Raw genomic sequence first — 144179 nt, forward strand, 5'->3', positions numbered from 1 at the left:
AACCTTCGTTCAACTGTCAAACTTGTGAATTTCTGATGAATGAATGCAAAGTTTACAAAGCCATTCATATCTTAAAACATTCATTCTTTTATAATAAGATGGAATTTTGCGTCGGGGTGATGTAAATCAAATTGGGTTTTGCCCTTCATCGACTATCCATCTTATGAATAGTTAATGCAGTACCCGCTGCTATGTACATCAGATTTGAACCAACCAGCTCGGTGGTCGAGTGGTAAGATGTCTGCACTAGAAAGCAGGAGGTTGTGGGTTTGAGTCCCACCCGAGTGATTTTTTTCCAACTTTCACTCGGGAGGTACCACACTGAGTATACAGTGTTTATACATCGGTGAAGGGCAAAACCTAATTTGATTCATTCTTTTGTTGATTAATACAAAGCCCATTAAAAAAGGCAAATAAAAATATCAAAATATTATGAGGCATCAATAAAGTATCAAGTATCAGAAAAGCAAACTAGTTCAAATACCAGAATGGTGATAGTACATACATGTAGCATTATTTGTGCTTGGCAGTTTTGAATTACGCACACAAAAACAGCAGCTTGTAGAAATTGGTCATTTTTGGGAACCGTCCAAATTAAGATATTTATATATAGGTTTATCTCTAACTTTACAAAGAGGTTCATATTTTAAAGCACTGATTTTTTTCAGTTACAGTATACATTTGTTGTACATCTATATTAAGACTGTTCGACTTTGGAATGCTTCTTATTCAAAATTTGAAATTAATTGATCTGTTTGTTATTGTGAACTGATTTTGTTGTGCAGTGTCTCACTTGAAAACTCATAATTAAACTTACAAATATCTCATGCTTAAAAAAATCAAAGTAAATTTATTTTCTCTGATTGGAGTTGGTTTTTTAATTTGTTTGTTTTTGTCCATCAGGTCTTGACCCACAAGATAACCATTGCCCCAGCACCTCTGACGTACCAGTGACTGGTGCTGCCATAACGGATCCTTATCACTATCTGACACAACAGCACTTCACCTCAGAGATCTTCAAGATTGAGATCCAAAACCTCCCAAGATATTTTGGATTTGCGGTGAGTTTGCTCTCTATGCTTTCAACTCTCGATAATGATAATGCAGTTTGTGCTCTATTAAGAGTTCACTATGTTTTCCATGGTGAAGATTTCTCAGGGTCTTTTTGTAATTTTGTCTAACAGAATTTAAAGGCAATTGGATGAATTTCACTGAAACCTGGAAATATCCTAGCCTCATGTCCATATGAAAGTAATGGTAAACTGCATGTAGAAAGTTGTCATCTTTTTTCCAGTGCACTTTTTACAATGCCTGTACACTTTAGGGGCCATTCAGAATTTTCAATGTTTTAAAATTTCGACTTTTTATCCAAATTATTTTGACCCACCCACCCACCCCTAATTTCGATTAATAAAAAACTGATCATGTACATATACTTGAACATGTAGATGTACATGTATACCCATGTACATGTACATGTGTACCCATGTACATGTACATGTGTACCCATGTACATGTGTGTCTAGTTCAGTGACGGCGTGAAGTTGTCGGTCTTCCTCTTTTGCAGTGGTGGCCTTCAGTTTTCTTGTGTTTTACCAGCTGATATGCTGTTTGGAAAGGCAGGTTGCAGTCTTGGAAGCCACAAAGATGACCGTAGTTTTGTCATTTTCTGGATTAGCCACAGACTGGACTGCCTCCGTAAACAAAGGTTACACTGCCACCATGTAAAAAAACATGTCGAACTCTGTCAAATTTTGATTTTCACATTTAGGCTTAGTTCGTAGTTTATTTTTGCTTTAGAAGCATACTACCCTCTTTAAAGGCTTATCAGAAAGTGCTGCCTTTTTCAGGTGTCTGTTTTTCGTAAAATTTCCAGATTCGTTTGCACACGTTTGCGTATCAAAATTTCAACATGAAATTTTACGAAAAATAGACATCTGAAAAAGGCAGCACCTTCTAATTAGCCTATAAAGGGGGTGAGTATGCTTCTACAGCAAAAATAAACTACAAACTAAGCCTAAATGTGAAAATCAAAATTTGACAGAGTTTGACATGTTTTTGTATATGGTGGCAGTGTGGCCTTTATTTACAGAGGCAGTCCAGTAAATTGGCCACATTTATGGGGCTATTTTCTGGATGAGGTGGATGACATGTGACATATGAGGTTGTGCCTGTCACGTGAGGTAGCTGAGAAAAACATTCCCTCGAACCCCCTTCCCCTATTTGCAGGGCGGGGGTACGAGCGAAAGAAAACATCAAGTTTGGGCAGTCATCACATGACAGGCTGCGGTCCTCGTATTCTTGGAGTCCAGTGGTTGAATAGTCCAGTTTTTATAGCGATTGGTAATCGACGCCCGCGGCGTGTTATAGAGCCGATCTAGTACACCTGGTACCCTGCTGCCTCTGCACGGCCTAACCGCTACAAACGCCCGGCATCCAAGTCTACTGAAAAACTACCTCCCTCTCATGCCACAGTGGGTCTATATTCACGTACATGTACATGACGCACATGTACAGTACATACACGGGACCAAGTTGGAAAAGAAACACGCATCGCAATATCGGAACGCTTGTGCGTTGTTCAGGCAAGTCCAAAGATCTATCTTTCTTTGTTTTTTTTTTATCTTTTTTCCATGGAAAGTGAATTTCGATTTTCAATTATTTAGCTTGACCCACCCACCCACAATTTGGAAAAAGATCGAAATTTTAAAACATTGAAAATTCTGAATGGCCTTTTAATAGTTGTTTCTACTGTTGCTGCGATATCGCTTTAGGTATTTTCTGTGTAAATTGTGAAACTAAAATTCATTGCATTGAAATGTACATGTACACGTAGCAGTTTGTTAAAGTATCTGACTGACTGCCTGTGCCTCGTGCACAATGAACAAACAGTCACATCAACCTCAACCAAAACACTTTGTAACTTTCCGTCCTTAAACAGCAGTGACACTGAAGTTCCAGCTCATGACATCACTGTATTGCTCATGAATATGGAACTTGGCACTTTCTTAAAAGTATTTTAAAGCCTGGAGCATTAAACCCTTCATCAACTAAAAACCTCAAAATCTGTTTCAAACACACTTTAAATATCTGCAGTGGAAAATGTAGGGTTATACTGTACAAATGTACAAATGTAGATGTTTGTGCCAATTCATGTATATTTTCACACAGACAAAGTTTAAAAACAAACTTGCTCATTTAAACGCACACAAAAACCTCATTCAAGTAACATTTAACGTGTGCATTTAAGTATGCAGTTTTGTAATCCATTGCCTAGACGATCATTTTCAAGTATTCCTGAACCAAGAATGTAAGATTTGCTGTGATCTGGCAGATGCAAGATAGGCGCAGATACAAGTGGCCCTTTCAGCGTGCTCAATGCATGTTCCTGTGCCTCTTCCCAATTTACATGATTCGGTTTTCCTTTCTTAGTCAGATCGGAAAAGTTCGGAATGAATTTGCCATAGTAATTAACAAGGCTTATAAGTGATCGAACTTCCTTTTTCATTCGTGGACGAGATGCATTCAGGATTTTTGTGATCTTTTCCGTCTGTGGCTTTACAACACCGTTTCCTACAATGTGCCCTAGAAAATCAAGGAAATCATATCCGGCCATAATTTGCCTTGCGCAAGGGATTCAAAACATCTTGAATTGTTTCGATGTGTTGTTCCCAAGTATCCGTGTATATCAGAATATCATCAATGAAATTCACGACATGCTGTATGTTTTCCAGCAATTTTCTCATCATGCGTATGAAAGTAGCCGGTGCATTTACCGTTCTGAAAGGTAACAGAGTGAATCGAACTATGTGCTTTTTGAGGAGATTTGCGTGAAATGTGTGTGGCTTACATGTACGTTCATCTCAATACAGTAGTCGTGTTGTGCAACTTTCCGTAATACAGGAAATGGCCCTTTCCATTGCATGAGTAATTTGTTTGCGTCAGTTGGCAGGACAACTAATACTCGGTGGCCGGTATCAAACTTTCGATTAATCAAGTACGCGCGTCGTAGTATTTCTTATAGCGAGTACTGGACTTCGCGAGTTCTTCTCAAGCTAGTTCGCAAGTAGACTCTAGCCGTTCACACAAGTCTATGACATATTGGTAAGTTGTCTTTACCTCTTAATCTAATTTTTCTCCAGTCCATAACTCTCTGAGGATAGTAAGAGGACCTCGTACTGAACGACCGTACATGAGCTCAAAGGGAGAGTACCCCGTGCTCTCTTGCGGAGATTCTCGATACGCGAACAACAGCACAGGGATATACCGATCCCAATCACGCGGTCTCTCACTGCACATGCGCCTTAACATTCGTTTCAGTGTACCATTGAATTTCTCAACGAGTTCATTACAGATTGGATGGTAGGGTGTAGTTTGCAGTTGTTTCATTGACATAAGTCTGCCTATTTCTTTCATTAGATCCGAGGTGAATTGTGCGCCAATATCTGATAGCATTTCATTTGGATCGCCCATTGGAGTAAAGATTTCAAACAATGCTTCCGCTATGCGTTCTGTTTCAATAGGGCTACGGCTTCCGGCTAGCGCGTCGCATAGTCGACCAAAGTCAGAATGTATCTATTGCCTTGTTCCGTGATGGCGTGAATTGGTCCTATCAAGTCTACGGCTACTCGTCTAAATGGCGTATCAATTCAAGGTATTCTACCTAGAGTAACCTTGCCGACACGACCTTTCGCGACCGTTCTTTGGCATATGTCACAGGAAACGCAGTATCTTCGGATGTCGCGACACACGCCTGGCCAAAAGAAATTTGCAAGTACGCGGTCTGTTGTTTTCTTGATACCGAGATGCTTTGCCATGGTGGAATTGTGTGCATGCTTCAATACCTTCGAGTGCATTTTCTTTGGGAGTACCAACTGTGTGATTACACAATTTTTTCTGTCAACGGTGAAGCGAATTCATGGTAGAGTAATCCGTCCGAGACGAAATACCTAGTTTCGTTATCCTTACCCGTTCGTCGGCTTTGACCTGTTTCCGCGAGGGTCAATAGCTTTTCCAACAACGGATTTTCATGTTGGAGAGATTTTGCACTTCGGGAACTTTAAGATGACGCAAGTTCGTGACTTTCTTTAGCTTTTGTGCTCTTGTCTCAACTGCCGCTGTTTTCTCGTCGCGAGGGCTTTGGCATTTCTGTTCTGGTGTGTCATTTCGTTTACCTGACCAACTGGGATCAGGATCACGCGGGTCTCTAACACCTGTTATGTTTCCCTATAAGATTGTACAAGAGATTTGGCATACACAATGCATTCACGGTTCCTACAAAATACAGCGAATCTATTTCAATACGCACGACTGAAAAATTCTGTGTACTGTCTAGAAGAACACACTTTTGTTTTGTCTCCAACATTTGTTCCTTCTTAACTAAACTCTGTTTGACGATAACCGTACTACATCCGCTATCACGCAGAACCTTAACCGTTTTGTTGCCTTACTGGAATTTGATTACCGATTGTACACGTGACACTAATCATGGGGACTTCATGCCCACAAGACAGTTTCAAATTTTCTCCTATTTGACCTGCACATTCGCATAGCGCAGGCCTCGATCTTGGGCAAAAAAGGGGCAGGCCACTTTGGCCTTGCCCCCATCAAAATTCCACAGGGCACCAAGGCCAACTCAAGGGGGCACCAAGGCTAATCATTTCAAAACCTTTAATTTACATTTATTTACAGCCAGTGTACACACGCCTATTTTCTAGGTCACATAAACAATCTCAGAGTATTCAGTTCTCGTACAAATGTACACCATGTCCAAAGAGCTTCGTTTCCGATTTCGCTTTATCGCTTGTAGCTTTTAATGTTCTGATCAAATTTTTAAATAAATCGCTTTCTTTGTAATATAATACAGTTGATGTTTCTGTAAGATAACATTTGACTAATGTTGATCTGGAATCTTCAAACTTAGGCACCCAAATAGCACTGTTAGCAGGCGGAGCCGAATGAAGACCGAGTTTTGGAAAATCTCGGTAACGGTCGTCAAATTCAAAATTGTACATGACGCAGCAAAAAATTCGCCCATACGATCCCAGTATATTTGACGCACAGTTTTCTCTAAACGAAAGCAATGAATATGAATTATCAACTCGTTTAAAATAAAATTAATTAGCAGTTAGCAGTTAATTAAACTATATTATACTCGGGCGCTATCCGATTGTCGGCGAAACTTCAGAAATTTTCGGAAAAAGGAGGAATTCCTCCCGTTTTAGTCATGTGACATAAATTGTAATACAATGTATTACTGGAGGCTATCGGACCTAAGATTCATCAGGAATAGTCAGAAATCTTTTGGTCTGGGAACCAGACTAGCTTATCGAGCCGCATTCGGAGCCACCTCAACCTCCTCCTCATGGGTTTCAACCTCCTCCTCATGGCGACCAACTCGCAGTTGCATTTTGTCCAAACATTGCCTTGCGCGATACCCATTGAGACGAGGTTGAGACGGCTCCGAATGGGGCTTGATAAGCACAGACCCGCCAACCTTTGGGATCAAAAAACTGTATTCTGAATCTCCAAAAATTGTATTTTTCATTACAAAACTGTATTTTTCAAAAATATGCATAGACGGGCTATACGAACAAATAAATGTGGCTGCAATGCTCCATTTTTAATACATCTTAATTAAAGTTATCAAAAAAATGACCAGAGGTCTTCCTGCAGGTGGTAAACCCAATCAAACCATTTGCATGAATAAGGATATTGATCATATACCTTACTCATAAACAAACTGCTTTAAAAACTATTTAATGCATGTCTACTTAAACATAAACTAAAGACTAGACTTCTTCATGTTTGAAATAAATAAACCTTTAATGCAGGTGAAACATTCATTTGGCCATGTTCAGACACCGTGTTGGCTAAAACGGTAAAAGTTAAAATGGTCGCTCGCCACGGGAGGTCCGGCCGTCATAAAAAATAAAACTACCGAGCATCCAGACATCGTTTTAAGTATAGCAAGTTCAACTCGAAGCAGTTTATCTTAGTTTCTAAGGTCACGTACAACATCCGCCTCAGCAAAAACCGCGTGCTAAAAAGAGCCTTCACTCTTTTGTTTTGACAGTTCGCTACACGTGGTCTGAGCCTCTCACCGTGTGATGCGTGTTGCCATGCTGTGTTTGACATTGCAGCCCTGGCCGGTCATGTAGCGTGGCACACGGTAAACATGACGACAGTCACTTGTCCAGCGCGGCGATTCCCCCATTTTTTAAGTATCGTGTAGGCCTTACACCATTTGTGTTAAAATTTGGGGGGCTATTTTCTGTACCTTTCGTGGTGCAGAAAGACATAAAAATGTTCTAAAAAGTTGATTGAAAACAAACACGTCATTGAACAGATTTCACTGCACTCATCAACTGGAAAACTTGCCCGCACAATATGTCAGTCACGTGAAAATACACATGATATTAACGTTGCAATATTGACCAATCAACGCCAAGGTTTTCCTGGTAGTTGAATATATTAGTGTAGTATGATAATTACGCTCCGGTTAGCGGTTGTTGCATTGGCATATATGCATAATGTACATCGTACAGTGGCACCGCGCCGTATGTTGGGCCGTAGCCGGGAGATCGGGAAGGGCTGCGCGCTGGGGTATGGTGTATGAGATGACCCGCCTGTGAACGTACATACGAACACAACAACGATAACCATAAAAAGACGTGTATTATTTTCGCCGCGACTAGACGTTTGTTGAATGGTGTTTGTATGCACAGATCCTCTACACAATATCTGTGATGTATGATTGTCATGACGGGACATGCAGAGGTAAAATACAAACATGACAAAATGGCATGTGGCCGAGTTGGCCGCGACATGTGTATTTTTTGAAGGGGCATTGCGGCCAAGTTGGAAGGGCATGCGGTCATTGGCCGCAGTGGCTGCGGTAAAGATCGAGGCCTGATAGCGATGACTTTTTGGTTCTGCACCCAGCAACTTCTTGTATTTCTTGCCCTGTTTCTTCATCGGTTCGTTCTGTTACTTCCACACTTGCATATTGAGCTAGATAGCCCTATGAACAAGAACAATACAAGCACTATCAAACTAATCCTAGCGCAAGTGCGTTTGTGAGGGGAGATTCCAGAAATACCTAACTTACGCAACAACAGCTTGATTCCATGTGACTTAGTGCGCATTACATAATTGCCAACATGACATGATAATCTGTCTATAGGCATCGCAATTTTGGCTTCTCAATGCACGCTGCCTAGCAAGGGCTTCCATAAACCACCTTGAACATCTATCCTGTATAACCACACACCTGAGACTACCGGCTTTTCTCAATTTGTTTTTTTCATTTCCCGGACGAGCCCCCATTTGTCACATTCCCTGGTTGGTCCTCCCCAAGAAATATAACCCTCAGTAGTCTGGTACACCGTCACACAAAATAAATTGTCGAGTAAATTGACAATTTATTTTGTGTGACAATTTATTTTGTGTGACGGGTGTACCAGACTTCTGAGGGTCATATTTCTTGGGGGGGGGGGGGCAAACCAGGGAATGTGACACTGACAGTTGGTTGCAATCTGTTCTGGTCCTACACATTACTAATGACACAGGAAGTATTGACAATTCCCTACTTTAAAGTAAAATACGTTTCTATTCTTGATAATATGTTGTATATTACGACATATATACACTGTTTACTCAGTGTGTTAAGGGCCTGTCACATTATATGCGATCTCATAGGAGACCTTACGGCGACCAAAAATATTTCATAAATTTATGCGAGGACATAAAGAAAATGCAGCCAGGACACAAGAAAATGACAGCTTTCTGCATCAAAGATTGATATTATTGATAAGTCTGAAGTCTGAAGGCAAAGTATAAGTTGTCCCCAGAGTATAAATAATTGCAGCTGAAATGTTCAGTGAGTTCAGAATGAAAAAAAAATGGCAGTATTGATGATAACCATACAGAGGACCTTGCCTGCTCGCTTGGGACAATTTGGCAACTGTGCTGATTGCTTGCACACTTTAACTACTACAAAGATGTACAAAGCAAGAGTGGCTACCAAACAGGTAGTGTTGGTAACGAAATTAATCCCAAAAATGATGTCTTTAAAGACAGTCTCTGGCAAGAATATCCGAATCACACCAACAATAATTGTTGGCACCCAGAGTCTTGCTGATATCTTTGCTGCTTGAGATTTAGAGGCTTTTTCCTTGAATGTCAGAGGATTACGCACTGCAGAGAATCTCTCAGCTGCTATGATCACTACAAAATAACTACAAACAGCAACAAATATGTATTTGAATCCCAGGACATACCGTTATTTTGTTTTACCGTTTTGGATTTCCTCAAAAACAACAACCGTGAACGAACAATTGACCGTTTTGTCATTTTACAGTTTTGTAAAACGGTCAAACGGTATTAAGTCGACACACAAAAAATACTTTTTGTTGTTGTTTTTAATTGTAGAAAGCGTTAAACGGTTAGTTGCTTTATTTTTAGAGTGTTGTTTTACAAAATCATGACAATTACAAAACGGTCAATAGTCTTGCCCACCATTTTTTTGGATTTAGGTTTGGCAATTAAGCAATGCACCTAGGAATGTTAATGCGTCCTTGGGATCGAGTCATTGCCTGGGCCCTCCTTACATTTTCGTTCTCACGACAGAATTTGCGAATTAGCTATTGAAGAGCCGGGTCGACTTAAACTCCAATTTCCTTCAAAATATCTGCAACTTCATCAAACATCTTACCATCCTGTATCCATTGCGAAAAGTAATGCCCTCCCTTGCAGTTTTCCAGCGCCATTTTTGCTTGCAACTCTTTAAGCCCCACCAACTGAATCCCATGAGAAGGGGTCAGGGTCCGCGCCAGGAATCACACCACGCATTAATTATGCCGAGCCAACACTCGTGTAAAGCAGGGTCCCTCCACCCCCTTGCCCACCGCCACAAAATGCACCACGGACTGTTAACTATGACACTAAAATAAAAAACAGTGTGTATTCAATACTGACCGTTTTGCTGTTTTTCAAAGTTATTTGTGTAAAACTGTAAAACAAAAATAATGGATCGTTGTGCTATAATGAATTTTCCTAAACTTATAAAACGGATAAACCGTATTTATCTTAATACTGTTTGTCGTTTTATAAAACTGTAAAACGACAAAACGGTCAATGGTTCGTTTACTGTTTTTGGTTTTGAGGAAATCCAAAACGGTAAAACGAAATAACGGTATGTCCCGGGTTTTATTTGACACTCTGGAATGCTTTGTACACTTCGGATGAACACAATACAAATATACATTGAGTCATAAGGAAGAGCAAGTCAGCCACAGCCAGATTGGATAAGTACATGTTGATGAATGTATGCATGGACTTCACTCGAATGACTGTGAAGAGAAAGACCAAGTTTAACAGAAGGCCAATCGGTGCATTGATTTCAGTACTTAACCATAGTATTTGTTAATTTCTTTTGTGAGTCTTGATAAAGTTCTCAAGGTGCTTTTCAACTTCATCGTTCTCCATATCCAACATTTTATTCAGATGTAGCAAAGAGTGTTCTGTCCTATTTCAAGATCACTCCAGGTTTGTACTAATAGCAAAGTTGAAACAAAAAGCTTCTGCTTTTTTTCCCCTCGGTGTTTTTTTATCTCTAAGATTTGTAAGGATTAGTTCTTTGTTCCTTGTTTTGAATACATACTAAACCAAAGTAGACAATAGATTTTCAGTTGACTTTGGCATAGATGTGCTTCAGAATAACTTTTTATTTTCTCTTCAAGACTTTTTTTACATGTACATTGTGTAATCCGTCGGTTTTGCTCATATCTAGGTTGCTTAAAAAAAGTGAAATGGCACTCTGCACTTTTTACAGAGTTTTACAGCTCATAAAAGATCACAGACATAACGTAACGCTTCAATTATCTATAACTGAATAAAATTAGATGCAGATCAAAAAATGACACAAAATCAATCAGGTCGTTCGCTACATTTTGCTTACAACATATTTATTTATATCGCACATTTAGAATCTTGACACAAGCTTTAGATTTGGTGTTTGGATAATCAAGAAAGACATTTAAAATACAGATACAAATAGTCACTGCATCGACAAAGATTTGAAACCATGGAATTCCTACACTCTCTTGCTTGAAATTGAAAGTGTACTTGCATGTAAAATTCAAATTTTCTATTTTTGCACGTATAAGCAGTTTGTATCATGAAGTTTCACATGACAAAGTTAAAATTGCTGAAATCATCTAAAATAAGCAAATTTTACTAGTGAATTTTCAAGAAATTGGTCAATTCTGGTATTTTTTGTTAACACGAAGTGACCCTGCACAGGGTGTCAGTTCGTGAAAACCAAGATTTACAATGAACGTGTTTTCGGAGAGTGCGCGCATGCGCAGTGTGTGCGTGCACTCTCCCAAAACGCGTCAATTTAGGTTTCACGAAGTGACACTCACTAACGCTATTGCATGGGTGCACTCTCCGAAAACACATAAATTTTGGGTTTCACGAACTGACACCCATCTTAATCATTTAATTGCTAATTAACTAAAGCAGATTTTCACAATATAACGTCTATAATTGAGTAGTTTAAGCATTTTCACGTTAAGTGATACCAAAACCTCTTAGATAGATGGATTATTTTAGTGAGTAAATTCGTGTCAAACCTTTAAAAGCATTTTTCTCCGATTTGTATTTCTGCAACGCTGATCACCAGGTGTCAGTTCGTGGTGTCGGTGACGAAATGTTATACTAAGAAATTACCCATGAACTTTTCTTTTTGTTCTTGGCCCAAACTGATGACCAGCTTTGCCAACAGATTGGCTCCCGTCCGTACATTATTGATACTGATTGTGGGGGGGGGGGGGGAACCAGCCTACCCAGCAAGAACAGAAATTATGTTTGGCAGCCAATAATTTGGAATTGTAAAGTAATAATTCAATAACTAAACGTGAGCTTTTTTGTGTTTGGTGTTTCATTCAAAAGTGAATAACTTTTGTATTGCTTGAAAAAAAAAGCAGATTGGTAAGGAAATCTGTTTTTCGGGATGAAACTCGAAAATAGCACAGAACTTTAAGTAAATTTAGTACTTCATCCGGCATTTGTTGAGTAAAACTGTTATGTGGACAGTTTTCCTTGTTTTTTCCTAGAAGGTACAGCATTAAAGGTGGCATGTCTGTGTAGAGTGTGTGTGCGATTCACAGTTACAGATGATTCTTATTTTATCTGATAAACTGTCTAACTTGAACACATTATCCTCTTTGTTTCAAGCTTAAACTTTAATTTGCAATGCACCACCAGAACTATGAACTGAAGTTAGGAGAATGGTTGTATGTAGAAAGATGACAAGTTCCATACACAATTCATTACCCTTTGGAGGTACGGTGCACACAATACGAGGGCGCTATTTGGTTTGGGTCTAGTCTTTTGCATAAGTTACCCCAATATACCCAAATCAAATAACACCCTTGTATTGTGTCTGCCATATATATCGCATAAGGCTTATAGCAGTTGAGCTATTCACTTTTTCCTAAATTTGTTAAGACTCTGGAATACTGAATGTGCTTTTCACATCTTTTCCCAATCTGCAGGTTAAACAACATGCTGACTCCACTGTGGAACCAGCCGTATGAGGACCAGCTATCCACCAAATAGACCAACACCAGGGAGTTTCTGAGGAATTTCCAAGATGCTGCAACGGAACATTGGGGAGATGTCTCCCTGGCTGAAGCAACAAATGTGAGCTACTCACCAAAGACACAGGATGGTTGTGGGCCAGAATGGAAATGTGATCTTCCGTGACAAGGAACTGTTTCCAGACACAGTTTTCTGGCAAGTGGACTTACATGTACAGCTGCCCTGAAATTTCATTAAAAGTCCAGAAATGATGCTTCATTTTTCTTGAGAATCAATTAAAACTCAGCAAGCTTTGGGCCAACTTCTGAAATAAACTTCCTTTCCACACACAAAAGTCCCAAAGATTAAAAGGGGGGGGGGAAGTTGGTAAAAAAATGTTTACAAACAAAAAACAGAAAAATGAACACAAAACCAAAACTTCACAATTCATAAGCTGCTCGAATGAGACTCCCACCAACAATCTCCTGCTTCCTAGTGCAGATGTCTCAACTGCTTGACCATCAGGCTTGCTGGGGTTGGCTGGCTGGTTCCAATCTGATATAGCAGGTGCCACAATCAATGAGTTTAATTAATTGTTTACGTAGGGGAGTTGTGAATGTGAATACCTGGTTTTGACCTTCAATCTAAATTAGAATGCACTGTATATTCAGTGCTGTCTGAGAGCTTACGAGCAAAGATTCTGCAAGCTTGCTTGGGTGGGATATGAACCCATGACCTCCTGCTTACTAGTGCAGACATCTTAACCACTCAATAACAGAGCTTGCAAAGGTTAGTGGGCCAGTTTGAATCTTGTGCATATATAGCTTTGGTTACCACAAGAAATTCACAAGCCTGTTGGAGTGGGATTCGAACCCACACCCTCATGTTTAATAGTGCACTCTTCATTTGATTGACAGGAAGAACCACAGTGGGATGGCATGTGAGTTGGAGCCAATTAAGCCGTCGGTGAGTAAGCTAGGTGACAAATATTTGTTGATAAAAATATAGATTTTATTTAAATTTATTTGTAGTATTGTGAATGATTTTATGAATTATAATCTCAATGATAGTTCACATTGGCACATAGTGTTAGGTTAGCTTGACTGGTGTGATCTTTGAACTCGGGTAGATAGATAGAGTCACGTTACTTACACTAAATTTATATTTCATCCTGGATTTCTTGTTAGATAAACTATACAGCATGTGAATCTTTTGTGGGGTAAATATTCCTGACATTGGAGATGTCTGATTTGTTTCTTTCATTTTCATTGTTTGTTTGCACACTCACAGCCAGTATTAGAGAGTTATCGCAACAAGTGTGAGTTTACCATCGGCAAGAGTGTAGATGGCATTGGTGAGTGAAACTGGCATTTATTTTTAGTTATCCAACCTCTTCATTTTTTTATATGTTTCCGCTCCGTTCACAAGCACCCCCTCGCCTGGATATAAAGTGTGCACACATGTACATAATGTGCCTGTTATGAAAACCGCAACAGAAAGTTTCGGGAATTTTTTTTCTCAGTTATTCCCCAAATTTCTTGTCAGGTCTTCACGAAACTTGGCCTGGGTAAATTGTGCAAAAGTTTCAGTTTCATGTCTTATTTTCATTGACAGATAACACTGTTGGTTTCCGGCTTGGCGCTTACAAAAGCAAGTATTTTCACAGAGGTTTCCATTTTGCAAAAGCCGTAGATAAGCGTTCATGCTTGATTGGATCAGCTGTGGAGGGGCGTGGCCCATTAGTAGCCAATGCTGATCAATTCCAACCAATCAGAATGCAACACACAGAAAGATTGACAGGTGTACATATTGTGCATTGTCTAATATGTCTGTCAGGAATTAATTATTGAGAAGAAAGAAACAAGCCTCAAAAGACTTAAACCCTTTTCATCCCCTTTGCTGACCAATATGTTGGCTTACTTTTGTGGCATGAATATTGAGGGTATATGTTTGTACTTTCAATATTGACCAGCAAGCTCTTTTACTCAGTAGGGATTTTTCAACAATTACATTTGTACAAGCAAGAATTAGGTTTTAAAAACAAAATTCAAAAAATCACTGTTTGTTTAAATGTTGCTAGTGTACACTTTTGTGTATTTTATCACTGATTTTGCTTTTACACGCAGATTTGTTTGTCCTGTAAAAAGTATGTGACTTTTAGAAACATGGTTTGCCCTGCAATTTTTTTTTCTCAAATATTACTAGGTGTGAGAAAGACGTAAGAGCTCAAACACCAATTTGGTGACAGTATATTTCTGTATTATTTGTGTTTAGAGTTCTAAATTACACAAGGAAATAGCAGCTTTAATGAACATATAAAAAACAGCAATTCCTCCGATACTGTGCAAATTAAGTGTGATGCTAACTTTACAACGACATTCATATTTTACAGCATTGATTTTTCAATTACCCAAATTCGAAGTACCCTTGAGTCCATCTATAAGAAATATTAGAATATTGCTTTGCATTTAAACATCATACAGACATGGAGCTCATAATGTAATACAACAGACTAGTGGTGCTACACAGATTATATGTACAATTATAGAGCATGCAAGTCTCGCCAGTTCACATTCACTTTTCATGTGAACATCTTGGTACCAAACACTGACTAGTCTAGCCACAGACTCCCGTGTTTGAATTCACCCAATTCACCCAATGAACGGAAGTGGAGGTCCACATTTCTTCCATTTACTATAGTAATCAACTTGCAATACTTTTTGAATGTGTTGTAAATTGGAATGGTTTATTTCTTGTTCAGAACCCATTCTTTGCCCTTGACTGGATAAACCTAGTAAAATCACCTACATGTAGGTTTTTGAGGTCAACTACCACGCTCTATTGACAGAAGTGGAGTACAAATTGCTGACTTTAACTATCAACTACATTTTTTCCAGCTAGTAGCTGTGAAGACACCTTTGATCCTCCAGACTTAAATCCCATACGGTACATCTAAAGCCTACAATGGTCTCGTATATATTATATATCTGTGCTCTGCAACAAAAAAGTCTGTACCCTGGATTTCTCCTTGCTAAAGGATGTTTCAAGAAACTTTGAATAAAAAACAGCACTTTATTTGGTCTTCAAAAAAAGTTATCCACATTGTGCTACATGTATGCACAAAGATTGGTATACATTTGGAATCGGATGCTCCTAATGCATAACTTGCAACTTTGTTGATCTGTAATACTTAGACTGTGTCTGAAACGCGTTTCTAGAGCTATGGCTACGGTTATTGTCAGATTGTTCCCATGAAATTGTTTTGGGTGAAGACCTAGACAATATAGCTCTAGCCATATCAAGTTTTTTAATTTGTTCATTTGTGCATCAGGTCTTGACCCACAAGATAACCATTCCACCAGCACCTCTGACGTACCAGTGACTGGTGCTGCCATAACGGATCCTTATCACTATCTGACGCAACAGCACTTCACCTCAGAGATCTTCAAGATTGAGATCCAAAACCTCCCAAGACATTTTGGACTGGTGGTGAGTTTGCTCCCTAAATATTGAACCCTCAATAACAATAACCATACAGTTTGTGCCTTTTTAGGAGTATGTATGTATTGTACTCCATGCTTGGGATTTGTCAAGGTCTGTTAATAACAGCATCAAAAGGCTGTAAAATGAATTTCACTAAAACATGAAATATCCCAGCCCTGTGTTTGTAATGACCTAGTAATGACCACATTTTACGCACATTTTTTTGCAATGCCCGTGCACATGTTCACAATTGTTTCTAATGTTGCTGTGATGTCGATTTAGGTATTTTACACTTCACAGCTTTGGGGTTTTCTGTATAATTTATGAACCTAAAATTCATTGCATTGTACATGTGTAAAGGTTTGTACATTTAAGCATCTCACTGGCTGCATGCTATGTGTTAATGAACGCAACAGTCACATCAAACTTGATCAAAACACTTTTGTTACATTTTGTCCCCTCAAACAGCAGTGACACTGAAGTTCCAGCTCATTACATCGCTGTATTGCTCGTGAATATGGAATATTTTAAAGCCTGAAACATCCAAAGACTTGGAATAGAGTTCCTAAAATGAAAACCTATTTACAGTGGAAAAAATTCAGGGTTATCCATATGTTAGTACCATTACTTGTATATTTCACACTGAAAAAAGTAACAAACTTGCTCATTAAAAGGAAGGGTAGATCATTTGTCATTTGTGCATTTTTTTTCATTTGAAGCATCAAAAGTGCTCAAAATATGAAAACGGGTGCTTAACAATTAACACAATGAAGTTTTAACTCTGTGAATGCAGTATCTTCCGAGAAAACTATAGTCAAGGATCTCGGGTTCAATTCAAAAGTTGCTGAGTCACGTTTTATATTGCGTCCGAATTCAGCCCCAGGGACACATTCTCATTCAGTCAATTGCAGCTACGTGATGTCATGCACTGAACTGACGAATAATAGCAACCTAGTGTGCGTGTGCGTCGTGTCGACGCTTGCGCGCACATATTCATGGATTCACCGAATTTACAAACCAACTACATGAACTAACATGATGCATCGTTGAAAATTGCTTTCTTTCCTTGTTTCCTTCAAAACGACAGCATGCCAAAAAGAATGATTTCACAGGGAGTTTAGTGCCATTAAAACCAAAAGCCTTTAACAATAATTTTGTCAGTTACTTTTTGGGTAGCTGCAAATGATCTACTCTACCTTTAAATACGAACAAAAGTTTGATTCATATAATTAAACTATTTGGGATTTGTTAATTTCTGAACCTTTTACATACATACATTGCATGAATACCAGCTGTTCCCTTTACTGATAGTTGGTTGCAATCTGCTCTGGGCGGGCCTGCACATTACTGACGTCATGGTGCGTACATGTATTGGCAATTCGCTGAAGTAAAACACATTTCAACTCCAGCATATTGTGTTGTTAATGTTTCTCGATGTCAAATCTACTTAATTGGCATTCCAAGAAGAAGATGTATGAAACGGCCTTAAATCTGCTCTACACTTTGAACACAGCAAGTTCAAAAGCAGCACTCACTCTACACACTGCTGCCCTTAAAGACAGCTTGCACTTATCAGGTACCAGTGAACATTGTTCTTGACAACATTTCAAAGATTAAATCCCTTCGTGTTCTGGATGTGCATACTGCTGCCCTTGTGCTGATGGCTCAGTGCCAGTCAGCCCGGGACATTGTTCCTGAGTACTTGCAAGTGACTGCTGGCTCTCTGCTGGTTCTTGATGTACACACTGTTCCCCTTGCATGGATAGCTTGCAGTCAGTCAGACTAGAGCATTGTTCCTAATGAGAACTTGCAAGCGCTGGGGTCCTTGCTGGTTCTGCATGTACCTCAACATGCACTTGAACATGCTGCAGACTGTGCATGGGTGCCTTGCTGCTGCTTTGCCTGGAGCATTGTTCTTGACAGCTGTCCAGTGACTGCTGACTCGCTGTGTGTTGTGCATGCCCTTGGCTTGGTGGCTTGCTGCTGCTTGGCCTGGCAGCACGGTGCTCTTGGTCATTTTCTGCCTGTGGAATCACATGAAGCTCAATCTGCTTCCCTGGCTGCGATGGTCGGCTGGGATTCTGTCTTGGGCAACAACGACAGCACAGTTTCAGGAATGAGAAAGCCTTGACTACAGCTTCACGATAGTCAGCGTTTGTGGCACTGTAGACTAGGGAATTAATTGAACTATTGGTCAGTAGCAAAATTGCAATGCATATAGTCAGAATATTTATTGTCTCTGCAAGTTCCAGATTGGCAACAATCTGAGCAGTTGAAGTAAACTTTGATGCCACTACAAGTACATGAATTGTCATAATTGAAGCTGCAGTGTACAGTGAGTTCAGAATGAAGAAAACAGCAGTGTTGATGATAACCATGCAGAGGACCTTGCCTGCTCGCTTGGGACGGTTCGGAAACAGGGCTGATTGCTTGCACACTTTCAGTACTACATAGATGTACAAAGCAAGAGTTGCTATCAAAGAGGCAATGTTAATAATGGAAAGAATCCCAAGGTTGACTTTATTGGAGACAGCGTCTGTTAATGGTACGAAAATCAGAATCACACCAACAATAATTGTTGGCACCCAGAGTCCTGCTGATATCTTTGCTGCTCGAGATTTAGAGGCTTTTTCTTTGAACGTTATAGGATTGCACACTGCAGAGAATCTCTCAGCTGCTATGGTAACCACAAAGAAATTAGAAGTAGCGAGGAACGTGCTTTGGAAACTGTATATTGCCTTTTTGACCAATAAGTTGGACTTTATAGGTGAAAACAGTGCAATTATGAAGTAAGTTATAAGGTAGAGGGAGTCAGCCACAGCCAGATTGGATAAGTAGATGTTGATGATTGTACGCATGGACTTCACTCGAATGACTGTGAAGAGAAAGACAAAGTTTAAGCAGAGGCCGATTGGTGCAATGATTTCAGCACTTAACCATGTTATTTGAGAAACTTTTTTTTCCACTCATGTAAAAGTTCTCAAGATGCTTTTCAACTTCAGTTTTGCACCCAGTTGATGGAGTGGAGCTGTTTTGGTAGCCATCACCCATAGTTCATGCACAATGTAGCATTGAGCTCCGTGAACCACATGTTGTTCAGATGCAGCAAAGAATGTTCTTCTCTATTTCAAGATCACTCCAGATTTATACTTACAGGGATTGTAAGACCTTGAGCAAAGTGGAATTGAAACAGAAAGTTTCTTCTTCTTTTCCTTCTTTTTCCCCGAACATTTCTGTCCGATTTTAATGCATGTGACTATCGTGTGGTATCAGTTCCTGTAACCAAAGCAGATGCATGTAAGTCAGTTTCACTACTTGCACTGACATGAAATCTGAGCATTGAATTTGTTTCAGTTTTAATGATTGGCTCTAGAGTAAACATGCATAGTGTGTACATGTAATCATTTTTTTTAATGCAAGTCGTCCCTTCACAAGGCATAAATGCCACTCAATGTGAGGGCTGCCGCACAAGAAGGAAAGACAGGAAAAAAAGAGGATGATAGAAAATGAAGACAATTAAGTTTAGTGTGTATGAGAGATGCATGTTCACATTGTGTTTATACAGGGTGATTAAAATAAAAAGTGACCCGCCCTAAAGATTTTTTTTTCTTACTTTAAGCAATCAAATTAGATACACCGAAGAAATATGTTTTAAAAGAGCATGTTCTTCTGAAAAAAAACCCAAGCACTAAATTTGATCATGCCATCCAAAGTTATGCATGTTTTACTAAAAAGAACCCGTTTGTGTAGCTGTCTAAGGAATGCGATAATATTGAATGCTAAATGAGCTACATGTAAGTGAGAATTACAGATTACACACAAGTATTCAAATACAAATGAGATTTTGATAATTGAAATCGAAAGAATTTTTACTATCAGGTTGTGTGTTTTGAATATGAGAAGCAAGTTAACTCTCTTTTTTCTTCGAAATATCGATGGTGATTTTTGTATCTTTTCCCTTGCAAGTTCTCGTTCATTCATGGAGGTGGGAAAACAATTGATGTTTCATTGTCCTCATTGAGAGATGTATTATCAGTTCGCAGCACGGTAATTGATAAGTGGTGGACAGCCAAGTTTTGTGATTATTTTATTGAATAGACATGAATTGGGAATAGAATTTGCAATTTAAGTGATATTTTCACAGTTAATAGTCAATAAGATGCAGACTTGTATTCGAGTCGAGAAACATCGAATCCGAGTCCGAGTCACATTTCTCTAAGTCCGAGTCCCGAGTCCTCCAGGTCAAGTCCGAGTCAGAGAGTCACAAAGGTTGAGTCCGAGTAACGAGTCACCTCTTTTTATAAAAAAAACATACATTTTAGGGAATTCAGAGATTCAGAGTCACCTTTGATATAGTATGGAAATACGTACATTTCAGGTGCTGTAAATTTTCATTTTTCCCCACAGCTTTTCTCTAATTTTCTCTGGAAATAAGGAGTTCATTTGCAAAAACAGTTATAAAGGCAATTCAGACAAAACTGGTATTGGCCTAACTTTTGCATTTAAAGTTCAGGCGTTTCGAATAACTTTGTTCAGACTTCTATATACGTGAAAGGTGGCGATTGAAGTTGGACGTAGTGCCGGTTTTCTCCTCTATTTTCTTCCTGCAGAACTTGCATTCTGCACTTGATCTTCCATTGGCAGTTCTCTTGAAGTTAAAATTGACAATTTTTGGAGTGGATGCCATCATGATCTACGTACGTTGCAACTTGCATGTAACGTTACTGAAACGGGCAGATCAACAGACTATTCATATCGCGTTATCGCGATGCGACAGCAATACACGTGTGAACGACAGGACGTCTGACAAGAAAAGTCTGGTACCTTACCCTATCAATCTTGCACCAATGCAGTATTGCGTGTTGATGGCGGGGTACAAGTTTCAGTACATTGATTTCTATAAGTCAATATATCGGTAACCGGCCACGGCCACGCATGCACCACATCGAGCGCCTTGTACATGTATTGCACAGTAAAGAAAACGATCAAATTATATATGTGCGCGTGTGCAGTGCGGTAATTTCCGTCGAGTCACAAGTCAGTTCAAGTCCAAGTCCGAGTCCGTAGCCCCGAGTCTGAGTCCGAGTCGTAAGTCAAAGTGAATCGAGTCCCAGTCCGAGTCATTAAAAATGTGACTCAAGTCGGACTCGAGTAGTCACGAGTCACACAAGTCTGATAAGATGTACTTTATCCGTGTTTTTTTTATTAACATGGAACGAGCCAAATATTTTAAACATTTTTTTTTCAAATTCGGTCACTTTCTTTTTGACTCATCCTGTAGTTGGTTCAACCGGTCACGTGGGAATAAGCTTGATGAATACATCCTGAAAATGGCTTTGGGGATAATGACAGTGTATGGACGTGATTGGACGGAGGAGCAGGTAGTTGGTAGTTGGTTTCAATTTGGTCAGGTTACTGATGACAGAAAGTAACATTCACTCAAAACATCTTCAAGCACTAATATTACTTTATACAAAGGTATATGTAGATGTAGACAACAGCAAAAACAAAGAAGAGATTTTATTTTCTATCAATCCTTGTTGTCTTTTTCCCCAAAATGAATTGTGTTCTTCCCCTGGATGTTGATTTATTTACCCATACAACAATTCTGTACTTCCCTTCTGTTTGATATTCGATTTGATCTGATAAGGAATGAAGTCAAATGGAAGTTTTTATTCACAAATCACAATTTAATTTCTGTTCATCAGTTGCCTTTTTTTTCTTTCCTGGGCTAATGTTGGTTGTCATCTGATCAGAGTTTCTTCTTCACTTTCTGGGGTTGTTGTCATTTGAAATCAGTCTCTCAAGTTGATGTTGTCATATTCTCAGTTTTGTTGATGGAACATCTTTGCAAGACAATTTGCAGGGCTAACTACTTGGTCTAACTACGTGGTGGCATGGTTTAGTAAAGGTTTGCAGTACCACCATGGAGAAGTCTGTTTTGGGAAGATGTGTGGTTCTTTTCAGAACCACACATCTTCCCAAAAGAGACTCTGCATGCCTACATGGTGTTACTGCAAACTGCAAACCTTCACTAGAACACTGTCTTCCACAAATGTGACAATTGGGAAGGGGAAAGTGTGTTTGTCCATTTTTGTTTGGGGGGGGGGGGGAATATAATCCCCAACCCCTTTTCTTCCCCTGACATCCCCCCCCCCCCCCCCGCCCCTGATTCTATGTAAATATTTCAATGCTAATCATACTTGTATTGGTGATATTTCAATGATAGATATATAGACTCGAAAAGATAGGAGAGAACAAGACCAGTTTCTTTGGTAAAATTATCCAGTCAGGTAAAGACAAACATCTGTGAAGACTCGTTTGCATTGGTCTGCATCTCAAATCTATATGGATAGTTGTGAAATTCGAAATTGTTAATTAGGAAGTAGGAATCAACTTTATTTGATTTCATCCATATAATTATTGATCTTCTTTTTCATACATGTATTTTTTTTGCCCTTCCCTAAAGTATTTTACAAACACTGTACACATTGAGTTTTGTCTGCAGGTTTGCAAAATCAACCGGCTTACTTCTGGTTGGACACGAACCCCCAACCTTCTGCTTCCTAGTGCAGACACATTAACCACTCGACCACTGAGCTTGCTGTGGCCAGCTGGCCGTTTGGAGTCTAATGTAGCAACGCTTAACCCAACTTTGTGTACATGAGGTCATTAGTTTAAATCCCACCTAAGCCTTCCGACAACACTAAGTGCACAGTGTTTACAAAATATGTCAGCAGGGGCAAACAAAAATCAAATATAAAAAAGGCTAATTTACATCTCATAATTTTGTTTCCTGCCCAGGTTCCCATCTGAAGTCCATCCAGATGATCCTTGATAAGACAGCAGACGGTACAGGCATCGACTCCAACACCCTAGCCTTACAGGTGAAGACCCATCCTGAGCTGAGGGACAAGCTTCATGTCGTCACCTCTTGGGGGCCTTTGCCTGTCTACCCTGGGGTGGTCAACTCAGAATTACCTGGTAGGTACAGTGGACTCTGTGACCAAGTACCAGTGTTGTAGTCGAGTTACCAACGTCGAGTCCGAGTCCAAGTCCAAGTCTCGAGTCACAAGCCTTGAGTCCGAGTCCGAGTCACAAGTCACTTGTTCTTAGTTGTTCACCGAACTAATCGTTTTTTTAAATTATTTTTTAATCCGCCATTCTGTCTTTTAAGTAAATCCCAGTGTATATAGTTGGGTGTGTACATGTTGTTTAGAGCCAAAATGTGTTTTCCTTTTAATTCCCATCCCTAAAAAATCTTCCTCCAACCCTTCCCTCCATGTTTTATCATCCAAACAGTATTCCTCAATGATCCTTTCCAATCCCTACGTTAGCTTTTTACTTTTGATGAAATTACATGACTCGAGTCGCGAGTCACCAAGCTCGAGTTCGAGGAGTCATGGTCAAGTCTGAGTCATTTTCCAATGTGACTAGAGTCCAACTCAAGTCCGAGTCCTAGACTCGAGTCCTACAACACTGCCCAGTAATCCCTCTGAAGAAAAGGTTTAGGTGGAACTCTTGAACGCATTGTCGCCCAACACCTTGCGCTGATGTTAAGATATTGGATGATCGTAGTGCAGTGTTCATATAGCACTCTTATACAACACTCTCAGATTGCTCACACTTATTACCCCTGTTCATCAGGCCATGAGAACACTTTCCTGCTATAAGCTCAAGATCAGCCCTATGTGGTCTGCACCCCCCCCCCAAATGTACTCAATGGAGGCAATTGTAGTAATGTATCTTGCCCAAGAACACCAGCACCATGTCCCCTGTCAAGATTGACTCAACATAACATCGTGCATGAGTCAAACACAGGAACCTTTTGGCCACAGGACTCTGCATGCTGAATAAAACTCTAATCAAATAAGCGATGTATAAACACTGACGTATGAACACTGTATGAGTGTGTTACCTCCTGAGTGAAAGTTGGAAAAAAAAACGTTGGCGAGGGGCAAAACCTAAATTGATTTACATAACCCCAACTAAAATTCCATCTTATGAATAGTTAATGCTATACCTGCTGCTATGTACATCAGATTCGAACCAGCCAACTGATTCCCTTAGCTCGGTGGTTGAGTGGTAAGACATCTGCACTAGAAAGTAGGAGGTCTTGGGTTCGAGTCCCACCCGAGTGATTTTTTTCCAATTTTCACTCGGGAGGTAACACACTGACTGTTTATACCAACTGTTTATACGTCGGTGAAGGGCAAAACCTAATTTGATTTACATCACCCCGACGCAAAATTCCATCTTATGAATACTGAATAAAATTAGTGATACACAAGTACATACTTTGCGTAAAGATATTTGTTGTGTGGAAGAGGAAAGTACCTCAGACAGTCAGACCACCGTTTAAACAGAAGATCTGACCTGACACGTGTACATGAGGACATACAAGGGCCTCATGATTCTGATATTTAGTACGCTTGTAGATATTTAAATAATGTTGAACCCTGCATCATAGGTCAATCTGACAATCTACGCGCTTGCCAGTATCAGACTTTAAACGGCCCGCAAGAACCTGCCATTTTGAGTCTGCGTTTAGATTAACCACCATTTTGATCGTCTCATTTTGAATATTCTTTGGTCTTTTTTTTCCTCAGAGGATCTCAAGACATCTATCACCAGGCATCTTCTCAACATGCATCTCGATCCCAAATGGCAAGCTCAACTGAACCAATACACGGTGTCCAAATTTGTGCCGGTTACGCTGGATCTGAACAAAGGATTGTTAAAATAAACAAACAAATGTTCCAATAAACCAAAAAGGGAAACCGACTATTAGTGCATTATAAAATATATTGCATTATTATAATATGACAATTGTAACAAAATAACAAGACAGTGTTATATTTTTAAAAAAATAATGATTAATTCATTGTTGAAATCGGTACTCTTAAATTGGACTTTGTCATGATGCAATTTTGTGCTCTAAATTAAAAATGAAATATACATATTTTATCATGAAAAAAATGTTGTTTATATATTTTACTGAAACCAAGAGACTAGTTGTCAATCTACAAGCTATTGTCACATCTTACTGTGTGTAATGAGTTCGTTAGCAGGGCTCAAATTTTGTGTGAACATTTTGTGGACAACAGTACCTGAAAGTATTATTTACTGGACCAATGTACATTCGCAGTTAAAATTGAAACACTGTTACTTAAAGCCATGTGAATCATTTGCAATGACCTGGAGAAGCATTGATTTAATGACAAAACTCTGCTCAAAGTCAAGATAGGAGTGGTACCAAATACCCTTGTAAATTGAAATTGTTTTCGTGTGGACGAAAACTGAGGTGGTGTTAAAGAGGGTGTCCACGGCACATTTTAACATTATGCATTAGCAATGGAATCCAGTTACAAGACACCCCAAAAAAGTGAATGTATTTCCTCGGTTTTCTTAAAACGTATACTATCCAATCAGCCTTCAACAGGTTAGTTGTCATGCACCCTGCTTCAGACTTTTAGCCATATTGTTGCTTCAAACAAAAGTAAAGGCACAAGAAGCAAATAATCATATGTACCTTTTAAGAAAGTTGCAGTCATTAGGATTATACAAGAAGTGTATTTCATTGCTTCTGATGGTAAATGGGAAACATCAAATGTGAACATTTTTAATAGTCAAATGAGTCTTGCATATGTAGGATTAGTCATGATCACGATAATCTGAGACCAGATTTAGACAACACATGCAATCATGAAAGGCATGTATTCATCTGAGTGCAATGTGTAATTATAAAACATCAAGATGAATTTGTATTCCCTTTGTTTTAAGTTACCAAAACTTCCAAAGAATTTATATACGATTTAGAAGTGTTTTTGTCATTACGCATAACCATCACTAAAGAGTGAAATACATTTGAACATCAAAACAATGTGAGTTACAGTGAAGTGCAAATTTATTTATGCAAATGCGATAAGGTTTTCTGTCATGGATATTGGTATGAACGTAGATGATGTGGATATGATTCGCCTACTTTAATGTACATGTAGTTGTGTTTGTCATTTATAATACATGCACACCATATAGTTATTAAACTTATCAGAATTTATGTGCTGTAAATTTTGGATTTTTGTGACTTGGTTTAAAAATTAACAGTCACTTCTTTCATTTCCAATGGCAAATTATTAAAGTGGATGCGGTGTTTAAAACGAATCAGACTTTCTATTCTATAAATGTTCTAGTTTTCTGGCAACGTGATGTTAGAAATGAACTCTTTTGAACTTTTAATAAAATTGTATTTTCAATGGCAAATTTTATATTAAATGCATGTACATGTAGATCTGAGCCAATTTACTTGTTTTAGTCAAATTATTCTGTGTGAAAGATTGACCATTTTTTCCTCTGGCTTATTTCATTGGGTCACGCTTAATTTCTTGGTTACAGATTCCCAATGTGTAAAAGTAGATATCATGGCTAAAGGAAAGTACTCAAGAAAAATAATCAAACCCAACTTTAAAATATCTTTAAAAAATTTAAGTATCTTCCTTTTCTTGTACATATATTCAGTGGGGAGTGCCCAGGGGAGTGCCGATAAAATCCTACAATCGTGCACACTAAATTACCTAATAGTGTACTGGGGCGGATCCAGGAATTTTCGCAGGGGAGGGGGGTTCATCAGCCAAAAAATTAGAAAATGTAAAGGGGGGGGGGCCTGGCCAAATTCGACGATTAGTAACACTAGATTACAGACTGGTGTACCGTATTTTTAACAGGCGCACATTATACAAGTATATTTTTTTAAGAATTTGTATGATAATTTTTTTTTAAAGGTGAGTACCCTCAAATAATCCGGCCCATTTCGGTTCTGTAGGCCACATCTCTTGCGTTTACCACAATTTGGTAAATAATGGACTGAGCTGCAGCTCTGCTATTTGCCCAGGATATCATACATATACGTAAACACAAAAACATACATACATAATCTTAACACCGTTCTTAGGGAACTTTGTTCTACTTTTTTTCATTTTAAGGTAGCATTTTTGATATCGGGGGTCAATCTCTCTGGGGGTTATCCTGCCACCAAGTCTATGTTAAAAAGTTTCTACTGGTAACTTCAACAGCGCCCTCTAAACAAATCTTTGAGAGTGGCGTTTTCGAAATTTCGGACTAGCTTCGGAGTCAGTAACGTAGTCATTTCCACAACTAATTACATGTCCGATACAAGCCTGTCATAACATTTGGGCTGTTAACAACAAAAAATGTTCATAGCAAAACAAAGACCGATACCAGTATATCCCGAAAGTGACAAAATAACATCGCTGGAAGTCAAAGCCAAATCTTTCGAACGAAACCAATGTTTACGAAAATTCCCAAGGTATGACGTATTGCCCACGTGAGGGCGCATACAGGTGGTGTTGTTTTGTGACACTGACAGGTGCAAAATGAATGGTTACAATTCACATGTGGCGGTTTGTTGTCATGTCAGTGCTGCATGCACATGTCACAATGAAAAGACTCTGCACTCAAGCCCGTCTCCCAAGTGTCGTCGCCATGTTGGGTCACTTTCTCCGGATGTTTTCATGGTTGTATCTCTGCTAATTTGTGACTGTGAGGTACTTGGTTCAGTGTGTCCGCCGTCAACTCGATTTTATTAACCCCGGAAAAACTGCAAGACGTTCATTGCCTGGTCAGTCGTGAGTATTTAACAGGGACAGAATCGTATTACCAAGGTTGCGATCATGTGCATTCACTAAGCGCGGGCTTTGCAATCGCATCAACGTACCTTTTCCATAAACCGTAAATCTAAGATTTTCACATAATCCTATTTAAACATTTTGGATTTTGAGCATGTTAAGGAAGTGACAATTAAGCTAGTGGTTACTCACGTACGTCACAATATGTGCATCCCCCCATGTTGAAGCACTTGAAAGTGTTCAACATATTTAATTGGCCTGATCAAAGATCAATCTGACAATTGATAATTATTATGTGCCAAAAACAGGGCTGATGGCTTTCAGGGACTTCATTCATCCTTGCAACATATCTCTCTCTGTTATTTAAGTCTCTGTTGTATCATAGTGGTGATGTGAAGTAGTTTTCTATAAGAAATAATTAATGCTGGGTTCCTTTATTTTCAATAGGACCCAAAGAAATATTGATTGTGAAAAGAATGCACAAGTCATATCCGTCACACCTTTTGTGACGGAAATGACAATTATTATATTACTTGGCTTTTGGAGGTATAATTACCTTTTCAAGTTGTTTACAAATTATGGCAGTAGGTACATATTGAGAAATACACTGGGACATGCATTTTCAGGGGGTTTTGAGGGAGTATTGTAAAGAATGAGCATCTTGTCCATTATGTTAAAGAGTTTTTAACACTGCACATAATAGGAGTCGTGTTAAAGTTAATTTCACTGCTCAAAAATCTAATTTTCATTCTATATTTTTTCGAAGTATAGTGCCTTAAAGTGTCGGGACATGAAAGTAGACACTTGATACTGAAGAATGACCCATAGGCCCCTTTTTAATAAGAACTTGCTGGAAGTGTACATGCGGGAAGAAATTCATGATAAACATCTCCAGCATTTAGGATAGAGATAAACCCACGAATGATTCTAGCGGAAGGTTGATGCATTGGCAGTTGTACTGTTTAACTATGTTCACTATAGGGTGTCAGTGGGTACATTGCATTTTTTGAAGAGAAGCTGAAACAATTAGAATCAGTAAGTGAAAATTTACAAAAATCCACTTTGACAAAAGATGTATATCATACATTTAATTTAGCCAGTTAAACTGTGCACATTAATTTACTTGTGCTTTTAACAAATTCAATAAATATATAAAATCTGATATCAAAAAGTAATTTCATCCTCTGCAGGCTGAGTGTCAACATTAAACTGAAATCCACAGGCAAAAGGGGAACTATGTATTGGTGGAGTGAGGAAATTATGGATGTGACATTTACACATTTAAACATTTAATATAATAAACAAAGTTCTAAATCGTATTTTTCCAAAGGTTTTAACAAAACTCAAATTTTAAAAGCAGGAACCTATTTTCCGCTATCTTCCTTTGAGTTGAGCACGCATAACAAAAATAATTCAAACCTATTCAATTTGCTAAAAGCTAAGGAGAACTGCAGTACTAGATTACTTTCAGGCTACGTGCTCATCTTTTTATTGTTTTCAATGACAGCCCTCTTTTTATTATGTTACTCTTTTATTATTAAATTATTGTGTCGATCATGTTGGTCTGCACAATGGGCAGTCATCAGTCTTTGTGAAAGGGCTCAACATTGAGATGGTTCTTTAAATGTTTGCTAAACATTTACAAAATGAAACGTCACATCCTTAGAAGACATTGGAGGAGGAGGTCTAAGAAATTGGAGGAGGAAGGCAATTGGGGGTCTGTGGATGTTTGAGCTACTACGTACATGTAGAGGGTAACAGATGTCTCTGATGGTGATGCTGAAGTTTTGCAGAGCTATCTTCTGTTTGCTGACCTTCATTGCTGGACGGACAGAGCATGGATGTAGCTGCTTGATACTCGTGATGATGGTGTCCCTTTTGGTGAGTGCTGGGTGTTCACTGATTTCCTGTAATTCTCCCCATCTGCCATGTGCTCTGTGTTTGTGCTGTCTGGCGTTGAGTTCTCTTGCTGGTGTACCCAGTGTACACCTTCTGCATTCGCAGGGGATGCATCAGGTTCGGTCTTGGAGGCTTGCTTGTCCTGTGGGCTATTGTGGATCTTGTGGGTGTGGAAAGCCCGGATACCTTTGTCATTTAGGAAGTACTGGATGTGATGAGAACTGCCTGTGTTGGGCTGTGTAATAGGCAGGGTGAGCCTAGTGGGTTCGACCTTGGGTGTAGGGGACCCTTTGGTAGGTGAAAGACTTTGGATCTTGCGTCTTGACTGGATGAGCCTTGAATATGTTGTGTTGTAGTGCTGTCTTGACATGGTAAAGTTGTTGCCGGCCAGGATTGTGGTTGCTGATGCAGGCTTCCCGGACAAGGTTGCTCTTTGACTGGTGTTTGGATTTCCGGGTGCAGGAAGGATTGGTTGTCGATGTTGCCAGTCAGTGTCTGTCGGTCATCTCTAATAGACTAAGGGGTCGAGGGTGTTGTCAGACTGTTTTCAGACCTTAGCATCCAGGGATGAGATTCAAGGCGCCTGATCCTCACTGCGCCAGATGCTGCTGTAAATCCAGTTGAAGTCTTTCAGGACCTGCTGGAGGTCCCATGCTGTATGATGAAGTGATGAGAGTCTCATCCGTGTACTGAAGACAAACTCTTGGTCTCAGATCTACGAAGGCAGTACTCCTATATGAAGGCATTGACTAAAACTGGGGATAGAGTTGATCCTGTGGAAGTTCCAGAAGGCTGCTTGGACAACTGGCTGTTCATTGGAAGAAAGACAGCAGGATGTAGGTGGGTCAGAGATCATGAACCTGGTTTGGAGTGTGGGGCTTCATATTTCTGCAGGGCGTAGTCAAGTCGGAGTCCCCCTTGGCACCGAGGCATGAGTAGCCTGTGGGGATGGCAGTGAATATCTGGTAGCCTTCATCGGGGTTGACCATGGTGTAGTTGGGAACACTGTGAGGTTGCGATCATGGTGTCATTGGGATCATCACCCCCTCACCCTCACCCCCACTGGCGGCCGCCACCACCCCCCTCACCCTCACCACCACCATCACCATCACCTGCTGCTCTGCCGCTGCGCCGCCGCCGCTGCGCCAGCGCCGCTGCGCCGCCGCCGCCGCCGCCGCCGCCGCCGCCGCCGCCGCCGCCGCCGCCGCCGCCGCCGCCGCCGTCGCCGCCGCTGCGCTGCTGCGAACGCCTTCACTTGTGATCCCAACAAAGCCATGTGCAGCTTCAGTGGAGACTCCAGGTATTCATCACCAATCCCATGGGTGAGGCATGTCTCAAGGTCTCGGTCAGGAAACCTTCATGAAGACAAGCTGCGTGAGTGTGAAGCCCTCTCTCGGGATTAGGTTTGTGATCTCCTACCCATCTACATCCTGCCGTCCTTCATCCAGTGGACAGGTCAATTCTTCAAGCAGTCAGCTGGAACTTCCACAGGATTAACCCCATCTCCAGTTCTGGCCAATATCATCATATAGTTCTGTACAGCTTTCGTGGATTTGAGAGCAACAGTTATCTTCAGTTTGTGGATGACACTTTCATCATTTTATCACACAGCACAGTACCTCCAGCAGTTCCTGAGACACTTCAGCTGGTTCACACACAGCAGCATCTGGCTCACCTTGGATCGAATCTTCTTCCTGGATATTGAGGCCTCAGGGCAGTCTGGCAGTACCCTCAGCCCTTTTGTCTATCAGAGAGCCACACATTGATAGGCATCTCCACAATCAATCTGTCCAGTGCCCTGGTATCTATTCATCAGTCATTGGCACCCTTGTCTGGCAATCCTTCATCGTTGACCACGATCCTTTCCTGCGACAACTTTGCTATGTCAAGGCAACAATCCAACACAACCGATTTGGGGTACATCAAGTTGAGACACTTGATCCGAAGTCTTTCACTGACTGAAGTGTTTCGTATACTCAAGGTCTACCCATCAGGTTTATCTGGTCCATTACACTTCCCTTCATAGGCAGCTCTTATTGCATTTAGTCCTCCTGAATGACACTGGCATCTAGGTTTTCCATGCCTAACATGATCTGCAATAGCCTACAAGGATGAGTAAGACACTGAGACCTAACCTGATGTAACACCTGTGAATACAGAAAGGTCTGCATTGGGTACATCGGTGAGGATCTTAGCGCTGGACTCCATGAACACAAGGCGCATGGTTCTTTGAGGAGATTGCAGGAAATTTTTGATAATTCAGCATTTTACCGATCGGTAGCACCTCATCATATGTATTGAGAGCCACAATCCTTGCCGAGTCTGAAAGGCCTTGGATGTCTGGCACAGGATTTTTCTGCAGGACAACAGTTCCATCATCAGTGATATCTGGAGTCCTTTGCTGTGCTAGCATCTCAATATTCCACAGGCCTCCAATACTCACTCCACCAATAGTTAACATCTAGTTCCCCTTTTAGCTTGTCTGTGGGTGTCTGTCCTCAAAACTCAGCTCTGTAAGTAACATTCATGTACATGTACTCACTTGACATTCTATAGTGAACGAAAATTGCCCTTTCTTGCCTTATGTTAATTGTCCTGTCTTGCCTGCAACCTTTCTTGCCTAAAGTGCCAATATTTGCCTAAAGTGCCAATTAATTCTTACCTAAAGTGCCAACTATTTCTTGCCTAAAGTGCCAATTAATTCTTGCCTAAAGTGCCAATTCATTCTTACCTAAAGTGCCAATCCTTGTCTAAAGTGCCATCTCTTGCCTCAAGTGCCATCTCTCGCCTCAAGTGCCATCTCTCGCCTCAAGTGCCATCTCTTGCCTAAAGTGCCATCTCTTGCCTAAAGTGCCATCTCTTGCCTAAAGTGCCATCTCTTGCCTAAAGTGCCATCTCTTGCCTAAAGTGCCATCTCTCGCCTCAAGTGCCATCTCTCGCCTCAAGTGCCATCTCTTGCCTAAAGTGCCATCTCTTGCCTAAAGTGCCATCTCTTGCCTAAAGTGCCATCTCTTGCCTAAAGTGCCATCTCTTGCCTAAAGTGCCATCTCTTGCCTAAAGTGCCATCTCTCGCCTAAAGTGCCAACTCTTGCCTCAAGTGCCAATTCTCGCCTAAAGTGCCAATTAATTCTTGCCTAAAGTGATAATTCTTGCCATGTTGTCTAATGTCTCTAGGCCTATTGCCATCACTTGCCATAATTACATCCCCTCTTTACCGATACTGTCATACATGCAAAATGTTGTTCCAATCGAAGCTGCCATGCATCAACCCTCCTTGCCAGGCATGTACACTCCCATTCTAGACACACAATTCTAGTTCTTACCTCAGTTAGTTGCCTTCAACTTCAAGTCAATGGCTGGATTGAAGGTCTAGTTCATTAGGTTTTTTAAGGTTAATATTAATTCAAAGTAATCCCTAGCTAATTTGTAATTAGTCACAAAGAAAATTGGGTAAAAGTTCACACTGAAAGCCACAGCCCTTTGCATTGTTTTATTTCAATTAATTGTACTGGATGCTAGTATTGCTGTTGCAAGCAGGTCATCACCCACATTAGGTAAACCATGCAAAGCCAAACCATTGGCACCATTTGTCTTTTAAGTGGACGGCCGCACAAGTAATGCACATGTATGCATATGGTGAGTAACCACTTAGTTTTGTCACTTCCTTTGAAAAACATGTTCACCAGAGCTCTTGAAATAGAAATTGTTTGGAACAAAAAGAAAAAACAAGTCTATGAACCCCCCCCCCCTTATCCTAAACCTTGACTTTGTGACTCAGCATGGCAACACTTTTAAATCTTTGATACTTGATAAAAAAGTAATTCTACTATAAAATACATTCAACATTTTCAATTTTTTTTTAACTTCAAATTTGTGTTACTTTTTATTGTTAATTACTTTTTGATATGCATTTTGTTGGTGTCATTTGACTTTTCTTTATTTTCTAAAGAATTTGGGGTCAGAGAAGGCAAACCCAACTACATGTAAGAAGGATTATTCTGTTTTCATCAGCTTATTAATTGAGTGTAAGTGTTGCCTCAAGTAGGCGTACTCAAGTCAAAACTTTGTGCTTGTCCACGTAGTAAGTGCGAGGGCATAAATGTCAAAAACAAATCATAATTTCTGATTAAAAAAAAAATACATTTTAAAATGACAAGATATTTTATAAACAAATGCTCAGTTAACCCTCCCTCTCGGGGGGGGGGGGGGGGGCCATTTCAGCAAGTCTAGCCCAGCAGTCAAATGAGATTAAGTGACTGTTTTTAACAGTTTAGTGCTCCCTGTCTTCATAAAGCAGGATTGACTGGCTGTGACTGTTTATGCAACCTGATACAGCTATGCTTTGACTGTCATATATTGATAAGCCAACTGTGACTTGAACACCTTTCAATCTCCTGCTTTTGTCTGTTGATGGAATGGACTGTCACAGTGCCTATAAACAAGATCTGACTGTTGGTGACAAGCCCGAGTAAAAGGCATGGGAGGGGAAAAGAAGTGAAATTTTGACTGTCTGTGACTGATCAAACAAAAGATAAATGTTGAAGTCTACTTAACAGTAATGGCCGAATTTAAATAATTGTCAGCAGTTTACTACTTTACTTTGTCTTCCATTTTATTTTGGTACTAAAAATCAAAAAAAAAAAATTGAACAGAAGTCAACACCCAGGCATACAAGTTTTACTTGGATCTGCTGATTTCCTTGTTTTTAAGTTTTTGTGAATGCTATTACAAATTGAAAATACCATACAAAGTCTTGTGTGGTTTTAGAGTTTCCCTGTTTTTTTCCCCCTAAAGTCCCAGTTGCATGCCTGAAAACAGTAAACGTACATGAGCATTTGAATAATCATTATTTAGAAAAAAGTTTCCAAATATCTTTTGATAAAACACTGAGGCACACAGTATTTCAAAAGGGCTTGTTTGACTTTTTAGAAATGATTCTTGTGTGGTTTTAGAGTTTCCCTGTTTTTTCCCCCTAAAGTCCCAGTTGCATGCCTGAAAACAGTAAACGTACATGAGCATTTGAATAATCATTATTTAGAAAAAAAGTTTCCAAATATCTTTTGATAAAACACTGAGGCACACAGTATTTCAAAAGGGCTTGTTTGACTTTTTAGAAATGATTCAGTACAATGTTAGGCTGTAACATGATTTATTTCAATTGCTTATTTTGCTTGAAAAATATTCCTGAACTAGCAATTTGCTCCCTATGTTCCTCCAGTTACACGAATTAGGAAACTAGTATTTTTAAGTTGGTCACCAGTAATCCTCACTGTTTAGAGAAAACATATCCCCATCTATAGGCAAGAAAACTGAATGAGTCAGTGAACAATGCAATAAAACGACAGTGACAGCAGTTAATACTAGATGCAACACATTTATTAGTAACGTAATGCTAAAAACACGATGGATGCAATCCTTAGCAGCCTGGGTAGGAAATGGACTCGTGCTTCAATTGCATGCCTCCACAGTATGTGCTTCTACCCCAGTTTGAGTCAATACAGTGCTCGCTATGCAGCGCATCCAAGCCACACATTAAATAATGGATGTATGCGTACTCAAAGGCCCAACCAATAAGCATGTCGGCTCGTCACACCAATATGGCGGTGCAGTCTGGACCTCCAGCTGTACACAGTGCAGCGTATGACTCGTAGCGTAGTGTAGTGTAGACTTACCATCGGGTAAACTGTTCGTGTGCTCCGTGCCCTGGCTAGCAACAGATTGATGTGCTGCACCTCTTCATGCAAGTACATGTACATGTACGCCCTCAATGAAAGCGCACTATGCAACTGATCACGTGACGTGCTTCATAGCAACACTCGTAGCGATGTATGATTTGCATTACAATGGGCCCTCTTTAATTAAGCCAGGGTGTCCCGACCTGAAAGCTTATACACAATAACTCACAAATTACATTAATAAAAAATAACAATTTTGCCAACATGAAAAGTTACCTCTTGTTAACTGTGGTACTAGAGATGTCTTACACTCCCAGTTTAATTTGTTTTAATTAAGAGAATACTTTTCAGAACATTTTCATAACAATTTAAGAACCATTTAAGAACCTTTTCCAAACAAGTTAAGAATGATTTTAGAATATTTTAAGAGCACTTTAATAACACTTTTAAATTATGGGACGTCTCTAATGGGAGCAGTACTCAGAAAGAATAGTTTGGGACCTAACGGTTCGTTTCTTCTTAAGCTTGGCATTGAAGATGATGTCAAACATCCACATCCTTTTCTGATCTTGTTTGCTATGCCGGACTGAAACTTGGTGACGATGAACGTTTTTGTCATCTTGGTAGCAGTCCAGCTCAATGTCTCCTCAAGATCGATGTCTGGCACCAGCTCACTCGAACTGGTCCCAGTTGGAGCAGTAAGTTTTTGATGCTGGACCATTTATTGATACAGCACTCTGGTATGGTCGACTGCTGCATTTTTCTCCTTCAGAACCCAGGTTATGGTGTCGTTCTTTAGTTGGGCCTCGCTTGTTTTGATTGGCTCTGCATGTTTTGATTGGCTCTGCATGTAGAGATCCCGCCTGCATGGCTTCTTCTACAGGTGACTCGGCCCTAGAGGTGTGTTGCATTCGATGCTTGAGGAAGCTGGACAACAGCTAGCAATTTACGCCTTGTTACACAGCAATTAGGTTTGGATTTGGACGGGGTCTACCCGATGTTCCCCAATACCTATATATGTTCCCCAAAATCCTCAGGGTTAGGCTTAGGGTTAGTGTTAGGTTTAGATGGTTAGGGTTAGATGGTTAGGTTTAGATGGTTAGGTTTAGATGGTTAGGGTTAGATGGTTAGGGTTAGATGGTTAGGGTTAGATGGTTAGGTTTAGATGGTTAGGGTTAGATGGTTAGGGTTTACGTTAGGGTTAGATGCTAAGGGTTAGATGCTTAGGGTTACATGCTTAGGGTTAGATGCTTAGGGTTAGATGCTTAGGGTTACATGCAGATGCTTCCAGGGTTAGGGTTGTGGAACATGTAGGTATTGGGCAACATAGGTAGGCACCTGGTTCAGACAATGCCAGACTTGCATAGGCGATAACTCTTTCTTTCCCTTCCTAAACTTGCGAGAGAACTCACTGATCCCATCCCTGCTGGCATCAGATCGAGTATGTATTGGCCCTCCAGTTGAGAGTAACCCAGGATAGGGGCCTCCTGCAATCCTGTCTTGAGGGTGTTGAAAGAGCTGTCACACTACTCGTCCCATATGAAATCACGATTCTTCTTGGTTAAACAGTGTACGTAGTGGCCGTGCTTGTAGTAGGAAGAAGACTTTGAAAAGTACTTCACAAAGGTTTGAATGGTCTTTGTATGTTTGAAGGGTTTGTTTTGCATGAGGTATGCAATTCTCATTCGTCTTTGGTAGTGGTTTGGCCGGAGTGGGAACAAAGTTTAAATCTTTACTCGGGGCTGTTTTCTCTGATGTGGAGATGGATAGCTTACGATAGGTTGAATATAACGTGTTCATTGTTTTTGTTTTTGGCCAAATAAGCTCGGGATTGGGTTTCATTTACTCGGTGGAGTTCCATGTGAACTTTTACAAGGAAGCTTGAAATATTTGAAATGATATGTATTGTAGGTTGTGTTTCCAGATGTCGAAGGAGTATACAGTTTCATTCTTGTCCAAACACCATTGTTTTGGTGCTCGATGTGAACTGGCCATGGTGATTGGAAGGGTAAGGACACTCTTGTTGGTAAAAACTGAAAGTTAGTGTTATTACGCAGCTGTAGTATCAGCTGGCTAGCTGTTCACCTGTTTGTGAATGATGCACAGGGTCGGAAGTCCAAATGTAGCACTCAAAGTCGGCGGTTTGTTGTGACCAGTCCTTTTATGAGCTGAAAAGTGCATGGAAATGTTTCCAACGCTGCCACCATGCCACTATAGTAGTTGAATGGGGGATACCACATGAATGAATCACGGTCAAGTACCTCCCTCTCTCTTCAGTCCGATGGCACAATTTGCACTCAGTGGCCATTACTAGTCTACGCCAACAATCTTGATCCACTGCTGATCTTGATGCTGCTGCAAGTCACTGTCTGGTCCACTGCTTTATGTCGTTGGTTCCATGATGTTGTTGAATGACGTCTCTTCCCATAGACCAATCCCTGGATCATTTCTTTGTCGATTCCTTTGCGGCGCATGACATGGCCAAAGAAATGCATCTTCCGCACAGCCATCTGTTGTCTCAGCATCAACTCACTCCCTGTGGTATCCAATACCCAGCGGTTGGTCCTCCTCTCCATCCACATCACTCGGAGAACCCGTCTGTATGCCCAGATCTCAAAGGCATCCACTCTACGCTAGTCTGCCCTTGGACTCACAACCATAGGAAGCTATAGCTATAAATAGTGACACACACATGTTACAATAACAATATAATAATATAAAGGACATCAATACAGTGAAATAGTAAATTATAAGAATTATGCACAGAAGATACGTGTGCCACAATATTGCACTACATGTATGAGACAAAACAAAACAAGAAAAAAAAACATGTTCACATCACATAATCACCACATTCTTAAAAAAATAAAATATACTGAAAGAACAGAACAAGGATTAAAAATGACAGGCCTGGTGTGCTATTACCCCGATTTGAGTCTATGCAGCACTCTGTTCCCTGGCTAGCAACAGACTTATGCACAATGCCTCTTTTTCCCACAAGTACGCCCTCAATGATCGTGCGCTACCAATCTGAAAAGGTGACACGCTTTATAGCAGCACTTCACATGCTTTATAGTTGTCAACTCTAATATGTCGGAATCTACATGTATACTGTATACTCACCAGCTTAACTTTGCAAATAAAAAAAATGGATGTGAAAATTTCGTTGGAATAATTCCTTTGGCAATGAAGGGGGGGGGGGTAATGTTACTGCAAAAATAGATTTAACATTAATGCCACCATACTCTGTGTGCCTCAGTGTTTCATCGAAATATAATTTGGAAACTGTTCTCTGATTATTTCATTTAAACACGATATAGACCTACCTTGACAAATAAAAATGGTAATCTAATTCTTCTCACATATGGATCATGTGCCAACTTTCTAACCATAAATATTTTACTTTCTTCAATTACCGACTATCAAAAAGCATTGAAAATACCAGTAAAATGTGAAATTATTCTTTTGAATTAAAAAACTCTGGAAATGTTTGAATAATATAGTACTCAAGTTATTACTCATACGCATATATGTTATTGATAATTCATAGCATAATATGGTAATATTTATTGTCCTTTCATAGTCAACTTGAATATGTCTGAGTCAATACTTTATACTCATCAGGTTAACTTTGAAAGTTTAGTTGCATGTGAATATTGCATGGGAATAATACTGAAGGCAGTGATGAAGGATTAACGCTACTGCGAACATTGATTAAATGAGATCAATATGCCACCATACTCTTTGAAAATATATTAAAAATGGCATTTTACTATATTAGAGTATTGGTATACAGAACAGGTCTAAATATATACATGTAGGACACTTAAGTTGGGATTTGCTTTCTCTGACGATCAAATTGCTTGAGAGTCAACAAATTCAAATCAATGTTGACTCCAATGAAACTTCTGCATTGTGCCACATTGAATGTCAGTTGGAAGACCACCTTACCACTGGCCAGTTGTTTGGTGGTTAGCTATGCTATTTTATAAGGGCACACTAATCAGTATTCACAGCCTTTTACAATCCTACAAGGACAAGCAGGACCTGAAGTGCAGACTTGGAGAATCTGCTGTGAATGTGGTAAAGTGCAAGACATCACCTACGAGACTCAGTGAATAAAGATCCCTGTTTTGGCCCATCCTCACTGGACAGTCCGACGGGTCACCTATACCCAAGGACTCGGCACCCATAGCAATGTTTCCCCACTTTAGCAAGCCTACGGGTCTTCTATACCCATGGCATCTTACTCCTGTGCTGGACCCAGAGACAATAGACGTGCTTCATTAACCTTCACTGGAGGAGCAGTAATGATTGCCTGTACTCTGTGAGGAGCATCTCCATAGCCAAGGAGTCAGGAGTCATCCAGCCCTCAAGGATAGCCCCAGCTTCTCTCGTCTCAGTAGCATCTTCTGTCACTGATGATGCACAGAATGAAGACCGGGAGTCATGGAAAACATGAGCTTGCCCCAGTTGCTGGTTTCACTTTAAAGGTAAGACTGTGCCACACTTTTTAATCGTTGTGAAGAGAAAATATCTCTGAAGAGAAATGCGTTATCTCCTTGGTGAAAACTAACTAACACAGCAATTGTTGGCCTCTACTTTTGAATCCCCTCATGCAAAGTTGTTCTTGTCATGTGGATTAATTGTCTTTGTGACCTGACACATTGCAAATCATAATACGCATCTAGTCAATACCTAAGTTGGTTCATTTTCCTGTCAACTAAGTTTGCATGTCTTTAAACCATACAAACACGGGTTCTATTCCATCATAACAGTCTGGAGGATGGCTGCCCTTATATGCTGTACCTCTTTCCTGTTTGAGTAAATCTTTCACCGAGAGCTTGGTCTTCTATGATTCACTCAGGCAACTTTTTTTCCCCTGTGTCCCTTTCTGTTGCCTTGATGAATTTGCCCTGGTAGTGTGTCATTATGTAGGTTGTTTTGCCTGACAAAATGACCAAATATTGCAATGTGACCGAATATGGCAATTAATTTCTCAAGGGTGTTACTGTTGCTGTATTGCATATGCTCTAATAAATATCACTTTCAAACAAATGTTTGATGTAAAGTGTAAAATCTCTTTAAAATGCTAACTTGACACAAATTATGGCTTCTCTTAATGACCAAATCTTGGTCGGCAACAGGATTTTCTGTGAAGCTTTGGACAAGCGTTATCAGATTTTATTTCTCTCCTCTTTACAACTGCAACTTCTCAGAGAATTCTATGAAACCTTTTGCAAGAATGAAAAAAGAAAATAGTTGATAATCTAACCATGTTTTTAAAAAATGTATGTGTAACATGGTGCACAACTTCTAAACAAAAAGAAACAAAAATTTAATACCACTTGATAAAAGAAGTCATTATTGGAAGTCCTCCCCCCCCCCCGCCCCTTTCACGTGAAACACCTCATAGTTAGGTTTGAATGATGAAGATCTGATTTCCTATCAGCGAGAAATTTTTTATTGTTGAAGCTGTAATAAGAAATGTTTGTTGTGCGGTGTATGAACATATGAAGAGTTTATTTCCCAAATGCGATATATGTACGCCACTGTCTTCCCTTTGAGAATCCTACTCTCCCCTGGCTGCCAAAAAGCATTTCAACAGCTATTATAGGGTGTCCCTCCAAAAACGCATCAGTTTCAAAAACTGTAATTATGAACAATCAAGAAAATTTGATGATATAAACTTTGGTAGTGTATAGTGCACTTGACCATAAGCTTTGATTGGATACCAATTGCAATTTATGTTCTTTCATGTTGGCTGAGCAATCTTTTTTTAACTGATGTACGATAAAATGACAATTGCCACATTTGGACATGTGGAAGGATTTGGAGAATAGGCAAAAAGACTTCTAAATAACTATTGATATGATTGATCTGAAATTTTTTAAGAGTGATAAAAGTTAAGATTCAATCGAGTTTTTGTTTCTGTTGGAAGCAGCTCATTGATTTTGATGTTAGATGTGAAATCCAGATAACCAATGCTTCTAAAGTGCAGTAGTGGGCATTTCCGACTACTTTAGTCAAACAATGAATGTTCAGGCATCTGGAAAAGGATCAACTTACAATTGGTGTCATATTGAAGCTAATGCCCAAGCACATCTTGCAATACCAAATTTATCATGACAATATTAGGTTTTCCTACAATCCCATTTTAGTTTCCTAAAATCACAACTGTTGCATTTTGTAGGGGGCACCCTGTTTACTTAAACTGAACTTCAGAACACAATAGAGCCAAAAAATTAAGTTTAGAAACAGCTGTTATACTGTTTTTATTCTTTTAAGTTTTGTAACTGAGCAAAGTTACCACCTGCTATTATCGTTTTGATTTTTAATTCTGTCATTCAATATAATTACCCCATCAGCATCTGGGTCTGTATTGTATTACAGTGTATTTATTCACTGAATAATAAATCATAGGGTGCCTTCAAGTAGCTCACTGGGATCGTCTCTGTAAAAGAAGACGTTAGCTATGACAGCCGGACTAATCGAACATTCAACCGTGGGCCATCACGATCCTCACGTGATGTCTGTACAAAATGCCCATTTCAGACTGGGTCTTAACTTTGAGATTTACTGCTTTGCAGTAAGTTGAAAAAGTAAAAAAAGTTTGGCTGGAATTACAGCCTCTAAAGTTGAAATTAACTAAATAAATAATGACCTTTTTACTTGAAATAAGTGGATTTTTGGGTCCGCTCAAGATTTTCGCTGTCCAGCCGCCAAATTTGTTCGTTTCTTGAAATGAACAAACAACACATGTATGCATGTGACCTGTTCCCACCACTGAGACATCGACCCGGGTGAGCTACATGCACATTGTACTCGAATGTACCCTAAGAGTGCTAGGGCAGTTTTGGTGCTACAGTGAGTAACAGGCAGGGCAGTGAGTAACAGGCAGGGCAGTTTTGGGCGCTATAGTGACTAAAAGTTAAAATAAAATATGCAGGCCTGCACCAGGGATGGGTGCTAATACGTGTACCTTTGAAAAGTGTCATTTGAACAGCTAAATTATATTTTTGTTGTGATTTATGGCTTGCATACATTTTGCTTGCACAATGTAGGCCTAAGTCTTTACAATTTGCAATAATTAGGTTTTGCCCTTCACCGACATATAACCACCGTCTACTCGGTGTGTTACCCCCGAGTGAAAGTTAAACAATCTCTCGTGCTCGGTGGTCGAGTGGTAAGACGTCTGCTCAACAAAGCAGAAGGTTGTGGGTTCGATTCCCACCCGAGTGCTTTTGCTGACTTTCACTCGGGTTGAACACACTGAGTATACAGTGTTTATACGTCGATGAAGGGCAAAACCTAATATTGATGCATATTTCATCTTATGAATAGTCTTTACTACTTGATATGAACACTCCCCGGTAGAAATGATACATGACACTCATTTGAAAATCCTCTGTACAGGCCTGGCATATCTTTTGAAAGTAAAGGCCTCATTGGCCTACCTGTAGGTTGGAAGTAACATGGCTTGATAGGATCATTTGCAAGTACTCAAAAATTTGCCTTATGAAATAACCTGTTAAATAAAGGCACACATTTTGTTCATGATCTTTAAAAGATGTGACACTTGAGCTGAAAAGTCAGCTATTTTATTTACATTTCTGTAATTGCAAATGATATATTGGCCTTTCAAGATAGCTTTTGCTATTGATTTAAATTTCTGTTGAAAAGCACTGATTATACAGTGCCCGTAATTATAATAAATAATGAATGTTTGTGAGTACAATGGTAAGAATAATTTCATGAGGTGACAGATGAAATGTTCCATTACACGAGGCGAAGCTGAGTGGAATGGAACATTTCATCTGTCACCGAATGAAATTATTCTTTCCATTGCACGAACGTGAAACATTCATTATTTGTATAATATAAATTATCCTGATGCAAATTCCATCAAAAGTCAAATACTGACAAAGTGTAATTTTTCTAATGATGAATGGAAAGAGAGCCCACATGTTTGCAATTGTAGTGGCTTGGTGTAAGAGTATGGTCTTGTACTTGTAACAGCCCTTGGGTATGTTGCAGTTAGAAGTGGATTTCCAGAATTCCTGGTGTAAGTTTTACAGGACAAAAAGATCATGACAAAACTGTACAATGAAAAGTATGCTAACATAGTCTGCTTTTACAAATATGTCTAAAAATAGGGAAATTGTTCAAACTATATGTTGACCAGTTATATAGCTCAGCATGTCAATGCCGTGGTGTATTTACTCATGTGGGGCATTTACTGCTCAATATACATGGCACTCAAACACAAAGCTGAAGGTACCATGGAGCACTTGGTCTTGATAAAATACCATGCCCCACACCACAGGAGTCTTACAATATTGATCCAATTTCAAACCAGAGGCCATCTGCCCATTCACTGCTTGTACACGTTATACCCTGATCAAAGCGGGGTACATGTACACTGAAAATAAAAGTGAGATAGCATTGGCACGCCAGTCTTATTAAAGAGGGTGACCTCCTTGGTGTGTGCAAGATACAATTATTACACATTATTGATGTGCAATGCCATATCTGTATTTATTAGCAAGATGGCTTTTGTGCCAACTGTAAGCCACTTCTTCCTGCATCTTGGTGCCAAACATGATATGACTGTGCATTTATTTTGGTGTAAAGTAAAAACTTTACCTGGGTTAAAGCCAAATTTATCAGATTTATAAATAAATGCAAATGTGAACATGTATGATCTGGCAAGGATTCTAAAGAGTAATTTAATAAGCAGTGTATGCAGCTGTGTCATTGCAATTGCTTCTTCAGGGAGTTGGGACCCTTCCCGTGCTGATCCCCAGGTCCAACTGACTCAGTCGCATAATAAAGGGTCTCGATCTCAGGGTGACAAGTTTACAGTGCAGTGGAAACGATCATAGGTGAACTTTGCGCCATCACTGATCAACACGAGGCACTGATGCATGGTGGAATATTTGTCTCCAAACAAACACGGCAGAGCTCTTCACGTACTGTTTAAGTTAGCAGGGAAATGACAGTGACAGCTCATCAGATCCTGGTCCACGTTTACCCGTATTATGCAGCAGAACACCTGCAGTATTAGAAATCCAGGATAAGCCTTACTGGATGATATGCAAGAAACTTGGCATATACACCTGCAGACTCAACTAGGCCTGAAATGATTGCAAGTAGTACAAGCTGCCCTTGCTTACAGCTAAATGGGTAACTGTACATACGCTTAGTGAGATGGTTGTTTTTCTCTGAGCTGTCACATCGGTAATCCTGCCGAAACCCACTAACGGTGAAACAGATAAGCATCTACATGTAGTTGGGCTGTTAAGATGTCTGTATCCTTGGATACTACAAAGCCAGAGATGATGTAAATCGGAGCTGTGCTTGCACATCAGAGATTCTGCCATTGCAGTGGCTCAATAGAAACTGTACATGGACGTGTTTTCCTGAGCTGTAGAGATGTTGCAGAGACTCTGCTTAAAGCTGGAAACTTTGCAGCAGAACATGGATGAATACCTGCATGCATGTCGATGATTTTGTTCTGATAATGTTTTCTGAGCTCGTTTGCATGGCAGTGGCTCGGCTCATTATCCTCAAGTATTGCAGCGGGACATCTGATACAGCAGCTTTGTGTATGTCCTGGGTTAGTTTGAGCTGTGGGTCACTCTGCAGAAATCCGCCGAACCTGAAACTTTGCAGCAGGACTTGGCATAGATGATCAAGGATTCAGCTCTGATAGTGATATTTTCTGATGAGCTCTTCAGCATTACAGAGACTCAGCTAGATCGAGACCCTTAAACAATGCAGTGAAACTTGGCATAAAGGCGAGATGCTTGTAATCAGCATAGATTTAAAAAGAGGAGGTGCCTGATCCTTGGAATAACCCAACATCAGGGTGACAGTGGGGTTTCAGTATCTGGCTGTCGGTGAAGGCGTAATCCATACTGTCGTTTGAGACTGAAGTATCACATGATATGCATAATTCATCCGTTGTTTTATTTAATGAAAAATTTAGATTCTTGAAAGTGCCAGTTTAATATTCGATCCAGCAACATTTAAATTATTGCTGTTTATACTTTATGAAACAAAGCATTTAAAAGCTGTTATAATTTTACTAATTGTATATTTTTGTGGTCACTTTTCATTGTGATGAATTCTTTGTAATTAATACTTTATTACGCAGTACAGACTTTTGATGGAAATTGCGTCAGGTTGGTGTAATTTTAATGTAAGGTTTTCACAATGACATGATTTCTCAATTTTAACCCTCCTGCTGTTTTAACAGTCACAGACAGTAAAAAAAATAATCCTCTTCCTCTGCCATGCTTTTTACACAAGCTAGTCACCAACAGTCAGATCATATTTCAAGTAAGCTAGCATGTGACTAGTCAATTCAGTCATCAGACAACAGCAGGCAGGAAGTAGGCACAGCTGTCTTATCAATTATCTACAGTCAAAGTATAGCTGTATCAAGTTACATAAACCGTCATAGCCAGTCAATCCTGCTTTATGTGGGCTGGAAGCTCTAAACTGTTGAAAACAGTCACTTGTGAGAATTAGATTGAAAGGACAACTTTAAACAGAATGTATGTTTGCATAGGAGGGTTAAATGTTGGGTTTTTATACCAGAATTTGCCCTTCACTGATTACGGCAGTGGAGGGCAAAAAAGCCAGTGAAATATACTATATGAAGGCGTTCAAACCAAATGCCTTTGTAAAAACTAGTTTGATGCATGAAAAGTACAGTGGCGTATAGTTAGCTGGATGGTGGGGGGGGGGGGGGGGGAAAAAGCCCCTGGCAGTATTTGATGGTGTCATAAAACAACAGTCTTTTTAAGAGCTTTTAAGATGGTTCAGACATCCCCCCCCCCCGCCACAAAAAGCTATGCTACTGATTGCATTCATACATGTACATTGTACACTGATTTGTGTTCATTGATTAATTTAATTCACTTGTGCCTGCCAACCTACATGTACCTGAGATTCATGTTTAACACAACCGAACTTTTCTTCTTCTTTTTTTCAAAATAGTTTGGGCTAAATATTCCTTTCAGTTTTAGTGGCAAACACAAGCAGAGGTGCTGGTTTGTTGTATAGCCCAACCATAAAGCCAAGGCCACTAAAATATATGGGCTACAAACCATCTAGGAAACACACAGAAAGACATTAAGTCATTGTGATTTTGTTTTGTATTTAAACTGCAAACACTTTTGTTGGCTCATGAAATTGAAGATGAAAGTTCATCATGCCAATCTGGTTTGTGTTGCCTGTGAATGTGCTTTCCACAAATTATGATGCCATTTTCCTACAACATTTTTGTGTGGTATTTGGCAATAAGGAATAGGTGCCCAATCCTCGGAATAACCCAACATCAGGGTGGCACTGGGGGTATCTCCAGCTGTCGGTGAAGGCGTCGATGACCCTACACTTCAGTTTCGAGCCTCTTGTTACATGATATGACTGTTTTTACTCTTCATTAAACTCATGCTTTTCATCTGTTGCTTATTAAAGCTATACATGTACCGGTACCTTATTTGAAGGCAAAGTAAAGCCATATTTTCTGACCGTGTACCTCACTCATTACAGTAATGAGTTCAAGGGCTTTTAAAGTTAATGTTAGTTTTCTACAGTCTAGCATTTTATTGATAAGTGTGAATGGGGTTTACATGTACATCCATTAGAAGGATTAGCCTTCATTACTTAAAGAATTAATTACCCAACCCTTTCATAGGCAATGTAGTGTCCAAAACTGCCATGCCTAATCACTGTAGTGCCCAAGTTTTGGACACTACAGTGATTAGGCATGACAGTTTTGGACACTATAATCACTGTAGTATCCAAAACTGCCATGCCTAATCACTGTAGTGTCCAAAACTGCCATGCCTAATCACTGTAGTATCCAAAACTGCCATGCCTAATCACTGTAATGTCCAAAACTGCCATGCTTAATCACTGTAGTGCCCAAGTTTTGGACACTACAGTGATTAGACATGGCAGTTTTGGACACTATAATCACTGTAGTGTCCAAAACTGCCATGCCTAATCACTGAAGTGTCCAAAACTGCCATGCCTAATCACTGTAGCGCCGGAAATGGCCTGTGCACTCCATGGTTTTATTGATACATTTTTCGTTAATTACAAAATACACAATGTAGTACAAGTGCTGATTGAATGAACATTTATTTAAAAATATGACCAGGAAGGAATGCATAAAATAATGTCACTGTCTTTGATACAAAATAAGTCAGCTGATGCTGTGTCAGATCACTGTAAATTTTAACATTAGGTATTTGCCTTTTTAACAATGTCTTTTGGGGCAAATCAAATTTTCCTAATTATTATTTTGAGCTAATTATAAAGTTTGCATATAAACAGGAGGTCATGGGTTCACTCCCAGCTGAGCAAGCTTGTGATTTTTTCTTCCTACCGAGCTCTTAGAAAGCACTGGTGTACATGTACATGTACATATACCCACAATGACAAACTATCAAAGTCATAAAACAGGTTTTCATCATTCAATCCATTACCTTTGAATTACCTTTCGCATGCGTTGAATATTGCCCCCTACAATTTTTAAGGTCGTTCGCGTAATAGGTACTAACGGATACTGAAGAAGTCTTAAATTATTTCATTTTCTGTCGTTTATAATGAACGATTCCATGGCAAACTGTATGTGTACTCTTGGCCAAAGAAATCTTGTCTACTTGACCACCATGAAAGATTATAGAGACACCCTTCTTGATATTCTTGGCTGGTTCATATTCTGATTCCGAGGAAGTGCAGTTGTATTTTCTTTGCTGTCCTTAACTTCAACACATTTGCAAACGTCTTGAGGAAAGCCTCTGATACAGAATCTTGACAGAGTAAAACTGGCTTTTGATGATGCCCAGTTGCCTACAATCCTATGCATCTCATGTTCTTTGAGAAGATAAGACTGCTCTTGCCGTTAAATCCTGGAATTAATCATGACAGGGCCAACACATGTATCCCCACGAGAAACAAAAGGTGACACTGCACCATTATGCCAACAATGCTGTGTTATTTTGATAAGTTTTCACCAATGTTTTATTGTGTGCAGAATACTAATTTTTGGCTCTGCATTGCCAATTTCTTTTTTGCAGAACCTGAAAATATAATCCTTTGAAATAATTACTTTCTTGTATAGCAACTACATGATTGTGTAGCCCTTTAAGCAGGGAAACTACCTTGTAATTTACAGCTCATGAGTTCTTGGTGCAGTTTACAACTGTACAATATATTTTGCTGACAAACACCAATGAGGAACAGAGTGATTTGATACCATGTCACGTAGATATCCTGGATAACTGAAGAACTTGCAGATGGGGTGCAAGGAACTTGTCTTAATTGCCTGTCGATACAGCTAGGTATAATATGACAGATTGATCTGGTTTGACTCTGCATGAAAACCACTGAATGAGTAGCACATCAATGGAGCTTGGTATGGTATATACCTGCACGGTGGAGAAGGTGCGATTACTGAGCTGTGCAGGGATCTTTCATCTTGCCAAAGGAATCAAACTAATGGCAATGTACTTGGATTCGTAATACACTGTAGCCATTTGTTTGATAGGATTTATTGTGGAGGAGAATGCAAATTTTAAAACCTTCGGTCCCCCCCCCTATACTGGAATTTTTTAGACCTGTTTCAAGAGGCCTTTTTTCACGAGTGACCCTTTTTAACATAGAGTGAACATCTTCAATTGAAAAGCACCACCAATCATCCGAGAATGTCAGATGACATTATCATAGAACAAGTGTCCAACCTGTAAACACTTTAGGCACTTCAATGCTTTGCATTCTTTGCCAAACGGCCAATGGTACCACATCAGGCACAGGTGCGTACCTGGCCCGACTGAGAAATCCAGGCATTGCGATCTCCTATTCTAATGACCAAAGGGATGTTCCATGTGATCCTCATTCTACACCGATGGGAATTTCCTTTGAAGACAGTGGGCTCATGCCGAAAGTTGCAGAAACGTCCCTCTATAAACCTGACCATATCAGGACAGAATTGAGTGGACCACATTGTCTTCCATATCTAAAGATAAATATTTAACCGTGACGACAGTGATGCCATCAAAGTTGGTCAGCTGACACCCGTTGAAAGCCTCTAATTTTGGAAAAGAGCCTTGAACTTGATGACTTGAACTTGACATCGAAATGGTTGCCAGGCAACTGCTGGGCAGCAGAAAGGTGGTCCTTGGTTGAAATTCCACCTTGCGCAGTTTCCCGAACAGCTTAGTAAATTATGCCGAGAGAAATTACATACATTATACAAAATTAATTAAATAAAAATGATCTGAAAAGTTTGTAAATTATTGTAAAAGCAAACATGAACGCCCCAATATTTAATAGATTTTTAAAAAATCATTTAACTGTACAGTTTAAGTACATGTATTTACAAAGTGTGTGCAACTTGAAGAATTTACCAAGATTTGCAGGAATCTTGCAAAATTAAATATACAAAATTCCAAGTCATACTCAGACAATCAGTGAAAACAAAACTAAAAGAATGCAAAACACAAAGCAGGTCACTAAATAATGTGAAATTGTACTTAGTCCATAGGTAGGGACTGCTGACTTTAAATCTGAAGGTTGCATGTTCGATTACGGGGGGGGGGGGGGGGGGAGGGGGATTTTAGATTTGAAATTTTATTACTTTTTGGGTCAATTTAAACTTGATAGTTAATTTCGTAACCACTAAAAAGTGTCAAATTATGCTTAGTCCAATGGTATGGACTGCTGACTCTAAATCTGAAGGTTGTGGGTTCAAATCCAGGGTGGAAATTTAAGATTTTAAAATGTATTTCTTTTTGGGTAAATTTAAACTTGATAGTTAATTTCGTAACCATTAAAAAGTGTGAAATTATGCTTAGTCCAATGGTACGGACGGCTGACTTGAAACTGAAGGTTGTGGGTTCAAATCCAGGGTGGGAATTTTAGATTATAAAATTTTGTTTCTTTTTGGGTAAATTGAAACTTTATAGTTAATTCCGTAACCACTAAAAAGTGGGAAATTATGCTTAGTCCAATGGTGTGGACTGTTGACTCGAAATCTGAAGGTTGCGGGTTCAAATCCAGGGTGGAAGTTTTAGATTTTAAAATGTTATGTCTTTTTGGGTAAATTTAAACTTCATTTTAATTTCGTAACAACTAAAAAGTGTGAAATTATGCTTAGTCCAATGGTATGGACTGGTTACTCGAAATCTGAAGGTTGTGGGTTCAAATCCAGGGTGGAAATTTTAGATTTTAAAATTTATTTCTTTTTGGGTAAATTGAAACTTGATAGTTATTTTGTAACCTTTAAAAATTGTGAAATTATGCTTAGTCAATGGTACGGACTTCTGACTCGAAATCTGAAGGTTGTGGGTTCAAATCCAGGGGGGAAATTATAGATTTTAAAATTTTATTTCTTTTTGGGTAAATTGAAACTTTATAGTTAATTCCGTAACCACTAAAAAGTGGGAAATTATGCTTAGTCAAATGGTGTGGACTGCTGACTCTAAATCTGAAGGTTGCAGGTTCAAATCCATGGTGGAAATTTTAGATTTTAAAATGTATTTCTTTTTGGTAAATTTAAACTTCATAGTTAATTTCGTAACCACTAAAAAGTGTGAAATTATGCTAAGTCCAATGGTACGGACTGCTGACTCGAAATCTGAAGGTTGTGGGTTCAAATCCAGGGTGGAAGTTTTAGATTTAAAAAATTTTATGTCTTTTTGGGTAAATTTAAACTTCATAGTTAATTTCGTAACCACTAAAAAGTGTGAAATTATGCTTAGTCCAATGGTATGGACTGCTGAATCGAAATCTGAAGGTTGTGGGTTCAAATCCAGGGTGGAAATTTTAGATTTTAAAATTTATTTCTTTTTGGGTAAATTGAAACTTGATAGTTATTTCGTAACCTTTAAAAATTGTGAAATTAGGCTTAGTCCAATGGTACAGACTGCTGACTCGAAATCTGAAGGTTGTGGGTTCAAATCCAGGGTGGAAGTTTTAGATTTTAAAATTTTATGTCTTTTTGGGTAAATTTAAACTTGATAGTTAATTTCGTAACCACTAAAATGTGTGAAATTATGCTTAGTCCAATGGTATGGACTGTTGACTCGAAATCTGAAGGTTGTGGATTCAAATCCAGGGGGGAAGTTATAGATTTTAAAATTTTATTTCTTTTTGGGTAAATTGAAACTTTATAGTTAATTCCGTAACCACTAAAAAGTGTGAAATTATGCTTAGTCCAATGGTACGGACTGTTGACTCGAAATCTGAAGGTTGCGGGTTCAAATCCAGGGTGGAAGTTTTAGATTTTAAAATTGTATGTCTTTTTGGGTAAATTTAAACTTGATAGTTAATTTCGTATTCACTTAAAGGGGAAATTATGCTTAGTCCAATGGTACGGACTGCTGACTCGAAATCTGAAGGTTGTGGGTTCAAATCCAGGGTGGAAATTTTAGATTTTAAAGGTTTTTTTTTTTGGGTAAATTTAAACTTCATAGTTAATTTGGTAACCACTAAAAAGTGTGAAATTATGCTTAGTCCAATGGTATGGACTGTTGACTCGAAATCTGAAGGTTGTGGGTTCAAATCCAGGGGGGAAATTATAGATTTTAAAATTTTATTTCTTTTTGGGTAAATTGAAACTTGATAGTTAATTTCGTAACCACTAAAATGTGTGAAATTATGTTAAGTCCAATGGTATGGACTGCTGACTCGAAATCTGAAGGTTGCGGGTTCAAATCCAGGGTGGAAATTTTAGATTTTAAAATTTATTTCTTTTTTGGTAAATTTAAATTTGATAGTTAATTTCGTAACCACTAAAAAGTGTGAAATTATGCTTAGTCCAATGGTATGGACTGTTGACTCGAAATCTGAAGGTTGTGGGTTCAAATCCAGGGGGAAATTATAGATTTTAAAATTTTATTTCTTTTTGGGTAAATTGAAACTTTATAGTTAATTCCGTAACCACTAAAAAGTGGGAAATTATGCTTAGTCCAATGGTATGGACTGTTGACTCGAAATCTGAATGTTGTGGGTTTAAATCCAGGGTGGAAGTTTTAGATTTTAAAATTTTATGTCTTTTTGGGTAAATTTAAACTACATAGTTAATTTCGTTACCACTAAAAAGTGTGAAATTATGCTTAGTCCAATGGTACGGACTGCTGACTCGAAATCTGAAGGTTGTGGGTTCAAATCCAGGGTGGAAATTTTAGATTTTAAATCTTTTTTCTTTTTGGGTAAATTGAAACTTGATAGTTAATTTCATCACCTTTAAAAATTGTGAAATTACACTTATTCCAATGGTATGGACTGCTGACTCTAAATCTGAAGGTTGCGGGTTCAAATCCAGGGTGGAAATTTTAGATTTTAAAATGTATTTCTTTTTTGGTGAATTTAAATTTGATAGTTCATTTCGTAACCACTAAAAAGTGTGAAATTATGCTTAGTCCAATGTTACGGACTGCTGACTCGAAATCTGAAGGTTGTGGGTTCAAATCCAGGGTGCAAGTTTTAGATTTTAAAATTTTATGTCTTTTTGGGTAAATTTAAACTTCATAGTTAATTTCGTAACCACTAAACAGTGTGAAATTATGCTTAGTCCAATGGTATGGACTGTTGACTCGAAATCTGAAGGTTGTGGGTTCAAATCCAGGGTGGACATTTTAGATTTTAAAATTCATTTCTTTTTGGGTAAATTGAAACTTGATAGTTATTTCGTAACCTTTAAAAATTGTGAAATTAGGCTTAGTCCAATGGTACGGACTGCTGACTCGAAATCTGAAGGTTGTGGGTTCAAATCCAGGGTGGACATTTTAGATTTTAAAATTTATTTCTTTTTGGGTAAATTGAAACTTGATAGTTATTTCGTAACCTTTAAAAATTGTGAAATTAGGCTTAGTCCAATGGTACGGACTGCTGACTCGAAATCTGAAGGTTGTGGATTCAAATCCAGGGTGGAAATTTGAGATTTTAAAATTTATATCTTTTTTGGTAAATTTAAATTTGATAGTTAATTTCGTAACCACTGAAAAGTGTGAAATTTTGCTTAGTCCAATGGTATGGACTGTTGACTTGAAATATGAAGGTTGTGGGTACAAATCCAGGGGGGAAATTATAGATTTTAAAATTTTATGTCTTTTTGGGTAAATTGAAACTTGATAGTTAATTTCGTAACCACTAAAATGTGTGAAATTATGCTAAGTCCAATGGTATGGACTGCTGACTCGAAATCTGAAGGTTGCGGGTTCAAATCCAGGGTGGAAGTTTTAGATTTTAAATTTAAGTCTTTTTGGGTAAATTTAAACTTGATAGTTAATTTCGTAACCACTAAAAAGTGTGAAATTATGCTTAGTCCAATGGTATGGACTGTTGACTCGAAATCTGAAGGTTGTGGGTTCAAATCCAGGGAGGAAATTATAGATTTTAAAATTTTATTTCTTTTTGGGTAAATTGAAACTTGATAGTTAATTTCGTAACCACTAAAATGTGTGAAATTATGTTAAGTCCAATGGTATGGACTGCTGACTCGAAATCTGAAGGTTGCGGGTTCAAATCCAGGGTGGAAATTTTAGATTTTAAAATTTATTTCTTTTTTGGTAAATTTAAATTTGATAGTTAATCTCGTAACCACTAAAAAGTGTGAAATTATGCTTAGTCCAATGGTACGGACTGCTGACTTGAAATCTGAAGGTTGTGGGTTCAAATCCAGGGTGGAAATTTTAGATTTTAAATGTTTTTTTTGGGGGGTAAATTTAAACTTCATAGTTAATTTCGTAACCACTAAAAAAGTGTGAAATTATGCTTAGTCCAATGGTATGGACTGTTGACTCGAAATCTGAAGGTTGTGGGTTCAAATCCAGGGAGGAAATTATAGATTTTAAAATTTTATTTCTTTTTGGGTAAATTGAAACTTGATAGTTAATTTCGTAACCACTAAAATGTGTGAAATTATGTTAAGTCCAATGGTATGGACTGCTGACTCGAAATCTGAAGGTTGCGGGTTCAAATCCAGGGTGGAAATTTTAGATTTTAAAATTTATTTCTTTTTTGTAAATTTAAATTTGATAGTTAATTTCGTAACCACTAAAAAGTGTGAAATTATGCTTAGTCCAATGGTACGGACTGCTGACTTGAAATCTGAAGGTTGTGGGTTCAAATCCAGGGTGGAAATTTTAGATTTTAAAATGTATTTCTTTTTTGGTAAATTTAAATTTGATAGTTAATTTCGTAACCACTAAAAAGTGTGAAATTATGCTTAGTCCAATGGTATGGACTGTTGACTCGAAATCTGAAGGTTGTGGGTTCAAATCCAGGGGGGAAATTATAGATTTTAAAATTTTATTTCTTTTTGGGTAAATTGAAACTTTATAGTTCATTCCGTAACCACTAAAAAGTGGGAAATTATGCTTAGTCCAATGGTACGGACTGCTGACTCGAAATCTGAAGGTTGTGGGTTCAAATCCAGGGTGGAAATTTGAGATTTTAAATGTTTTTTTGGGGGGGTAAATTTAAACTTCATAGTTAATTTCGTAACCACTAAAATGTGTGAAATTATGCTTAGTTCAATGGTATGGACTGTTGACTCGAAATCTGAAAGTTGTGGGTTCAAATCCAGGGGGGAAATTATAGATTTTAAAATTTTATTTCTTTTTGGGTAAATTGAAACTTGATAGTTAATTTCGTAACCACTAAAATGTGTGAAATTATGTTAAGTCCAATGGTATGGACTGCTGACTCGAAATCTGAAGGTTGCGGGTTCAAATCCAGGGTGGAAATTTTAGATTTTAAAATTTATTTCTTTTTTGGTAAATTTAAATTTGATAGTTAATTTCGTAACCACTAAAAAGTGTGAAATTATGCTTAGTCCAATGGTACGGACTGCTGACTTGAAATCTGAAGGTTGTGGGTTCAAATCCAGGGTGGAAATTTTAGATTTTAAAATGTATTTCTTTTTTGGTAAATTTAAATTTGATAGTTAATTTCGTAACCACTAAAAAGTGTGAAATTATGCTTAGTCCAATGGTATGGACTGTTGACTCGAAATCTGAAGGTTGTGGGTTCAAATCCAGGGGGAAAATTATAGATTTTAAAATTTTATTTCTTTTTGGGTAAATTGAAACTTTATAGTTAATTCCGTAACCACTAAAAAGTGGGAAATTATGCTTAGTCCAATGGTACGGACTGCTGACTCGAAATCTGAAGGTTGTGGGTTCAAATCCAGGGTGGAAGTTTTAGATTTTAAAATTTTATGTCTTTTTGGGAAAATTGAAACTTGATAGTTAATTTCGTAACCACTAAAAAGTGTGAAATTATGCTTAGTCCAATGGTTTGGACTGATGACTCGAAATCTGAAGGTTGTGGGTTCAAATCCAGGGTGGAAATTTTAGATTTTAAAATTTATTTCTTTTTTGGTAAATTTAAATTTGATAGTTAATTTCGTAACCACTAAAAAGTGTGAAATTATGCTTAGTCCAATGGTATGGACTGTTGACTTGAAATCTGAAGGTTGTGGGTTCAAATCCAGGGTGGAAGTTTTAGATTTTAAAATTTTATGTCTTTTTGGGTAAATTTAAATTTGATAGTTAATTTCGTAACCACTAAAAGTGTGAAATTATGCTTAGTCCAATGGTATGGACTGTTGACTTGAAATCTGAAGGTTGTGGGTTCCAATCCAGGGGGGAAATTATAGATTTTAAAAATTTATTTCTTTTTGGGTAAATTGAAACTTGATAGTTATTTCGTAACCTTTAAAAATTGTGAAATTAGGCTTAGTCCAATGGTACGGACTGCTGACTCAAAATCTGAAGGTTGTGGGTTCAAATCCAGGGTGGAAGTTTTAGATTTAAAAATTTTATGTCTTTTTGGGTAAATTTAAACTTCATAGTTAATTTCGTAACCACTAAAAAGTGTGAAATTATGCTTAGTCCAATGGTACGGACTGCTGACTCGAAATCTGAAGGTTGTGGGTTCAAATCCAGGGTGGAAATTTTAGATTTTAAAATGTATTTCTTTTTTGGTAAATTTAAATTTGATAGTTAATTTCGTAACCACTAAAAAGTGTGAAATTATGCTTAGTCCAATGGTATGGACTGTTGACTCGAAATCTGAAGGTTGTGGGTTCAAATCCAGGGGGAAATTATAGATTTTAAAATTTTATTTCTTTTTGGGTAAATTGAAACTTTATAGTTAATTCCGTAACCACTAAAAAGTGGGAAATTATGCTTAGTCCAATGGTACGGACTGCTGACTCGAAATCTGAAGGTTGTGGGTTCAAATCCAGGGTGGAAGTTTTAGATTTTAAAATTTTATGTCTTTTTGGGAAAATTGAAACTTGATAGTTAATTTCGTAACCACTAAAAAGTGTGAAATTATGCTTAGTCCAATGGTTTGGACTGCTGACTCGAAATCTGAAGGTTGCGGGTTCAAATCCAGGGTGGAAATTTTAGATTTTAAAATTTATTTCTTTTTTGGTAAATTTAAATTTGATAGTTAATTTCGTAACCACTAAAAAGTGTGAAATTATTCTTAGTCCAATGGTATGGACTGTTGACTTGAAATCTGAAGGTTGTGGGTTCAAATCCAGGGTGGTAGTTTTAGATTTTAAAATTTTATGTCTTTTTGGGTAAATTTAAATTTGATAGTTAATTTCGTAACCACTTAAAACTGTGAAATTATGCTTAGTCCAATGGTATGGACTGCTGACTCGAAATCTGAAGGTTGTGGGTTCAAATCCAGGGTGGAAATTTTAGATTTTAAAATTTATATCTGTTTGGGTAAATTGAAACTTGATAGTTATTTCGTAACCTTTAAAAATTGTGAAATTATGCTTAGTCCAATGGTACGGACTGTTGACTCGAAATCTGAAGGTTGTGGGTTCAAATCCAGGGTGGAAGTTTTAGATTTTAAAATTTTATTTCTTTTTGGGTAAATTTAAACTGCATAGTTAATTTCGTAACCACTAAAAAGTGTGAAATTATGCTTAGTCCAATGGTACGGACTGCTCACTCGAAATCTGAAGGTTGTGGGTTCAAATCCAAGGTGGAAGTTTTAGATTTTAAAATTCATTTCTTTTTTGGTAAATTTAAATTTGATAGTTAATTTCGTAACCACTAAAAAGTGTGAAATTATGCTTAGTCCAATGGTATGGACTGTTGACTCGAAGTCTGAAGGTTGTGGGTTCAAATCCAGGGTGGAAATTATGGATTTTAAAATTTTATTTCTTTTTGGGTAAATTGAAACTTGATAGTTAATTTCGTAACCACTAAAATGTGTGAAATTATGCTAAGTCCAATGGTATGGACTGCTGACTCGAAATCTGAAGGTTGCGGGTTCAAATCCAGGGTGGAAGTTTTAGATTTTAAAATTTTATGTCTTTTTGGGTAAATTTAAACTTCATAGTTAATTTCGTAACCACTAAAAAGTGTGAAATTATGCTTAGTCCAATGGTATGGACTGCTGACTCGAAATCTGAAGGTTGTGGGTTCAAATCCAGGGAGGAAATTTTAGATTTTAAAATGTATTTCTTTTTGGGTAACTTGAAACTTGATAGTTATTTCGTAACCTTTAAAAATTGTGAAATTAGGCTTAGTCCAATGGTACGGACTGCTGACTCGAAATCTGAAGGTTGTGGGTTCAAATCCAGGGTGGAAGTTTTAGATTTAAAAATTTTATGTCTTTTTGGGTAAATTTAAACTTCATAGTTAATTTCGTAACCACTAAAAAGTGTGAAATTATGCTTAGTCCAATGGTATGGACTGCTGAATCGAAATCTGAAGGTTGTGGGTTCAAATCCAGGGTGGAAATTTTAGATTTTAAAATGTATTTCTTTTTGGGTAACTTGAAACTTGATAGTTATTTCGTAACCTTTAAAAATTGTGAAATTAGGCTTAGTCCAATGGTACGGACTGCTGACTCGAAATCTGAAGGTTGTGGGTTCAAATCCAGGGTGGAAGTTTTAGATTTAAAAATTTTATGTCTTTTTGGGTAAATTTAAACTTCATAGTTAATTTCGTAACCACTAAAAAGTGTGAAATTATGCTTAGTCCAATGGTACGGACTGCTGACTCGAAATCTGAAGGTTGTGGGTTCAAATCCAGGGTGGAAATTTTAGATTTTAAATGTTTTTTCTTTTTGGGTAAATTGAAACTTGATAGTTAATTTCATAACCTTTAAAATTGTGAAATTACACTTAGTCCAATGGTATGGACTGCTGACTCTAAATCTGAAGGTTGCGGGTTCAAATCCAGGGTGGAAATTTTAGATTTTAAAATGTATTTCTTTTTTGGTGAATTTAAATTTCATAGTTAATTTCGTAACCACTTAAAGGTGTGAAATTATGCTTAGTCCAATGGTACGGACTGCTGACTCGAAATCTGAAGGTTGTGGGTTCAAATCCAGGGTGGAAATTTTAGATTTTAAAATTGATTTCTTTTTGGGTAAATTGAAACTTGACAGTTATTTCGTAACCTTTAAAAATAGTGAAATTAGGCTTAGTCCAATGGTACGGACTGCTGACTCGAAATCTGAAGGTTGTGGGTTCAAATCCAGGGTGGAAATTTTAGATTTTAAAATTTATATCTTTTTTGGTAAATTGAAACTTGATAGTTATTTCGTAACCTTTAAAAATTGTGAAATTAGGCTTAGTCCAATGGTACGGACTGCTGACTCGAAATCTGAAGGTTGTGGGTTCAAATCCAGGGTGGAAGTTTTAGATTTTAAAATTTTATGTCTTTTTGGGAAAATTGAAACTTGATAGTTAATTTCGTAACCACTAAAAAGTGTGAAATTATGCTTAGTCCAATGGTTTGGACTGATGACTCGAAATCTGAAGGTTGTGGGTTCAAATCCAGGGTGGAAATTTTAGATTTTAAAATTTATTTCTTTTTTGGTAAATTTAAATTTGATAGTTAATTTCGTAACCACTAAAAAGTGTGAAATTATGCTTAGTCCAATGGTATGGACTGTTGACTTGAAATCTGAAGGTTGTGGGTTCAAATCCAGGGTGGTAGTTTTAGATTTTAAAATTTTATGTCTTTTTGGGTAAATTTAAATTTGATAGTTAATTTCGTAACCACTAAAAGTGTGAAATTATGCTTAGTCCAATGGTATGGACTGTTGACTTGAAATCTGAAGGTTGTGGGTTCCAATCCAGGGGGGAAATTATAGATTTTAAAATTTATTTCTTTTTGGGTAAATTGAAACTTGATAGTTATTTCGTAACCTTTAAAAATTGTGAAATTAGGCTTAGTCCAATGGTACGGACTGCTGACTCGAAATCTGAAGGTTGTGGGTTCAAATCCAGGGTGGAAGTTTTAGATTTAAAAATTTATGTCTTTTTGGGTAAATTTAAACTTCATAGTTAATTTCGTAACCACTAAAAAGTGTGAAATTATGCTTAGTCCAATGGTATGGACTGCTGAATCGAAATCTGAAGGTTGTGGGTTCAAATCCAGGGTGGAAATTTTAGATTTTAAAATGTATTTCTTTTTGGGTAACTTGAAACTTGATAGTTATTTCGTAACCTTTAAAAATTGTGAAATTAGGCTTAGTCCAATGGTACGGACTGCTGACTCGAAATCTGAAGGTTGTGGGTTCAAATCCAGGGTGGAAGTTTTAGATTTAAAAATTTTATGTCTTTTTGGGTAAATTTAAACTTCATAGTTAATTTCGTAACCACTAAAAAGTGTGAAATTATGCTTAGTCCAATGGTACGGACTGCTGACTCGAAATCTGAAGGTTGTGGGTTCAAATCCAGGGTGGAAATTTTAGATTTTAAATGTTTTTTCTTTTTGGGTAAATTGAAACTTGATAGTTAATTTCATAACCTTTTAAAATTGTGAAATTACACTTAGTCCAATGGTATGGACTGCTGACTCTAAATCTGAAGGTTGCGGGTTCAAATCCAGGGTGGAAATTTTAGATTTTAAAATGTATTTCTTTTTTGGTGAATTTAAATTTTATAGTTAATTTCGTAACCACTTAAAGGTGTGAAATTATGCTTAGTCCAATGGTACGGACTGCTGACTCGAAATCTGAAGGTTGTGGGTTCAAATCCAGGGTGGAAATTTTAGATTTTAAAATTGATTTCTTTTTGGGTAAATTGAAACTTGACAGTTATTTCGTAACCTTTAAAAATAGTGAAATTAGGCTTAGTCCAATGGTACGGACTGCTGACTCGAAATCTGAAGGTTGTGGGTTCAAATCCAGGGTGGAAATTTTAGATTTTAAAATTTATATCTTTTTTGGTAAATTGAAACTTGATAGTTATTTCGTAACCTTTAAAAATTGTGAAATTAGGCTTAGTCCAATGGTACGGACTGCTGACTCGAAATCTGAAGGTTGTGGGTTCAAATCCAGGGTGGAAGTTTTAGATTTTAAAATTTTATGTCTTTTTGGGAAAATTGAAACTTGATAGTTAATTTCGTAACCACTAAAAAGTGTGAAATTATGCTTAGTCCAATGGTTTGGACTGCTGACTCGAAATCTGAAGGTTGTGGGTTCAAATCCAGGGTGGAAATTTTAGATTTTAAAATTTATTTCTTTTTTGGTAAATTTAAATTTGATAGTTAATTTCGTAACCACTAAAAAGTGTGAAATTATGCTTAGTCCAATGGTATGGACTGTTGACTTGAAATCTGAAGGTTGTGGGTTCAAATCCAGGGTGGTAGTTTTAGATTTTAAAATTTTATGTCTTTTTGGGTAAATTTAAATTTGATAGTTAATTTCGTAACCACTAAAAGTGTGAAATTATGCTTAGTCCAATGGTATGGACTGTTGACTTGAAATCTGAAGGTTGTGGGTTCAAATCCAGGGGGGAAATTATAGATTTTAAAAATTTATTTCTTTTTGGGTAAATTGAAACTTGATAGTTATTTCGTAACCTTTAAAAATTGTGAAATTAGGCTTAGTCCAATGGTACGGACTGCTGACTCGAAATCTGAAGGTTGTGGGTTCAAATCCAGGGTGGAAGTTTTAGATTTAAAAATTTTATGTCTTTTTGGGTAAATTTAAACTTCATAGTTAATTTCGTAACCACTAAAAAGTGTGAAATTATGCTTAGTCCAATGGTATGGACTGCTGAATCGAAATCTGAAGGTTGTGGGTTCAAATCCAGGGTGGAAATTTTAGATTTTAAAATGTATTTCTTTTTGGGTAAATTGAAACTTGATAGTTATTTCGTAACCTTTAAAAATTGTGAAATTAGGCTTAGTCCAATGGTACGGACTGCTGACTCGAAATCTGAAGGTTGTGGGTTCAAATCCAGGGTGGAAGTTTTAGATTTTAAAATTTTATGTCTTTTTGGGTAAATTTAAACTTCATAGTTAATTTCGTAACCACTAAAAAGTGTGAAATTATGCTTAGTCCAATGGTACGGACTGCTGACTCGAAATCTGAAGGTTGCGGGTTCAAATCCAGGGTGGAAGTTTTAGATTTTAAAATGTTATGTCTTTTTGGGTAAATTTAAACTTCATAGTTAATTTCGTAACCACTAAAAAGTGTGAAATTATGCTTAGTCCAATGGTATGGACTGCTGAATCGAAATCTGAAGGTTGTGGGTTCAAATCCAGGGAGGAAATTTTAGATTTTAAAATGTATTTCTTTTTGGGTAACTTGAAACTTGATAGTTATTTCGTAACCTTTAAAAATTGTGAAATTAGGCTTAGTCCAATGGTACGGACTGCTGACTCGAAATCTGAAGGTTGTGGGTTCAAATCCAGGGTGGAAGTTTTATATTTAAAAATTTTATGTCTTTTTGGTAAATTTAAACTTCATAGTTAATTTCGTAACCACTAAAAAGTGTGAAATTATGCTTAGTCCAATGGTATGGACTGCTGAATCGAAATCTGAAGGTTGTGGGTTCAAATCCAGGGTGGAAATTTTAGATTTTAAAATGTATTTCTTTTTGGGTAACTTGAAACTTGATAGTTATTTCGTAACCTTTAAAATTGTGAAATTAGGCTTAGTCCAATGGTACGGACTGCTGACTCGAAATCTGAAGGTTGTGGGTTCAAATCCAGGGTGGAAGTTTTAGATTTTAAAATTTTATGTCTTTTTGGGTAAATTTAAACTTCATAGTTAATTTCGTAACCACTAAAAAGTGTGAAATTATGCTTAGTCCAATGGTACGGACTGCTGACTCGAAATCTGAAGGTTGTGGGTTCAAATCCAGGGTGGAAATTTTAGATTTTAAATGTTTTTCTTTTTGGGTAAATTGAAACTTGATAGTTAATTTCATAACCTTTTAAAATTGTGAAATTACACTTAGTCCAATGGTATGGACTGCTGACTCTAAATCTGAAGGTTGCGGGTTCAAATCCAGGGTGGAAATTTTAGATTTTAAAATGTATTTCTTTTTTGGTGAATTTAAATTTTATAGTTAATTTCGTAACCACTTAAAGGTGTGAAATTATGCTTAGTCCAATGGTACGGACTGCTGACTCGAAATCTGAAGGTTGTGGGTTCAAATCCAGGGTGGAAATTTTAGATTTTAAAATTGATTTCTTTTTGGGTAAATTGAAACTTGACAGTTATTTCGTAACCTTTAAAAATAGTGAAATTAGGCTTAGTCCAATGGTATGGACTGCTGACTCGAAATCTGAAGGTTGTGGGTTCAAATCCAGGGTGGAAATTTTAGATTTTAAAATTTATATCTTTTTTGGTAAATTGAAACTTGATAGTTATTTCGTAACCTTTAAAAATTGTGAAATTAGGCTTAGTCCAATGGTACGGACTGCTGACTCGAAATCTGAAGGTTGTGGGTTCAAATCCAGGGTGGAAGTTTTAGATTTTAAAATTTTATGTCTTTTTGGGAAAATTGAAACTTGATAGTTAATTTCGTAACCACTAAAAAGTGTGAAATTATGCTTAGTCCAATGGTTTGGACTGCTGACTCGAAATCTGAAGGTTGTGGGTTCAAATCCAGGGTTGAAATTTTAGATTTTAAAATTTATTTCTTTTTTGGTAAATTTAAATTTGATAGTTAATTTCGTAACCACTAAAAAGTGTGAAATTATGCTTAGTCCAATGGTATGGACTGTTGACTTGAAATCTGAAGGTTGTGGGTTCAAATCCAGGGTGGTAGTTTTAGATTTTAAAATTTTATGTCTTTTTGGGTAAATTTAAATTTGATAGTTAATTTCGTAACCACTAAAAGTGTGAAATTATGCTTAGTCCAATGGTATGGACTGTTGACTTGAAATCTGAAGGTTGTGGGTTCCAATCCAGGGGGGAAATTATAGATTTTAAAAATTTATTTCTTTTTGGGTAAATTGAAACTTTATAATTAATTCCGTAACCACTAAAAAGTGGGAAATTATGCTTAGTCCAATGGTATGGACTGTTGACTTGAAATCTGAAGGTTGCGGGTTCAAATCCAGGGTGGAAGTTTTAGATTTTAAAATTTTATGTCTTTTGGGTAAATTTAAACTTCATAGTTAATTTCGTAACCACTAAAAAGTGTGAAATTATGCTGAGTCCAATGGTATGGACTGCTGACTCGAAATCTGATGGTTGTGGGTTCAAATCCAGGGTGGAAATTTTAGATTTTAAAATTTATTTCTTTTTGGGTAAATTGAAACTTCATAGTTATTTCGTAACCTTTAAAAATGGTGAAATTGGGCTTAGTCCAATGGTATGGACTTCTGACTGAAATCTGAAGGTTGTTGGTTCAAATCCAGGGGGGAAATTATAGATTTTAAAATTTTATTTCTTTTTGGGTAAATTGAAACTTCATAGTTAATTTCGTAACCACTAAAAAGTGTGAAATTATGCTTAGTCCAATGGTACGGACTGCTGACTCGAAATCTGAAGGTTGTGGGTTCAAATCCAGGGTGGAAATTTTAGATTTTAAAATTGATTTCTTTTTGGGTAAATTGAAACTTGACAGTTATTTCGTAACCTTTAAAAATAGTGAAATTAGGCTTAGTCCAATGGTACGGACTGCTGACTCGAAATCTGAAGGTTGTGGGTTCAAATCCAGGGTGGAAATTTTAGATTTTAAAATTTATATCTTTTTTGGTAAATTGAAACTTGATAGTTATTTCGTAACCTTTAAAAATTGTGAAATTAGGCTTAGTCCAATGGTACGGACTGCTGACTCGAAATCTGAAGGTTGTGGGTTCAAATCCAGGGTGGAAGTTTTAGATTTTAAAATTTTATGTCTTTTTGGGAAAATTGAAACTTGATAGTTAATTTCGTAACCACTAAAAAGTGTGAAATTATGCTTAGTCCAATGGTTTGGACTGCTGACTCGAAATCTGAAGGTTGTGGGTTCAAATCCAGGGTTGAAATTTTAGATTTTAAAATTTATTTCTTTTTTGGTAAATTTAAATTTGATAGTTAATTTCGTGACCACTAAAAAGTGTGAAATTATGCTTAGTCCAATGGTATGGACTGTTGACTTGAAATCTGAAGGTTGTGGGTTCAAATCCAGGGTGGTAGTTTTAGATTTTAAAATTTTATGTCTTTTTGGGTAAATTTAAATTTGATAGTTAATTTCGTAACCACTAAAAGTGTGAAATTATGCTTAGTCCAATGGTATGGACTGTTGACTTGAAATCTGAAGGTTGTGGGTTCCAATCCAGGGGGGAAATTATAGATTTTAAAAATTTATTTCTTTTTGGGTAAATTGAAACTTTATAATTAATTCCGTAACCACTAAAAAGTGGGAAATTATGCTTAGTCCAATGGTATGGACTGTTGACTTGAAATCTGAAGGTTGCGGGTTCAAATCCAGGGTGGAAGTTTTAGATTTTAAAATTTTATGTCTTTTTGGGTAAATTTAAACTTCATAGTTAATTTCGTAACCTTTAAAAATGGTGAAATTGGGCTTAGTCCAATGGTATGGACTTCTGACTCGAAATCTGAAGGTTGTTGGTTCAAATCCAGGGGGGAAATTATAGATTTTAAAATTTTATTTCTTTTTGGGTAAATTGAAACTTCATAGTTAATTTCGTAACCACTAAAAAGTGTGAAATTATGCTTAGTCCAATGGTACGGACTGCTGACTCGAAATCTGAAGGTTGCGGGTTCAAATCCAGGGTGGTAGTTTTAGATTTTAAAATTTTATGTCTTTTTGGGTAAATTTAAACTGCATAGTTAATTTTGTAACCACTAAAAGTGTGAAATTATGCTTAGTCCAATGGTATGGACTACTGACTCGAAATTTGAAGGTTGTGGGTTCAAATCAAGGGTGGAAATTTTAGATTTTAAAATTTTATTTCTTTTTGGGTAAATTGAAACTTAATAGTTAATTCCGTAACCACTAAAAAGCATGAAATTATGCTTAGTGCAGTGGTTCAGACTGCTGACTCTAAATCTAAAGGTTGCAGGTTCATTCCCACACTGGGAATTTTAGATTTCAAAATTTTACTACTTTTTAGGTCAATTGAAACTTTAGTTAATTTTTTAACTACAAAATAGTGTGAAGTTGTGCTTAATCAAGTAATACGGACTGATGACCCTAAATCTGAACTTCTGAAGGTTGCTAGTTCAAGTTCCACAGTTGGAGTTTTAGATTTTAAAATTTTATTAATTTTGAGGTCAATTGAAACTTTATATTTTTTTCAAGTTTGAAACCAGTCCACACTTCTAGTCTAGCAAAAGCCAAAAAGTAAAAAAGCAAATACTTTTAGCTTGAAGCAAATAGTGAAAGCATTTGCTCTCATTTTTATTCATGCAAATAAAAGTTATGCTTAAAAATACGTAATAAAAAAAAGAAGCAAATGCTAGTTTTTATACATATGACCAAATGTTTCAATGTTAATCATAATTGCATCGTATATGTTTCAGTAATAGATATAAAGTGTTTGAGGACCTACGTGGATCTGTTTGGGCCTACAACGACGCCCATTCACTGAGCGGATTCGGGATTGCCCATCGAGAACTCGAAAAGATAGGAGAGACCAAGGCCAGTTGCTTTGGTAAAATTTTTCATTCAGGTAAGACAAACTTCCATGAAGACTCAACTCATTAGTTCAAGTCCCCCCCCCCCCCCCAACTAAGCCCTAAGACAACACTGAGTGTACACTGTTTACAAAATATGTCCGGTTTCATTTAGTTAAGTGGCTTTCAGGCTGTTAGTTCTCCCACGTTTTAATAGTGGCCCCTGATTTGACATTTGTCTTCAAACATTCTTTTGTCAAAGCCATCGGGGCAGAATATTTTTGGCATGCTGTTGGAAAGAATCAATTTTCAACTTTTGTTCTTGTGAAAATCCTGTTGCGTGACATCACAGCCTGTGTTGTGATGTGGATGAGTTCTACCTGATTGATAAACGTGACCGACTCAGAGGTGTCATGTCTTGGTGACAGTCCCTCGCTTGTCAGTAGGTACAGAATGTCATTTGGTGTGAACGTCCTTTATATCCAAAGTCAAGGAGTCATGTCCCACAGTATCTCCGGGGTTATCCACGGTGTTGCCGAGCGGCTCCGAATCCTCCTCAGACGTTATCGTCATGACAACTGTCTGCTCCATGTTCCCAAGGGTGCCCTCCGAGGACGACATCATGGACATGTGTGAGATGTCCTGTGATTGGTCAGCCAGGTCTGGTACCAAGACTGTAGATTCAGCTGCAGATTCCTCGGGGGCTGATTTGGATAATGCGCAGGCCTGAGTGTACAGCCGTAGCTGTGCTAGATGGTGGTGCAGCAGCTGGGTGTGCTGCTCAGATATGTGTTGCAGTAACTCTTGCAAAATGGACTGGTTCTCGCTGTCGTTGGTTAGACGTTTCATCAAACTGGACGTGTGAATCATGGACAGCTGCTGCTTGAGTGACGTGTTTGTGTTGGACAAATACTCAACCTGGAGAGCAAGAAGGATGGGCAGAGAAATTATTTGTTTACAGATGGAATTTTAATAGACCAATCCATTAGGCTCTGCCCCATGATGTGTAACCAATCACAACCATGACAATGCACCCCAAAGTCTGACATTTATGCACTTTATGATGTGTGCAGTTGGAGCATGAATGCTTAAGAAAGCACATGTGTTGTTGCCCAGTTATTTAGTGCAACTAGAGTATGAGTGAAACCACGAATCCTCTACACAAGGATAAACTACACATCTGAGCTTGTGTACAAAATGTGTGCAACGGTTTGTCTGCATTTATCATAAGCAGCGTCAGCGCATAGAACAACGTAGAACGTGTAGAAAATGTAGAGCAATGACAACAGTGCACACCATGATCGCCCACAGCCATGACAGCTGGCATCCTAACAGAAATCTGACCACTGAAAGAACGCAGTCGCATTAGTGTGCCTGCATTAGTTCTGATCAAGGTATGTCCCCCCTCCCACTTTTGAGAAGCGATTGACGTCCTTGGTACCTGTTGCATGCAGGGAACAAGATCCAAACTCATTCTTAGACCAAGACCAGATGGAATGCCCACTCACCTTTGTACGAAGCCTTTCTATAGTGCCTTTCATCCTGTGCTCTGTCTGGGCCAACGTGGTCTGCTCCTCCTCAAGAGTCTTCTCCAGACTTTCCTTCTCCTGCAGCAGCAGCGACAAGTTGTGCTCTGTGTAGCAAGTCTCGTCCTCCAAATCCTCTTTGCTTCCTTCGTCTGGTATTTCAATAAGGACAACTGTTTACGAGAGGGAAAGGTTGAGCAATTATCCTGGATAATGATTCCTGTAATAATGAAAGTCGGTCATCAAAAGGTCACTCCAGGTGTGGGCTACACAAAGAGGGGAAATGATGGGAGGAGTTTATGGAGTAGAAAGGTCGACATATATGTTGCGCTTGAATGGGACAGATAATATGTAGCGGTAAAAACAGGATAAAGGCAAGAAAGTCCCCAATGATGCAGTGTGTCAAGAACATGTAATTCCTTGTAACTGGGTGCAAGCAATCACTCACTTTTTCAAACCTTATTCCTAACAAATTCCAATATTTAATTAACTGTTGAAGTCAGCTTTCAAAATGTATTGCCACCCTGACTTATTATATTTTTTTTTTGCTTAAAACCTTCGAGTCTTCCAAAATTCAATCAACTTAAAATAACGCCAGTGGCACACTCTTTGCACCTTTAAATTCCAATTTGTAAAATCCACTGGCAATATTGGCTCTCACCCACCCCAACCCCCTTAAAAAAATGCTGAATTTTTGGTGGTTGTTTTATTTATTTTTTAAACAAGTGCAGGAGTGAAGACAACTATATTAAACATGCTGTTGTCTACCCATTCCCTTCTTTCATATGAATTCACGATATATCAATTGAAAACAAAGTTGGGGGGGGGGGGGATGGGTTGGGGGGGGGGGGAAGAGTGCTTCCTTGTATCAAATGCCTCCCCCTTGGCTTTTTGGTCAGCTTCTTCTAATTATCCTTCACTGCTGGTGGCATTATCCACCTTAACCTCTGGGTAGATGCTGAAGGATTCTTGGAGGGTCAGGGTTAATATTCTTACCATCTTACCTTCCCCATTGGCAGTGCTCTGGCTCGGATCATTGATGCAGGCATACTGGTACTCGATTTGCGGCTGCTGCCCGTCAGTCTGCTCATAGCCCCGGGGATGATGTGTCCGTCTCCGATGGCTGCTGTGACTGGGGGACTATGAGGTGTGTTACCAGGCTGGCACTGTTGGGTGCTGGGTCAGTGTATGTAGTGAAGATCTAGTTGACATACTGGGTAAAATGGTGGAGTGAAGTGGTTGAGGATGATTCAATGAGACAAAACCTGCAGGGTTGCAAAAGATTCAATTTACACCGCAAATGTACAAGGAAAAATTAAAGTTCAAACTTAATTATTTTGAAAGACCCTAAGTGTTGGCATTTGATAAAATCCACCAAAATCCTTGTAAACCACCATACCTGCTCACAAGGTACATCAATTTCAACTGATTAAATTTATTTCATTGTTTTGGTTTTTTTTCATGCAGATTAAAGGGGACCATTACATTACAGCAACGGCACACTCAGTTGTCTTGAAACAGCACTGAAACTGCGAAGGTTAAAAAAAATAAGTGCATTTTCAAACAGTTTGAGCCAAAAAGGTGTCTCTAATCATTCTCAAAAGAATAAATACTCGAGTCAAATGTTTGATTAGGAAATTTATTTCAGAGAGTCTTTAAAGCTATAAATAAGTCCAATGAGCTCCGGAATTCAAGCATCAGGAATTTACAACATTTTCTGAGTGAACCATGGTAGTTTACCCACCTGTGCCAATGTTTAATAGCTTATCACTGTTGATGCAGTTTAAAGGGAATAAAAGTATGCTTGGAAGGTCTTAATCACTCTGTTTAAAACCGCTTGGAGTCGAAGGCGATGGTATTTATCAGGACCCAGACTCCAAGCGGTCTTAAACTTAAATACCGACCAAGCACATATTTATTCCCATTCATAAATACCTATTCGGTCAAAAAAATCCAAACCTTTTGGTAAAAAAACCTGATTTTGCTCAACAAGTTCACTTCATGTTTTTTTAACACCCCTCTATAGCTAAATAATGGAGTGTCCAGCTTGCGAGTAAGATGTTAACATCTCCTTTTTTGGAGATAGGCACACGCGTCGCACATACTGCGCGATGTCATGCAAAACGCACCTGGGGCGTTGCGTTGTGAATTTAGGACTATAAAATACTGACTCACTGGTAGCATTGCACATGCCTACGTGAGGACCAATAAAATGGAAAGAGGCACTGGATTTCATAGGAGCCAAAATTTCAAGTGAGACTGGAAAAGAGTTGAAGACCAGCCAGCCATGTCTTTATCATCCGTTTAAGACCAGCCACATAGCAGCTTCTCGACCAACAGGAATGGATAAACTGCCATAGGTATTTATGAATTGTGGTTTACATGTATTGTACGTGCAGTCTGATGTGCCCACTGGGATAAAATGAAGTACATGATTGTAAAATTGACCATGACATACAGTACCCGAGTAATAACTATCTGTATTGTGGTCTCTGGATTACGGAAGTGTTGCTGGTAGTGCTTCATAGCCTTGTCCCTCCTGCTGAACCCGTTGTGACAATGGTAGCAGTGCGAGTGGGCACCCTTGAAGTATTTCTGCTCTTGGGCATGGCCTGTGACAATTGAGTCTATCAAACACTGGTATCTGCTATTAAAGAATAACCAGCCCAGGTATCTGTCACTTTCATAAAACTTCCACAAATGCCACTATCTTGTCCTGCTGTCCACTGCCTTCAACTTATCTTAATTAACCCTCTGCCACATGCAGCACAGTGCATCAGGTGGAAAAGTCTGGTGCACTTTGCTGCATTTCAGCTATCAACACTGTCAGTGCATTAACAGCCAGTTCTGAAACAATGAGAGCTAATCCCATTGAACAATGCCTCAGTTGTATCCTGCTGCGTTCGAGGACCACAGACTCAGAGGCAATTTGGCCTTCAGACTTTTGACCTGATGGATCTTGCTGCACTCGGCTGGCTTGTCACTTAGACAAGTGTTGCATTCAACTCACATGGACCTTAAAAGTCATCTTGTAGCACGACCTGTGAAGAGAAAGTGAAAAACATTGTCCTTTGGCTTAACCTAAAACATATTTCTTGGGATCCAGTCACATGTATGCAAGCGCTTGGTCTTGTTCCCAAATGCAAACTCACCCCCAAAGTTGATGCCTTTATCCACGTGCTTGACCCTGTAGTGCGCCTTGAGGAGAATCTCATCAGTGAAGAGACTGTCCTGGGAGCAGAATGGACAGTGCAGATGCGGAGCCTTCATCAAGGAGTGGCTACACTCCCTGTCTGTGCATTGTATGGGTGTCCAGTCTGCCTCGGCGCCTTTCATCCGCACTGATGGATGCGCCTATAGTTGCGAAAAAAAAAACATGAGAAAAACTGTCAAGTAAACATGCATGATGTAAAAAAAAAAAATGTGAATGTATAAAACGGCTACGTCAATAAAATCAGTAGAAAATCTCATTTTCTACTCAAATCCAAATCTTCAAAGCAGTTTTCAACAAGGACAGCAAGGAGGTTCGGATGCGGTTAGGTATGGGCAGATCCACTCTTCGGCAGTGCAAGTATCTGCGCTCTCCCCACGTCAGCCTTGAGGTAAAGGTACAGCTTGCTTGGGCCCTAGTCATATCAAGGGTACTGTATGGTGCCACCACCCTGTCGTTGAAGGCAGCAGGCGTCAAACGCCTAGACAGTTTTGGCCGAACCATTTGGCGTCACCTACTCAACATCAAGTGGCAAGATCATGTGACAAATGAAAGACTGATGGAGATGATCGTCGACCGGTGGTGCTTCAGCAGTAGCACTGTGATGGAACGAAAGGCAGCATGGTTGGGCCATGTGGTCCGGCATGGCGGCATGGCGGCAGCTGTTGTGGATGGGATGTCAGTGGGATGTCGTCACTCCGTGGGCCGGCCAAAGATGCGCTGGGTGGACAACATCCCTGAATGGTCTGGGTGTGACACCAAGGAACTGAAAGCAGCAGCACTGGAAAGACGGGCTGTGGTGGGAGCGGCGCCAGTGATCCCAACTGTGTATAATTTGAAGAGGAGACCACGGGCAAATGCCTATGTCTAATTAATGAATGAATGAGTTTTCAAAGTGGTAGTTCATAAAAACCAGGCATAAAACATTTAACAAAGAAACCACTCGCAGATGGGATCTCTTTTGAGGCAGTGGAAGCGGTTTCGTTGGGAGCCAACAGTCACCTCGGAAAGAATGTTGCAACCTGACGCTACTTCAGCGGTTGTGTAAAAAGTCTATGGAGAGTCCAAAAAATTCAGTATTTCCTAACAAAATTGGAAATGTTTCCCAGTCCCAGATTCATGTTTTATCATATTTGCAATGACTGACCTTCATTGAGTTGATATATGAGGGAAAAAGCAGCATCAGGTTGCAACATTCTTTCCAACACCTCTGATTCTGAACAAACACAAGGAAGTGATGTAGAATAGTAGGGAGTACTGAGTACTACCCTAGCAGTCACTCCTAGAACTATGATGCTCCGCGTAGCGAAGCCTCATGGACAGAGAACCTCGCAAAATTGTTTGCTACTACAACACACCAACTAAGTACAAAAACGTTCATCAAAACATAGACATTTTCTACAGAACCGCTGCACAATTTGCCCATAAACTCCATACAATACCTCATGACATACGCACGTAAGTTGCGCCTAACAAACATCGCTGGATTCCGTCGGTTTTTGGGCCATAATGATGAAAAAATATGCCCTTTCCGCACTGAGCCAACCTGACTCTTGAAACGTGTACGCAGATTTGATCGATTGATGATTTTCTGTTCGCTCGGAGCACGCTGCAAGCAAATGATACGCTCATGCGTACAAGTGCAAGTACCGCTCCCCCGCAGCGTGCTCCGAGCGAACCGAAAATCAGTGATCGATCATTATCTTTGTGCACGTTTCTAGTGTCAGGTTGGCTCAGTGCGGAAAGGGCATATTTTTCATCATTTTGGCCTAAAAACCGACAGAATCCACCGATGTTTGATAGGCGCAACTTACACGAGTATCCTCGACTCACCATAATTGAGGCAGATAGCGCGTGTTGTCCAACGCAAATTGAATGCGAGTGCGTCAAAACATATCCTGGTCGTTTTGGTGGACTGACGATATGTCATGAGGGATTGTGCTGCAATTAACCATTTTGTGGGGTTCTGTGTCTATGCGGCTCCGCTCACGCGGAGCATCATAGTTCTAGGAGTAACCGAATACCGTAGCAGCAGCCATTCAATATTCATTGTGAAGTGTCCGGAAACTGGAGAATTTTACATTTTGCTTTCTTAAAATTACTTTTGCGACGAGGTGTCCAACTAAAGAATATAAACAATTGGTAATCCTTACTTTTAGGACCCCGTTCCTATATAGGAAGGGAAAGACTCACCAAAACAGCTGACTAAATGACACTTAATATGTTTGGCGCAGCAGATAAATTGACCTCCGAGTACGGAACTTTTCCTGGTTTAAGTTTGTGGAAAGAGGGCAGGGCTTTGATTTTAGAGGGAAATTGAGGGGTAAAAGATGACGATGACAACCAGAAAACAGACTCAAAAACCAAGATGGCAAACGTGAAAGCTTGATGCAATGAAAGCTTGATGCTGATTGGCTGACAAAAAATAAACATCTTAATTATTTTTTTTAGCAGCCAATCAGCATCGGGCTTTCATTATGTAGGGCTTTCACGCGTGTTGGAACTACAACATGCATGTCTGACTGTGAAAAAAGGTAGGAAAGTCACATTTTTTTGAAAGTGCTTTCAAAACTAGAAAAAAGACTGCTTTAGCCTGCAAAAGTCAATTGGTACTGGACAGTCATCTGCAAAAGTCAGTTTTGAACAGAACTTGTAAAAAATAGAGGTGTCCTAAAAGTAAGGATTACCAAACAATTTTCCACAATCTCTTGGGTACCTACCACATAGATAGCCATTTTCAATAACTCCTTTGTCTTGAATAATCACATAAATTGGGGGGGGGGGGGGGATTCAAGGGGAAAAACTCACACCCTCCAGAAAAAAAGAAAACATGGGTTTAAAGGGTTTCTGAAAATTCGATTCATTCCCAGTTGCGGCTTTGTCTACTATAATTATTTGAAGATTATGAAATTTCCTCACAGCTACTCAGAAAGCGTCAGTTGTCAAATAAGAATAGACAAATAGGTATTATTGGGCTTCCGTTACGGGAGACGTATGCGTCTCGTTAAAAAAAAGAAGGATGCCAGTTCAGTATATGAACCTGAAGCAGTTGTGAACTGCGATGGAGGCCGATGTTTCGAAAGAGCTTGCATGCCCATCGAACGACACATGAGGGCAGCATTCAACAACATAAACACGCGACTGTACGGCGCTGTCTTCCGAGTGGCCGAAACTGTACCTGTTGTTACCTTTGCCACTTTCTTATTACTGGTACGTCAGTATTACTAATTTTATTTAACCATTTAATAAATGGTAACATTAATTTGGTTGTTTATATTAGTTATTGGTGAAATCTGCATTATAGTATTTAGTGAAACGTCCAACTTGTCCAAGAAGTCATAGACGTACTGCGTTTATTGTATAGCGTGGCATCCATAGCCACGCACGGAGCGCTGAATCGCAAGGCACAAACCGCGCAGGAAAATCGTGGTTTCTATCCCAAAAATCCTTTCAAAATTGCAAAACGGGTGTCATTAGAACTGAGGAAAAACTGCTTTGATTGTAAAGGTGATTTTTGAGCAATAAAAAAAAACACTTCTGACTCCAATATGACCGAAACAAAACAGGGGCCCTACACTTCATGATCGCCGTAATTTTTCCCTAAATGACCTAGGCCTATCTGTATCAGCCGACTGAAAGTGATATTTTGTCCTAAAAAGTCTAAATTAGCAGTGACAAATTTTGAATTTTTACCGAGAAAACACTTACAAATTTTCAGAGCAGTCCCATAGGGTTTGTGCACAGTGTGACAGTGTGACAAGTGATGGCCAGGTATGGGAATCTTTCCCAATTAACATCAAAGGAAAGATTCCCATACACTGTATTATGGCCATAACTTGCCACCCTGTGCACAAACCCTATGAGACTGGTCTGAACATTTCTTAGTGTTTTTCTCAGTTAATACTTCAGTATTTTCCTAGCTCTACTGAAAGGAACGCTGGAACTTCGGTACGCATTTTCGTAAAAATTATTCACATTGCCAGGTTCATGGGCCGGTACGTATGGTCAACCTAGCCAACTGTGCAAACTGCAAAATGACACGGTTCCTGTGCCGTGCTGACCGGCCAATGTGGCCGTCCGTTCCCGGTGACATTGTTGCAGTTTGCCATTTTTCAACGGCATTAGAGACTTACTTGCAAATATTACCGAACTGAATTTTTACACTCTAAATATATTTCCATACCAAACTGTGTATTTCTTGCTATTTTATTTTTGATTTTACGGATGATCCTGCAGTTTTCTGATGAACCATTGCACTGCCCGAGAAACGATTGCTTGTCTGCAGTCCATCATGAATCGATGATGATGTCAATTCAAAAAGTCATAGTCAGTGATTTCGAAAGTTTACCTATGGCAAAAAGTCGGATTTAGTGATTTCAAAAGTTTACCTCTGGCAAAAAAAAAAAAATACCTTTAGGTTTCTTTAAGATAATGTAAACTTTTAGAATTGATCAAATTAGGTTTTGCCCTTCACCGACGTATAAACACTGTATACTCAGTCTGTTACCTCCCGAGTGAAAGTTGGGAAAAATCAAGCCGGTGGGACTCGAACCCACGATGTCCAGTGCTTTCTAGTGCAGGTGTCTTACCACTCGACCACCGAGCTAACGGGATCTGTTGGCCGGTTTGATTTGAACTTTAGCAGCGGGTACCGCATTAACTATTTATTGCCAAATCACCCAGTATTGCTGTTCCAATGTGCAAGGAAACAGATCATCTCGTACCTTGGGCAACTCGTACCTTGGACAACTCATACATTTAATGTGACATCATTATGCCAACTCGTACCTTGGACAACTCGTACCTTCAATAAAGACGTCTCGTTCCATTACGTGTAAGTCAAGTCGTACTGAATCAATTAAAAGTACAGACTGCTCTAGTAATATGTGTTTTAATTTTGGTTATTAGACTTCGCAAGAAAACGAATGCAGGAATTACTTTGACAGTCACCATATGTGAAGATGAAATGGTTACTCTCTCCTATTCATCTCAACATTTATTTCCATATTTTAAAGAACTTTCAGGTAACGGAAAGATTTCCATATATGAAGTTCACTAATTTTCCTCTGTATTGACTAACAAGCCCCCAGATAGCAATTTCTCGTCATCAAAGTCAATTTGAGCATTGAAAAAATACAAGCATTTTCTTAGAAAACACTTAGAATTTTTCAGTCCAATCTCATAGGGTTTGTACACAGGGTGTTGAGTGAACTTCGTATATGGAAATCTTTCCCAGGTAACTATATAAAAAGGTCAAGAAACGAATGTTTGTTAAAAATATGAGATTAATGATTATGTAAAGACACAACTGAAAAAAAGTAAATTTAGAGAAAGTAAATCTTTAAATTTGCTTTCTCTTATTTTGTCTCTGTTTAATTCTTTGCTAAAGCTCGTTCTGGATGAGAACATCATAAGCTTTGAACTTGCTACCTTGGTACTGGTGCACACAGAATGCGCATCGGGCACTGAAGCATTATAAAAAAAGTTTCCAAATATTCTTGAAGTAAATTAACTAACGCTTCTTGGCAGCAATAATCCTTCTGTTTACAAAAAAGGACCACCCCACCCCCCCAAGAAAAATGTACTTAAAGAAAACAAAATAAAAGTTTTCAAATATTCTCTAAAGGGTACAGTCCATCATTTGTAAATTGTGTATTTTATTCGTTTGAAGCAACAAACACGCTCAAAATCTAAAGAAGGGTACTGAACAACTAACCTGATGAAGTTTCAGCTCAGCTTCAGTGTTGGAGACACGTTCTCACTGAGCTAATTGCAGCTACACAATGTCACGCACTGATCTGATGAATTAAAACAACCGCGCGAGCATGTGCATCGTGTCAACGCTTGCGCGTACTTCGCCAACTAAAAAAAGGAACTACTAACGGAAATTTCCAACCATGTGCCTTTAGATGCATCGTTGGAAAGGCCTTCTTTCATTGATTTCTTCCCAATGACCGCATGCCAGAACAAATAATTTCACAGGGAGTTTTTGTCCCCTTACTATCTTTCAACCAAGTAGTTATTCAACACTAAATATCGTTTTGGATAGCTGCAAATGATGGACTGTAGCTTTAAATGATCACTTAAACTTCTTGGCAGCAATAACAAAATATTGAGTGCATACATGTATGTACATGTACATGTATATAGCCACGTTCATGGGTCTATATCAAGCCATATCTTATTTTTCTTCTGAAAACAACATAAGAATGTATACATGTCATCAATAGCAGCCCCAATGCAGTATACAAGGTAGAAAAGCCACCAAAATCATAATTTTTTTCATATTTTAGTATAAAGCATAAATAATGAAATGTCTTTCCTGAAGAGAGTCAGAGCATACTGACCGGAACGTCGAGTTGATACCTCTGGTGCTTTTCAGAACCATTCTCTTAGTTGAGAAGCCTCAACTCTTACTTAGAAAGCATAATTCTGTTTCAAGTCGACCAAATGCTTCGTAAATGATTGCTGCATGGTTTGAAGTAAGCTTAATCTCATCTGGGTTTGGATAATAGGGGAAAAGGGAAAACTTTAGTATTTGCCAAATTTCAAGGCCTCCGCCAATTTTCAACTGCTGGACAAAAACTAGATGTGCCTCCAGCTCTACATGTCAAATTCGTGATGAGCATTGGAGCTGGAGTTTCTCATCTCCATCTTGTATTGCAAGTTTTCAATACCTTAATATTTGGGACTCTCATAGACAGTATTGAGAGTCCCAAATGTTTGGACAACTATTGGAAGAGTTCCACATCTGGACATCACTTGACACCCGGTGCACAAACCCTAGGAGACTGGTCTGAAAAATTTGAAGTGTTTTCTTCATAAACGTTTCAATATTTTCCCTGCTAAATTTGACTTTTAAACATGTCATCCGTTTCTGATGGCTGATAGGTCACTGTGGGGAAATATTAGTGATGTGCATGCAATATGTATGGAATTCTTCCCCAACTATTTTTTCCCCAGCAGTCAGAAAATGACGGAGGCCATGAAAAATTGCCTCAACTGAAATTGTCCTTTTCCCCGATTATCCAAACCTAGTTGAGATTAAAATGATTATTTTGGTGGCTTTTCAGATAGAACCGTCGCGTCGCAGCCGTGTTGTGGCGACATTTACAGCTCGCATCTCATACTGGTATGGTATCCACATATACATCGCACTGCCTAGAGACATGTACACGATATGGTTACCATACTATTTTCAGGTGCACGTTGTGATTTCAAATTTTGACCCTCCCCCTAGATATCCCACTGGTCATAAGGGCAGATCCAGAACACAATTTTTGGGGGGGGGCCAAAAAAAAATTTTGTTCCCCCAAAAAGTGGGTCAAAAAATTACGGCGTGGGGTTCGGGGCCCGCTTAAGGGCCCCGAAAAATTTTGGATTCTAGATGCTCTGTGGTGCGATCTGAGGCAATTTCTGACCACTTTAACCAATTTTTTTTTAGGAAAAGATGGTGGTGTACTCATTGCCTGCCTTTATTGCAATGTCACATTAAAAAAAAAAAAAATTGGTTTCGTTTTGGGGGGGGGGGGCCATGGCCCCCTTTGGCCCCCCCCCCCCCCTGGATCCGCCCTTGACTGGTCATGGCTTTTAATAGTATACAACTGCTGTATGTGCAGTTTCTTTATATTTCCAGTGTGTTTTTGGTCCAACGTAGTAACACCAAAATGGATGAGAAGCAGGGACCAACTTCTGATGATGTCCCAACTGGGGAGGTAACGTCAACCACAGTTACAGAGGGTGATGTTGTCAAGATGCCAACAGATGTGGCCATCACTATGGATGCTATTCCCAATGAAGATGAGGAGGACAAATCCAAAGGTGACTTGTTATTCTTTTACATGGTGAAGACGTTTGCTCCTTTGCCAGGTCAGCTAAGTGTAATCCCATTCATGTGATTTTGTCCATTCTTGCTTATTGGAAACTTAACACTTTAACCCAGTGAAATTAATTTTGCTGCAAAATAGTTTAGTTGCTTTCCAGGTAAGTTTTTTAAATTGGGGGAATGAGGGTTCAATTTCATAAAAAAAATTGCACCTTTACTTGGTACTTGGTACTTGGTGGTTATCCTGAATACTCCATGTGGAAGTCTAGCAAGGAGGCCTTGGGGAAGTGGAACTAAATTAAATCCTTAAAGGTGTTGTGGTTTGGGGCGTCTATGGTGTCTTGAGGGAGCTTGTTCCATTTCCGGATAGTTCTGGGTAGGAATGACTGCATATAGATGTCTGTCTTTGCTGCAATTTCTGTGAACTGGTAGTTGTGAATTCTACGAGCTGGTGCTGGTTTGGGGACTATGGATGATGAGTTAATGTGAACTACATGTATGTTGTGTATTATTTTAGTAGGTAAGTAGGTAAGTTCGTTAATTTTCCTTCTCTCTTCCAGTGAAGACCAGCCTAGGGTTGTCAACATGTTGGTCACACTGCTCAGTCTGGAACAATCTCGCATTACGAAATGAGCAGCCCTCATCAGTTGCACTTTTTCCAGGAATGTTATGTTATTAGCTATGTGAGGGTTCCAAGCAATGCTGCCATATTCTAGGTGTGGTCTGACTACTGCTAAGTACAGCTTTTCTTTGACTGATCTGGATGCAGAATGAAAATTTATTTTGATGAAGTTCAATATACGACTTGCTTTGGAAGTGGCATGTGCTGCTTGGTGATTCCAACTTAGGTTATTCTGAATGATTATTCCCAAATATGTCATGTTGGTTTTCTCTACGAGGTTGGATCCTAACATGGTGTCGTTAGTTTTGCCGGGGGCCCGCTTCCCGGAGATTCACATGATGTTACATTTGCTGGAGTTAAATTTCATTCCCCAGGTTTGCACCCAGTGAGCCAAGTTGTCCAGGTCTTTTTGGAACATCAGTTCATCAGTTGATGAGCAGATCTTCCGATATAACAGGCAGTCGTCAGCGAAAAGGCGAGTTGTGCCAGTCACCGATTTGCTGATGTTGTTGATGAAAAGTAAAAACAGGTGGGGGCCAAGCACGGTGCCTTGTGGTATGCCACTGTCGACACTTTGCCATTTCAAAGATTTTCCATTTACCACAACTCTTTGTGACCTGTTGGTTAAGAATTCCCTGATCCATCTCTGTGTTTTTCCCCTTATCCCGTAGTAGTCTAATGTTTGGACCAGTTTTTGATGAGAAACTATGTCGAATGCTTTGGAGAAGTCAAGTACTGCCATGTCTGTGGTGATTTGTTACGAGTTGGGATTTGCAGGACAGGCCTTTACGAAAAGCATGCCGGTTTTCGTTCAGGATGTCGTGTTCCTGGAGGTGTTTCATTTATTGGCTATCAATGATGTGCTCTAATAACTTAAAGCAAACAGAGGTCAACGACACAGGTCTGTAGTTTGCCGGGTCTGCACGAGAGCCTTTCTTAAAAATGGGTGTTACGTTGGCTTTCTTCCAGTCAGATGGAAGAGAACCCAGGTCAAGTGATTGTTGGAATATGAATGCGAGTACTGGGGCAACTTCATTGGCAGCTAGTTTCAAGTTGAGCGACGTCAGTAACTTGAGGACTCCTCTAACAGACACGGTGATGTTTGTCAAGTCTGGGTAGGGACTCGGTGGTAGAACTGGCTGCACATCGGTGTCATCCCTGCTGAAAACACTACAGAATTAATCTTGTAGGGTTTCAGCTTTTTCTTGGTCAGATGTGATATTTTTCCCGTTGAGTTTTAGAATCTGAACCCCTGTGTTGTCTTTACGAGTGCTGTTTATGTAGCGCCAACATTTCTGGGGGTTACCTGTAGATGTAGTTTCTTGTAAATGTGTGCGTTTAGCCCTTCGGATTTCGCTGTTCACTTGCTTTTGCAAAAGTTTGAATGTAGACCGCTTGTTACTGCCTTCACATAGCTGCGCTCTTTCTTCCTGCAGCAACGGATTAGGACAGTAGTGAGCCATGAGGGTCTAGAATGTCCCTGGACTGGTTTTTGTGGTACTAATTCGTTAGTTTTCAGCCTGTCCCTAAAAATACTCCAATTTGCCTCAACTGTTCTGGTTTCTGGAGATGACTGCATGAATTCGGTCTTAAGCTCGAGGACAGATTTTTTCAGCTTGGATTCATCCACGTCATTCCACTTGAAGATGTTCCTAGGGGGCCTGACAGAGCGAGGTGCGGTGATGTTTATGTCAGCTAACACTGTTGCGTGATCACTAATTCCGGAGTTGCTGTAAACATTACAAACCAGAGTTGGACGTGTGGTGAAGAGCAAATCAAAGATGTTATCTGTTCCTGTAACTTGGTCTCTCCTTGTAGAAAAATTTGCCTTTTGTTCGAGATTGTAGTCATCTTCGATGTTGATAATTTTGGATTGAATACCGTTTGCAGAGAAAGTACATGTACCAGTCCTTGAGTTCCAAAGCATGCCCGGGATGTTGAAGTCTCCTCCAAGAATGATGAATGGGGAGTTTACCTGAGCCTGCAATTTACTCAGACTTCTGTCTAGGTTTTCTAGAGATTCTGGCCTGTAGGAGTCGGGGGCTCTATAATATGCAGAGATGAAGATGTCCTCTCCTTTCGGCTTGAGCGGTAGTTGGCACCAGAGTAATTCACAACCATCTTCAGAAAGTTCAATGGCTGAGAAACCATCCTTAACCAAGATAAAGACACCTCCGCCACGTCTGTCGTTTCCTCTGTCCTTGAACCTTTGTTCAACTGTCAAACTTGTGAATTTCTGATGAATGAATGAAAAGTTTACAAAGCCATTCATATCTTAAAACATTCATTCTTTTATAAAGCCCTGTCCGCACTGGACTTTTTTTGGTCAAACTTACCGAGACTATGGGTACTTTTCCTGTTTTAAGTCCAGTGCGGACAGCCTAGGACGTTTTCCTCTTAGTTACTTTTCCTGAGTCCAGCGGTTACTTTTACTGGCCAACTGCTGCCCAGGAAAACTGACCACGCGCCCAGGAAAATTGACCAGGTCACTTTTCCCGAGACGATAAGTCCAGTGCGGACAGTGCGAGTTGGTAAAAGTGGCTCAGGAAAGTGACATCCGGCCCGAGTGCGAGTATCATGCATACAGAAACAGCACGATCCCACACGTGATGTGGCCGAACATTTTGTGGAAACACGTACGCTGCGGTGTGTCAAGTCCGAGCGGTAAAAGCTTGTTATAAATATATTTTAACAGAGAATACATTCACAGAAAATATCAAGATCACCTTCTGGGAAATACTTTGCAGTCATTCTTTTTCTCCACCAATGTTTGTTTTGTATTTTCTACGATCCAATTTCGTCCTGTTACGCCGTGTAGTCTGCATGGCACCGTACGTAGGCCGCAGTCCCTGGTTCCGGTCCTACAGTGTACATCATAGCTTTGATTCTGTTAGCATGCGGTGGGAACCAGCGATTACCGATGGAACTGCTGCCGCATGGCTTCGATGTCGTCCATCACAAATGCATCAGAATAGTAGGCATTTTCGTCAAGATTTATCGTGTCAAGATGAAATAACATCGTATGTTACGATTTATTGTGCATTTTAATGGTGTGTGTAATATTATACTGTGCGTATCGGGGGCTGAAAAAAAATGTGATCGCCATTTTATTTCCTGTGCACGTGACTGTGACAGCTCGGTCACTTCTCCCACACGGTCTGGGTAAAATTTCCTGTGTCGAAAGTCCAAGTGCGGACAGTGGTCACATTTGACCATTTCTCATTTTACCATCGTCTCGGTAAAACCTTCCAAAAAAAAATCCAGTGCGGACACGGCTTAAGATGGAATTTTGCGTCGTGAGTGATTTTTTTCCAAATTTCACTCGGGAGGTACCACACTGAGTATACAGTGTTTATACGTCGGTGCAGGGCGAAACCTAATTTGATTCATTCTTTTGTTGATTAATACAAAGCCCATTAAAAAAGGCAAATAAATATATCACAATATTATGAGGCATCAATAAAGTATCAAGTATCAGAAAAGCATACTAGTTCAAATACCAGAATGGTGATAGTACATAGCATTATTTGTGCTTGGCAGTTTTGAATTACGCACACAACAGCAGCTTGTAGAAATTGGTCATTTTTGGGAACCGTCCAAATTAAGATATTTATATATGGGTTTATCTCTTACTTTACAATGAGGTTCATATTTTAAAGCATTAATCTTTTTTCAGGTACTGTGTACAATTGTTGTACATCTATATTAACAGTATTCAACTTTGGGATGTTTCTTATTCAAAATTTGCAATTCATTGATCTGTTTGTCAGTGTGAACTGATTTTGTTGTGCAGTGTCTCACTTAAAAACTCATAATTAAACTTACAAATATCTCATGCTTAAAAAAAAATCAAAGTAAACTTATTTTCTCTGATTGGAGTTGGTCTTTTAATTTGTTTGTTTTTGTGCATCAGGTCTTGACCCACAAGATAACCATTCCACCAGCACCTCTGACGTACCGATGACTGGGGCTGCCATGACGGATCCTTATCACTATCTGACGCAACAGCACTTCACCTCAGAGATCTTCAAGATTGAGATCCAAAACCTCCCAAGATATTTTGGATTTGCGGTGAGTTTGCTCTCTATGCTTTCAACTCTCGATAATGATAATACAGTTTGTGCTCTGTTAAGAGTTCATAATGTTTTCCATGGTGAAGATTTCTCAGGGTCTTTTTGTAATTTTGTTTAACAGAATTTAAAGGCAATTGGATGAATTTCACTAAAACCTGGAAATATCCTAGCCTCATGTCTATATGAAAGTAATGGTAAACTGCATGTACATGTAGAAAGTTGTAATCTTTTTTCCAGTGCACTTTTTACAATGCCCGTACACTTTAATAGTTGTTTCTTCTGTTGCTGTGATATCGCTCTAGGTATTTCACATTTACAGCTTTGTGATTTTCTGTGTAACTTGTGAAACTAAAAATCATTGCATTGCAGTTTGTTGTTAAAGTATCTGACTGACTGCCTGTGCCTCGTGCACAATGAACAAACAGTCACATCAACCTCAACCAGAACACTTTGTAACTTTCCGTCCTTAAACAGCAGTGACACTGAAGTTCCAGCTCATGACATCACTGTATTGCTCATGAATATGGAACTTGGCACTTTCTTAAAAGTATTTTAAAGCCTGGAGCATCGTAACCCTTCATCAACTAAAAACCTCAAAATCTGTTTTAAACACACTTTAAATATCTGCAGTGGAAAATGTAGGGTCATACTGTACAAATGTACAAATGTAGATGTTTGTGCCAATTCATGTATACATATTTTCACACAGACAAAGTTTAAAAACAAACATGCTCATTTAAACGCACACAAAAACCTCATTTAATGTGTACATAAGTATGCAGTTTTGTAATCCATTTGCCTAGACGATCATTTCCAAGTATTTCTGAACCAAGAATGTAAGATTTGCTGTGATCTGGCAGATGCAAGATAGGCGCAGACACAAGTGGCGCTTTCAGCGTGCTCAATGCATGTTCCTGTGCCTCTTCCCATTTCACATGATTTGGTTTTCCTTTCTTAGTCAGATCGGAAAAGTTCGGAATGAATTTGCAGTAGTAATTAACAAGGCTTATAAGTGATCGAACTTCCTTTTTCATTCGTGGACAAGATGCATTCAGGATTTTTGTGATCTTTTCCGTCTGTGGCTTTACAACACCGTTTCCTACAATGTGCCCTAGAAAATCAAGGAAATCATATCCGGCCATAATTTGCCTTGCGCAAGGGGTTCAAAACATCTTGAATTGTTTCGATGTGTTGTTCCCAAGTATCCGTTTATATTAGAATATCATCAATGAAATTCACGACATGCTGTATGTTTTCCAGCAATTTTCTCATCATGCGTATGAAAATAGCCGGTGCATTTACCGTTCTGAAAGGTAACAGAGTGAATCGAACTATGTACTTTTTGAGGAGATTTGGGTGAAATGTGTGTGGCTTACTGTTCAACTCAATACAGTTTTCGTGTTGTGCAACTTTTCGTAATACAGGAAATGGCCCTTTCCATTGCATGAGTCATTTGTTCACGTCAGTTGGCAGGACAACTAATACTTGGTGACCGGTATCAAACTTTTGATCTCAAGTACGCGCGTCGTAGTATTTCTTATAGCTAGTACTGGACTTCGCGAGTTCTTCTCAAGCTAGTTCGCAAGTAGACTCTAGCCGTTCACACAAGTCTATGACATACTGGTAAGTTGTCTTTACCTCTTTATCTAATTTTTCTCCAGTCCATAACTCTCTGAGGATAGTAAGAGGACCTCGTACTGAACAACCGTACTGTACATGAGCTCAAAGGGAGAGTAGCCCGTGCTCTCTTGTGGAGATTCTCAATACGCGAACAACAGCGCAGGGATATACCGATCCCAATCACGCGGTCTCTCACTGCACATGCGCCTTAACATTCGTTTCAGTGTACCGTTGAATTTCTCAACAAGTCCATTACAGATTGGATGGTAGGGTGTAGTTTGCAGTTGTTTCATTGACATAAGTCTGCCTATTTCTTTCATTAGATCGGAGGTGAATTGTGCGCCCATATCTGATAGCATTTCATTTAGATCATTGGAGTGAAGATTTCAAACAACGCTTCCATTACGCGTTCTGTTTCAATAGGGCTACGGCTTCCGAATAGCGCGTTGCATAGTCGACCAAAGTCAGAATGTGAATTGGTCCTATCAAGTCTACGGCTACTCGTCTAAACGGCGTATCAATTAAAGGTATTCTACCTACATGTAGAGTAACCGTGCCGACACGACCTTTCGCGACCGTTCTTTGGCATATGTCACAGGAAACGCAGTATTTTCTGATGTCGCCTTGCACGCCTGGCCAAAAGAAATTTGCAAGTACGCGGTCTTTTGTTTTCTTGATACCAAGATGCCCTGCCATGGTGGAATTGTGTACATGCTTCAATACCATAGAGTGCATTTTCTTTGGGAGTACTAACTGTGTGATTACGCAATTTTTTCTGTCGACGGTGAAGCGAATTCATGGTAGAGTAATCCGTCCGAGACGAAATACCTAGTTTCGTTATCCTTACCCGTTCGTCGGCTTTGACCTGTTTCCCAGAGGGTCAATAGCTTTTCCAACAACGGATGTTCATGTTGCGCTTTAATTATTTACGTACGAGATTCGGAGAGATTTTGCACTTCGGGAGCTTTAAGATGACGCAAGTTCGTGACTTTCTTTAGCTTTTGCGCTCTTGTCTCAACTGCAGCTGTTTTCTCGTCGCGAGGGCTTTGGCATTTCTGTTCCGGTGTGTCATTTGGTTTACCTGACCAACTGGGATCAGGATCACGTGGGTCTCTAACACCTGTTATGTTTCCCTATAATATCGTACAATGGATTTGGCATACACAATGCATTCACGATTCCTACAAAATACAGCGAATCTATTTCAATACGCGCGACTGAAACATTTTGTGTACTGTCTAGAAGAACACACTTTTGTTTTGGCTCCAACATTTGTTCCTTCTACTAGACTCTGTTTGACGACAACAGTACTACATCAGCTATCACGCAGAACCTTAATTAACCGTTTCGTTGCCCTACTGGAATTTGATTACCGATTGTACACGTGACACTAATCATGGGGACTTCATGCCCACAAGACAGTTTCAAATTTTCTCCTATTTGACCTGCACATTCGCATAGTGCAGGCCTCGATCTTGGGCAAAAAAGGGGCAGGCCACTTTGGCCTTGCCCTCATCAAAATTCCACAGGGCACCAAGGCCAACTCAAGGGGGCACCAAGGCCAATCATTTCAATACCTTTAATTTACATTTATTTACAGCCATTGTATACACGCCTATTTTCTAGGTCACATAAACAATCAAGAGTATTCAGTTCTTGTACAAATGTACATGTACACCATGTCCAAAGAGCTTCGTTACCGATTTCGCTTTATCGCTTGTAGCTTCTGTTCTGTTTCTGTTGCTGTTCCATAAACGTACAAACACCTAGAAGGTTGTCGACGTACGTTGGTCAGGGTCAGGTGTGCAGCAACTAAATTCTTGATTGGGTTTCGGAAGCCAGGTCTTTAATGTTAATGTTGTCCAGTGCCAGTTTGAAAGTCTTAATGTCAGGTGAAGAGCGGATGTTAGGGTGAAGTTGATTCCATTCTAGGATGGTCTTTGGGTAATTGAGTAACGAAAGCAGTCCTTATTTGTGGTGATGACTCTATATGAGAAAGGTCCGGTCTGTCTAGTAGAAACCCCCCTTGATGAGTTGACGATGTTCAGATAATCTTCCATATTACTCGGTGTAAGCCCATGGGTTTCTTTGTAGAGTGTGACTAATCGAACTTTGGTCCTTCGATCTTGAAGAGTGTCCCATTTGAGTTTATTCATCATTGCTGAGATGCTTGACTCCCTGCTGTAGTCTTGCATAACAAATCTAGCTGCTCTGTGTTGAATGCTTTCTAATTTCTTTTTATCCGACGCATGATGAGGATCCCAAATGGCGGAACAATATTCTAGCCTTGGTCTGACTAGTGTGTGATACGCAATGGACTTGGTATTACTGTTGCAGTGGTGGATGTTTCTCTTGAGTAGCCCGAGCATACGATTGGCTTTAGAGATGATCTGATCAATGTGAGTGGACCACTTGAGATCATTACTGAGTTCAACCCCCAGGTAGGGATGGTGTTTAACCTCTAGAAGTTTGGCACTACCCATGTGATACAGTACCGATCATTGTAAACCTACCACCGGTTAACGGTAACCAATGGTTACCTATAATCCTCCCGATAATCTCATTGCGTTTGGACGAAAGGCCACAAAACGGCATGCTTATCCGATTGGTAAACAGTCTGCGGTCAGGCTAAGGTTGTAAACTTCCTGCCTTCGTTCATGGATTCTATAAACAACGTTCCCTCCTGCAGCAGCCTACACATCGTTTTATTGTTCCAGTACACGCACTTGTGGTTAGATAATGCAGTCGTAAAATCCTTGAGTCAATTATCTGCTATTGTGTATCAACTTTTGACCACGATCTTTCCAGCTACAAGAAGGCATGCTGACCGATGTATGGTGCAAGTACCTCCAAGGCCGCTTATCATCAAAGATATATACAATGTATAAGTTTTGAAGTTCGCCTGTCAATCATCGTCTCGAAATGGCTTTCCAGACAAGAATATATAGGACACTATTTTATTCCCCGGCTGTAATTGGGGAACATGTATACAAATGTGCTTGGTCGTTTTTTAAAGTAAAACAACGACAAACACCTACACGAACTCTCCGTTAAATATCCTGTGGATTTCTGGGAAACATTTAATAGGAACTATGCTTAGTTTCTTAACAAATAATATCAAGGTAACCAGCATCCCTTGGACCATTAACTGAACGTCAAAGAATATTTTTAATATATATTCTAGACAAATTTGTCTGGTCCTCTCGATTTTTGAAACAAAACAATTCCCTACATCCTAGCCCATTAAATTCTGAACTCCTCGTTAAATCCTGCGAATTCGTGATTTTATTTAATATGAATTGTTCTAAAGTTTTTCTTATTTTTAAAAGAATAAGGGTCAAGATTACCAACAGCCCTTGGTCTTTTAATCGAACAATCAAATATATTCTAAAGTACATTCTAGAGTATCATTAAAACAAAATAATAGGCCGTGCGCTGTTGTTGTTGTAATGTTCTTTTTTAATAAACGAAGAAAATCGTCATTCCCATTAAGGCCAAAAAATACTTCTGCTTCTGATTACATGCTTTTCCAAAATAGGGTCGGTCGGTCGGAATATTTGTTTTGCCATTTTTTTTTAATGCTGATTGAATGGGGTATTCAATTATATGCGGAGTTTTAGACTGAACTTTTTCCATTGCACTACGAAAGCTATACAAAAAATGCCACAAAAAGTTAACGCTAGTCAAGACTGGAAACTGGCCAAAACTCCGTAATTCATGAGTGAATGCATGTGTGGCCAGCGGGCGACAGACCTCGTTTTTACTGTGGACAATTTTGGGGAAACACGCTGGATCGTATCACTCCAAGTACGAGTAGTGCCATCTCAAAATGAACGCTTGAACACGGAAAATACATACACAGACAAGAGAGATCAAGCTCTGTGAATAAACTTGCAAAAATGTTCCTTCTCCATTGGTGTTTTCTTGGCATTTTTACGACGTTGAATCCGACTGACCAGTAAACAGTGCACCGCGTGCTAGCGCTCTGCGCTATAGCGAATAGCTACCGTACGTGTATATGCACAGACTGGTTTATACCGCACTTTTTTGTCTTATTTTCTATAGCCTCGGAGAGAGAGCGAGACACCGAATACATTCAAGGGGTTAATTTAATATAATTTGTCTGGTTCTAAATCTCTTGATTGTTACAATAAAAATGCGATTTCCAACACAACTCAAAAGTCCAAGCCCATTAAATTCCGAACTCTTCGTTAAATCTCCTGTGGATTCCTGTGGAAAATTTAATACGAATTATGATACTTAGATTTTGTTATTTTCAGGAATAACATCACGATTATTATCAGCAGCCCTTGGACTTTTATACTGAACGTCAAAGTATATTTACACAATAAAACTATTAAAAGGCCATGCCATTTTATTTTATAGAGAGACGCCGAATACAACCAAGTGGTTAATTTAATACCATTTGATTCGCTTGATTTTAAAATAAAACGATTTCCAACGTCCTAGCCCATTAAATTATGAACTCTCAGTTAAATCTTCTGTGAACTCCTGGGGAAACGTAAATACGAATTATGCTTATTTTTTTTTATTTTAAAGGAATAAGATCAAGATTATCAACAGCCCTTGGACTTTTATATTGAACGTCAAAATACATTCTAGAGTAACATCTACCCTTCACGGAATAATGTAGGTGGGGTGGGGTTTTCTTTTGGGGGGGGAGGCGATGGGGGGTTTAAATGAAGAAGAAAGTCTTGCCCCGAAATAAACACATGGAGGGCCCTGCATTTAATGAATTATTTTGGGACTTGGAATATCCCTACCCGACTCGTTATTTTTTCATGTGTATATTCACAAAAGGGGCCCGTGTGAACTTTCAGTTTACCTCATTTTCTGTTTGAAGTTTTTATGGTCTTTGAAAAAAATGCCCAAATAAAATCTAAAAAAAAACCTTCCCAGCAGAATGATTGATGGCCGCATTGTTCAAATTGATACAATACATCTGTTGCTCGTTATATACAAAGGATCAGTTTGGCATCAGCTAAAGGCGCCGCCGAACTTTGAGGACGGTGTCCCATGAACAGTCTCAGCCAATTAAATGAGGTATTTATGCTTTCATGAATATGACGCGCCTTCCGCACTCAAACGGATATTGATGGCCAATGGCTGGAATTCCTTGCTAGGCTGAGCCGCAGGTGCAGCATGCCCACTGTTATGTCACGCTCCAACCTGGTTGCCTAGAGATACTGTTGCTAGGGAGGCTCCCCTGTGATGTCCCAGACTGCCGGTTGCGTAGCCAGAAAATCTTGCATGGGAGAGAGCGGGTGTGACTATTTTCTCGAATGCTGACGCTTTGGGGACATTTGTGAAGGCAACAACCCAAAAAAAGTTCTGCATCCAATTTATATGCCATTCAAAAATAAGGTTGATCGGTAGGGAATTTAATTTTTTTTGCCATTTTTATTATGGAGGCGTCTGCGCGTAATCAAGGGTAAAAGGTAGGAATTAATGGTTCTAGGGTGTTTTTTCCTTCATTTTTTCCCATAAAAAAATAGGGTACATTTGTAGGTAGGGGCCGTCAAAATAGGGTAAGTCGAGAAACCGGAAGCAGAACTCTGTTTTGGGCCTAAGATGTGGCTTCTTTTTCGTCAAATAAAAAAGACCACAAAATAATGGGGCCGTATCATAAGTCCGACGCCTCATAGGTCCGACGCCTCATAAGTCCGAAATTTCGGACTTTTGAGGCGTCGGACTTATGAGGCCTAAAATGTATTTATTCCGCTTCATAGGTCCGACGCCTCATAAGTCCGACGCCTCATAAGTCCGACAAATTAAACGCCTCGTTATTCCGTTGTCGGACTTATGAGGCGTCGGACCTATGAGGCGTCTGACTTATGAGCGGACCCAAAAATAATAGGCCATGCCCATTTATTCACCCGACCTCAGAGAAAGAGACGCCGAATACATTTAAGGAGTTAATTTAATACAATTTGTCTGATTCTCTTCTTTTTTTTAAAATGAAACGATTTCCCCACATCTTAGCCCATTAAATTCTGAACTGTCAGTTCAATCTCCTGTGAATTCCTGGGGAAAATTGTATACGAATTATGCTTAGTTTTTATTATTTTTAAAGGAATAAAATCAAGATTATCAACACTGAACAGCCCTTGAACTTTTATTAATACTGAACGTGAAAAATATATTCTAGAGTAACATCTACACAAAATAATGTAGGCAATGTTATGGGTTTTTTTAAACGAAGAATAATATCAAAAAAGACATGGAGGTCTCTCTGCATTTAATGACTCATTTTGGGACTTGGAATATCCCTATCTTACTCGTTAATTTGCCATGTGCATATTCACAAAACCGGCCTGGGTGAAATTTCAGTTTCCCTCATTTTTTTTTCCAAAGTTTTCATGGCCTTTGAAAAAATGCCCAGATAAAATATAACAAAAAAAAAACTTCCCCGCAGAATGATTGATAGCCGCATTGTTCAAATTGATACAACACATATTCGTTGTTGTTACAAAGATCTATTTGGCATCATTTAAAAGGCGCCGCCGAACTTTGAGGACGGTGTCTGATGAACAGTCTCAGCCAATTAAATGAGCCGGTCCCGGCAAATAAATACGCCATTGGTTGCTTTCTTCACGGACCATTTATGCTTTCATGAATATGACACGCCTTCCACACTCAAATGGATATTGATGGCCAATGGCTGGAATTCCTTGCTAGGCTGAGCCGCAAGTGCAGCAAAACTGTCACATTCCAACCTGGTTGCCTAGAGATACTGTTGTTAGGGAGGCTCCCCTGTGATGTCCCAGACTGCCGGTTGCGTAGCCAGAAAATCTTGCATGTGAGAGAGGGTGTGACTATTTTCTCGAATGCTGACGCTTTGGGGACATTTGTGAAGGCAACAAACAAAATAGTTCTGCTTCCGATTATTTTTTCATGGCGTTCAAAAATATGGTAGGTATGGTAGGTAGGGAATGTATTTTTAATTTTTTTTGACATTTTTTTTGGTAGGATCATTATGGAGACGTATGCGTCACAAGGTAATCTGAGCTTGAACGTTACGTACAAAATACAAATAAACGATCTTCCTCAGGCCTGGAAAATGTCTTTCTTGAAGTGACATTTTTGAAGTTACAGTGACACTATATTTGACAACACTAGCAGAAGATTGAGTTCTTCTTTATTTGTATTTCGCCTCTGGAAATGTTTTTTTTCCTAACATTTTCGTGTTCCCCCCCCCCCAAAAAATACCCAGGCGGCCTCTCAAAGAAAGAAGCCTGATTTCCCCCCCCCCCCCCCCCCCGGCATGATACTATATAGGTCGTTTTTTAGACCGCTCTATGGATACGTACGTACTATACAGTCTATACTGTAGAACGTTTTCGTGAAATGTTCTGAAAACCGGTATCCACTCATCATACTCATACTGTAGTGTAGCGGCCTGTTGGTACATGTATGAGTGCAGAATTACTCCAGGTAACAATGTTATTATCTCGCAGTGTTTGCTAAGGATTAAGCGCAGATAAGAAGCGTTCGCCGACCTCATAAAAACGAACTACCGCAACGAGATCTGCCTGTGGTTGATTGGTAAACAAAACAACGTGTACTGCAGCAATATAACGATGTCAACTGGCCGCTTGACCGCAGGATCGTTTGTGGTTTTTTAATCCCCAATAATCAGCCTTCCGTAGTGGGCAGAGCTGAAACCCCATTGACGAAGAATGTGTTTACCGTTTATCAGGAATTATTAATGCTGAGCGGTACTGTAACTGGAGTTGACTGAGTTCTTCTTGTGGGTGATCTTCATGGTGTGACACTTGGAGGCATTGAATGACATGTGCCAATCTTTTCCCCATTTTTCAAGTGTGTTGATGTCCTGTTGAAGAATGCAAGGGTCTGCTGCAGTTTTTATTTCCCGGTACATGACACAGTCATCTGCAAAGAGTCTCACATGCGATTTGATGTTCTGTGGCAGATCGTTATACTAAAAACAGGAGAGGACCCAGCACTGTCCCCTGTGGAACCCCAGAAATGACCTTCGACTTGTTTGAAGAAGTGCCCTCCAAAACAACTTGCTGGTGACGTTGAGTGAGAAATGAGTCAATCCATTTCAGAGCATTGTTCCTGATGCCGATGTTGTGGAGTTTCCTCAAAAGATGTTGGTGAGGCACCGAGTCAAATGCTTTCTTAAAGTCCATTACAATTAAGTCAGCTTGACTCTTATTGTTAAGAATTCCAGCCAAGTCGTGGGTCACAGCAGCTAACTGGGTGTCACAAGAGCGAGCTCTGCGAAAACCATGTTGGGCATCCGTCAGTACTTGATGTTTGTCGAGATGAATCATTATGTGATGATATAAAATATGTTCTAGTATCTTACATGGAATAGACGTCAACGACACAGGTCTGTAATTACCAGGATTTTTCCTATCACCTTTCTTGTAAAGTGGCATGAAGTTTGCTTCAAGCCAAGCTTTAGGTAAACATCCAGTATCCAGTGATTTTTGGAAGATCTTAGAATAAACTGGTGCAAAAGCAGAGGCGCACTCTTTCAAGATTCTAGAAGGTATGGCATCAGGTCCTGGTGCTTTGCTTGGTTTCAGATCTTTCAGTAATTTCTCTACCCCAATTGGATGTGTTTGAATTTCTGGCATGTCGGGTATGTCCAAGTCTGGTAATGTAGGGAAACTGTCCAGGTTTTCGTTTGTGAAAACTGAACTAAACTGTTCATTCAGCACATTAGCCTTGTCAATCGGAGAGATCACAGTGGCACCAGATGAATCAGTCAATGTGGAGATTCCAAACATCTGCTGCCTTTGGGCTTTGATGAAATTCCAGAATGGTTTTGTGTTGTTGCTTTGGAGACTACAGCCGATGACATCATGGATGTATTCTTTCTTGGCTTTCCGAATTTTGCGGTCAGTCGTTCTACGGTGTTTTTTGAAGGCGTCCCATGCAGAGGGTGTATCACGTTGTCTAGCTTTCCTGTACAGGCGCTTCTTCTTACATATGTCCCTTTTGATAGAACAGTTTATCCAAGGCAGTTTCCACTTGGTTGATGTCATTTTGGATGGAATAAATTTGCTAATGGAATCTTGAATGACATGGTCAAGTTCATTCACAAGTTGATTCACGTCCTTCTGAGCAACGTAGTCGGGTGTCATTTTGTTGTCGAAATCCTTAATACAGTCGGGCAAAAGCAGCATAATTGGCCTTGGCATACAGCAGTATCTTCCTTCTTGCTGGGCGAACTAATTTTGGTTTAACTAGTATGTTAACCACAACCGCTTCATGGTCGCTTACACCTGGGATGACATTGGTACTCTCCACAAAGGAAGGGCAGTTAGTGAAGCACAAGTCCAGTATGTTATGGAGTCTGGTAGGTTGTTTTACTTGTTGACTCAAGTTGTTGTCAAGGGCAATTTCAATCATGGTCTTACTCTGTCCAGCGTAAGACCCTCCAGGGTTGAATTTATACTGATCCCAGTTCACATCAGGGAGATTAAAATCCCCAAGTAACCAAATTGATGCATTACGAGGGATTTTTCTGAGGGCAGAATCCAGATTTTTTATGTACTCCACATCCGATGTAGGGGGACGATAGAAAGCACCTACATACAGTGGCGAGACACCATGAACACGTATGCTAGCCCATATTCCTTCACAGTCAGTTTGGAGATCAATCTCTTCATTAGCAATCAGTATATTTTTGATAGCGAGGAAGACGCCACCGTGAGAATCCCCTGTCTGCCTATCCTTTCTGAATATCTGGTAAGACGTTGGGAAAATTTCTCCAGTAATGGTGCTGTTTAACCATGATTCAGTACCGGTAACTATATCTGGATCTTCAGTTTCAAGAAGTACATGGAACCTGTCAAGTTTTGATCTCACACTTTGGCAATTTACATTGAGAATCTTGAAGGATTTTGTCTTGGGTTTACATGTCACCTTTTGTCTGACATTAGCTGAACGAGGGTTAGGGCTAGATCTATGGGTGGGATTGCCCACACCACGACCGTAGTTCACAGTATCAGGAATCTCCATACTCAAGTCACCACCATTACTACCCGCTAAGGCCTCAAACGAGTTTGACAGATCAAATTGTTTGGTACAGTCAAAAAGGGATGAGGCAAAGTTTGGCAAACCACAAGTGGAACACACCCATGCGTAGGACTCATGGTTGTTTAAAACTTCATACGTAGCACTGTTCATGGACAAACAATCAAAGTGAAACCATATGCTACATTCTTCGCATTCTATTGCCCGTTGTTTCCACTTGACAGCTTTGTTGCAAATCCCACATGGATACTTAGGTTGATAGGGGCTGGGATTTGTGTTGACGTCCCCAGACAAGAGAAGCAAAAGGAGGCTCATGTGTGCAGTTAAATTAAAGTTTTTGACGGCAAAGTTGTACTTGTAGCAATTTGATGATAACCTTGCAACATGGAACAAACTCACCGGCATGTCCTTGGTGACCCCAGGGTGATACGGGTGGAAGGTAGATGACCAGTGGGATCGATCAAATGAGTTGATGATGGCTGTGTCATTGAACTCCATAGGCGAAAACAGCTTCAGAATCACACACAAAAACGTTCCAAAAATAATGAAGAATGGCACTTTGAAGTTACCCATGGTAAAAATATCATCGAAGAAAAGTTAAAAAGTTAAAAAGTGCAAAGTGCACATAAGTAAAAAGGGGTCCACTCCACTTGCTACGAGTACGAGTCCGATGACGAAACAGGGTGCATGCACATATGTAACATCAAAAAGAATCCAGGTGGTCACATCAAAAACAGCGAAAATATCATCGAAGAAAAGTTAAAAGTGCAAAAATGCACGGCTCAGTCGAAACTTGGAGCAGTTAAGAATACATTCATGAACAAGAGAAACTAAGATGGCAAACGAAAAAAAGCTAAAAAAGCAGATTTAAACAAGATAGCACAGAGCTATCTGAAAACGTTGCTGACACACCGATGACCCCTGACCTTCGTCTTTTAATGTTCTGATCAAATTTTTTCAAATTAATCGCTTTCTTCGTAATATCATACAGTTAAAATAATACAGTTGATGTTTCTGTAACATAACATTGACTAATGTTGATTTGGAATCTTCAAACTTAGGCACCCAAATAGCACTGTTAGCAGGCGGAGCCGAATAAAGACCGAGTTTTGGAAAATCCCGGTAGCGGTCGTCAAATTCAAAATTGTACGCAGCAAAAAATGACGCAGCAAAAAGTTCACCCATACGATCCTAGTATATTTGACGCACAAAATCGTCGTTGAATTTCAAGTTTTCTCTAAATGAAAGCAATGAATATGAATTATCAACTCATTTAAAATAAAATTAATAAGCAGTTAGCAGTTAATTAAACTATATTATATACTTGGAAATACTCGGTCGCTATCCGATTGTTGACGAAACTTTGGAAATTTTCGGAAAAAGGAGGAATTCCTCCCGTTTTAGTCACGTGATGTAAATTGTAATACAATGTATTACCGGAGGCTACCGGACCTAAGATTCATCAGGAATAATCAGTAATCTTTTGGTCTAGGAACCAGACTAGCTTATCGAGCCGCATTCGGAGCCGCCTCAACCTCCTCCTCATGGGTTTCGAACTCCCAGTTGCATTTTGTCCAAGCATTGCCTTGCGCGATACCCATTGAGACAAGGTTGAGACGGCTCCGAATGTGGCTCGATAAGCTTTGGGATCGAAAAACTGTATTCTGAATCTCCAAAAGTTGTATTTTTAATTACAAAAATTCTGTATTTTTCAAAAATATGCATAGACGGGCTATACGAACAAACAAATGTGGCTGCAATGCTTCATTTTTAATACATCTTACTTAAAGTTATTTTAAAAAAATGACCAGAGGTCTCACTGCGGGTGGTAAACCCAATCAAACAATTTGCATGAATAAGGATATTGATCATATACCTTACTCATAAACAAACTGCTTTAAAAACTATTCAATGCAAGTCTACTTAAACATAAACTAAAGACTAGACTTCCTCATGTTTGAAATAAATAAACCTTTAATGCAGGTGAAAAATTCATGTGGCCATGTTCAGACACCGTGTTAGCTAAAACGGTAAAAGTTAAAACGGTCGCTCGCCACGGGAGGTCCGGCCGTCGTAAAAAATAAAACTACTGAGCGTCCAGACATCGTTATAAGTATAGCAAGTTCAACGTGAAGCAGTTTATCTTAGTTTCTAAGGTCACGTACAACATCCGCCTCAGCAAAAACCATGCGCTAAAAAGAGCCTTCACTCTTCCATTTTGACAGTTTGCTACACATGGTCTGAGCCTCTCACCGTGTGATGCGTGTTGCCATGCCGTGCTTGACATCGCAGCCCCAGCCGATCATGCATGCGGTAAACATGACGACAGTCACTTGTCCACTGCGGCGATTCCTCCATTTTTTAAGTATCGTGTCGGCCTTACACCATTTGTGTTAAAATTTTTGGAGCTATTTTCTGTACCTTTCGTGGTGCAGAAAGACATAAAAATGTTCTAAAAAAATAATTGAAAACAAACACGTCATTGAACAGATTTCACTTTAATCATCAACTTGACAACTTGCCCGCACAATATGTCAGTCACGTGAAAATACATGTGATATTAACGTTGCAATATTGACCAATCAACGCCAAGGTTTTCCTGGTAGTTGAATATATTAGTGTATTATGATAATTACGCTCCGGTTAGCGGTTGTTGCAATGATGTGCATAATGTACGGTACATCGTACAGTGGCACCGCGCCGTATGTTTGGCCATAGCCAGGAGATCGGGAAGGGCTGCTCGCTGGGTTATGGTGTACCGGGGTATGAGATGACCTGCGTGTGTACGTACATGTAGTTACGAACACAACAACGTTAACTATAAAAAGACGTGTATTATTTTCGCCGCGACTAGACGTTTGTTGAATGGTGTTTGTATGCACAGATCCTCTACACAATATCTGTGATGTGTGATTGTCATGACGGGACATGCAGAGGTAAAATACAAACATGACAAAAGGGCACGCTGGCCAAGTTGGCCGCGACGTGTGTATTTTTTGAAGGGGCATTGCAACCAAGTTGGAAGGGCATGCGGCCTTTGGTCGCGGTGGCCTGATAGCGATGACTTTTTGGTTATGCACCCAGCAACTTCTTGTATTTCTTGCCGTGTTTCTTCGTCGGTTCGTTCTGTTACTTCCAGACTTGTAGATTGAGCTAGATAGCCCTATGAACAAGAACAATACAAGCACTTTCAAACTAATCCTAGCGCAAGTGCGTTTGTGAGGGGAGATTCCAGAAATACTGAACTTAAGCAACAACAGCTTGATTCCTTGTGACTTAGTGCATGTTACATAATTGCCAACATGACATGACAATCTGTCTATAGGCATCGCAATTTGGGCTTCTCAATGCACTCTGCCTAGCAAGGGCTTCCATAAACCACCTTGAACATCTATCGTGTATAACCACACACCTGAGACTACTGGCTTTTCTCAATTTGTTTTTTCATTACTCGGACGAGCCCCCATTTGTCACATTCCCTCATTTGCTCCTCCCCAAGAAATATAACCCTCAGTAGTCTGGAACACCGTCACACAAAATAAATTGTCAAGTGAATTGACATTTTATTTTTTGTGACAATTTATTTTGTGTGACGGGTGTACCAGACTTCTGAGGGTCATATTTCTTGGGGAGGGGCAAACCAGGGAATGTGACACTGACAGTTGGTTGCAAACTGTTCTGGTCCTGCACATTACTAATGACACAAGGAAGTATTGACAATTCCCTACTTTAAAGTAAAATACTTTTCTATTCTTGATAATATGCTGTGAATGTTTCTCGTTACCAGTAAGGCGTTTCACGGTAATATGCGCCAATCACAAGATGGAATTTTTGCAGATGAAAATTAGGTTTTGCCCTTCTCCGACGTATATACACTGTTTACTCAGTGTGTTAAGGGCCTGTCACATTATATGCGATCTCATAGGAGACCTTACGGCGACCAAAAATATTTCATAAATTTAACAATCGCAGCGAGGACGCAAGAAAATGACAATTTTCTGACGCTCATACTGTGCTCTCCCCACGCTTACGATGCGCTCAACTGGCTCTCTATGCGCCCCTGTCAAGCTCAATTACTCTATCTAGTCGCTGCTGCTGCGCTGTCACTGCGCTCACACTACGCTCTGCTCGCTGTTGATACGTCCTAATACCTCGCGTCGCGCTCTCTATTAGACCAAAATACGCTCATGTGACGTCACTTGCGCTGTATAAATACCACGACAAAACGGTCAATACACAGTCCAGTTTCAAAATTATTCTACAAGTTCATTGCAGTCGAGTTACTTTCTCATGGAGACTACATCAACTGTCTTGCCCCTAGGCTGCCTCAATGCCACTTCAATGTCGCACGATTCACGCTCGCACAGCCCCTCGAGTTGCGTCATTGCGGCGCCTTGGCCAGAGCGTAGAGGTGTTGCGATTGTTTTGGGCATGTTCAAAGATCTTGGCGCTCATCGGAGACCATTAAGACCCTCCGAGGCCCATCTGGCAACCTGTATGTAGTTGTTGCTGCGATCCAGTAGTTGTTTTTGCACCCCAGCTATTTTTCAAGGACGCAGTAAGAGCGCACATAAGATCACAGACAGTGTGACAGGGGCTTTACCTCCCGAGAGAAAGTTGTCTCATACACGAATATCAATGCGTTGTGTACCGCGTGTGCAAGCACTGAGAAAAAGGAACATTGTTCTTGACAGCTTTCCAGTGACTGCTGACTCGCTGTGTGTTGTACATGCCCTTGGCTTGTTGGCTTGCTGCCACTTGGCCTGGCAGCATTGTGCTCTTGGTCATTTTCTGCCTGTGGAATCACATGAAGCTCAATCTGCTTCCCTGGCTGCAATGGTCGGCTGGGATTCCGTCTTGGGAAGCAACGACAGCACATGTCTTACCACTCGACCACCGAGCTAACGGGATCGGATGGCCGGTTCGAACAGAAAATTCCATCTTATAATACATGTAGTTTATGCGGTACCTGCCGCTATGTACATCAGATTCGAACCGGCCACCCGATCCCGTTAGCTCGGTGGTCGAGTGGTAAGACATCTGCACTAGAAAGCAGGAGGTCGTGGGTTCGAATCCCACCCGAGTGATTTTTTCCAACTTTCACTGGTAATACACTGAGTATACAGTGTTTAAAAACGTTGGTGCAGGGCAAAACCTAATTTGATTTATATCACCCCGACGCAAAAAAAATTCCATCTTATAACGACAGCACAGTTTGAGGAATGAGAAAGCCTTGACTACAGCTGCACGATAGTCAGCGTTAGTCAGCACTGTAGATGAGGGAATTAATTGAGCTATTGATAAGTCTGAAGATTTTTTGCAAGTTTTAGATATTCAATATCTTGGGCAGGCAAAGTATAAGTTGTTCCCAGAGTATAAATAATTGCAGCTGAAGCGTTCAGTGAGTTCAGAATGAAAAAAAAATGGCAGTATTGATGATAACCATACAGAGGAGCTTGCCTGTTTGCTTGGGACAATTTGGCAACTGTGCTGATTGCTTGCACACTTAGTAGTAACTACAGTACTACCAAGATGTACAAAGCAAGAGTGGCTACTAAACAGGTAGTGTTGGTAACGAAATTAATTCAAAAAATGATGTCTTTAAAGAAATTCTCTGGCAAATATATTGGAATCACACCAACAATAATTGTTGGCACCCAGAGTCCTGCTGATATCTTTGCTGCTCGAGATTTAGAGGCTTTTTCCTTGAATGTCAGAGGATTGCGCACTGCAGAGAATCTCTCAGCTGCTATGATCACTACAAAATAACTAGAAACAGCAACAAACATGTATTTGAATCCCGGGACATACCGTTATTTTGTTTTACCGTTTTGGATTTCCTCAAAAACAAACACCGCGAACGAACGTTTGACCATTTGTCGTTTTACAGTTTTGTGAAACGGTCAAACGGTATTAAGTCACACACACAAAAATACTTTTTGTTGTTGTTTTTAATTGTAGAAAGCGTTAAACGGTCAGTTGCTTTATTTTTATCCTTGGGATCGAGTCATTGCCTGGGCCTTCCTTACATTTTCGTTCTCACGACAGAATTTGCGAATTAGCTATTGAAGAGCTGTGTCGACTTAAACTACAATTTCCTTCAAAATATCTGCACTTCATCAAACGTCTTACCATCCTGTATCCATTGTGAAAAGTAATGCCCTCCCTTGCAGTTTTCCAGCGCCATTTTTGCTTGCAACTCTTTAAGCCCCACCAACTGAATCGCATGAGAAGGGGGTCAGGATCCGCACCAGGAATCACACCACGCATTAAATATGCCGAGCCAACACTCGTGTAAAGCAGGGTCCCCCTCCACCCCCTTGCCCACCGCCACAAAATGCACCACGGACTGTTAACTATGACACTAAAATAAAAAAACAGTGTGTATTCAATACTGACCGTTTTGCTGTTTTTCAAAGTTATTTGTGTAAAACTGTAAAACAAAAATAATGGATCGTTGTGCTATAATGAATTTTCCTAAACTTATAAAATGGATGAACCGTATTTATCTTAATACTGTTTGTCGTTTTATAAAACTGTAAAACGACAAAACGGTCAATGGTTCGTTTACTGTTTTTGTTTTTGAGGAAATCCAAAATGGTAAAACAAAATAACGGTATGTCCCGGGTTTTATTTGACACTCTGGAATGCTTTGTACACTTCGGATGAACACAATACAAATATACATTGAGTCATAAGGAAGAGCAAGTCAGCCACAGCCAGATTGGATAAGTACATGTTGATGAATGTACGCATGGACTTCACTCGAATGACTGTGAAGAGAAAGACCAAGTTTAAGAGGAGGCCAATTGGTGCATTGATTTCAGTACTTAACCATAGTATTTGTTAATTTCTTTTGTGAGTCTTGATAAAGTTCTCAAGGTGCTTTTCAACTTCATCGTTCTCCATATCCAACATTTTTATTCAGATGTAGCAAAGAGTGTTCTGTCCTATTTCAAGATCACTCCAGTTTTATACTAATAGCGAATATAAGACCTGGAGCAATGTGTAGTTGAAACAAAAAGCTTCTGCATTTTTTCCCCTTAGTGTTTTTTCATCTCTAAGATTTGTAAGGATTAGTTCTTTGTTCCTTGTTTTGAATACATACTAAACCAAAGTAGGCAATAGAGTTTCAGTTGACTTTGGCATAGATATGCTTCAGAATAACTTTTTATTTTCTCTTCAAGACTTTTTTTACATGTACATTATGTAATCCGTCGGTTTTGCTCATATCTAGGTTGCTTAAAAAAAAGTGAAATGGCACTCTGCACTTTTTACAGAGTTTTACAGCTCATAATAGATCACAGACATAACGTAACACTTCAATTATCTATAACTAAATAAAATTAGATGCCGATCAAAAAAATGACACAAAATCTTTCAGGTCGTTCCCTACATTTTGCTTACAACACCTTTATTTATATCTCACATTTAGAATCTTGACACAAGCTTTAGATTTGGTGTTTGGATAATCAAGAAAGACATTTAAAATACAGATACAAATAGTCACTGCATCAACAAAGATTTGAAACCATGGAATTCCTACACTCTCTTGCTTGAAATTGAAAGTGTACTTACATGTAGACTTCTGCTATCAAATCATCACTGACACCATGAACTGACACCCTCTGCATCACATGTGTACAAAAAAAATTAAAAATTCAAATTTTCTTTTTTTGCACATATAAGCAGTTTGTATCATGAAGTTTCACATGACGAAGTTAAAATTGCTGAAATCATCTAAAATAAGCAAATTTTACTAGTGAATTTTCAAAAAAATTGGTCAATTCTGGTATTTTTTGTTACCACGAAGTGACCCTGCACAGGGTGTCAGTTCGTGAAAACCAAAATTTACGTGTTTTCGGAGAGTGCGCACATGCGCAGTGTGTGCGCGCACTCTCCCAAAATGCGTCAATTTAGGTTTTCACGAAGTGACACTCACTAATGCTGTTGCATGCGTGCACTCTCCGAAAACACATAAATTTTGGGTTTCACGAACTGACACCCATCTGAATCATTTAATTGCTAATTAACTAAGCAGATTTTCACAATATAACGTTTATAATTGAGTAGTTTAAGCATTTTCACGTTAAGTGATACCAAAACCTCTAAGATAGATGGATTATTTTAGTGAGTAAATTCGTGTCAAACCTTTAAAACCGTTTTTCTCCGATTTGTATTTCTGCAGCACTGATCACCAGGTGTCAGTTCGTGGTGTCGGTGATGAAATGTTAAACTAAGAAATTACCCATGAACTTTTCTTTTTGTTCTTGGCCCAAACTGATGACCAGCTTTGCCAACAGATTGGCTCCCGTCCGTACATTATTGATACTGATTGTGGGGGGGGGGGGGGAACCAGCCTACCCAGCAAGAACAGAAATTATGTTTGGCAGCCAATAATTTGGAATTGTAAAGTAATAATTCAATAACTGAACGTGAGCTTTTTTGTGTTTGGTGTTTCATTCAAAAGTAAATAACTTTTGTATTGCTTGAAAAATAGCAGATTGGTAAAGAAATCTGTTTTTCGGGATGAAACTCGAAAATAGCACGGAACTTTAAGTAAATTTAGTAGTTCATCCGGCATTTGTTGAGTAAAACTGTTATGTGGACAGTTTTCCTTGTTTTTTTTCCCTAGAAGGTACAGCATTAAAGGTGGCATGTCTGTGTAGAGTGTGTGCGATTCACAGTTTCAGATGGTTCTTATTTTATTTGATAAACTGTCTAAGTTGAACACATTACCCTCATTGTTTCAAGCTTAATCTTTAATTCGCTCATGCACTACCAGAACTATGAACTGAAGTTAGGAGAATGGTTGTATGTAGAAAGATGACAAGTTCCACACACAATCCATTACCCTTTGGAGATACGGTGCACACAATACGAGGGCGCTATTTGGTTTGGGTCTAGTCTTTTGCATATTAAGTTACCCCAATATACCCAAATCAAATAACACCCTTGTATTATGCCTGCCATATATCGAAAAAGGCTTATAGCAGTTGAGCTATTCACTTTTTCCAAAATTTGTTAAGACTCTGGAATACTGGATGTGCTTTTCACATCTTTTCCCAATCTACAGGTTAAACAACATGGTGACTCCACTGTGGAACCAGCTGTATGAGGACCAGCTATCCACCAAATAGACCAACACCAGGGAGTTTCTGAGGAATTTATCCAAGATGCTGCAACGGAACATTGGGGAGATGTCTCCCTGGCTGAAGCAACAAAGGTGAGCTACTCGCCAAAGACACGGGATGGTTGTGGGCCAGAATGGAAATGTGATCTTCGTTGACCAAAAAACTGTTTCCAGACACAGTTTTCTGGCAAGTGGACTTACATATACAGCTGCCCTGAAATTTCATTAAAAGTCCAGAAAATGATGCCTCATTTTTCTTGAGAATCAATTAAAACTCAGCAAACTTTGGGCCAACTTCTGAAATAAACTTCCTTTCCACACACAAAAGTCCCAAAGATTAAAAGGGGGGGGGGGGGGAGTTGGTTAAAAAATGTTTAAAAACAAAAAACAAAAAATGAACACAAAACCAAAACTTCACAATTCAAAAGCAGCTCGAGTGAGACTCGCACCAACAATCTCCTGCTTCCTAGTGCAAATGTCTCAACTACTTGACCATCAGGCTTGCTGGGGTTGGCTGGCTGGTCCCAATCTGATACAGCAGGTTGTTACAACTGATAATGTAGTAACCAACGGATAATGTATCACCAACTGATAATGTCACACAAATTGACCGATACTGTATCACTAACCGATAATGATAATGTCACACAAATTGACCGATAGTGTAGTAAAAATGTACTACACTATCAGTCCATTGTTGTTACATTATCCGTCTTAACAAGCACCCCCTCGCCTGGGTATAAAGTGTGCGCACATGTACATAATGTGCCTGTTATCAGGCGCGGATCCAGGATTTCTTTAGACGGGGGGCACACCTTTAGAGCATGCTCCGAGAATTAATGCGAGCGCGGAGCGCGAAGCCCTTACGGCGTGGGGTCCGGGGCCCGCTTAAGGCCCCCGGGAAATTCTGGATTCTAGATGCTCTGTGGTGCAATCTGAGGCGATTCCTGGCCCCTTTACCCCAAATTATTTGAGTAAAAGTTTTTACGATTAAAATATAAGGATTTAAAAAAAAATAAGCTCTTGCTTTTACAAGCGTTGAGTTATATACTGTGTACTTCAAAGTTGAAGACCATATGTTTCGTCTTCATGCATGTTCTGTTGCATTTTATTTTTGAAAAGGGATTTTATTGACTTAGTTTGTTATAAACTGTTGCAACGATGCGTTAATTTGCTCGGAGGACTAATGCCAGCGGGCCCCGGGAAATTTTGGATTCTAGATGCTCTGTGGTGCAATCTGAGGCGATTCCTGGCCCCTTTTACCCTGACTTATTTGAGAAAAATGTTTAAAGATTATATGGATTTGTTATTGATTTAAAATATACTCTTACTATTACAAACCTCTTTAAGATTCTTCTGTTCTTCACTTGAGAACCACGTATTGTCGTCTGCATATTTTCGTGCATTATATTTTCAAAAAGGAATTGTATAGACTTAGTTTGTAAACTGTTGCAAGGATGCTTTGTAATGCTTTGTTTCAATTTGAAATTTTTAGTTGATCAATGAGAACAAACCGCTTGAACATGTAAATTGAATTCAAGTTTAAAATTAGTGTAATTCAATCAAACTAAAACAGAGGAGCAAATAGGCCTCCATGCACATTGTAACTTCACAGCTCAGTTTTATCTCATGACTTACATGTACATGTATCTTATGCATGCATAATGTAATTGCCCAAACATTTTACAGAACTGTTCTAGATTTTAATTCAGTCCAGTTTCAATTTCAAGAATAGGGCCTAGTTTTGTACACGTAGGCCTACATGACATCGGGAGATCGGCGACGCAGCAAGACAAATTGTATAAACTCATCGTAGTTCGTATACATGCGACTTGTCTATACAGAAAATAGTCATCGGGCCTTTCGGCGCCATGATTGCAATTCACACATGGTATGATACATTGTGAAGGGTTTTTTGTCATTTTGTTAGACTAGGTTTACACTATGTTCCCGGCGGTCACGGCAGCCCCGTTTCCTCGAAACGTAGTGCGCCGTGGGATTTTGGCAACTTTTTTTTCTTCGTAGTCAAGGTTTTTTTTTAGGTCCTGCTAAGTTTTCTCACTGTCTATCACGGTAACTGTGATGGGCCGTGGGGGGGGGGGGGGGGAGGGGCTGCTGAGTCCCGGAGGCTCAAAGGCGCACTATACGGTTCGGCCCGCGGTCTACCACGAATGCCAGTACGTTCTCTCCTGGCCTGTCACGTTCTGATGGGTCCCTCTGGGGTCCCTCACGTTCCTCACGTTCTAATCAAAGTCTGACACGTTTTGTCGCGTTCTGTCAAGGCTTTCTACGGATGAAACGTGTACGCCGGGCAGCTTCGGAGCAAGTTTATGCCCACGGTATGAAAAGAAAGCCTCCCAAGCAATAGCAATCATTGTATGCTTTTATACTCCCTCCCAGACCGCGCTCGCCGTATCAGACCGTAGTAGAACGCAACGCGCCACATCGCACTAGGCCCGTAAACCGTTACACATCTGGACGCGCCGTGATTGAACTTGATGAAACGGCTACCGTACACCCTAGCTTGCCGTGAGAAACGAAGCAAAACGCGACAAAACGCGCAGCAACCGTGACAAAACGCCCCCTAAACGCGGCAGAACGTGACAAAACTTGACAAAACTTGAAAGGACCGGTAAGATGCCGGGGAATGCTTCCCGTCCTTCTACGGACCGTCTCCACGTTTTGTTACGGCCTATCACGTACTGTCACGTTTTGTTGCATTCACCCCGTTTTACTACGGCCTACTAGGTTTCTCATCCGCACCGTGACTGCCGTGGCAAATTTTTTGACAGTTTAAAAATCTGGCCCGGCATCCACAGCCTGTCACGTTTGCCCATCCTGTCCCCCGTCGTTGTCTCACGTCCGTACCGTTTTGTCCACGGTGGCCAGAAACGGGATTGCCGTGGCCGCCTGGAACATAGTGTAAGCCTATAGCCTTACGTAAAAAAATACAGGAATTGGTGTATACATATCCCGACCCGTCACGGACGGGCGCCGGCCCGCGGCCGCCACTGGTGAACTCCGATATTAAACAAAGTTCCTCGCTTGCATGCACTTGAAAAAGCAACACACCGCGTTCCGTCTAAATTGCCAGAGCATGTCTCGGGTGCTAAAACTTGCCTCTTGGCTATAACTGCTGATTTTTTGTCTTAAGAACAAACAGATCCTTTTTAAGTACCAAACTTATCAGATTTGTAGTTTCAGCAACGCGTAGTAATGTCAAAACCAGACGGATCGCGCCATTCTCCGTAAAAAAAAAAGAAGACTTTTTATGGACTAATCCATGTATATTTTCAGGGGTGTTTATTTTTTTTCAGGGTTTTACATCGTTTCTCGAATGAAGTCTTTACGAAACTTGTATGATGACGTTGAAGAACTCATTTTAAAACAATGAAATGTTTTGGACTTCGTGAAAAGTATAGTTTGTAATTTACAAGTGCGTGGAAATAATGGCAAATTGATATTAGGAAAACACACCCCTGTGTCGTGCAACACAGCAAAAAGCTGCACGTGCTTTTTCGTAGAGAATGCATCGTACATACATAAGTATACATACATGTACATGCAGGGTTACGTTATACGGGGTACGTACGGTGGGATCGCGGTTTATTTCGAAGCTTCTCGATCGACTCTCGAGCTCGCTGTCATACTGCCACTACGCAATGTTTGCAGGCTGATGTTTAATATCGGCGCCGGTATTTTTGTAAGGAGGTTGCCTCCTCCTTCCCCTCTTTTCGCTCTCCTCCCTCTTTTTTTCCCCTTTCTTTTTCCCCCTTTTTTGTGTGGAGTCAATTAGACGGGGGGCACGTGCCCCCGCGGCCCACCCCTGGATCCGCGCCTGGTTATGAAAACCGCAACAGAAAGTTTCGGGAATTTTTTTTCTCAGTTATTCCCCAAATTTCTTGTCAGGTCTTCATGAAACTTGGCCTGGGTAAATTGCGCAAAAGTTTCAGTTTCATGTCTTATTTTCATTGACAGATAACACTGTTGGTTTCCGGCTTGGCGCTTACAAAAGCAAGTATTTTCACAGAGGTTTCCATTTTGCAAAAGCCGTAGATAAGCGTTCATGCTTGATTGGATCAGCTGTGGAGGGGCGTGGCCCATTAGTAGCCAATGCTGATCAATTCCAACCAATCAGAATGCAACACACAGAAAGATTGACAGGTGTACATATTGTGCATTGTCTAATATGTCTGTCAGGAATTAATTATTGAGAAGAAAGAAACAAGCCACAAAAGACTTAAACCCTTTTCATCCCCTTTGCTGACCAATATGTTGGCTTACTTTTGTGGCATGAATATTGAGGGTATATGTTTGTACTTTCAATATTGACCAGCAAGCTCTTTTACTCAGTAGAGATTTTTCAACATTTACATTTGTACAAGCAAGAATTAGGTTTTAAAAACAAAATTCAGAAAAATCACTGTTTGTTTAAATGTTGCTAGTGTACACTTTTGTGTATTTTATCACTGATTTTGCTTTTACACGCAAATTTGTTTGTCCTGTAAAAAGTATGTGACTTTTAGAAACATGGTTTGCCCTGCAATTTTTTTTTCTCAAATATTACTAGGTGTCAGAAAGACGTAAGAGCTCAAACACCAATTTGGTGATAGTATATTTCTGTATTATTTGTGTTTAGAGTTCTAAATTACACAAGGAAATAGCAGCTTTAATGAACATATAAAAAACAGCAATTCCTCCGATACTGTGCAAATTAAGTGTGATGCTAACTTTACAACGACATTCATATTTTACAGCATTGATTTTTCAATTACCCAAATTCGAAGTACCCTTGAGTCCATCTATAAGAAATATTAGAATATTGCTTTGCATTTAAACATCATACAGACATGGAGCTCATAATGTAATACAACAGACTAGTGGTGCTACACAGATTATATGTACAATTATAGAGCATGCAAGTCTCGCCAGTTCACATTCACTTTTCATGTGAACATCTTGGTACCAAACACTGACTAGTCTAGCCACAGACTCCCGTGTTTGAATTCACCCAATTCACCCAATGAACGGAAGTGGAGGTCCACATTTCTTCCATTTACTATAGTAATCAACTTGCAATACTTTTTGAATGTGTTGTAAATTGGAATGGTTTATTTCTTGTTCAGAACCCATTCTTTGCCCTTGACTGGATAAACCTAGTAAAATCACCTACATGTAGGTTTTTGAGGTCAACTTCCACGCTCTATTGACAGAAGTGGAGTACAAATTGCTGACTTTAACTATCAACTACATTTTTTCCAGCTAGTAGCTGTGAAGACACCTTTGATCCTCCAGACTTAAATCCCATACGGTACATCTAAAGCCTACAATGGTCTCGTATATATTATATATCTGTGCTCTGCAACAAAAAAGTCTATACCCTGGATTTCTCCTTGCTAAAGGATGTTTCAAGAAACTTTGAATAAAAAACAGCACTTTATTTGGTCTTCAAAAAAAGTTATCCACATTGTGCTACATGTATGCACAAAGATTGGTATACATTTGGAATCGGATGCTCCTAATGCATAACTTGCAACTTTGTTGATCTGTAATACTTAGACTGTGTCTGAAACGCGTTTCTAGAGCTATGGCTACGGCTATTGTCAGATTGTTCCCATGAAATTGTTTTGGGTGAAGACCTAGACAATATAGCTCTAGCCATATCAAGTTTTTTAATTTGTTCATTTGTGCATCAGGTCTTGACCCACAAGATAACCATTCCACCAGCACCTCTGACGTACCAGTGACTGGTGCTGCCATAACGGATCCTTATCACTATCTGACGCAACAGCACTTCACCTCAGAGATCTTCAAGATTGAGATCCAAAACCTCCCAAGACATTTTGGACTGGTGGTGAGTTTGCTCCCTAAATATTGAACCCTCAATAACAATAACCATACAGTTTGTGCCTTTTTAGGAGTATGTATGTATTGTACTCCATGCTTGGGATTTGTCAAGGTCTGTTAATAACAGCATCAAAAGGCTGTAAAATGAATTTCACTAAAACATGAAATATCCCAGCCCTGTGTTTGTAATGACCTAGTAATGACCACATTTTACGCACACTTTTTTGCAATGCCCGTGCACATGTTCACAATTGTTTCTAATGTTGCTGTGATGTCGATTTAGGTATTTTACACTTCACAGCTTTGGGGTTTTCTGTATAATTTATGAACCTAAAATTCATTGCATTGTACATGTGTAAAGGTTTGTACATTTAAGCATCTCACTGGCTGCATGCTATGTGTTAATGAACGCAACATTCACATCAAACTTGATCAAAACACTTTTGTTACATTTTGTCCCCTCAAACAGCAGTGACACTGAAGTTCCAGCTCATTACATCGCTGTATTGCTCGTGAATATGGAATATTTTAAAGCCTGAAACATCCAAAGACTTGGAATAGAGTTCCTAAAATGAAAACCTATTTACAGTGGAAAAAATTCAGGGTTATCCATATGTTAGTACCATTACTTGTATATTTCACACTGAAAAAAGTAACAAACTTGCTCATTAAAAGGAAGGGTAGATCATTTGTCATTTGTGCATTTTTTTTCATTTGAAGCATCAAAAGTGCTCAAAATATGAAAACGGGTGCTTAACAATTAACACAATGAAGTTTTAACTCTGTGAATGCAGTATCTTCCGAGAAAACTATAGTCAAGGATCTCGGGTTCAATTCAAAAGTTGCTGAGTCACGTTTTATATTGCGTCCGAATTCAGCCCCAGGGACACATTCTCATTCAGTCAATTGCAGCTACGTGATGTCATGCACTGAACTGACGAATAATAGCAACCTAGTGTGCGTGTGCGTCGTGTCGACGCTTGCGCGCACATATTCATGGATTCACCGAATTTACAAACCAACTACATGAACTAACATGATGCATCGTTGAAAATTGCTTTCTTTCCTTGTTTCCTTCAAAACGACAGCATGCCAAAAAGAATGATTTCACAGGGAGTTTAGTGCCATTAAAACCAAAAGCCTTTAACAATAATTTTGTCAGTTACTTTTTGGGTAGCTGCAAATGATCTACTCTACCTTTAAATACGAACAAAAGTTTGATTCAAATAATTAAACTATTTGGGATTTGTTAATTTCTGAACCTTTTACATACATACATTGCATGAATACCAGCTGTTCCCTTTACTGATAGTTGGTTGCAATCTGCTCTGGGCGGGCCTGCACATTACTGATGTCATGGTGCGTACATGTATTGGCAATTCGCTGAAGTAAAACACATTTCAACTCCAGCATATTGTGTTGTTAATGTTTCTCGATGTCAAATCTACTTAATTGGCATTCCAAGAAGAAGATGTATGAAACGGCCTTAAATCTGCTCTACACTTTGAACACAGCAAGTTCAAAAGCAGCACTCACTCTACACACTGCTGCCCTTAAAGACAGCTTGCACTTATCAGGTACCAGTGAACATTGTTCTTGACAACATTTCAAAGATTAAATCCCTTCTGGTTCTGGATGTGCATACTGCTGCCCTTGTGCTGATGGCTCAGTGCCAGTCAGCCCGGGACATTGTTCCTGAGTACTTGCAAGTGACTGCTGGCTCTCTGCTGGTTCTTGATGTACACACTGTTCCCCTTGCATGGATAGCTTGCAGTCAGTCAGACTAGAGCATTGTTCCTAATGAGAACTTGCAAGCGCTGGGGTCCTTGCTGGTTCTGCATGTACCTCAACATGCACTTGAACATGCTGCAGACTGTGCATGGGTGCCTTGCTGCTGCTTTGCCTGGAGCATTGTTCTTGACAGCTGTCCAGTGACTGCTGACTCGCTGTGTGTTGTGCATGCCCTTGGCTTGGTGGCTTGCTGCTGCTTGGCCTGGCAGCACGGTGCTCTTGGTCATTTTCTGCCTGTGGAATCACATGAAGCTCAATCTGCTTCCCTGGCTGCGATGGTCGGCTGGGATTCTGTCTTGGGCAACAACGACAGCACAGTTTCAGGAATGAGAAAGCCTTGACTACAGCTTCACGATAGTCAGCGTTTGTGGCACTGTAGACTAGGGAATTAATTGAACTATTGGTCAGTAGCAAAATTGCAATGCATAAAGTCAGAATATTTATTGTCTCTGCAAGTTCCAGATTGGCAACAATCTGAGCAGTTGAAGTAAACTTTGATGCCACTACAAGTACATGAATTGTCATAATTGAAGCTGCAGTGTACAGTGAGTTCAGAATGAAGAAAACAGCAGTGTTGATGATAACCATGCAGAGGACCTTGCCTGCTCGCTTGGGACGGTTCGGAAACAGGGCTGATTGCTTGCACACTTTCAGTACTACATAGATGTACAAAGCAAGAGTTGCTATCAAAGAGGCAATGTTAATAATGGAAAGAATCCCAAGGTTGACTTTATTGGAGACAGCGTCTGTTAATGGTACGAAAATCAGAATCACACCAACAATAATTGTTGGCACCCAGAGTCCTGCTGATATCTTTGCTGCTCGAGATTTAGAGGCTTTTTCTTTGAACGTTATAGGATTGCACACTGCAGAGAATCTCTCAGCTGCAATGGTAACCACAAAGAAATTAGAAGTAGCGAGGAACGTGCTTTGGAAACTGTATATTGCCTTTTTGACCAATAAGTTGGACTTTATAGGTGAAAACAGTGCAATTATGAAGTAAGTTATAAGGTAGAGGGAGTCAGCCACAGCCAGATTGGATAAGTAGATGTTGATGATTGTACGCATGGACTTCACTCGAATGACTGTGAAGAGAAAGACAAAGTTTAAGCAGAGGCCGATTGGTGCAATGATTTCAGCACTTAACCATGTTATTTGAGAAACTTTTTTTCCACTCATGTAAAAGTTCTCAAGATGCTTTTCAACTTCAGTTTTGCACCCAGTTGATGGAGTGGAGCTGTTTTGGTAGCCATCACCCATAGTTCATGCACAATGTAGCATTGAGCTCCGTGAACCACATGTTGTTCAGATGCAGCAAAGAATGTTCTTCTCTATTTCAAGATCACTCCAGATTTATACTTACAGGGATTGTAAGACCTTGAGCAAAGTGGAATTGAAACAGAAAGTTTCTTCTTCTTTTCCTTCTTTTTCCCCGAACATTTCTGTCCGATTTTAATGCATGTGACTATCGTGTGGTATCAGTTCCTGTAACCAAAGCAGATGCATGTAAGTCAGTTTCACTACTTGCACTGACATGAAATCTGAGCATTGAATTTGTTTCAGTTTTAATGATTGGCTCTAGAGTAAACATGCATAGTGTGTACATGTAATCATTTTTTTTAATGCAAGTCGTCCCTTCACAAGGCATAAATGCCACTCAATGTGAGGGCTGCCGCACAAGAAGGAAAGACAGGAAAAAAAGAGGATGATAGAAAATGAAGACAATTAAGTTTAGTGTGTATGAGAGATGCATGTTCACATTGTGTTTATACAGGGTGATTAAAATAAAAAGTGACCCGCCCTCAAGATTTTTTTTTTCTTACTTTAAGCAATCAAATTAGATACACCGAAGAAATATGTTTTAAAAGAGCATGTTCTTCTGAAAAAAAACCCAAGCACTAAATTTGATCATGCCATCCAAAGTTATGCATGTTTTACTAAAAAGAACCCGTTTGTGTAGCTGTCTAAGGAATGCGATAATATTGAATGCTAAATGAGCTACATGTAAGTGAGAATTACAGATTACACACAAGTATTCAAATACAAATGAGATTTTGATAATTGAAATCGAAAGAATTTTTACTATCAGGTTGTGTGTTTTGAATATGAGAAGCAAGTTAACTCTCTTTTTTCTTCGAAATATCGATGGTGATTTTTGTATCTTTTCCTTTGCAAGTTCTCGTTCATTCATGGAGGTGGGAAAACAATTGATGTTTCATTGTCCTCATTGAGAGATGTATTATCAGTTTGCAGCACGGTAATTGATAAGTGGTGGACAGCCAAGTTTTGTGATTGTTTTATTGAATAGACATGAATTGGGAATAGAATTTGCAATTTAAGTGATATTTTCACAGTTAATAGTCAATAAGATGCAGACTTGTATTCGAGTCGAGAAACATCGAATCCGAGTCCGAGTCACATTTCTTGAGTCTAAGTCCGAGTCCCGAGTCCTCCAGGTCAAGTCCGAGTCAGAGAGTCACAAAGGTTGAGTCCGAGTAACGAGTCACCTCTTTTTATAAAAAAAAACATACATTTTAGGGAATTCAGAGATTTAGAGTCACCTTTGATATAGTATGGAAATACGTACATTTCAGGTGCTGTAAATTTTCATTTTTCCCCACAGCTTTTCTCTAATTTTCTCTGGAAATAAGGAGTTCATTTGCAAAAACAGTTATAAAGGCAATTCAGACAAAACTGGTATTGGCCTAACTTTTGCATTTAAAGTTCAGGCGTTTCGAATAACTTTGTTCAGACTTCTATATACGTGAAAGGTGGCGATTGAAGTTGGACGTAGTGCCGGTTTTCTCCTCTATTTTCTTCCTGCAGAACTTGCATTCTGCACTTGATCTTCCATTGGCAGTTCTCTTGAAGTTAAAATTGACAATTTTTGGAGTGGATGCCATCATGATCTACGTACGTTGCAACTTGCATGTAACGTTACTGAAACGGGCAGATCAACAGACTATTCATATCGCGTTATCGCGATGCGACAGCAATACACGTGTGAACGACAGGACGTCTGACAAGAAAAGTCTGGTACCTTACCCTATCAATCTTGCACCAATGCAGTATTGCGTGTTGATGGCGGGGTACAAGTTTCAGTACATTGATTTCTATAAGTCAATATATCGGTAACAGGCCACGGCCACGCATGCACCACATCGAGCGCCTTGTACATGTATTGCACAGTAAAGAAAACGATCAAATTATATATGTGCGCGTGTGCAGTGCGGTAATTTCCGTCGAGTCACAAGTCAGTTCAAGTCCAAGTCCGAGTCCGTAGCCCCGAGTCTGAGTCCGAGTCGTAAGTCAAAGTGAATCGAGTCCCAGTCCGAGTCATTAAAAATGTGACTCGAGTCGGACTCGAGTAGTCACGAGTCATACAAGTCTGATAAGATGTACTTTATCCGTGTTTTTTTTATTAACATGGAACGAGCCAAATATTTTAAACATTTTTTTTTCAAATTCGGTCACTTTCTTTTTGACTCATCCTGTAGTTGGTTCAACCGGTCACGTGGGAATAAGCTTGATGAATACATCCTGAAAATGGCTTTGGGGATAATGACAGTATATGGACGTGATTGGACGGAGGAGCAGGTAGTTGGTAGTTGGTTTCAATTTCGTCAGGTTACTGATGACAGAAAGTAACATTCACTCAAAACATCTTTAAGCACTAATATTACTTTATACAAAGGTATATGTAGATGTAGACAACAGCAAAAACAAAGAAGAGATTTTATTTTCTATCAATCCTTGTTGTCTTTTTCCCCAAAATGAATTGTGTTCTTCCCCTGGATGTTGATTTATTTACCCATACAACAATTCTGTACTTCCCTTCTGTTTGATATTCGATTTGATCTGATAAGGAATGAAGTCAAATGGAAGTTTTTATTCACAAATCACAATTTAATTTCTGTTCATCAGTTGCCTTTTTTTTCTTTCCTGGGCTAATGTTGGTTGTCATCTGATCAGAGTTTCTTCTTCACTTTCTGGGGTTGTTGTCATTTGAAATCAGTCTCTCAAGTTGATGTTGTCATATTCTCAGTTTTGTTGATGGAACATCTTTGCAAGACAATTTGCAGGGCTAACTACTTGGTCTAACTACGTGGTGGCATGGTTTAGTAAAGGTTTGCAGTACCACCATGGAGAAGTCTGTTTTGGGAAGATGTGTGGTTCTTTTCAGAACCACACATCTTCCCAAAAGAGACTCTGCATGCCTACATGGTGTTACTGCAAACTGCAAACCTTCACTAGAACACTGTCTTCCACAAATGTGACAATTGGGAAGGGGAAAGTGTGTTTGTCCATTTTTGTTTGGGGGGGGAATATAATCCCCAACCCCTTTTCTTCCCCTGACATCCCCCCCCCCCCCCCCCCGCCCCTGATTCTATGTAAATATTTCAATGCTAATCATACTTGTATTGGTGATATTTCAATGATAGATATATAGACTCGAAAAGATAGGAGAGAACAAGACCAGTTTCTTTGGTAAAATTATCCAGTCAGGTAAAGACAAACATCTGTGAAGACTCGTTTGCATTGGTCTGCATCTCAAATCTATATGGATAGTTGTGAAATTCGAAATTGTTAATTAGGAAGTAGGAATCAACTTTATTTGATTTCATTCATATAATTATTGATCTTCTTTTTCATACATGTATTTTTTTTGCCCTTCCCTAAAGTATTTTACAAACACTGTACACATTGAGTTTTGTCTGCGGGTTTGCAAAATCAACCAGCTTACTTCTGGTTGGACACGAACCCCCAACCTTCTGCTTCCTAGTGCAGACACATTAACCACTCGACCACTGAGCTTGCTGTGGCCAGCTGGCCGTTTGGAGTCTAATGTAGCAGCGCTTAACCCAACTTTGTGTACATGAGGTCATTAGTTTAAATCCCACCTAAGCCTTCCGACAACACTAAGTGCACAGTGTTTACAAAATATGTCAGCAGGGGCAAACAAAAATCAAATATAAAAAAGGCTAATTTACATCTCATAATTTTGTTTCCTGCCCAGGTTCCCATCTGAAGTCCATCCAGATGATCCTTGATAAGACAGCAGACGGTACAGGCATCGACTCCAACACCCTAGCCTTACAGGTGAAGACCCATCCTGAGCTGAGGGACAAGCTTCATGTCGTCACCTCTTGGGGGACTTTGCCTGTCTACCCTGGGGTGGTCAACTCAGCATTACCTGGTAGGTACAGTGGACTCTGTGACCAAGTACCAGTGTTGTAGTCGAGTTACCAACGTCGAGTCCGAGTCCAAGTCCAAGTCTCGAGTCACAAGCCTTGAGTCCGAGTCCGAGTCACAAGTCACTTGTTCTTAGTTGTTCACCGAACTAATCGTTTTTTAAAATTATTTTTTAATCCGCCATTCTGTCTTTTAAGTAAATCCCAGTGTATATAGTTGGGTGTGTACATGTTGTTTAGAGCCAAAATGTGTTTTCCTTTTAATTCCCATCCCTAAAAAATCTTCCTCCAACCCTTCCCTCCATGTTTTATCATCCAAACAGTATTCCTCAATGATCCTTTCCAATCCCTACGTTAGCTTTTTACTTTTGATGAAATTACATGACTCGAGTCGCGAGTCACCAAGCTCGAGTTCGAGGAGTCATGGTCAAGTCTGAGTCATTTTCCAATGTGACTAGAGTCCAACTCAAGTCCGAGTCCTAGACTCGAGTCCTACAACACTGCCCAGTAATCCCTCTGAAGAAAAGGTTTAGGTGGAACTCTTGAACGCATTGTCGCCCAACACCTTGCGCTGATGTTAAGATATTGGATGATCGTAGTGCAGTGTTCATATAGCACTCTTATACAACACTCTCAGATTGCTCACACTTATTACCCCTGTTCATCAGGCCATGAGAACACTTTCCTGCTATAAGCTCAAGATCAGCACTATGTGGTCTGCACCCCCCCCCCCAAATGTACTCAATGGAGGCAATTGTAGTAATGTATCTTGCCCAAGAACACCAGCACCATGTCCCCTGTCAAGATTGACTCAACATAACATCGTGCATGAGTCAAACACAGGAACCTTTTGGCCACAGGACTCTGCATGCTGAATAAAACTCTAATCAAATAAGCGATGTATAAACACTGACGTATGAACACTGTATGAGTGTGTTACCTCCTGAGTGAAAGTTGGAAAAAAAAACGTTGGCGAGGGGCAAAACCTAAATTGATTTACATAACCCCAACTAAAATTCCATCTTATGAATAGTTAATGCTATACCTGCTGCTATGTACATCAGATTCGAACCAGCCAACTGATTCCCTTAGCTCGGTGGTTGAGTGGTAAGACATCTGCACTAGAAAGTAGGAGGTCTTGGGTTCGAGTCCCACCCGAGTGATTTTTTTCCAATTTTCACTCGGGAGGTAACACACTGACTGTTTATACCAACTGTTTATACGTCGGTGAAGGGCAAAACCTAATTTGATTTACATCACCCCGACGCAAAATTCCATCTTATGAATACTGAATAAAATTAGTGATACACAAGTACATACTTTGCGTAAAGATATTTGTTGTGTGGAAGAGGAAAGTACCTCAGACAGTCAGACCACCGTTTAAACAGAAGATCTGACCTGACACGTGTACATGAGGACATACAAGGGCCTCATGATTCTGATATTTAGTACGCTTGTAGATATTTAAATAATGTTGAACCCTGCATCATAGGTCAATCTGACAATCTACGCGCTTGCCAGTATCAGACTTTAAACGGCCCGCAAGAACCTGCCATTTTGAGTCTGCGTTTAGATTAACCACCATTTTGATCGTCTCATTTTGAATATTCTTTGGTCTTTTTTTTCCTCAGAGGATCTCAAGACATCTATCACCAGGCATCTTCTCAACATGCATCTCGATCCCAAATGGCAAGCTCAACTGAACCAATACACGGTGTCCAAATTTGTGCCGGTTACGCTGGATCTGAACAAAGGATTGTTAAAATAAACAAACAAATGTTCCAATAAACCAAAAAGGGAAACCGACTATTAGTGCATTATAAAATATATTGCATTATTATAATATGACAATTGTAACAAAATAACAAGACAGTGTTATATTTTTTAAAAAATAATGATTAATTCATTGTTGAAATCGGTACTCTTAAATTGGACTTTGTCATGATGCAATTTTGTGCTCTAAATTAAAAATGAAGTATACATATTTTATCATGAAAAAAATGTTGTTTATATATTTTACTGAAACCAAGAGACTAGTTGTCAATCTACAAGCTATTGTCACATCTTACTGTGTGTAATGAGTTCGTTAGCAGGGCTCAAATTTTGTGTGAACATTTTGTGGACAACAGTACCTGAAAGTATTATTTACTGGACCAATGTACATTCGCAGTTAAAATTGAAACACTGTTACTTAAAGCCATGTGAATCATTTGCAATGACCTGGAGAAGCATTGATTTAATGACAAACTCTGCTCAAAGTCAAGATAGGAGTGGTACCAAATACCCTTGTAAATTGAAATTGTTTTCGTGTGGACGAAAACTGAGGTGGTGTTAAAGAGGGTGTCCACGGCACATTTTAACATTATGCATTAGCAATGGAATCCAGTTACAAGACACCCCAAAAAAGTGAATGTATTTCCTCGGTTTTCTTAAAACGTATACTATCCAATCAGCCTTCAACAGGTTAGTTGTCATGCACCCTGCTTCAGACTTTTAGCCATATTGTTGCTTCAAACAAAAGTAAAGGCACAAGAAGCAAATAATCATATGTACCTTTTAAGAAAGTTGCAGTCATTAGGATTATACAAGAAGTGTATTTCATTGCTTCTGATGGTAAATGGGAAACATCAAATGTGAACATTTTTAATAGTCAAATGAGTCTTGCATATGTAGATTAGTCATGATCATGATAATCTGAGACCAGATTTAGACAACACATGCAATCATGAAAGGCATGTATTCATCTGAGTGCAATGTGTAATTATAAAACATCAAGATGAATTTGTATTCCCTTTGTTTTAAGTTACCAAAACTTCCAAAGAATTTATATACGATTTAGAAGTGTTTTTGTCATTACGCATAACCATCACTAAAGAGTGAAATACATTTGAACATCAAAACAATGTGAGTTACAGTGAAGTGCAAATTTATTTATGCAAATGCGATAAGGTTTTCTGTCATGGATATTGGTATGAACGTAGATGATGTGGATATGATTCGCCTACTTTAGTGTACATGTAGTTGTGTTTGTCATTTATAATACATGCACACCATATAGTTATTAAACTTATCAGAATTTATGTGCTGTAAATTTTGGATTTTTGTGACTTGGTTTAAAATTAACAGTCACTTCTTTCATTTCCAATGGCAAATTATTAAAGTGGATGCGGTGTTTAAAACGAATCAGACTTTCTATTCTATAAATGTTCTAGTTTTCTGGCAACGTGATGTTAGAAATGAACTCTTTTGAACTTTTAATAAAATTGTATTTTCAATGGCAAATTTTATATTAAATGCATGTACATGTAGATCTGAGCCAATTTACTTGTTTTAGTCAAATTATTCTGTGTGAAAGATTGACCATTTTTCCTCTGGCTTATTTCATTGGGTCACGCTTAATTTTTTGGTTACAGATTCCCAATGTGTAAAAGTAGATATCATGGCTAAAGGAAAGTACTCAAGAAAAATAATCAAACCCAACTTTAAAATATCTTTAAAAAATTTAAGTATCTTCCTTTTCTTGTACATATATTCAGTGGGGAGTGCCCAGGGGAGTGCCGATAAAATCCTACAATCGTGCACACTAAATTACCTAATAGTGTACTGGGGCGGATCCAGGAATTTTCGCAGGGGAGGGGGGTTCATCAGCCAAAAAATTAGAAAATGTAAAGGGGGGGGGCCTGGCCAAATTCGACGATTAGTAACACTAGATTACAGACTGGTGTACCGTATTTTTAACAGGCGCACATTATACAAGTATATTTTTTTAGGAATTTGTATGATAATTTTTTTTTAAAGGTGAGTACCCTCAAATAATCCGGCCCATTTCGGTTCTGTAGGCCACATCTCTTGCGTTTACCACAATTTGGTAAATAAAGGACTGAGCTGCAGCTCTGCTATTTGCCCAGGATATCATACATATACGTAAACACAAAAACATACATACATAATCTTAACACCGTTCTTAGGGAACTTTGTTCTACTTTTTTTCATTTTAAGGTAGCATTTTTGATATCGGGGGTCAATCTCTCTGGGGGTTATCCTGCCACCAAGTCTATGTTAAAAAGTTTCTACTGGTAACTTCAACAGCGCCCTCTAAACAAATCTTTGAGAGTGGCGTTTTCGAAATTTCGGACTAGCTTCGGAGTCAGTAACGTAGTCATTTCCACAACTAATTACATGTCCGATACAAGCCTGTCATAACATTTGGGCTGTTAACAACAAAAAATGTTCATAGCAAAACAAAGACCGATACCAGTATATCCCGAAAGTGACAAAATAACATCGCTGGAAGTCAAAGCCAAATCTTTCGAACGAAACCAATGTTTACGAAAATTCCCAAGGTATGACGTATTGCCCACGTGAGGGCGCATACAGGTGGTGTTGTTTTGTGACACTGACAGGTGCAAAATGAATGGTTACAATTCACATGTGGCGGTTTGTTGTCATGTCAGTGCTGCATGCACATGTCACAATGAAAAGACTCTGCACTCAAGCCCGTCTCCCAAGTGTCGTCGCCATGTTGGGTCACTTTCTCCGGATGTTTTCATGGTTGTATCTCTGCTAATTTGTGACTGTGAGGTACTTGGTTCAGTGTGTCCGCCGTCAACTCGATTTTATTAACCCCGGAAAAACTGCAAGACGTTCATTGCCTGGTCAGTCGTGAGTATTTAACAGGGACAGAATCGTATTACCAAGGTTGCGATCATGTGCATTCACTAAGCGCGGGCTTTGCAATCGCATCAACGTACCTTTTCCATAAACCGTAAATCTAAGATTTTCACATAATCCTATTTAAACATTTTGGATTTTGAGCATGTTAAGGAAGTGACAATTAAGCTAGTGGTTACTCACGTACGTCACAATATGTGCATCCCCCCATGTTGAAGCACTTGAAAGTGTTCAACATATTTAATTGGCCTGATCAAAGATCAATCTGACAATTGATAATTATTATGTGCCAAAAACAGGGCTGATGGCTTTCAGGGACTTCATTCATCCTTGCAACATATCTCTCTCTGTTATTTAAGTCTCTGTTGTATCATAGTGGTGATGTGAAGTAGTTTTCTATAAGAAATAATTAATGCTGGGTTCCTTTATTTTCAATAGGACCCAAAGAAATATTGATTGTGAAAAGAATGCACAAGTCATATCCGTCACACCTTTTGTGACGGAAATGACAATTATTATATTACTTGGCTTTTGGAGGTATAATTACCTTTTCAAGTTGTTTACAAATTATGGCAGTAGGTACATATTGAGAAATACACTGGGACATGCATTTTCAGGGGGTTTTGAGGGAGTATTGTAAAGAATGAGCATCTTGTCCATTATGTTAAAGAGTTTTTAACACTGCACATAATAGGAGTCGTGTTAAAGTTAATTTCACTGCTCAAAAATCTAATTTTCATTCTATATTTTTTCGAATTATAGTGCCTTAAAGTGTCGGGACATGAAAGTAGACACTTGATACTGAAGAATGACCCATAGGCCCCTTTTTAATAAGAACTTGCTGGAAGTGTACATGCGGGAAGAAATTCATGATAAACATCTCCAGCATTTAGGATAGAGATAAACCCACGAATGATTCTAGCGGAAGGTTGATGCATTGGCAGTTGTACTGTTTAACTATGTTCACTATAGGGTGTCAGTGGGTACATTGCATTTTTTGAAGAGAAGCTGAAACAATTAGAATCAGTAAGTGAAAATTTACAAAAATCCACTTTGACAAAAGATGTATATCATACATTTAATTTAGCCAGTTAAACTGTGCACATTAATTTACTTGTGCTTTTAACAAATTCAATAAATATATAAAATCTGATATCAAAAAGTAATTTCATCCTCTGCAGGCTGAGTGTCAACATTAAACTGAAATCCACAGGCAAAAGGGGAACTATGTATTGGTGGAGTGAGGAAATTATGGATGTGACATTTACACATTTAAACATTTAATATAATAAACAAAGTTCTAAATCGTATTTTTCCAAAGGTTTTAACAAAACTCAAATTTTAAAAGCAGGAACCTATTTTCCGCTATCTTCCTTTGAGTTGAGCACGCATAACAAAAATAATTCAAACCTATTCAATTTGCTAAAAGCTAAGGAGAACTGCAGTACTAGATTACTTTCAGGCTACGTGCTCATCTTTTTATTGTTTTCAATGACAGCCCTCTTTTTATTATGTTACTCTTTTATTATTAAATTATTGTGTCGATCATGTTGGTCTGCACAATGGGCAGTCATCAGTCTTTGTGAAAGGGCTCAACATTGAGATGGTTCTTTAAATGTTTGCTAAACATTTACAAAATGAAACGTCACATCCTTAGAAGACATTGGAGGAGGAGGTCTAAGAAATTGGAGGAGGAAGGCAATTGGGGGTCTGTGGATGTTTGAGCTACTACGTACATGTAGAGGGTAACAGATGTCTCTGATGGTGATGCTGAAGTTTTGCAGAGCTATCGTCTGTTTGCTGACCTTCATTGCTGGACGGACAGAGCATGGATGTAGCTGCTTGATACTCGTGATGATGGTGTCCCTTTTGGTGAGTGCTGGGTGTTCACTGATTTCCTGTAATTCTCCCCATCTGCCATGTGCTCTGTGTTTGTGCTGTCTGGCGTTGAGTTCTCTTGCTGGTGTACCCAGTGTACACCTTCTGCATTCGCAGGGGATGCATCAGGTTCGGTCTTGGAGGCTTGCTTGTCCTGTGGGCTATTGTGGATCTTGTGGGTGTGGAAAGCCCGGATACCTTTGTCATTTAGGAAGTACTGGATGTGATGAGAACTGCCTGTGTTGGGCTGTGTAATAGGCAGGGTGAGCCTAGTGGGTTCGACCTTGGGTGTAGGGGACCCTTTGGTAGGTGAAAGACTTTGGATCTTGCGTCTTGACTGGATGAGCCTTGAATCTGTTGTGTTGTAGTGCTGTCTTGACATGGTAAAGTTGTTGCCGGCCAGGATTGTGGTTGCTGATGCAGGCTTCCCGGACAAGGTTGCTCTTTGACTGGTGTTTGGATTTCCGGGTGCAGGAAGGATTGGTTGTCGATGTTGCCAGTCAGTGTCTGTCGGTCATCTCTAATAGACTAAGGGGTCGAGGGTGTTGTCAGACTGTTTTCAGACCTTAGCATCCAGGGATGAGATTCAAGGCGCCTGATCCTCACTGCGCCAGATGCTGCTGTAAATCCAGTTGAAGTCTTTCAGGACCTGCTGGAGGTCCCATGCTGTATGATGAAGTGATGAGAGTCTCATCCGTGTACTGAAGACAAACTCTTGGTCTCAGATCTACGAAGGCAGTACTCCTATATGAAGGCATTGACTAAAACTGGGGATAGAGTTGATCCTGTGGAAGTTCCAGAAGGCTGCTTGGACAACTGGCTGTTCATTGGAAGAAAGACAGCAGGATGTAGGTGGGTCAGAGATCATTAACCTGGTTTGGAGTGTGGGGCTTCATATTTCTGCAGGGCGTAGTCAAGTCGGAGTCCCCCTTGGCACCGAGGCATGAGTAGCCTGTGGGGATGGCAGTGAATATCTGGTAGCCTTCATCGGGGTTGACCATGGTGTAGTTGGGAACACTGTGAGGTTGCGATCATGGTGTCATTGGGATCATCACCCCCTCACCCTCACCCCCACTGGCGGCCGCCACCACCCCCCTCACCCTCACCACCACCATCACCATCACCTGCTGCTCTGCCGCTGCGCCGCCGCCGCTGCGCCAGCGCCGCCGCCGCTGCGCCGCCGCCGCCGCCGCCGCCGCCGTCGCCGCCGCCGCCGCTGCGCTGCTGCGAACGCCTTCACTTGTGATCCCAACAAAGCCATGTGCAGCTTCAGTGGAGACTCCAGGTATTCATCACCAATCCCATGGGTGAGGCATGTCTCAAGGTCTCGGTCAGGAAACCTTCATGAAGACAAGCTGCGTGAGTGTGAAGCCCTCTCTCGGGATTAGGTTTGTGATCTCCTACCCATCTACATCCTGCCGTCCTTCATCCAGTGGACAGGTCAATTCTTCAAGCAGTCAGCTGGAACTTCCACAGGATTAACCCCATCTCCAGTTCAGGCCAATATCATCATATAGTTCTGTACAGCTTTCGTGGATTTGAGAGCAACAGTTATCTTCAGTTTGTGGATGACACTTTCATCATTTTATCACACAGCACAGTACCTCCAGCAGTTCCTGAGACACTTCAGCTGGTTCACACACAGCAGCATCTGGCTCACCTTGGATCGAATCTTCTTCCTGGATATTGAGGCCTCAGGGCAGTCTGGCAGTACCCTCAGCCCTTTTGTCTATCAGAGAGCCACACATTGATAGGCATCTCCACAATCAATCTGTCCAGTGCCCTGGTATCTATTCATCAGTCATTGGCACCCTTGTCTGGCAATCCTTCATCGTTGACCACGATCCTTTCCTGCGACAACTTTGCTATGTCAAGGCAACAATCCAACACAACCGATTTGGGGTACATCAAGTTGAGACACTTGATCCGAAGTCTTTCACTGACTGAAGTGTTTCGTATACTCAAGGTCTACCCATCAGGTTTATCTGGTCCATTACACTTCCCTTCATAGGCAGCTCTTATTGCATTTAGTCCTCCTGAATGACACTGGCATCTAGGTTTTCCATGCCTAACATGATCTGCAATAGCCTACAAGGATGAGTAAGACACTGAGACCTAACCTGATGTAACACCTGTGAATACAGAAAGGTCTGCATTGGGTACATCGGTGAGGATCTTAGTGCTGGACTCCATGAACACAAGGCGCATGGTTCTTTGAGGAGATTGCAGGAAATTTTTGATAATTCAGCATTTTACCGATCGGTAGCACCTCATCATATGTATTGAGAGCCACAATCCTTGCCGAGTCTGAAAGGCCTTGGATGTCTGGCACAGGATTTTTCTGCAGGACAACAGTTCCATCATCAGTGATATCTGGAGTCCTTTGCTGTGCTAGCATCTCAATATTCCACAGGCCTCCAATACTCACTCCACCAATAGTTAACATCTAGTTCCCCTTTTAGCTTGTCTGTGGGTGTCTGTCCTCAAAACTCAGCTCTGTAAGTAACATTCATGTACATGTACTCACTTGACATTCTATAGTGAACGAAAATTGCCCTTTCTTGCCTTATGTTAATTGTCCTGTCTTGCCTGCCACCTTTCTTGCCTAAAGTGCCAATATTTGCCTAAAGTGCCAATTAATTCTTACCTAAAGTGCCAACTATTTCTTGCCTAAAGTGCCAATTAATTCTTGCCTAAAGTGCCAATTCATTCTTACCTAAAGTGCCAATCCTTGTCTAAAGTGCCATCTCTTGCCTCAAGTGCCATCTCTCGCCTCAAGTGCCATCTCTCACCTCAAGTGCCATCTCTTGCCTAAAGTGCCATCTCTTGCCTAAAGTGCCATCTCTTGCCTAAAGTGCCATCTCTTGCCTAAAGTGCCATCTCTTGCCTAAAGTGCCATCTCTTGCCTAAAGTGCCATCTCTCGCCTAAAGTGCCAACTCTTGCCTCAAGTGCCAATTCTCGCCTAAAGTGCCAATTAATTCTTGCCTAAAGTGATAATTCTTGCCATGTTGTCTAATGTCTCTAGGCCTATTGCCATCACTTGCCATAATTACATCCCCTCTTTACCGATACTGTCATACATGCAAAATGTTGTTCCAATCGAAGCTGCCATGCATCAACCCTCCTTGCCAGGCATGTACACTCCCATTCTAGACACACAATTCTAGTTCTTACCTCAGTTAGTTGCCTTCAACTTCAAGTCAATGGCTGGATTGAAGGTCTAGTTCATTAGGTTTTTTAAGGTTAATATTAATTCAAAGTAATCCCTAGCTAATTTGTAATTAGTCACAAAGAAAATTGGGTAAAAGTTCACACTGAAAGCCACAGCCCTTTGCATTGTTTTATTTCAATTAATTGTACTGGATGCTAGTATTGCTGTTGCAAGCAGGTCATCACCCACATTAGGTAAACCATGCAAAGCCGAACCATTGGCACCATTTGTCTTTTAAGTGGACGGCCGCACAAGTAATGCACATGTATGCATATGGTGAGTAACCACTTAGTTTTGTCACTTCCTTTGAAAAACATGTTCACCAGAGCTCTTGAAATAGAAATTGTTTGGTACAAAAAGAAAAAACAAGTCTATGAACCCCCCCCCTTATCCTAAACCTTGACTTTGTGACTCAGCATGGCAACACTTTTAAATCTTTGATACTTGATAAAAAAGTAATTCTACTATAAAATACATTCAACATTTTCAATTTTTTTTTAACTTCAAATTTGTGTTACTTTTTATTGTTAATTACTTTTTGATATGCATTTTGTTGGTGTCATTTGACTTTTCTTTATTTTCTAAAGAATTTGGGGTCAGAGAAGGCAAACCCAACTACATGTAAGAAGGATTATTCTGTTTTCATCAGCTTATTAATTGAGTGTAAGTGTTGCCTCAAGTAGGCGTACTCAAGTCAAAACTTTGTGCTTGTCCACGTAGTAAGTGCGAGGGCATAAATGTCAAAAACAAATCATAATTTCTGATTAAAAAAAAAATACATTTTAAAATGACAAGATATTTTATAAACAAATGCTCAGTTAACCCTCCCTCTCGTCTAGCCCAGCAGTCAAATGAGATTAAGTGACTGTTTTTAACAGTTTAGTGCTCCCTGTCTTCATAAAGCAGGATTGACTGGCTGTGACTGTTTATGCAACCTGATACAGCTATGCTTTGACTGTCATATATTGATAAGCCAACTGTGACTTGAACACCTTTCAATCTCCTGCTTTTGTCTGTTGATGGAATGGACTGTCACAGTGCCTATAAACAAGATCTGACTGTTGGTGACAAGCCCGAGTAAAAGGCATGGGAGAGGAAAAGAAGTGAAATTTTGACAGTCTGTGACTGATCAAACAAAAGATAAATATTGAAGTCTACTTAACAGTAATGGCCGAATTTAAATAATTGTCAGCAGTTTATTACTTTACTTTGTCTTCCATTTTATTTTGGTACTAAAAATCAAGAAAAAAAATTGAACAGAAGTCAACACCCAGGCATTCAAGTTTTACTTGGATCTGCTGATTTCCTTGTTTTTAAGTTTTTGTGAATGCTATTACAAATTGAAAATACCATACAAAGTCTTGTGTGGTTTTGGAGTTTCCTTGTTTTTTTCCCCTAAAGTCCCAGTTGCATGCCTGAAAACAGTAAACGTACATGAGCATTTGAATAATCATTATTTAGAAAACAAGTTTCCAAATATCTTTTGATAAAACACTGAGGCACACAGTATTTCAAAAGGGCTTGTTTGACTTTTTAGAAATGATTCAGTACAATGTTAGGCTGTAACATGATTTATTTCAATTGATTATTTTGCTTGAAAATCATTCCTGAACTAGCAATTTGCTCCCTATGTTCCTCCAGTTACACGAATTAGGAAACTAGTATTTTTAAGTTGGTCACCAGTAATCCTCACTGTTTAGAGAAAACATATCCCCATCTATAGGCAAGAAAACTGAATGAGTCAGTGAACAATGCAATAAAACGACAGTGACAGCAGTTACTATATTCAACACATTTATTAGTAACGTAATTCTAAAAACACGATGGATGCAATCCTTAGCAGCCTGGGTAGGAAATGGACTCGTGCTTCAATTTATCATGACATGAATACGAGACAAATATTTTGTTTAACTTCAACTAGCAGTTTACCTTGACAGCACATGCATATATTTAACTGTAACTTGCACAGGTTTCCATAATAATTTGTTTTACAGTATCCATTAAATTAATACACAAAATTTTAATTTTATTCAACACGTTTTCTTACTTGACTTCAGCAATTTTAACACGACATGAAAACGAGACAAAACTTTTGTTTAACTTCAACCAACACATTACATTAAGAGTGCATGCATACATTTAAACCTGCAGAAATTTTCATAATCATTTTTTTCAGTATCCATAAATTAATACATACAATTTAAATTTTAACCAAAACATGCTTTGATACTTAACTTAAGCAGTTTTAACTTTAACAAGGAAAATGTTTATATGTAACTTCATTTAACTATACTTGAAGTACAATTATTTTCAGAAATGGTGTAAAAAATTGACAAAACCAAACAAGTCATAACAGTAAATGCTTACATGGTGACGTTCACAGTGACGGTGAAATTCCTGGGAGAATCCTGATTCGAGTCTGTACCTGTCCCCCTGGAAGGTGTTGTGGCGGTGCTGGTTGCAAGTTTCTTGGCTGATGGTGTACGGGCAACGGTACCAGATCCACGCCCTTGTATGACTGAGTTGATTTTGCGCTTGAGATTTTCCGATGTCCTCTTGTAGTTTCTTATGGCATTTGACCTGTGGCCAGTTACTTCGCAAAGTAGCTGTTCGTCGACATTCTCCCTGTAGAGGCGTGAAGCTGCACTGGCTCGAAGAGAGTGATTTGTGCGGTAACCGGCGAGGCCACCTTGCCTGCACACCTCTGCAACAACTTGGGCCAGTTTGTGACGTCCAAGAGGCTGAGCAGCATACCAACCTGCCCTCTCGGTTGCGCTAACGGACGGTTGGTTTTAAATGCATCCTCTGTGTATCGCAAGAACTTGTCACCATTACTGTCAATCAGGATTTGAAGTTGCGGAGACTTCCAGCGCAAGTTTCTGTGCTCCTGACCTCCACGTAGGGCAAAATTCAAGCCAATCAAATAGATCAGCGTGTTCAGAAGCTGGCTGGGACTGGAACTGCCAAGAATCTGCTTTTGCCACAGTGACTCCTCCTCTTCAAGTGTTATCTCCTCAGCTTGCTTGCGACGTATTCCCAAACCCACCTTCACTCGTTCTTTCATGAGTCCATCAAGAGTGTTTCTCAGCTGTAGGAAGTCCGGGTCCGACAAAAGCTTTTGCCCCTTAGATCAAAATAGAGCTGAATACTGATGACAAGCTCATGAAGTGTCTCCCCCGGGTAGTCGTCACCATTCTTCTTTTTCACCTCGCATATGAATCTTGCCGATGAATAATTCACCTCATCCTTCGTCATAAAATTCAGATCCACGTTGATGGGGCTGATGTTCAGTGAAACATCAGACACAGCTTTCTGGTTGCGACACATCTGCCAATCCCGAAACAAATCGACAGCCCATCGGATTTGCGCTCTGTACTCTCAGCAAATCTGTTGTGGAATATATAAACATTTACAATTAACCGTTTTTAAAATAACAGGCAATTTGGAGGGTCCATACTCGCACTTAACGTTTATGTTTTCTAGTCTTGTTGGATTCTTTACTCATTTAACAGGACAATTCTCAAAACATTTGTTTTCGTTTCTTTTTTGTTGTTGATTTTTTTCCCCCCGAGTGCTGGGCACAATCCCATAATCTCGCATGCACTTGGGATATTTGTTCTCAATAGGCACCACTACTTAGGAAGTACAAACAAGGACGAGTAAAAACCTTTGCGGAAAAGCAATTATGTCAATTATGTCTATACACTGACAAGAAACAAGACACCAGTTAAAATAAGAAATAATAAAAGAAACAAATGTTAAGCTGACAACTACCTTCATCTACCAAAGTCCAGCATGTCTGAGTCTGCTTTCGGCTCCTTGAAGCGTTTAGTGTTTGCAACGTTGGCCAATGCAGTAGGCCTACATTTCGCTTTTTCTTCTTCTTCAATGACAAGGGTTGCCGCTATCAGCTCGTCGTCGAAAATGTCAGACACTATAGGCTCATATTTAGTTTTCATCTTGGGTTGAAGCTCATCAATATACAATACGCTATCTGACAAGTTTGCTGAATCGTCACTAGTATTGGAACGAAATGTATTTTGTGTTAGAAAGATGCTGTCACTATCAGAACTCGCCATGTTTTCACCTTGGTGTTTAGAAGACAACTGACATGTATACTGTTTAAATTCCCCTATTTGACATCGCACACTATTTGAGGACAGAGAATCAGACCACTAACCCAACAAGTTAGCTTACGTAACCACCAATACAGCACAAAGAATCGGAAAGCTTGTTTTGATTGGCTCTGCATGTTTTGATTGGCTCTGCATGTAGAGATCCCGCCTGCATGGCTTCTTCTACAGGTGACTCGGCCCTAGAGGTGTTGCATTCGATGCTTGAGGAAGCTGGACAACAGCTAGCAATTTACGCCTTGTTACACAGCAATTAGGTTTGGGTTCGGACGGGGTCTACCCGATGTTCCCCAATACCTTTCCCCAATACCTATATATGTTCCCCAAAATCCTCAGGGTTAGGCTTAGGGTTAGGGTTAGGTTTAGATGGTTAGGGTTAGATTGTTAGGTTTAGATGGTTAGGTTTAGATGGTTAGGGTTAGATGGTTAGGGTTAGATGGTTAGGTTTAGATGGTTAGGGTTAGATGGTTAGGGTTTAGGTAAGGGTTAGATGCTTAGGGTTAGATGCTTAGGGTTAGATGCCTAGGGTTAGATGCTTAGGGTTACATGCAGATGCTTCCAGGGTTAGGGTTGTGGAACATGTAGGTATTGGGCAACATAGGTAGGCATCTGGTTCGGACAATGCCAGACTTGCATAGGCGATAACTCTTTCTTTCCCTTCCTAAACTTGCGAGAGAACTCACTGATCCCATCCCTGCTGGCATCAGATCGAGTTTGTATTGGCCCTCCAGTTGAGAGTAACCCAGGGTAGGGGCCTCCTGCAATCCTGTCTTGAGGGTGTTGAAAGAGCTGTCACACTACTCGTCCCATATGAAATCACGATTCTTGGTTAAACAGTGTACGTAGTGGCCGTGCTTGTAGTGAGTGTATCTCGTTCTTCCAGTAGGAGGAAGACTTTGAAAAGTTCCTCACAAAGGTTTGAATGGTCTTTGTATGTTTGAAGGGTTTGTTTTGCATGAGGTATGCAATTCTCATTCGTCTTTGGTAGTGGTTTGGCCGGAGTGGGAACAAAGTTTAAATCTTTACTCGGGGCTGTTTTCTCCGATGTGGAGATGGATAGCTTATGATAGGTTGAACAAAACGTGTTCATTGTTTTTGTTTTTGGCCAAATAAGCTCGGGATTGGGTTTCATTTACTCGGTGGAGTTCCATGTGAACTTTACAAAGAAGCTTGAAATATTTGAAATGATGTGTATTGTAGGTTGTGTTTCCAGATGTCAAAGGAGTGTACAGTTTCATTCTTGTCCAAACACCATTGTTTTGGTGCTCGATGTGAACTGGCCATGGTGATTGGAAGGGTAAGGACACTCTTGTTGGTAAAAACTGAAAGTTAGTGTTATTACGCAGCTGTAGTATCAGCTGGCTAGCTGTTCACCTGTTTGTGAATGATGCACAGGGTCGGAAGTCCAAATGTAGCACTCAAAGTCGGCGGTTTGTTGTGACCAGTCCTTTTATGAGCCGAGAAGTGCATGGAAATGTTTCCAACGCTGCCACCATGCCACTATAGTAGTTGAATGGGGGATACCACATGAATGAATCACGGTCAAGTACCTCCCTCTCTCTTCAGTCTGATGGCGCAATTTGCACTCAGTGGCCATTACTAGTCTACGCCAACAATCTTGATCCACTGCTGATCTTGATGCTGCTGCAAGTCCCTGTCTGGTCCACTGCTTTATGTCGTTGGTTCCATGATGTTGTTGGATGACGTCTCTTCCCATAGACCAATCCCTGGATTATTTCTTTGTCGATTCCTTAAAAAAATAAAATATACTGAAAGAACAGAACAAGGATTAAAAATGACGGGCCTGGTGTGCTATTACCCCGATTTGAGTCTATGCAGCACTCTGTTCCCTGGCTAGCAACAGACTTATGCACAATGCCTCTTTTTCCCACAAGTACGCCCTCAATGATCGTGCGCTACCAATCTGAAAAGGTGACACGCTTTATAGCAGCACTTCACATGCTTTATAGTTGTCAACTCTAATATGTCGGAATCTACATGTATACTGTATACTCACCAGCTTAACTTTGCAAATAAAAAAAATGGATGTGAAAATTTCGTTGGAATAATTCCTTTGGCAATGAAGGGGGGGGGGTAATGTTACTGCAAAAATAGATTTAACATTAATGCCACCATACTCTGTGTGCCTCAGTGTTTCATCGAAATATAATTTGGAAACTGTTCTCTGATTATTTCATTTAAACACGATATAGACCTACCTTGGCAAACAAAAATGGTAATCTAATTCTTCTCACATATGGATCATGTGCCAACTTTCTAACCATAAATATTTTACTTTCTTCAAAAACCATTGAAAATACCAGTAAAATGTGAAATAATTTTTTTAAATTAGAAAAACTCTGGAAATGTTTGAATAATATAGTACTCAAGTTATTACTCATACGCATATATGTTATTGATAATTCATAGCATAATATGGTAATATTTATTGTCCTTTCATAGTCAACTTGAATATGTCTGAGTCAATACTTTATACTCATCAGGTTAACTTTGAAAGTTTAGTTGCATGTGAATATTGCATGGCAATAATACTGAAGGCAATGATGAAGGATTAACGCTACTTCAAACATTGATTAAATGAGATCAATATGCCACCATACTCTTTGAAAATATATTAAAAATGGCATTTTACTATATTAGAGTATTGGTATACAGAACAGGTTTTAATATATACATGTAGGACACTTAAGTTGGGATTTGCTTTCTCTGACGATCAAATTGCTTGAGAGTCAACAAATTCAAATCAATGTTGACTCCAATGAAACTTCTGCATAGTGCCACATTGAATGTCAGTTGAAAGACCACCTTACCACTGGCCAGTTGTTTGGTGGTTAGCTATGCTATTTTATAAGGGCACACTAATCAGTATTCACAGCCTTTTACAATCCTACAAGGACAAGCAGGACCTGAAGTGCACACTTGGAGAATCTGCTGCGAATGTGGTGAAGTGCAAGACATCACCTACGAGACTCAGTGAATAAAGATCCCTGTTTTGGCCCATCCTCACTGGACAGTCCGACGGGTCACCTATACCCAAGGACTCGGCACCCATAGCAATGTTTCCCCACTTTAGCAAGCCTACGGGTCTTCTATACCCATGGCATCTTACTCCTGTGCTGGACCCAGAGACAATAGACGTGCTTCATTTACCTTCACTGGAGGAGCAGTAATGATTGACTGTACTCTGTGAGGAGCATCTCCATAGCCAAGGAGTCAGGAGTCATCCAGCCCTCAAGGATAGCCCCAGCTTCTCTCGTCTCATTAGCATCTTCTGTCACTGATGATGCACAGAATGGAGACCAGGAGTCATGGAAACATGAGCTTGCCCCAGTTGCTGGTTTCACTTTAAAGGTAAGACTGTGCCACACTTTTTAATCGTTGTGAAGAGAAAATATCTCTGAAGAGAAATGCGTTATCTCCTTGGTGAAAACTAACTAACACAGCAATTGTTGGCCTCTACTTTTGAATCCCCTCATGCAAAGTTGTTCTTGTCATGTGGATTAATTGTCTTTGTGACCTGACACATTGCAAATCATAATACACATCTAGTCAATACCTAAGTTGGTTCATTTTCCTGTCAACTAAGTTTGCATGTCTTTAAACCATACAAACACGGGTTCTATTCCATCATAACAGTCTGGAGGATGGCTGCCCTTATATGCTGTACCTCTTTCCTGTTTGAGTAAATCTTTCACCGAGAGCTTGGTCTTCTATGATTCACTCAGGCCACTTTTTTTCCCCTGTGTCCCTTTCTGTTGCCTTGATGAATTTGCCCTGGTAGTGTGTCATTATGTAGGTTGTTTTGCCTGACAAAAAGACCAAATATTGCAATGTGACCGAATATGGCAATTAATTTCTCAAGGGTGTTACTGTTGCTGTATTGCATATGCTCTAATAAATATCACTTTCAAACAAATGTTTGATGTAAAGTGTAAAATCTCTTTAAAATGCTAACTTGACACAAATTATGGCTTCTCTTAATGACCAAATCTTGGTCGGCAACAGGATTTTCTGTGAAGCTTTGGACAAGCGTTATCAGATTTTATTTCTCTCCTCTTTACAACTGCAACTTCTCAGAGAATTCTATGAAACCTATTGCAAGAATGAAAAAAGAAAATAGTTGATAATCTAACCATATTTATAACAACATGTATGTGTAACATGGTGCACAACTTCTAAACAAAAAGAAACAAAAATTTAATACCACTTGATAAAAGAAGTCATTATTGGAAGTCCTCCCCCCCCCCCCCGGCCCCTTTCACGTGAAACACCTCATAGTTAGGTTTGAATGATGAAGATCTGATTTCCTATCAGCGAGAACTTTTTTATTGTTTAAGCTGTAATAAGAAATGTTTGTTGTGCGGTGTATGAACATATGAAGAGTTTATTTCCCAAATGCGATATATGTACGCCACTGTCTTCCCTTTGAGAATCCTACTCTCCCCTGGCTGCCAAAAAGCATTTCAACAGCTATTATAGGGTGTCCCTCCAAAAATGCATCAGTTTCAAAAACTGTAATTATGAACAATCAAGAAAATTTGATGATATAAACTTTGGTAGTGTATAGTGCACTTGACCATAAGCTTTGATTGGATACCAATTGCAATTTATGTTCTTTCATGTTGGCTGAGCAATCTTTTTTTTAACTGATGTACGATAAAATGACAATTGCCACATTTGGACATGTGGAAGGATTTGGAGAATAGGCAAAAAGACTTCTAAATAACTATTGATATGATTGATCTGAAATTTTTAAAGAGTGATAAAAGTTAAGATTCAATCGATTTTTTGTTTCTGTTGGAAGCAGCTCATTGATTTTGATGTTAGATATGAAATCCAGATAACCAATGCTTCTAAAGTGCAGTAGTGGGCATTCCGACTACTTTTAATAGTCAAACAATGAATGTTCAGGCATCTGGATCAACTTACAATTGGTGTCATATTGAAGCTAATGCCCAAGCACATCTTGCAATACCAAATTTATCATGACAATATTACGTTTTCCTACAATCCCATTTTAGTTTCCTAATATCACAACTGTTGCATTTTGTAGGGGGCACCCTGTTTACTTAAACTGAAATTCAGAACACAATAGAGCCAAAAAATTAAGTTTAGAAACAGCTGTTATACTGTTTTTATTCTTTTAAGTTTTGTAACTGAGCAAAGTTACCACCTGCTATTATCGTTTTGATTTTTAATTCTGTCATTCAATATAATTACCCCATCAGCATCTGGGTCTGTATTGTATTACAGTGTATTTATTCACTGAATAATAAATCATAGGGTGCCTTCAAGTAGCTCACTGGGATCGACTCTGTAAAAGAAGACGTTAGCTATGACAGCCAGACTAATCGAACATTAAACCGTGGGCCATCACGATCCTCACGTGATGTCTGTACAAAATGCCCATTTCAGACTGGGTCTTAACTTTGAGATTTACTGCTTTGCAGTAAGTTGAAAAAGTAAAAAAAGTTTGGCTGGAATTACAGCCTCTAAAGTTAAATTAACTACATAAATAATGACCTTTTTACTTGAAATAAGTTGATTTTTGGGTCCGCTCAAGATTTTCGCTGTCCAGCCGCCAAATTTGTTCGTTTCTTGAAATGAACAAACAAGACATGTATGCATGTGACCTGTTCCCACCACTGAGACATCGACCCGGGTGAGCTACATGCACATTGTACTCGAATGTACCCTAAGAGTGCTAGGGCAGTTTTGGTTCTACAGTGAGTAACAGGCAGGGCAGTTTTGGGCGCTATAGTGACTAAAAGTTAAAATAAAATATGCAGGCCTGCACCAGGGATGGGTGCTTATACGTGTACCTTTGAAAAGTGTCATTTGAACAGCTAAATTATAATTTTGTTGTGTGATTTATGGCTTGCATACATTTTGCTTGCACAATGTAGGCCTAAGTCTTTACAATTTGCAATAATTAGGTTTTGCCCTTCACCAACATATAACCACTGTCTACTCGGTGTGTTACCCCCGAGTGAAAGTTAAACAATCTCTCGTGCTCGGTGGTCGAGTGGTAAGACGTCTGCTCAACAAAGCAGAAGGTTGTGGGTTCGATTCCCACCCGAGTGCTTTTGCTGACTTTCACTCGGGTTGAACACACTGAGTATACAGTGTTTATACGTCGATGAAGGGCAAAACCTAATATTGATGCAAATTACATCTTATGAATAGTCTTTACTACTTGAAATGAACACTCCCGGATAGAAATGATACATGACACTCATTTGAAAATCCTCTGTACAGGCCTGGCATATCTTTTGAAAGTAAAGGTCTCATTGGCCTACATGTAGGTTGGAATAACATGGCTTGATAGGATCATTTGCAAGTACTCAAAAATTTGCCTTATGAAATAACCTGTTAAATAAAGGCACACATTTTGTTCATGATCTTTTAAAGATGTGACTCTTGAGCTGAAAAGTTAGCTATTTTATTTACATTTCTGTAATTGCAAATGATATATTGGCCTTTCAAGATAGCTTTTGCTATTGATTTAAATTTCTGTTGAAAAGCACTGATTATACAGTGCCCGTAATTATAATAAATAATGAATGTTTGTGAGTACAATGGTAAGAATTAATTTCATGAGGTGACAGATGAAATGTTCCATTACACGAGGCGAAGCTGAGTGGAATGGAACATTTCATCTGTCACCGAATGAAATTTTTCTTTCCATTGCACGAACGTGAAACATTCATTATTTGTATAATATAAATTATCCTGATGCAAATTCCATCAAAAGTCAAATACTGACAAAGTGTAATTTTTCTAATGATGAATGGAAAGAGAGCCCACATGTTTGCAATTGTAGTGGCTTGGTGTAAGAGTATGGTCTTGTACTTGTAACAGCCCTTGGGTATGTTGCAGTTAGAAGTGGATTGCACCAGAATTCCTGGTGTAAGTTTTACAGGACAAAAAGATCATGACAAAACTGTACAATGAAAAGTATGCTAACATAGTCTGCTTTTACAAATATGTCTAAAAATAGGGAAATTGTTCAAACTATATGTTGACCAGTTATATAGCTCAGCATGTCAATGCCGTGGTGTATTTACTCATGTGGTGTATTTACTCATGTGGGGCATTTACTGCTCAATATACATGGCACTCAAACACAAAACTGAAGGTACCATGGAGCACTTGGTCTTGATAAAACACCACCCCACACCACAGGAGTCTTACAATATTGATCCAATTTCAAACCAGAGGCCATCTGCCATTCACTGCTTGTACACGTTATACCCTGATCAAAGCGGGGTACATGTACACTGAAAATAAAAGTGAGATAGCATTGGCACGCCAGTCTTATTAAAGAGGGTGACCTCCTTGGTGTGTGCAAGATACAATTATTACACATTATTGATGTGCAATGCCATATCTGTATTTATTAGCAAGATGGCTTTTGTGCCAATTGTAAGCCACTTCTTCCTGCATCTTGGTGCCAAACATGATATGACTGTGCATTTATTTTGGTGTAAAGTAAAAACTTTACCTGGGTTAAAGCCAAATTTATCAGATTTATAAATAAATGCAAATGTGAACATGTATGATCTGGCAAGGATTCTAAAGAGTAATTTAATAAGCAGTGTATGCAGCTGTGTCATTGCAATTGCTTCTTCAGGGAGTTGGGACCCTTCCCGTGCTGATCCCCAGGTCCAACTGACTCAGTCGCATAATAAAGGGTCTCGATCTCAGGGTGACAAGTTTACAGTGCAGTGGAAACGATCATAGGTGAACTTTGCGCCATCACTGATCAACACGAGGCACTGATGCATGGTGGAATATTTGTCTCCAAACAAACACGACAGAGCTCTTCACGTACTGTTTAAGTTAGCAGGGAAATGACAGTGACAGCTCATCAGATCCTGGTCGACGTTTACCCGTATTATGCAGCAGAACACCTGCAGTATTAGAAATCCAGGATAAGCCTTACTGGATGATATGCAAGAAACTTGGCATATACACCTGCAGACTCAACTAGGCCTGAAATGATTGCAAGTAGTACAAGCTGCCCCTTGCTTACAGCTAATTGGGTAGGCCTAACTGTACATACGCTTAGTGAGATGGTTGTTTTTCTCTGAGCTGTCACATTGGTAATCCTGCCGAAACCCATTAACGGTGAAACAGATAAGCATCTACATGTAGTTGGGCTGTTAAGATGTCTGTATCCTTGGATACTACAAAGCCAGAGATGATGTAAATCGGAGCTGTGCTTGCACATCAGAGATTCTGCCATTGCAGTGGCTCAATAGAAACTGTACATGGACGTGTTTTCCTGAGCTGTAGAGATGTTGCAGAGACTCTGCTTAAAGCTGGAAACTTTCACTTTGCAGCAGAACATGGATGAATACCTGCATGCATGTCGATGATTTTGTTGTGATAATGTTTTCTGAGCTCGTTTGCGTGGCAGTGACTCGGCTTATTATCCTCAAGTATTGCAGCGGGACATCTGATACAGCAGCTTTGTGTATGTCCTGGGTTAGTTTGAGCTGTGGGTCACTCTGCAGAAATCCGCCGAACCTGAAACTTTGCAGCAGGACTTGGCATAGATGATCAAGGATTCAGCTCTGATAGTGATATTTTCTGATGAGCTCTTCAGCATTACAGAGACTCAGCTAGATCGAGACCCTTAAACAATGCAGTGAAACTTGGCATAAAGGCGAGATGCTTGTAATCAGCATAGAGTTAAAAACAGGAGGTGCCTGATCCTTGGAATAACCCAACATCAGGGTGACAGTGGGGTTTCAGTATCTGGCTGTCGGTGAAGGCGTAATCCATACTGTCGTTTGAGACTGAAGTATCACATGATATGCATAATTCATCCGTTGTTTTATTTAATTAACCCTTACTCTCTGAGGGTAGTTTACTGCATGTCAGTTGGTTATGCCAATGCCCTCCAGCTGCAGTTTATTGGCAGAAGTTTGTCTTAACAGTGAAGGCTCCAATTGGCAGGAGTTGGAGGCCCTGGAGGGTGCCTGATACTGACCAGCTGGGGGCACTCACTTTGTTATCAGAGGACTCTCATTGTTCTCTGTGGCATGTATTGGAGTGCCTGTCCAGTTACCCTTGAAATGACATGGCAGATATTGGAGGGCCATCCAAAAAACATAGGAGATTTTCTTGAGGCACATATTGGCATGCGTTGGAGGGTCTAGTAGGGTAAGGGTTAACTGAAAAATTTAGATTCTTGAAAGTGACAGTTTAATATTCGATCCAGCAACATTTAAATGTATTGCTGTTTACACTTTATGAAACAAAGCATTTAAAAGCTGTTATAATTTTACTAATTGTATATTTTTGTGGTCACTTTTCATTGTAATGAATTCTTTGTAATTGATACTTTATTACGCAGTACAGACTTTTGATGGAAATTGCGTCAGGTTGGTGTAATTTTAATGTAAGGTTTTTACAATGACATGATTTCTCAATTTTAACCCTCCTGCTGTTTCAACAGTCACAGACAGTAAAAAAATAATCCTCTTCCTCTGCCATGCTTTTTACACAAGCTAGTCACCAACAGTCAGATCATATTCCAAGCAAGCTAGCATGTGACTAGTAAAATTCAGTCATCAGGCGACAGCAGGCAGGAAGTAGGCACAGCTGTCTTATCAATCATCTACAGTCAAAGTATAGCTGTATAAAGTTACATAAACAGTCACAGCCAGTCAATCCTGCTTTATAAGGGCTGGGAGCTCTTAACTGTTGAAAACAGTCACTTGTGAGAATTAGACTGAAAGGACAACTTTAAACAGAATGTATGTTTGCATATAGGAGGGTTAAATGTTGAATTTGCCCTTCACTGATTACGGCAGGTGAGGGCAAAACCAAGTGAAATATTGGCTTAAATATATGAAGGTGTTCAGACCAAATGCCTATGTAAAAACTAATTTGATGCATAAAAAGTACAGTGGCCTTTATTTAGCTGGATGGTGGTATTGGTGGGGGGAAGGCCCCTGGCAGCATTTAATGGTGTCATAAAATAACAATCTTTTTAAGAGCTTTTAAGATAGTTCAGACACCCCCCCCCCCCACAAAAAGCTATGCTACTGATTACATTCAAACATGTTAACTAATTTGTGTTCATTAATTAATTTAATTCACTTGTGCCTGCCAACCTACATGTACCTGAAGATTCATTTTTGATAACAACCAATTTTTTTATTTTTATATTTTTAACTAAGTATTCCTTTCAGTTTTAGTGGGAAACACAAGCCGAGGTGGTGGTTTGTTGTATAGCCCAACCATAAAGCCAAGGCTCCTAAAATGTGTGGGCTACAAACCATCTAGAAACAACACAGAAAACATAAACTCATGAAATTGAACATGAACGTTCATCATGCCAATGTGGTTTGTGTTGCCTGTGAATGTGCTGTCCATGAATATGATGCCATTTTCTACAACATTTTTGTGTGGTATGTGGAAATAAGGAATAGGCGCCCTATCCTCGGAATAACCCAACATCAGGGTGACACTGGGGGTATCTCCAGCTGTCGGTGAAGGCGTCGATGACCCTACACTTCGGTTTAGGAGCCTCTTGTTTGACTGTTTTTACTCTTCATTAAACTAATGTTTTCATCTGTTGCTTATTAAAGCTTTACATGTACCGGTACCTTATTTGAAGGCAATGTAAAGCCATATTTTTTTCTGACCGTGTACCTCACTCATTACAGTAATCAGTTCAAGGGCTTTTAAAGTTAATGTTAGTTTTCCATAGTGTAGCATTTTATTGATAAAAGTGTGAATGGGGTTTACATTAAAAATTCTTTAACTAATGAATGCTAATCCTTCTTATGGATATGTAAACTTTACATGTACATCCATAAGAAGGATTAGCCTTCATTACTTAAAGAATTAATTACCCAACCCTTTCATAGGCACTGAAGTGTCCAAAACTGCCATGCCTAATCACTGTAGTGTCCAAAACTGCAATGCCTATAGTGTCCAAAACTGCCATGCCTAATATTAGGCATGGCAGTTTTGGACACTATAGTGATTAGGCATGGCAGTTTTGGACACTATATAATCACTGTAGTGTCCAAAACTGCAATGCCTAATCACTGTAGCGCCTGAAACAGCCTGTGCACTCCATGGATTTATTGATTAATTGTTTATTGATTACAAAATACACAATGTAGTACAAGTGCTGATGGAATTACCATTTATTTAGAATATGACCAGGAAGGAATGCATAAAATACTGTCATTTTCTTTGATACAAAATTATTCAGCTGATGCTGTTTTCCTAGATGAACTTTTGTGTCAAGTCACTGTAAATATTAACATTAGGTATTTGCAATTTTGTCTTTTGGGGCAATCCAAATTTCCTAATTATTTGAGCTAAATATATTTGAATATAAACAGGAGGTCATTTGTTCACTAAAAGCTGACTAAGCTATTATATACCTATATACATATACCCACAATGACAAACTATCCAATCATAAATCAGGTCTTCATCATTCAATCCTTTGAATCACATTTCGCATCCGTTGAATATTGTCCCTTGCAATATTTAAGGTCGTTCGCGTAATAGGTACTAACAGGTACTGAAATAGTCTTAAATATATTGAATATTCTGTTGTTCATAATGAACGATTCCATGGCAAACTCTTGGCCAAAGAAATCTTGTCCACTTGACCATTATGAAAGCTAATTACATTGAGCTATTAGCAGATACCCTTCAAGATATTCTTGGCTGGTTCATGTTCAGATTCCGAGGAAGTGCAGTTGAACCCTTTGTGATATCTTTCACGTTGCCTCTTGCATTTTCTTTGCTCTCCTTAACTTCAACAAAGCCTCTGATACACAATCTGGACAGGGTAAGACTTGCTTTGACGATGTCTACAATCATATATCTCTTGTTCTTTGAGCAGACAAGACTGCTTTTGCCAGTCGTTTCTAATGATACATCCTTTCCTATGAACACAACACCAAATTAATATACGACATATATCACCATATAGGGTACGGCTTGCCAAGGGGCAGTCAACCAGTTGGTGCTGGATTTTTAATTGTTTAATTACAAACAATAGACCTAAGTACGCAAATTCCATGTAATTGAATTTTTTAAACACTGTTACAAACTCCCGAAGAAACCCACTAGATTAAAAACCAGAGATAAAACTCAAAGAGCAAAAACTCTGGAAAACCTTGTGGTTGCCAGCAAAACAAAACATTTCGCACGTTTACACAAAGCTATTTTTAAAGCTGATCCATCCTCAGTTTGTCCTTAACTGAACTGAAGTCGCAAGCTAGAATGATCCCACCACACCTTCGCCTCGTACGTTCTACGTACGTTCTATGTTAAACGCACGTTCTTTCCTATGCAAATTTGACACACCCTTTCTACCCTTATGTAACGCCGCCTCCCAGAATTCATTCCTCAACCGATTAGACACATTTGCCTGCTATACAACTGTAACGCAGGCAAAGATAATTCTTATTCTGGAATTAATCGTGACAGGGCCAACACATGTATCCCCACAGGAAACAAAAGGGGACGCTGCATCATTATGCCAACAATGCTGTGTTATTTTGATAAGTTTTCACCAATTTTGTATTGTGTGCAGAATGCTTATTTTTGCTCTGCACTGCCAGTATTTTTGTTTTTGCAGAACCTGAAAATATAGGCCTAATCCTTTGAAATAATTACTTTCTTGTATAGCAACATGAGAACTACGTGTGTAGCCCTCTTAAGCAGGGACACTATATTGTAGTTGCAGCCCATGAGGTCTTAATGGTGAAGTTTACAATGTATTTTGCTGACAAACACCAATGAGGAACAGGGTGATGATACCATGTCATGTAGATACCCTGAATAACTGGATAACTTGCAGATGGGGTGTAGTGAGCTTCTAATAATTGCCTGTCGATACAGCTAGGCATGATATGATGATTTTAGGTTGATCTGTTTTGACTCTGCATGAATGCCAGAGAGTAGCACATCAGTGGAGCTTGAAAAGATCAAGACGATCAGAATACAAAAACCAAATATTGGACAAGTTCAGTTCTATGTACACATTATTATGTGCAATATAATTTGCAAGTCAACTTCTTCCACTTGCAGTATTTACAATTATTATTAAGTCATAAAAAGATCTGTTGTCAAACTTTATACACATGTACGTCAACTTATGCAGTGCTCCGAATCACTAGGAAGGTGGAAAACAATAAAGGTATATCGCAAAATAAACGCGGTATATTTCTAAGTTATGA

General features: G+C 39.4%; 3 protein-coding genes, 3 long non-coding RNA genes and 2 other non-coding genes across 20 annotated transcripts in view; 6 read left to right on the plus strand and 2 right to left on the minus strand.

Moving 5' to 3' along the window:
- The window catches only part of LOC119742790, an 8353-nt gene extending 7418 nt beyond the window's left edge, over nucleotides 1-935 (plus strand). The window contains exon 3 of the long non-coding RNA XR_005272901.1: nucleotides 904-935. This is a non-coding gene — a long non-coding RNA (uncharacterized LOC119742790). The remainder of the gene's footprint in view (nucleotides 1-903) is intronic.
- Nucleotides 936-16033: 15098 nt separating this feature from the next.
- On the plus strand, nucleotides 16034-26364 carry LOC119743381. Of its 4 annotated transcripts, XR_005273012.1 has the most exons (4): nucleotides 16034-16074; nucleotides 21350-21449; nucleotides 22873-23052; nucleotides 24678-26364. It is a non-coding gene; the product is annotated as an uncharacterized LOC119743381 (long non-coding RNA). The 4 variants fall into 4 exon arrangements; XR_005273009.1 differs by lacking the exon at nucleotides 21350-21449; XR_005273011.1 differs by lacking the exon at nucleotides 16034-16074 and having other exon boundaries at nucleotides 21154-21449.
- Nucleotides 26365-42457: 16093 nt separating this feature from the next.
- Nucleotides 42458-42530, plus strand: Trnav-aac. The gene has a single exon. It is a non-coding gene; the product is annotated as a tRNA-Val (tRNA).
- Nucleotides 42531-67011: 24481 nt separating this feature from the next.
- Nucleotides 67012-74034, minus strand: LOC119742839. 8 transcript variants are annotated; one of them, XR_005272906.1, is made up of 7 exons: nucleotides 73621-73689; nucleotides 70842-71043; nucleotides 70700-70730; nucleotides 70153-70301; nucleotides 68694-68902; nucleotides 67672-67862; nucleotides 67012-67081 (listed from the first exon to the last, which is right to left on the minus strand). XR_005272906.1 is itself a non-coding variant. In XM_038219039.1 (3 exons), the coding sequence occupies exons 1-3, from the start codon at nucleotides 74019-74021 to the stop codon at nucleotides 68871-68873; spliced, it is 315 nt and encodes a 104-aa protein (XP_038074967.1). In that variant the 5' UTR covers nucleotides 74022-74034; the 3' UTR covers nucleotides 68700-68870. The 8 variants fall into 8 exon arrangements, 2 of the variants coding, with proteins under 2 accessions (XP_038074967.1, XP_038074968.1); XR_005272907.1 differs by having other exon boundaries at nucleotides 70700-70770; XR_005272904.1 differs by lacking the exon at nucleotides 73621-73689 and adding an exon at nucleotides 73820-73954 and having other exon boundaries at nucleotides 70153-70730.
- LOC119742838 lies at nucleotides 74025-104351 on the plus strand. The gene is made up of 4 exons (XM_038219037.1): nucleotides 74025-74110; nucleotides 78537-78721; nucleotides 83261-83418; nucleotides 104152-104351. Exons 2-4 carry the CDS (start codon nucleotides 78568-78570, stop codon nucleotides 104191-104193), a joined length of 354 nt encoding a protein of 117 aa, XP_038074965.1. The 5' UTR covers nucleotides 74025-74110; nucleotides 78537-78567; the 3' UTR covers nucleotides 104194-104351.
- Nucleotides 104352-110021: 5670 nt separating this feature from the next.
- On the plus strand, nucleotides 110022-119705 carry LOC119743389. 3 transcript variants are annotated; one of them, XR_005273015.1, is made up of 4 exons: nucleotides 110022-110062; nucleotides 115344-115443; nucleotides 116864-117043; nucleotides 118670-119705. It is a non-coding gene; the product is annotated as an uncharacterized LOC119743389 (long non-coding RNA). The 3 variants fall into 3 exon arrangements; XR_005273014.1 differs by lacking the exon at nucleotides 115344-115443; XR_005273016.1 differs by lacking the exons at nucleotides 110022-110062; nucleotides 115344-115443 and adding an exon at nucleotides 116250-116352.
- Nucleotides 119706-129093: 9388 nt separating this feature from the next.
- Nucleotides 129094-130017, minus strand: LOC119742543. Its single transcript, XM_038218555.1, has one exon. It carries the CDS (start codon nucleotides 129861-129863, stop codon nucleotides 129390-129392), a length of 474 nt encoding a protein of 157 aa, XP_038074483.1. The 5' UTR covers nucleotides 129864-130017; the 3' UTR covers nucleotides 129094-129389.
- Nucleotides 130018-136965: 6948 nt separating this feature from the next.
- Nucleotides 136966-137038, plus strand: Trnav-aac. Its single transcript has one exon. It is a non-coding gene; the product is annotated as a tRNA-Val (tRNA).
- The last annotated feature ends 7141 nt before the right edge of the window (nucleotides 137039-144179 follow it).

Source organism: Patiria miniata, unplaced genomic scaffold, assembly GCF_015706575.1.
Source record: "Patiria miniata isolate m_02_andy unplaced genomic scaffold, ASM1570657v1 HiC_scaffold_6, whole genome shotgun sequence".
Classification (NCBI taxonomy): Eukaryota; Metazoa; Echinodermata; class Asteroidea; order Valvatida; family Asterinidae; genus Patiria; species Patiria miniata.

Coding starts and splice junctions, on each gene's coding strand:
- LOC119742839 (XM_038219039.1), bottom strand. CDS start 74,021: ATGCTGCCCTCATGTGTCGTTCGATGGGCATGCAAGCTCTTTCGAAAC. Junction 71,044..73,940: donor GCAGTTCACAACTGCTTCAG/GTTCATATACTG, acceptor TCGCAACTATAG/GCGCATCCATCAGTGCGGAT. Junction 68,903..70,841: donor TAAAGGCATCAACTTTGGGG/GTGAGTTTGCAT, acceptor CATTTTACCCAG/TATGTCAACTAGATCTTCAC.
- LOC119742838 (XM_038219037.1), top strand. CDS start 78,568: ATGGATGAGAAGCAGGGACCAACTTCTGATGATGTCCCAACTGGGGAG. Junction 78,722..83,260: donor TGAGGAGGACAAATCCAAAG/GTGACTTGTTAT, acceptor TTTGTGCATCAG/GTCTTGACCCACAAGATAAC. Junction 83,419..104,151: donor CAAGATATTTTGGATTTGCG/GTGAGTTTGCTC, acceptor CCCAATCTACAG/GTTAAACAACATGGTGACTC.
- LOC119742543 (XM_038218555.1), bottom strand. CDS start 129,863: ATGAAAGAACGAGTGAAGGTGGGTTTGGGAATACGTCGCAAGCAAGCT.